A 124,034-nucleotide genomic window follows, 5' to 3' on the forward strand; every position below is an offset into this window, starting at 1 on the left:
GGTAAATAATTCATTCAGTGAGTTATAAATATAAATCACTATTTCCATTTTGAGGAATGTTCTTCCCATCAGCATTTCTAATAAGTTAAAAATTTTTGACAGTTCCATCTTTTCATTTGAAAGAAGTCTTTCTTATTTTTTTTTTCTTTCTTATTTTTGTAGTTAGTCCTTTTTATGACAAGATCGATCTATTGTTGCAGTAGCCCTGAAATCAACACAAAAATACACAATGAAATACTGTTAAATTCTCTTCTGCTTTCTGTGTTAATTCTATCTTGTTGTTGTTCAGTTGCAAAGTCATGTCCAGCTCTTTGCGACCCCATGAACTGCAGCATACCAGGCTTCCCTGTCCTTCACTGTCTCCCAGAGCTTGCTCAAACTGATCACCATTGAGTTGCTGATGCCATCTAACCATCTACTGGGACCATTTATCAACTACTTGATTCGGCTTCGTATTTTCAAGTGACTGATGCTGCTCAAGTTTTATGTTACTGTCTGTCTCCATATTCACCTAGGATGGTGGAGCCTGATTGTATGGCCGGAGACCATGGACTCTGTTAGTATCTTTGTTGGTCTCACTGCAGGAGGATGTTGGGGTGATTTTATCTCTTGGAAGCTAAAAGGTGATCCTTCTGAGCTTAGGAAGCCAGTGGGGCTTATTGTTTTCTCACAATGACCAGAGGGAATTCACTTGTTAGGGGAGTTTCTCACAGCAATATGACTGATGGCAAATTTGCCAGTCCCATCTGTATTATTTCAGTTAATACCTATGACACCAGAGTTGCAGATGGGCCCCACCTGTAGCTGTCAGTGGTGAGAAAGCATTTTTTTCCACATTAGCTGAGACACCGGAGTGAGAAACTAGGCAACAGGTGAAAATAAAATGTAGCCTAGTACGTTCCTGGGCTACACTTTTGTCCCATGCACCTGATAATTCACAACTGGGGTGGGAGGGATTTGAACATCTACCTTCACTATAATAATTCATTTTAAACATTTTTTAAAGGTTTATTTGTCTATGCCTGTGCGGGGTCTTCTTTGCTGCACGCAGCTTTTCTCTGGTTGCGGCGAGCCAAGGCTACTCACTGTTGCGGTGTGTGGGCTTCTCTTGTTGCAGAGCTCGGGCTCCAGAGTGCGTGGGCTCAGTAACTGTGCCCGGGCATAGCTGCTTCTCAGCATGTGGGATCTTCCCGGACCAGGGATGAAGCCAGTCTTTCCTGCATTGCAAGGCGGATTCTTAATCACTGGACCACCAGGGAAGCCCTGTTCAATGAGTTTTGACAACAAATTTGACAATGAGTTTTGATAAATCATGTAATGACCACTCGTGATATAGAACAATACCATCCACCTCCAAAATTTCCTCCAGGTCCTGTAAAGTTAATTTCCTCTCCCAATCTCCTGGCTTTCTTTTTTTCTGTAAAGGGCTAGATAGTAAATAAATACTTTAAGCTTTCCACCCCATAATTTCCATCGCAACCCTCAAAAACAGCCATAATAAACAACACAAAAATGAATAGAGTTCTGTTCCAGGAAAACTTTATTCACAAAAATAGGCTCCAGGACTGTTTGGAAGTGTCAGAATAATTCAGTTTACAGCTACTACTAAACAGCTACAAATGTAAGGGTTGGTTATATTTCTTAGTAATTTCTTTAGGAATAAAAGGTACTTGGCATTCCTTATTGGGGAAGTAACTACAGCTTAACTTTTTCTTTCTTTTTTAATAAAATCTACCAGTAGTTTAAATGTAAGCTTTTAATGCCTATCCCCTTTGCCTTTAAAATCTTCAAAATAAATGTCTATTATTTGAGACAGCATGTTTAAAAATGGCAGATGATATTTAATGATATTTTCATTGATAATTATGAACTGTCTTAATATGGCCATTTTATCCATTAGTATAAACACTAGGTTATAGTGGCCTCATTCTTTGGGGTTTGATAATCCAGATGTGTTTAAAAAAAAAAAAAAAATCATTGTCTTCCTCTTCCAAATATTTGAAAGTTATTTTGCTCAAGTACTTAAATAGTTTGACTCAAGTACTTCGTTTACAATGTAAGTGAATATTACAGCATTTAATAGAAGAAATGGCTATGGCTTATCTGAAAAGAAGGTCAGCATGAGTTGGTGTGGACTTACAAGACTATGTGTTGTGAATATTTCATTATGTGGAATTGTTGCAGGAAGGGGGACCCCTTCCAGGGCCCGAAACTGGGCTCTTGTCTAACACTTGGAAATGAATTGTCCGAGGAGACACATGCTGACAAAGCAAGAGATTTTATTGGGAAAGGGCACCCGGGTGGAGAAGCAGTAGGTGAGGGAACCCAGGAGAACTGCTCTGCCGCGTGGCTCGCAATCTTGGGTTTTATGGTGATGGGATTAGTTTCCGGGTGGTCTTTGGCCAATCTTTCTAATTCACAGTCTTTCCTGGTGGCGCACGCATCGCTCAGCCAAGATGGATGCTAGCAAGAGGGATTCTGGGAAGTGGACGGATACGCGGTGTCTCCTCTCGACCTTTCCCGAGCTCTTCCGGCTGGTGGTGGCTTATTAGTTCTGTATTCCTTATCAGGATCTCCTGTTATAAAACAACTCATGCAAATGGTTACTATGGTGCCTGGCCAGGGTGGGCGGTTTCAATCAGTGTGCTTCCCCTAACAGAATGATCATTGAAATATCAAGGACTCTAGTAATTGTATTTCCTGAATAAATGTACGTTTATAAATTTTCTAACTTAAAAAAAAATAGGCTCCAGGAAATAATTCATTCACAAGTTATAGTTTTCCAACCACTGATTTCCAACCACTGTAATCTTCCTAAAATTATGACAATTTTTTCATTGTTTGTTCAAATATTTTTCCCTCTCCTTTTCCCACTGAGATTTCAATTACAGAGATGTTAGACAACTTACTATTGTCCCACAAGCTGTGGATGCTTTGTGCTGTTATTTGTTTTTCACTTCTCTGTTCTTCTTGGATAGTTCCTATCACTGTGTCACGTTGCTGTGTAATCTGCTTTAATCGCATCCATCATATTTTTATTTCAAATGTTGTGTTTTGCATCTCTAAAAGGTCCCTTGACATATTTTTTTTTACATCTTTCTAATTCTCTTCTCTTTTACAATCTTGTTTTTCTCTCCTTCTTGACTACATGGGATATATTCACAATGGCTATTTTAGAAACCTTGCCTGCTAGTTTCATCATCACTGCTTTGTGGGTCTGTTTCTTTTATTTTTCTACCATTTATAGATCATTTTACACTCCGTGAATGTCTCATAATCTTTTCATTGGATGTCAGATACTGTGAATTTTATTCATTGATCAAAGGATTTTGCTGTATTTCTTTAAATACTGTTGAACCAAAGGATCGATGCTTTTGAATCGTCTTTGTCATGGAGAAGACTCTTGAAAGTCCCTTGGACTGCAAGGAGATCTAACCAGTCCATCCTAAAGGAAATCAGTCCTGAATATTCATTGGAAGGACTGATGCTGAAGCTGAAGCTCCAATACTTTGGCCACCTGATGCAAAGAGCCAACTCACTGGAAAAGACCCTGACGCTGGGAAAGATGGAAGGTGGGAGGAGAAGGGGACAACAGAGATTGAGATGGTTGGATGGCATCACCAACTCAATGGACATGAGTTTGAGCAAGTTCTGGGAGATGGTGAAGGACAGGGAAGCCTGGCGTGCTATAGTCCATGGGGTGACAAAGAGTTGAACACGACTCAGTGACTGAATGATAACAAATACTGTTGCATTCCTTTAAATACTGGTTCACAGTCAAGATACTTGGACTCTGCCGGACTTTTTTGAAGTTTGCTTCTGATCTTTGTTGGTGTAGGTCTTTGTCAACAGCTAGCTCACTGTGCTTCACTAGTACACTGGTACACTTCTGAGGACTTGACCCAGTGCCCTGAATTTCATGAGACTCTTCCCTTGGCTGATGGGGGCACAGAGCATTCCCAGTCCTGTGTGGGCAGCAGGACTGTTCAGCCTTCTCCTTTCCGATGGACCTTTCCCCGGCCCTGGGTATTTCCTCTCAGGAATGCTCAGCTCAGTATTCAACCAAAGACTTGAGAGGCCATGTCTTCAGGTGCCCGGGGCTCTCTTGGTGAAGTTGTCTCCTCTCCCCGCAATTCTAGCCTATATTTTACCTCCTGAAACTCTGATCTTGGACTCTCTAACTTAGAAAGGCTGCCAGGCTCTGTTTGGGTTGCTCTCTCCCCATAGTTCAGCCTGGAAACTATCTCCCCATAAGAACCTACTGCAGTTTCAGGGTTCACTCGGCTTTTTTCCCTTTTCTCAGGGATCACAGTTCTGGAATTAGGGTTAGAGTGTAAATCTTATCCCTGTTACTCCATCATGGCTGAACCAGAAGTCCCCTTGCCTATCTTTCCCCTTGTCTCCCACTTCTCTCCCAAATTTCACTCTGTGCTTCAGTTATTTTCTCCCCTCTTATCTTTTGAATCCATAAAGCTTCTGCTCTCTGGTCCTTTTTATTTGCCACACACTTCACCTAAAATACTTTTGCCCAGATCATTGTTCATCTCTCTCCATATTTGGGTCCTATCTCAAATGCTTTTTCTTTGGAGAGAATTTTCTAACCCACTGGTATAATTCTAATGCAACTCCCTACTATTCCAGTCACTCTGTTTTTTTTCACTGCAATACAGTTCTGAAAACACACCAATTTAGGTGTTCATTTACTACTTTATTACCTCTTTCTCCACCAAAATGTAAGCTTCATGATGAAATGCACTTTGCTTCCCTATTTCACGGCCATGTCCCAGTTCCTAGACCAATACCTGCCACACAATAGGCACTCAATAAATATTATTAATACATAAAGAGAAGTATAAAAAGAAGAATTATCTCAATATTCTATATTTACAATAACTGACACTTCTAATTTTTAAAAAAATACTATAAAGCCCTACAAGTTCACATATACAATGGCTTAACTAATAAATAATGATATTTGAAGTGAACTTGGGAAGTTATGCATGGATAAAAGATCTGTCAAGGATGCTTTGGGTAGGAGGTTGGTAGATGAACTATATGCTCTAAGTTTTCTGCTTCTTGTGGAGGTTAATCTCATAATTTCCATGTTGCTCCATCCTGTGTTTTATTCTCAATTCTCTGCACACATGACTAACCAGCAGTTTTTAATATAGTTGATTACTTCCTTTTAAAATTTTTTATTCAGAGACCTTTGCTGTACAATATTTTATATGTTACAAGTGTACAATATAGTGATCCACAGTTTTAGACATTATACATCATTCATAGTTACATTAATTATATTCCCCATGTTGTATAATACATGCTTGTAGCTTATTTTATACGTAGTAGTTTGTACCTCCTAACTCTCTACCGCCGTAAAGCTCTCCCACCTCCCTCTCTCCATTGGTAACCATTAGTTTGGTTTTTACACCTGTGAGTCTGCTTCCTTTATGTTATATTCATTAGTTTGTTGTATCTTTTAGATTCCATATATAAGTGACACAGTATTTATTTTTCTCTGTCTGTTTCCTTAGCATAAATGACCTCCAAGTCCATCCAAGTTGCTGCAGATGGCAAAACTCTGTTCTTTCTCAAAGGACTGAATACCATTCCATTATATATACATGACATGATTACTTTCTTCTTTATATATATGTTCTTTACTTGGCTTCTGTGATGTAATGCCATATTCTGCTTTTTCTCCTTTCCTGGCCACTTGCTTACACTATCTTTGGCCTCTCTTCTCAGACTCTTACTGGTGAGGTGACTCGGAGCTCAAATCCTTAAACTTCTCTTTCCTCTCAACCCTGGTATTAATGCAGGTCCAATCAGGTGACAGATGCCACACAGGAACTTAAACAGGGCAAGTATAAAATGAGGAATTATTAAGCCATTTGGGGAAAGTAACTGTGAAGATTGCTAGAGAACCCTCAAGGGCACCTTGGAGCTAAGGAAGTGTGCTCGAAGGACAGTTGTGGAAGGGGGTTCAGACCTAGTGAAGCAGGCGTGGCTGCAGCCCACTGCAAGGAGGAGAAATCTCCTGGCCCTTTAGCACCTGGCAAAGCAGGACCAACCCTCTAGGGTGCAGGCAAGCCAACACACGGGCAGGTGTGCAGAGGGAGTCGTGTCGCTGCAGGTACATGACTGGCATGTACAGTGTCCGTGTTAGCAAGGCCGTGGGAAACAAGCCCCGGGGCGCGGCTGAGCAGATGCTTCGCTGGGTTAACAGCGGGGGCTGGTGCAAAGAGGGATGGTCTGTGCAGAGGGGGCTGGGGGCCCACCGTAGAGACTGCTGGATCCAGGGGCTGTGAGCCCTGGTGACTGTCTGCATGGCTGGGCCCGGATGGCTAGAATGCTGCGTGGCAGGACAGTCAGGGGGCTCGTTCACTAAGGAGAGGGTGAGGGGGCAGTGGCCCCAGCTAGACTGCAGGTCCACCTCGTCTGGGGGCCCAGTCAAGCGGCGAAGCCTGAGTCAGGGGCTTAAGAAAGCACTGGGGGAAGTGGCCAGATACTGGAGGGGGCTACACCCTGGGGGCACCTGGCACCGGGAAAACAGTGCAAGCCGAGCAGCAGACGGAGGAAAGAGAACCAGCAAACCCAGGACGATAAGGCTCTCCCCTCTGCAATGTCCCTTCGGCACCTTCCACTGGCAGAGTGCATCACCGTGTCAGCGGGAGAAGGAGAAAGGAGGCAGGTCCATTGGCACAGAGGAAGGGTGTATTTGGAGCTGAGAGGCAACATGTGGAAAACCAACACACACCTTTGGTGCCCCCTTACAGTCTCTACCCACTGACAACTTTGGGCTTCCCAGGTGGCACTAGTGGCAAAGGAGCCGTCTGCCAACGCAGGAGACACAAGAGACGAGGGTTCGATCCCTGGGTCGGGAAGATCCCCTGGAGAAGGGCATGGCAACCCACTCCAGTATTCTCGACTGGAGAATCCCATAGACAGAGGAGCCTGGCAGGCTACGGTAATAGGGTCGCAATGAGTTGGACACAACTGAAGTGACTTAGCACGCACTGACAACTTTGAAATTCATTATTGCCACCCCACAGCCCTGCCCTAAACCACAGATGTGCATATCCAACTCACTGTGTACATTTGGTTGTGTCCTGGACAATGAAATTGAACAGGTTCTGAACTGAACTCAACTCACCCCTCCCTGAAAATAAAATGATCCACTTTGCTGTGAACGTAAAACTGCTCTGAAATATAAAGGCTATTAATAATAAAAAAAAAAGATAAATGTAAAAAAACTAACAAAATGAAAAAAAAAAAACCTACCCTATCACCTTCTCCCCCAATTGCCTGCTAACTCGCTTCAGCTGTGTTTTGAGTCTTTGCAAACCCATGGACTGTTGCTCGCCAGGCTTTTCAGTCCCGTCCATGGAATTCTCCAGGCAAAAGTGGGTTGCCATGCCCTCTTCTGAGGGATCTTCCTTACCCAGGGATCGAACCTGCATCTCTTATGTCTCCTGCATTGGCAAGTGAGTTGTTTTTTTTTTTTTTTTTTTTACCACTGGTGCGAATGGCAAGTCTATGTTTGCTGTTCCTCAGACCAAAAGCCTTGGTGTCATCTCTCTCTCTCTGCCCACATCCTATCCATCAGATGCTACTTGTAAACCCATCAGATTACTGGAGTAGCCAGAGAATACAGCGGCGAGAGTGATCTTTCTAAAGGATGAGTGAGAGGGTGTCATTCCTCTGCGTGGCCCCCTGCAATGGTTCTCCACTCCATTTGAGAGCAAAAGCCAGTCTTTTCGAGGCCTGCAAAGCCTTCCGCCATCTGGCCCCTTCTTACTTCTCACTTCTCTCTTTCCCTCCCTGAGACTCTGCACAGTGAAGTCAGCCCCATGTCTGTTGCTTTGACACTTTAATCTGGTCTGTGAACTGTCTTATTTCTCTGCCTGGATCGTTCTTTCTTAAAAGCGACATGGTGTGCTTGCTCCTTCACTTCTTGCAAATCATTATCTAGCCCAAATTCGAGCTTCTCAGTAAGACAGACCTACACTGATCATTCTATTCAGAATTAGAACTCTCTTCCATCATTCCTCCTCACGCCCTCGAGCCACTTTTATTTTTCCTCACAGTGCTTATCACATTATGCATGTTATATAATTTTATGTGACAATTCTCGGTGTACCCTTTTTTTTTGGCCATGCCATGCCTAATGCAGCATCTTAGTTCTTCAATCAGGGATTGAACCCGCACCCCCTGCAGTGGAAGCGTGGAACCCTAACCTCTGGACTGCCAGGAAGTCCCAAGTGCACTCTTCTTGAGGGCAAGGCTTTTTGTTTATTTTGTTCCCTTCTGAGTCTCAATGGCCTAAATAAAACTCTACCTGTCATATAGAAGATATACACCTAAATGTGAATGAAGATGCATATTAAATATGGTTAACTATGTATAGACACATAATATAAAAAATTAATTCTGTGCAAAACAAAATATTATTCAATTAATTTAAATATATTTCATTACATTGACATTCTGAAATTTAGTAAGTTATGTGATATACAAACTAGGTAACACATTGGGAATATTCATCTAACAGCAATACCAAATTCCAACTGTGGATGAAAGGGAGTTCTCATTGCTAATACTGGGAACTTCTGAAAATATGCACATCTTATAAATTGTCTGCATAGACCTTGTCTTGAATAAATTCAATAATGCATCTCTTTCTGGGATTTGCTATTGTTACCCTATCCTCCACAGTCCCCTTTAAACTCCTTCACTACTTTTTAAAGGTATTTTTAGTAAACCTTGACTGGCAAACTTTTAAAGAATTAGAAGTCAATATAGAGCAATTTCATGTTATACAATTACACACCATTATTATGGCAGAAAATTCTTTACTCCTGTGCCATCTGGGACACCTGTAATGCAGGAGATGGGGATTTGATCCCTGGGTCGGGAAGATCCCCAGGAGTAGGAAATGGCAACCCACTCCAGTTTTCTTGCCTGGGGAATTCCATGGACCAAGGAGCCTGGAGGGCTACAGTCCACGGGGTCGCAGAGTCAGACATGATTGAGTGAGCACAGGCACGTATACACATTATGGAGGTTAGATTTCCTCACTTTAAAAGTGAAAAGTGTTAAGTCACTCAGTTGTGTCCAACTCTTTGTGATACCTGGAGTATCACACTGGAGAATACTGGAGTGGGTTGCCATTCCCTTCTCCAGGGAACCTTCCCGACCCAGGGATCGAACTCACGTCTCCTGCATTGCAGGCAGATTCTTTACCATCTGATCCAACAGGAATCCAAACCCAAATTGCCTGGCAAACTCTAGCAAAACCAGGCTCTTGATTCCTTCCCTCATAGTGTCTTAGCCTCATTTACTTCTGAACAACAATTGTGCCACTGCAGTTATATTCCATCTCTAGCACAGGAGAAGCAAGGAAGCAATTAACAGGCAAGCCTACTGAACAAGGAAGCAACTTGCAGGCAGACTCAGCCAGAGTTGGAGGGAGGCCATAGACAAGCCCCAGACAAAAGGCACAAAATTTTACTACAGCTGTCCATTGACCCAGAATCATCAGAGACAGGTCAGATTATGTACACACTCACTTCTTCTCAGAAAGGTATAGACATGAGTGCAACACAGTTACAGAAAACTGACACCAGAAATTATGAAAAGAATACAAATCTTGTAAATCTTTGGCTGTTCGGGATTGATGCAGCATTTTTGTATATATGTAGACATATTTGTGTGTGTATGCTTTTCTAGTACGTATTTTTTTTTTTTTTTTTAACCAAAGAAGGAAGTTGTGTGTGTGTTAGTCACTTAGTCACGTCTGACTCTTTGCAACCCCATGGAATGTGGCCAGCAAGGCTCCTCTGTCCATGGGATTCTCAGGCAAGAATACTGCAGTGGGTTGCCATACCCTCCTCCAGGGGATTTTCCCTACCCAGGGATTGAACCTGAGTCTCCTGCATTGGCAGACAGATTCTTTACCATGAGCGCCACCTGGGAAACCCATTGCCTCTTAAGTGAATGCTGCTATTAAGGGATGGAATGAAGTTAGAATTTGATAACTGAGTGGCAGGTATCATGCTATGAGGTATTACAGTGAGAGCAAGCATGCCTTTGTTAAATTCAAGTTCCAAATAACTCTAAGTGAAGCTACAGAGGGGGAAATCCCCCTCAGGAGACATAATGCCATTTGGCACCCTGTTCTACCACTGGATTCACAGTTGAGGCCAATGGAGAAGTAAACATTATAAATATTAATAAACATTAACAGTCTGTGTATCCATGCTGGGGTTGAAGCAGCAATTCTTGTGGCCTTAGGGGAGGCACCTCAATCAGACTAAGTGGATGCTCCTTAAACCAAAGAGTAACTCTCCCTGGAAATACTTGGCACCATTGGGATTATGCTGACGATGGCCAGACTATGGTTTACCCTTGCGTGTGACCTTGAAAAGCTGACAACACAAACATACCAATTATTTGTTACTCAGATCTCATTAAATTGATTCACAACCAATCAATCTTTATGGGAGAAAAAAACTTAGGTTCAGTGGGCATTGACTTTTTTCTTAGAATCACTCTTTAAGTTGCTGTCTAAACTCATACTAATGGGACAGAGGTCATTGGGCTTTGAACACCTGGTTTCTAAATTTAATTTCTCCCAGTGGAAAGGCCTAATTATATATAGCTTTTATTATGTTGAGGTATGTTCCTTCTATTCCTGCTTTCTGGAGAGTCTAATCATAAATAGATGTTGAATTTTGTCAAAGGCTTTTTCTGCATCTATTGAGATAATCATATGGTTTTTATCTTTCAATTTGTTAATGTGGTGTATTACATTGATTGATTTGTGGATATTAAAGAATCCTTGCATTCCTGGGATAAAGCCCACTTGGTCATGATGTATGATTTTTTTAATATGTTGTTGGATTCTGTTTGCTAGAATTTTGTTAAGGATTTTTGCATCTATGTTCATCAGTGATATTGGCCTGTAGTTTTCTTTTTTTGTGGCATCTTTGTCTGGTTTTGGAATTAGGGTGATGGTGGCCTCATAGAATGAGTTTGGAAGTTTACCTTCTTCTGCAATTTTCTGGAAGAGTTTGAGTAAGATAGGTGTTAGCTCTTCTCTAAATTTTGGTAGAATTCAGCTGTGAAGCCATCTGGTCCTGGGCTTTTGTTTGCTAGAAGATTTCTGATTACAGTTTCGATTTCCTTGCTTGTGATGGTTTTGTTAAGATCTTCTATTTCTTCCTGGTTCAGTTTTGGAAAGTTAGACTTCTCTAAGAACTTGTCCATTTCTTCCAAGTTGTCCATTTTATTGGCATAGAGCTGCTGGTAGTAGTCTCTTATGATCCTTTGTATTTCAGTGTTGTCTGTTGTGATCTCTCCATTTTCGTTTCTAATTTTGTTAATTTGGTTCTTCTCCCTTTGTTTCTTAATGAGTCTTGCTAATGGTTTGTCAATTTTATTTTTTCAAAAAACCAGCTTTTAGCTTTGTTAATTTTTGCTATGATCTCTTTAGTTTCTTTTGCATTTATTTCTGCCCTAATTTTTAAGATTTCTTTCCTTCTACTAACCCTGGGGTTCTTCATTTCTTCCTCCTCCAGTTGCTTTAGGTGTAGAGTTAGGTTATTTATTTGACTTTTTTCTTGTTTCTTGAGGTAGGACTGTAATGCTATGAATCTTCCCCTTAGCACTGCTTTTACAGTGTCCCATAGGTTTTGGGTTGTTTTCATTTTCATTCATTTCTATGCATATTTTCTTTTTTGATTTCTTCTATGATTTGTTGGTTATTCAGAAGCGTGTTGTTTAGCCTCCATATATTTGAATTTTTAATAATTTTTTTCCTGTAATTGAGATCTAATCTTACTGCACTGTGGTCAGAAAAGATGACTGGAATGATTTCAATCTTTTTGAATTTACCATGACTAGATTTATGGCCCAGGATGTGATCTATTCTGGAGAAGGTTCCGTGTGCACTTGAGAAAAAGGTGAAGTTGATTGTTTTGGGGTGAAACGTCCTATAGATGTCAATTAGGTCTAGCTGGTCCATTGTGTCCTTTAAAGTTTGTGCTTCCTTGTTCATGATCCTCTACATAGAAAACCCTAAAGACTCTACCAGAAAATTACTAGAGCTAATCAACGAATACAGTAAAGTTGCAGGATATAAAATTAACACACGGAAATCTCTTGCATTCCTATACACTAACAATGAGAAAACAGAGAAATTAAGGAAACAGTACCATTCACCATTGCAACAAAAAGAATAAAATACTTAGGAGTATATCTACCTAAAGAAACAAAAGACCTATACATAGAAAACTATAAAACACTGATGAAAGAAATCAAAGAGGACACAAACAGATGGAGAAATATACCGTGTTCACGGATTGGAAGAATCAATATTGTCAAAATGGCTATACTACCCAAAGCAATCTATAGATTCAATGCAATCCCTATCAAACTACCAACGGTATTTTTCACAGAACTAGAACAAATAATTTCACAATTTGTATGGAAATACAAAAAAACCTCGAATAACCAAAGTAATCCTGAGAAAGAAGAATGGAACTGGAGGAATCAATTTGCCTGACTTCAGACTATACTACAAAGCCACAGTCATCAAGACAGTATGGTACTGGCACAAAGACAGAAATATAGATCAATGGAAGAGAATAGAAAGCCCAGAGATAAATCCACGAACCTATGGTCACCTTATCTTCGACAAAGGAGGCAAGGATATACAATGGAAAAAAGACAACCTCTTTAACAAGTGGTGCTGGGAAAACTGTTCAACCACCTGTAAAAGAATGAAACTAGAACACTTTCTAACACCATACACAAAAATAAACTCAAAATGGATTAAAGATCTAAATGTAAGACCAGAAACTATAAAACTCCTAGAGGAGAACATAGGCAAAACACTCTCCGACATAAATCACAGCAGGATCCTCTATGACCCACATCCCAGAATTTTAGAAATAAAAGCAAAAATAAACAAATGGGACCTAATGAAACTTAAAAGCTTTTGCACAACAAAGGAAACTATAAGCAAGGTGAAAAGACAGCCCTCAGATTGGGAGAAAACAATAGCAAACAAAGCAACAGACAAAGGATTAATCTCAAAAATATACAAGCAACTCCTCCAGCCTCAACTCCAGAAAAATAAATGACCCAATCAAAAAATGGGCCAAAGAACTAAACAGACATTTCTCCAAGGAAGACATACAGATGGCTAACACACACATGAAAAGATGCTCAACATCACTCATTATCAGAGAAATGCAAATCAAAACCACAATGAGGTACCATTATACGCCAGTCAGGATGGCTGCTATCCAAAAGTCTACAAGCAATAAATGCTGGAGAGGGTGTGGAGAAAAGGGAACCCTCTTACACTGTTGGTGGGAATGCAAATTAGTACAGCCACTATGGAAAACAGTGTGGAGATTTCTTAAAAAGCTGGAAATAGAACTGCCATATGACCCAGCAATCCCACTTCTGGGCATACACACCAAGGAAACCAGATCTGAAAGAGACACGTGCACCCCAATGTTCATCACAGCACTGTTTCTAATAGCCAGGACATGGAAGCAACCCAGATGCCCATCAGCAGACGAATGGATGAGGAAGCTGTGGTACATATACACCATGGAATATTACTCAGCCATTAAAAAGAATTCATTTGAATCAGTTCTAATGAGATGGATGAAACTGGAGCCCATTATACAGAGTGAAGTAAGCCAGAAAGATAAAGACCATTACAGTATACTAACACACATATATGGAATTTAGAAAGATGGTAACAATAACCCTATATGCAAAACAGAAAAAGAGACTCAGATGTATAGAACAGACTTGTGGACTCTGGGAGAAGGTGAGGGTGGGATGTTTCAAGAGAACAGCATCGAAACATGTATATTATCTAGGGTGAAACAGATCACCAGCCCAGGTTGGGTGCATGAGACAAGTGCTTGGGCCTGGTGCAATGGGAAGACCCAGAGGGATCGGGTGGAGAGGGAGGTGGGAGGGGGGATCGGGATGGGAAACACATGTAAATCCATGGCTAATTCATTTCAATGTATGACAAAAACTACTGCAATGATGTAAAGTAATTAGCCTCCAACTAATAAAAATAAATGGAAAAAAAAAAGGCCTAATTAAAAAAAAATTTTTAAGACCACAGCCTTCCCTTTGACTATGAGGACACTATTACTGATGCACCCCCATGTCCCCCCCTGCAATTATGAGGATTCACTAACAAGTGATTGGTTGCAATTAATACTGTGATCTGTGACCATGCGTAGCTTGAAATGAACTGGTCCACTTAGTAATCAAGCCTCTTGACTTGACCAACATGTTGCCAAATCAGCTGAGGCTCAATAAACGCATGAAAGATGTATAAAAACATAACTTGCATAACCTATCAAGGGAATGTTTTCTCCAATTAGTAAAACTGGGAGATTATATGCTTTATTGTAACACATGTAATCTAAAACAATTGTTCCCAAATTTAGCTGCACTGAAGAATCAGCTCAGGCCTACCAAATCATAATCTACAAGAGGCATTACGTTTTTGTTTTGTTTAAAGCTTCCTTAAGAAACTGTGGTGTAAAAAAAAAAAAGAAAGAAACTGTGGTGTGCAGTCAGGCTTTTAAAACATGGAAGCAGTAGTCATTCTTCTTCTGGAACTGCTTTTAAAAGCTACCGCAACCTTTCCCTCTTCTGAGAATGGATCGAAATATTTTTTAATCAACTCAAGTCAGTTTGGTGAATTAGATGTCTTATTACAATTTCGACAATACTAATTTCAGTCAAAGAATAGTAAGAATGCTCTTCTTATGAGTACTGTAAAATGCCTAAGGGGGAATTTTCTTTTAAAGTGATACTATAAACATAGTATTTCTAGACTTTCTTAAGGGCCTTCTCCTCCTATCTCTCCCCTCACTCAGATGTAGAAGTTGCAATAAGCTTTTGATAGTCTCTAGTGACATACACTGGCTGCCGACTGCCAGAGCTACACTGCAACAAAATGCAGTCCTATTCCTCACTCAATTCCACATGCTTTAGGTAAGTTTTCTCTTTCCGCTTACAATTCTATTCCATTAAATAAAATATCAGTCCAGTGGCTATCTTTTTTAATACAGAGGATATGGCATCAGGCAGGAAATAAAAGATTAATTCTACAGATATTGATACCTGACATTTGTTCTATAAAATTATAGACAAAAATAAGTCACATATACCACATACAGTGATATGCACAGCTGATAATCACCAATTTTTCTCTTGTGCAGGATCTATAGATGTTTCATAACATCAAATTCTCCACAGAACACTTTCAAAAGAAGCCAACACAAACTCTCACCAAAATACTCACCAAAACAATCACCTTTAGGCTCCAAATCCATAAAGCTCTGTCCACTGCCTGCCGAAACTCAGGACACATGAACACTCACTTGGAAGCACGGGTTTTGGACTCAGAAACTTGGGCCTAAATTCCTGCACCTCCTCATTAGCTCTAAGTAGGCTCTTGAGTTTTTAGATCACTAGTCTGAGTTTTTTTCCATAGGATGTTGAGTCAAGAGGACAAAAATAAGCATTTAATACCATCTGGAGCAACCCAGCAGCTGGTCTGCATTTCCCACTTTTTATCTAGTTAAAAATCAAAGGTCAAGTGATTTCACTTATAAAAGTAAAATATATATATAGCCCTTATGCCATACTGTCGTATCTCCAGTATGAAGTATCAATTTTATAAAGCTCAATTCTTCTAAGACTTTCTTTCAAATCATTCGTGATCGTTATGCACATTCATCTGAGATTTACTGAGTGCCTACACCCACCACATGCCAGACATTATGCTGAGGCATTTCCTCAAGAATCACAACTACAGGAAGAATTTTAAGGCTTAAAATTTTAATTTTCCCACACTGTAAAAATTCCTAAAGTTTTATGTATTATTTGAACTGTACTTTACCTGAATATTGAAACTTGACAAGTTCACTGTGACTAAAATGTACGTAAGATTACTTTGAGCTCTTCACATAAGAGTTATTTTGGTGTGGCTTACTGGAGGTTCACTTTAGACCTCGATACTGAGGATAAAATCACTCAGACGACTCATTCACAAACAAACTGGCTATATCTAAAATTATTAAATGAATGGGGTTTTAAGTTGTTGTAACTGCTCATGTTTCCCCAAGTTAGTTTCATGATGATTATTACTTATTAATTCTTAGGTCTCCTTTTACTTCTGGCTAAATGATTTGGTACAGGGCAGGCATACAAAAGGTAAAATGTTTCTTTAAATCCGAGATTTAATTTTAAATAAAGCATCTATGCATGTTTGCCCACTGAAATATATAAGAAATTCACTGAGACTCCAGAATAGCAGCCATTAACTTCCCTATTACCCTTCCTACTAAAAACTGTGATCAACAAATAATGTTCAGTCACTCAGTCTATCTCTTTGTGACCCCATGGACTGTAGCCTACCAGCTCCTCTGCCCATGGCATTTTTTCCAGCCAAGAATACAGAGTGGGTTGCTATTTCCGACTCCATCAACAAATAATACAGACAATAAAAAAGTCTTTAAGTTTCATGCTTTGTATATTACCTTTAGCTTTCTGTAACATCTTTTTCATGTGAATGGGGTACAAAATAAATGATAAATTTTTAAGTAGAAAATGTCAATTTGCAATATGGAAGATAAGCTAGCAGCCAGACACAGGATCAAATCCAGATCTAATTCGAGGCTCTGCCATTTCCTAGTAGTAACCCTCACTTTCCCTTCATGGGTAACAGCCTTGTCCTGATGAAGGGGTTGGTGTCAAACTCATGAAGCTATGAGCCAGGCTGTGCAGGGCCACTCCAGACAGACCAGTCATAGTGAAGAGTTCTGACAAATCACAGTCCACTAGAGGGGAAACCACAAACCACTCCAGTATTCTTGAATACTCCGGTATTCAAACCACTCCAGAACCCCATGGACAGTATGAAAAGGTAAAAAGATACGACACTGGAAGGTGAGCCCCCCAGGTGAGAAGTTGTCCAACATGCTATTGGCAAAGGTGGTGTCCAACTAAGTCGTGTCCAACTCTTTTGACCCCGTGGACTAGCCTCCCAGGCTCCTCTGTCCATGGGGTTCTCCAGGCAAGAATACTGGAGTGGGTTGCCATTTCTTTCTCCAACTGGGGAAGAAAGCAGGGCAATTACTTATAGCTCCAGAAAGAATGAAGTGGCTGGGCCAAAGCAGAAACGACTCTCAGTTGTGAATGTGTCTGATGGAGAAAGTAAAGTCTGATGCTGCAAAAGACAATATTGCATAGGAATCTGGACTATTAAGTCTATGAATCAAGGTAAATTGGACATTGTCAAGCGGGTGATGACATCGACGTCTTAGGAATCAGTGAACTAACATGGACAGCAATGAGCACATTTTATGTAGATAACCATTGTATCTACTACTGTGGGCGAGAATCCCAAGAAATGGAGTAGCCCTCATAGTCAACAAGAGTCTGAAATGGAGTTATGTGGGTGCAGCCTCAAAAACAACAGAATGATCTTGGTTCATGTCCAAGGCAAACCACTCAACATCACAGTAATCCAAGTCTATGCCCCAACCACTGATGACAAAGCTGGAGTTAAGCAGTCGAAGAACTAGAACACAGGCGCACACACAAAATGTCTTTTTCATCATAGGTGATTGGAATGCAAAGTAGGAAGTCAACAGATACCTAGAACAGCAGCAAGTTTGGCCTTTGAGTGCTAGCTAAATGAAGCAGGGCAAAGGCTAAAAAGTTTTGTCAAGAGAACATGCTGAGTGTTTGTTAAGAACACTTTTCCAATAACCCAAGAGACGACTCTATACATGGACATCATCAGATGATCAATACCGAAATCAGGTTATGTTCTTTGCAGCCAAAGATGGAGAAGGTCTATACAATCAGCAAAAACAAGACATGGAGCCAACTATGGCTCAGACCATGAGTTCCTTATTGCAAAATTCAGGCTTAAATGAAGGAAGTAGGGAAAATCACTAGGCCACTCAGACATGACCTATGTCAAATCCCTTATGACTGTACAGTTGAGGTGATGGATGGGTAGAGCAAGGGATTAATTTAAGAGTGCCTGAACTATGGATGGAGGTCCAAAATATTGTACAGTAGGCAAAAACCAAAACCATCCCAAAGAAAAATAAATGCAAGAATGCAAAGTGATTGCCTTAGGAAGCCTTACAAACGGCTGAGAAGCGAAAGGAAAGGGAAAAAGGGAATACACTCAATTCAATGTAGAGTTTCATAGAACAGCAAGAAGTTAAGGCCTTCTTAAATGAACACTGCAAAGAAATAAAGAAAAACAGTAGAATCAGAAAGACAAGATGTTTTCAAGAAAATTGGGAGATATTGAGTGAATACTTCATACAACAATGGGCACAATAAAGGACAGAAACAGTGAAGACCTAACAGAAAACTATACAAGAAAGATCTTAAAGACCCAGATAAACACGATGGTGTGGTCACTCACCTACAGCCAGACATCCTGGAGTGTGACGTCAAGTGGGCCTTAGGAAGCATTACGATGAACAAAGCTAGTGAACGTGACAGAATGTCAGCTGAACTATTTAAAATGATGTTGTTAACATGCTGTACTCAATATGTCAGCAAATTTTGAAAACTCAGCAGTGGCCAGAGGACGAGAAAGGGATAATTTTCATTCCAATGCCAAAGAATGTTCTAACTACTGTACAATTATTGTGTTCATTTCACATGCTAGCAAGGTATGCTCAAAATCTCTCAAGCTAGACTTCAGCAGTATATGAATCAGTAACTTCCAGATGTACAAGCTAGGTTGCAGAGAAGCAGAGGAGCAAGAGATCAAATTGCCAACATTCACTGGATCACGCAGAAAGCAAAGGAATTCCAGAAAAACATCTGCTTGACTATGCTAAAGCCTTTCTGTGGATCACAGTAAACTGGAAAATTCTGAGAGAGATGGGAATACCAGATTACCTTAGCTGTCTCCTGAAAAACCTGTATGCAGGTCAAGATGCAACATTAGAATCAAATGTGGAAAAACAGACGGGCTCAAAACTGGGAAAGGAGTGAGTACAAGGCAGCTGTATATCATCACCCTGCTTATTCAACTTATATGCAGATACATCATCCAAAGTGCCAGGCCAGATGAAGCTAAAGCTGAATTAAGACTGCCGGGAGAAATATCAATAACCTCAGATATGCAGATATCACCACCCTAATGACAGAAAGCAGAGAAGTAAAGAGCCTTGATGAAAGTGAAAGAAAGTGAAAAAAGCTGGCTTAAAACAACATTCCGAGAACTAAAATTACAGCATTTGGTCCCATCAGTTCATGGTAAACACAGAGGGAAAAGTACAAGCAGAGACAGATTTTCTTTTCTCCAGAATCACTGTGGATGGTGACTGCAGCCATGAACTTAAATGATGCTTGCTCCTTGGAAGGAAAGACATGAAAAACCTACACAATGTGTAAAAAAAGCACAGACACCACTTCGCCAGCAATGGTCTGTATAGTGAATGCTACGGTTTTTCCAGCAGTCATGTATGGGTGAGAGAGTTGGGCCATGAAGAAGGCTGAGTGCCCAGTAATTGCTGCTTTTGAACTGTGGTGCTAGAGCAGACTCTTGAGAGTTTCTCGGACTGTAAGGAGATCAAATCAGTCAATCCTAAAGGAAATCAACTCTGAATATTCACTGGAAGGACTGTTGCTGAAATTCCAATACTTTGGCCACCTGATGGAAGAGCCAACTCATTTTTCCAATGATGCTGGGAAAGACTGAAGGCAAAAGGAGAGGGCAGAGGATGAAATGGTTAGATCACCACCTCAATGGACATGAATCTGAGCAAACTCCAGGAGATGAGGGAACACAGAGGAGTCTGGCATGCTGCAGTCCATGGGGTCGCAAAGAAACAGACGCAAGTTAAGTGACTGAACAAGCAGTATTAAGCTTGGGCAACACTAGTATAATCAACAGTTCTCATCTCATGGAAACCATGTTTCAACTAAGTTAAATAACATACACAAAGCACTCAGAATAGTGTCTGGCACATGGTGATAAGTATCACATCACTGTTTAACATCCATATATTTGTTTCTGCTTTGGGGAACAGAATGATTTAAACTATTTTGCTAACCTGAAATGTTTTAACATTCTTACTGATAGTGTACAAAATACTTATTGCCTGACTATATGCACCATATTGAATACATGATCTACAATCGTAGTACATTAACTGCTCTCCTCCCTAGACTTGGACAAAAACAGCATTCATGAGATACCATGTGATAAACAAGGCTATAAGGCAGGCAAAGATAAAACCCTGTAATGCTTATTCAAAATCTGTATTTTAAACTGCAAACAAACAAAGGCGAGGGTAGGATGTTTCAAGAGAACAGCATCGAAACATGTATATTATCTAGGGTGAAACAGATCACCAGCCCAGGCTGGATGCACGAGACAAGTGCTCGGGGCTGGTGCACTGGGAAGACCCAGAGGGATTGGGTGGAGAGGGAGGTGGGAGGGGGGATCGCGATGGGGAATACATGTAAATCCACGGCTGATTCATGTCAATGTATGGCAAAAACCACTACAATATTGTAAAGTAATTAGCCTCCAACTAATAAAAATAAATGGAAAAAAAAGAACACAATATAATTTACCTAAAATAAACCTTTTATCATTTTTAAGCAAAAAAACAAAAAACAAAAAAAAACCTCAAAAAAACCAAACATTATTTGGAATGAACCATACAGCTATTTTCCAGAACTGGCAACTAAATACTTAAAAAGCTGAGATCATGCAAACGAGTCTCCTAGGGATGCAGACATAATTGTAAGATCACTGCCTGTCACCTAAGCCTTTCCTGCCACCCAATGCACACTCCGAGGGGTGGAGCATCATCAGTGCTTTGCTAGGCCAAGATTTTTGCCAAGGGAGTACATCAGCATCTTTGGGGGCGGTGGTGGTACCTGTCTACGTTTACAGTGCTACACGGGTCATCTTCACACATCCTTTAGCAAGACATGCATCCCTCTCCCGCCCCCTTTTAAAATTCACTGACATAAAGAACCTTACAATCACAACCACAGTTTATTTTGTGAGGCTGTGTGTTCCCTAATTGCAATGAGTTTTCAATCTTTAAATAATATAACTATATAACAATTCAAAATAAACACTGTCCTGGATTCAAAAATGATAGAGAATTACAATTAAACAAATGAACAAAGAGTACATCATTTTTGCAGTTGAAAAACTATGTATCCATCCTCCTTAAAATTCAAGTAAGTCACCAAAATCTATTCACATCAACAGGATTAAATGAATGGTTAGGATCATTGTTTGAGATTAAGACATTAAAAAACAAAGAAAACAGCATGAATGACCTCTCACTGAAAAGAAAGCAACGTCAAAATGTATCCCTATGAGCTTTATGAACTAAAATAAAACTAATGCACTAAAACATGTAAAACATGTTGGGTGATCCAATTTTGTCTTTCAGTACAGCATCTGACCATTCAATTCAACTGCAACTGACTGAAATGCAACTGAATGCAAAATGGCTGCATTTGCTGATCGTTCAACTGCAATTCAGAAATGTTTTAATGTATTTATAAGCGTTTAGAAGCACAGATATCAAACCTGTTCTCCAAAACTAACAAGTGTGTCTCTGAATTCTACATGTGATTTGTATACCCATACTTGAGACAATGATACAAATTTAACTTGACTGATTTTTAATAATTCAAACCACAACCTAAATTTTTGTTTTATATCTCATTTAGACTTCAAATGGAAGTTTTTACATCTTTCATATTTATTAACTTGACAATAAGTATTCTATTCCCTAAAGTTATATATATATATATATCAATCATTTAATTAGAAACTGAGACCAATAAAAAAAAAAAAAACCAATGAAATGTGCAATACCAGCATTTTCTTGTAGATAAACACCCTATCATTATAGAAATTCCAATTGTGTAAAGTCTGAAAGGGAAACCTTTCACCTTCCCATGTTACACCTGACTGACTACTGCTCAAGTATGGTCAAAGTATCCTGAGAATAATGTTCATGATAGCTTTCACTTGTATCTTAACTATACCATGCAAAACTGGAAAGCACTGAGAAGAGCATAAGGCTTGTATTTCTACAGTACAAATGGAGACGAAATTAGATGCAATAAGAGCATATTTCCAAGTTTGAAAGGAAAATTATAACCCAAGACGCATGGGGAAAAATATTTATGTGGAGTTTTTAATCCATATTAGAATTCAGTTTTAACTTGACCATAAATTTAAACAGATACCATCTTCTGAGACATACATTCTAATAAATGTATCAACAGTTTACCATAGTCAACCAAGGGTCAATTGGTTACTCAAACTTATTAGTAACATTCCATTCTTCTATCAACAGAACTCTATAGTGGTTTGCCCCAATTACATATCTGAAACATTGTCTTATGAAAACAAAATGAAACAAAATTAAATAAAATTGAAGATAAAAATACTCTGAAGTTAAAATAAAGCGAACTATAATCCTTGGCAGATCAGTCAGGTAAAAAATATTGGTGAAAGTTGGAAGCACAGGATAACTGACGAGAATCTTCAGCACAAAGCACGTCTCTGAAAACATAAAGTGATGACTCTCTGGATTGTAAGAGCTAAACATCCAAGAATCATCAGGTTTGAAAAATATTGCTTAATCACTTTCCAAATTGCAGCTGCAAGAACTGAAGATCTTATTAAAAAATATTAAGGTAATCATATTTATTGCATCTTTAGAATGCATTCTGAAGCAGAAAATTAACAGTGCATCCCAGCTTCACCAAAATATATATTTGAGAGGGGGAACCTAAGATATTTAGAAACAAAGTGTAGACCACATGTGCTTTTCAGAGGGGCTGAATTAAATATAACCAGCTGCCAACTTTGTGCTCTGACATACTTGAATTAGTGAGTATGTGTATGCTAAACTCATTTATGTTTGCCTACAATAAATGAAATAAACACTGCCCTATACAGTCCACTATTAGCAGTGAGTACAACAGCAAAAAATTATTGTACAATTTATACATACTAAAATATTTTCTTTCTCTAGAAATAATGCAGAACAAAACCTAATCATTGTTAAGAATTTGGGACATCTCAAATTACCGTAGGGAAAAATCAAATCAGGGTGTGTACTGAGCCCAAAACAAAGGTTCCTGGTCATAAGGCTATTAGATTAGTAAGTGCAAGTGGTAGAATAAAGCATGCTCAAATTTTATGCTTGGGTCTCTGTATATAATCAAACCTTTAAATTAAACAAGACGAGCTAAAGAAATGCCTTAAGCAGAGCGAGATAACTGGGAATCGTGTCACTGCTTTTACCATTATTGTTACCCAACTTATACAATGTGCAAAGTGCTAAGCAACACTACAAAAACACAATTACATGAACACTGAAGACCTGGGGAAATGAAATCCAACAATTTTTATTTTAATGAGCTGTATTTTCTAAATTTTGTTTTATTTTTTCCTGTTTTCATACAGTATTGAAAACAAAACTCAGCACATTCACATTTTCCCGAGGAACTGTAAAGATGATCTCTACAGGGATAAACGTTGTAAAGCCTGAAGCTCAATCAACTGATGTTGAAAACTCTCAAAGGGAGTAAAGGCTTGATCTGAATGGTCTAGAACATGTACTGTAATTTAATAGAAGAGATGGTCGTCTTAATATTTAATGATTTAAAAGAACTTCCCAGTTCATGCGAAGAGTACAGTCCAATAATAAATCAAGTTTCTGAACGCATTTTATGCTACATATGTGTATACTTTGCGATCCTCAGGTGTTCGTGCCAAATATTCTCTCTCAATAAGTCCTTCGATACGTTTTTTAATAACAACTGGACTTGGTAAGAATCGCGCCTTCAACTGCTGAGTTACCTAAAAGAGAAGGTTAAAAAATAAAATAATTTCTATGAGAACACCGGAAACAAAAAATATTCCCATATAAACTTACAACAATTATCTTTGAAAAGAAATGATGTACCATTTTAAGACTCAGAGCAAACTTCAGTAATTTGATTATGAAAATTAAAAAGAAACTACTGAAAACGTCCTGTGTGGCTGGCTAGAACATATCTCCTCATATGAGGATGTGAATACTCAAGTGGATTAACAGATGAATTAGTTGTAATATATTCTTATCAATTTATACCATCCTATAGTTTAACCACTTTGAAGCTATAATCTAATGCCTTCTAAGTTACTATCCTAATTCAGAGACTCAAATTCCAGCTCTCTCACTAGCTCTGGGTCCTCGGGAAATTATTAACCTCATGAAGTTGTTGTGTATATTAATAACAGATGTGATGCAGAATAATGTGCCGTCCCACAGTTAAGTGCTACTGTTAGTATTCTTTTCTTCAACAGCTGTCAGGATTCTAGGTCTTGTTACATCAGTAATAATGAAACAGTAACTACAGCACAGTAGCCGTGACCTGACTATGCACTCTCTATATATGTCAATTTTATATATATTTATTTGATACTCTTAACCCTGCAAAGTTGGCAGTCTCATTTTGCAAAAGTGGAAAATAAGCCAGAGAAGGAAAATGGTAAGTTGTAAGTAGCAAACAGAACCAGAAGAGAGGAGAATCTAAATCCTTCTGATCTTACCTCCTCCTTTCATGTAAGATCACTCTGGATGCACACGCAACAGTACCTTCAACTCCCTGATTCCTCTGGTTGTATCCCGTAAGCACCCATTCTATAACACCCCAAAAGCCACTATTCCGTTCTTTACTAAGTTGTAGTTTTTATACCTTTTGTGTAGACCTGGAGTCAACAAATTGCACCCTACAGGCAAATACAGACCACTGCCTGTTGTAAATTTTTCCTGGAACAGCCACCCTCATTTCTTATCTACAGGTGCTTTCATGCTATAACTGGCCATTTTAAAAAAGACTGCCAATCTCTGGTACAGACTGATAACACAAATTTACACTATTCAAGTATAGCAAGTTTCCAAGCACCATAACCTCACATCCTGTTTTACATACGAAAAGAAGTCATTTTCATTTGAAATTCCTCTAACTACCACCATGTTGCACTTAACCTGTTTATCCAAGCTGTAACCACCTTTCATTAGAACCACCCCTGCCTCCTGCCCTGGGTTTCAGGAAGAGGTATTCAGTAGCATCCATTAACACATCGACTGCCTGTGCATTCTCTATACAATTCTCTTGCCTTTCTTTTTCTAGACTTTAGTACATCAATTATGCCTCATCCCTGTTCTTTCCTTTTGTTTTTAAGCATCCTTTCCTTATCCTTAGACTATAAATGCAACACAAGGTCTTCCCATCTAGAAAAAAAATGTTCAGACACCCTCAACTCAACACATAATCCTCTAGGTGTTATTCTTCATGCCGTTTCCCACAAGACAGCATCCCAAAGGACAAGCCACTCACTTGGTAGTTTTAGCTCCATTTACTTCTCAAGGCACGGCCGCCAAATGCTCACTCTTACCAGTCCAATGAAAATGGGAAAACTAATCAGTCACCTAATTGCCAACATGTATTAAATGTTTACTTGATTTGGTTTTTAAATGATTTTTGAAATTACTGACTGACCACTCACCCATAATTCGCTTCCTTTGTCATGTAATACAAAGTCAGCTTATAAAAACGATTTTAACTGACCTGTGGAACACAGCAGTACATACCCCTCCCTTTTCAGTTAAAGAAACCAACCTCTATCTAGCCAATCAAGCTAGGGGCCTAGGAGTCATCCTCCACTCCTCTTTTTCATTTCCCATGCTGTCAACTTCTCTTCCCATTTGTCTTCATCCAGTTCTCTATCTTCACCCAATACTTCATTCAACCCTAATCACCTCTTTCCTCACTATGTCAATGGCTTCACAATGATCTTACATCTTCACTACAAGCATGTTTGTTTTTAAGGTGTGCACATAATTTGATGCTCAGCTATGTTTAACTATCAAGAAAGTGCCAGACTTTTAATACTGTGTTAATTGACTACAGTTTTCAAATTTGAAGACTGTATTTTAAAATACAACAGTACTTTCCTAAATTTAAGCTGTTAAAATAACTTTGCCTTTTCCGCATCAGTGCTGTCTGGAAGAGTCCTCACCTCTGCTACTAACACATTGTGCTGCATTTTCTTCCTAGATTTCATTATCCGCACTATAGCAGCTTCTATCTCGTGTTTTCTGTCGTCGTCCACTTTCTGCCTTGTTTCTTTCCTTTCCGGGTCGGATTCACCTTGCTTGGCAGCAACTAAAAGAGAAACAAAGACATTTACCGTGTGATTATCATCCAAATTTTACACACAATGAAAAACTGTTTATAAGCAACCTTAACCTAAAAAAATCAATTTCAACCTCTGAATATAGAATTTAATTGTAGATTTTTCTTTTTAAATATTAGGATCTTTATTTTATCGAGATAATAAAACCAATTTTATTTTTATAGACTAGAATGATTCCTTTTCTAGAAGAAAAATGCCAGCCACATATAGTTAGCAGTAAAATTATCAGTAAATAAGTTTCACTGCTTGTGACTTCCAGAGGTTAACTAGTATCTTACCAATATGACTTCAAGTTAAACCTCACCAAAACCACCTCAAATGGGAGAAATGTGGGGACTTTAAGAGGACAAAAGAGCATGTATTGCCAAGATTTAGCTAGCTAAATAAAAAAATTTTACAGTACCAGCAGAATGTCTCTTAACAAAACTCCATTTGGACACCTCACCAATTATTCAACAATTTCTTGTCATTTATCTTAGTAATTCCTAAATTAATTTGGGATTTAGCTCCAAATAATTTGGCTCCAAAATCACTGGGCAGGGTGACCACAGACATGAAATTAAAAGACACTTACTCCTTGGAATAAAAGCAATGACAACCCTAGACAGTACATTAAAAAGCAGAGACATTCTTTGCCTATAAAGGTCCGTATAGTAAAAGCTCTGGTTCTTCCAAGTAATCACGCATAGATGTGAGAGCTGGACAATAAAAAAGGCTGAGCACCGAAGAACTGATGCTTTCAAACCGTGGTGCTGGACAAGACTCTTGAGAGTCTCTTGGACTGTAAGGAGATCAAACCAGTCAACCCTGAAGGAATCAACCTTGAATATTCACTGGAAGGACTGATGCTAAAGCTGAAGCTCCAATACTTTGGCCACCTGATGTGAAGAGCCAACTCATTGGAAAAGACCCTGATGCTGGGAAAGATTGAGGGTAGGAGGAGAAGAGGGCGACAGAGGGTGAAATGGTTGGATGGCATCACTGACTCAATGGACATGAGTTTGAGCAAATTCCGAGAGATAGTGAAGGACAGGGAAGACTGGCATGCTGCAGTCTGTGGGGTCACAAAGAGTCGGACCTGACTGAGCGATTGAACAACAATGCAAACTACATTCCACTCTTTCAGAGTAGTCTTATTCTGTTATTTCCCACAGTCTTCAAGCCAACTTCTCAAGAATTAAGTATCAAAGTTCTTTCTCTTATAACCTTGTTCTAACTGAAGTAGCAGGGAAAGAAAAGCGGTAACTGATGCAGTTTATTTGGTTATCACTAGTAGATAGATGTGAAGTTTCTGGAGTAAAAACTGAAATATTACAAAGAACCACATAAAATATTGCTGATTTAGGCCTGGGCACACCCATGAGACAGCAGACTACAATTTAGAAGATCATTCTGGTGTGCCCATTCAGTTATTTCTAATTAGAATTCCTTGGTTAAGAATTCTACTTTCAGGGTCTTCTCCCAAGTTAATCAACACCTTAACAAAAAAGAGAATAAAATTAGATTAAAATGCTCAACTAAAGGACAAAAATGCTTTTCTTCAAAAATTCCATACCATAAGGGGAAAAACAAAGATAGAGGTACTGGTTTACTTAGAACTAAAGAAACATTAAAATCACTGTAATGTGGAGCTCTTGAGTGAATCCTGGACCCAAAAAATAAGACATGAAAATGAGACAATCGTGGACATGAAAATATGGGTAATGCATATAGATGTTTGGAATTGATTTCTAATTAATAATTAATTTCTGGGTCTGATATATAGTACAATTTTGTGGTAAAATCTTAATTCTGAGATATGTATATTCTCAAGTATTTAAGGGATAAGTGTTATGATGTTTGCAAATTAAGTCCAAATGCTGTAGGAACTATAAACATATATGAAGGGAGAGGGAGAATGGGAAGGTAGAAAAAAAGGTGCTTAAGCAAACGTGGCAAAATTTTATCGAGTATCTATTACAGTATTTTTCACTTTTTCTGCTGAGGTGAAAATACATAAAACGGTGGAGGGGAAAAAAATTTTTTTAACAACTCACTTAGTTCATCTAAATTTGGTCACCTAAATAAACATACTCCAAGACTGTGGATTATGTTTTTAAAAATGTGAGGACGGAGCTCACCCCCAGAGCCTGGCATAATATTATGTGTTTAAGAGAAGCATAACAAGGATATTTGCTGCGTAAGTTGGTACTTAAGTATCTAGATGTATCAGGAGGAATATACTTAGCACCAGAGAGAAAATTTTAACTTCCACAAAAATCAGTAAGAGCCAAGATAATCTAAGTATCACTTCAGAAAAGAAACACATTTTTCTTTACGGAATTTGATAGCTGAAAAGAACTTTAAAAAAGGTCATCTAGTCAAATTTACCATCACATTTAACTATATTTCTTTTTTAATGAAACCTAAAATACTACACATATATATACTATATACTTAACACCAAAAATTAAACATTTATGAAGATGACTTTTTTTGATAGTCATAATACTATCTGACAATACTAGCTGGGCATGATAGAATCTTGAATTACAAAGACATTTATTTAGGATTAAGCAGGCTGAGGCTAGGTAATTCAGATCTGTATCACCACACATACTCCAAATCTGAGATACAAGTAAGTTCTGAAATCCAAAACCTATCTCTGCCCAAAATTGCAGTCTTACACTAGTGAAAAAGATATTTTATTCCACAACCACCCTTTAGCACTGTTCTATTTTTTAACATACATCTGTATCCCAAAGATATGGATCAATGATACGGTTTCCAATGAATAAACAAAGTAGTCACAGCTGTAAAGAGATACCACTTCGCTGTGAAAAAAAATATCCTATTTAGAGTCGAAAAGAAAAACTAAAGTGTATATACAAAGTTTTTGAATCAGTGTATTCTGGCAACCAACTGTATACTTAATATTAAAAAAATTTTAAGACTCTTATTATTAATATATAAAAAAATCAGAAAATTGAAGTCATTTTAAATGCTTAACATTTTAAAATAGTTTTATTACACAGATATATTAGGTGTATTGGACAAATTATCACTAGGAAGCTCATCTAAAAACTGGGTAGCAAACCTACACTAAGAGTTTTAAATATTCAGCAAAGGTAAAGTGCCTTTTTGCCTTCTTAAATACATAGAAAATATACACCTTACATTGTTAAATATACAATAGATAGGATGTTTACTGTCATCCTCAAAAAAGCTGAACCAAAAACTGTTCACAACAGGGTTATCTCTGCTTTTAAGTTAGAGAAATAATATGGGTTTTTAAAGTTTTGGAATTTAACAAGTATTTATCAAAATATAAATAGCTGCATCTAAAGATTAAATTTTAAAGATAACTCACAATTTTGAAAAATTTGTAAATCAGTTTTAAAGAGACTTCATTGACTATTTGTTAACTCAATCAGTTGAAAACAATGTTTTATAAGAAAACATTCATAAAACTGTATTTCACTTGCTGAAAACCATATGAAAATAAATACTTGTTCACACTATGAATTATTTTTTCAAATGCTTACTGAACTTGGATTCAACTGCATTTTGACAGGAACATACAATGATAAAAGTTGCTTTATCCCTTAAGTCTATATATCATGCAGCACACATTAAAACAATACTTTTTAAAAAATAGAAATCCAACATTAAGAACTTATAAGAAAAAATATGAATGTAATTTCTAAGAAAAAAAGATAATTTCAGATACCTGTTTGAATCTTGACTCTGTGTAGTTTGGACGTGAACTGATCATTAACTGTAAATATGTGGCCATTTTCTATCTCCTTTGACTTGGGCTCCTTGGTGAGGACCCGCTGTGTTGGTTTACCACAGGCGAGGGATTGCAGGGCTCTAACAAGTTCTCTTTCAGGGATATCAGTCTCCTGTTGAATTTCCTGAAATTTCACCAGATTAACAGAGTTTAACAGGCCAGATTAACAGACTGTGTGAAAGATTAAATTAGTTAATTAGTAAGTCAAATTAACCAGGCAGTAGTTAAGAGAGGTAATTCCATTTAATAAATAACTCACAACAAAAAACTTTCTATTATGACACTTCACTAAAATCTCACTTATTTGAACACACTAGAGAAAAAGGTGGTTCAAGTCACAGAACATCGAAAAGCTGTGTTTTTTCCTGCAGGGATATAAAGCCCAGTCTAAAAATGTCATCCAACAGAGATTAGTAGGGGCCTGCTTTAATATTTAGGTAAAAATAAAGTGTTAACCAACATACAAATGCTCACTTTAGAAATACTCTACAATCTTCCTCCCAAGTTTATCCATACTACTCTTTGATTAGCAACTTTTTCCTAGAAATAAGCAAAGTATAGTATCAAAGACTTACAATCCAAAGTTGACCATATTTACTGCCTGTATAACCAAATGAAAAAAAATGTGAATACTTGGTAATTTATATTAAACATGAAAAGCAGTAAATTTGTCATATACTTTTTATGTCAATGGGACAGGAAGAGAATTGTACATGTATATGATATACATCGACAGGTACTGCATGGCTCAAGTCTTCACATTGGGGTGTATCATTTTGATTCACTGTATAAGGCTGTTTTTTCCCCTCAAATGGAGCTCAGGAAGAATGGGCATAAAGATGGTGTTATTTAGACTATGTAACTGATCTGGAGCAAGTCCTTTCACAAGACTCTGAGGAATAGTTTTAGGCTTTTTCAGAGGACTACCGGGAGGTGAGGGCTGAGAGATATGTCAGTTTTAATGATGATGATGATGATGCACACTCCTTAGCTTCCAATGATCTCAGTACGTCTGCATACTTTAGACACATCAATGTCAATCCTAGCAAATTAAATATGTGCTCTTAATAAACAATGTTAGTTTTAATTATTATGTACATGCTAATTATTTACCTATATTATTGTTTAACCAGAGTCAAAGAACCAGAAATGCCTTTTTAGGTAGAAATTCATGCTCCATCAAAAAAATTTGATAAAGTCTCAAATCTCCATTATCATGATAGATCAGAGGAATCTGATTATGATTTTGCAAATGATATGACATATGGAACTACTCTCTTTCCATTCCCACAAATGAATTAGCAGTTATTTCAATTCCATTTATTAGAAATGGCAAATTTATCACATCCCAAACACTTCTGTATATACTACTCTGTTTCTGGATTCTTTGTTTTGTTCAAATGAGCTATTTATTCACACATGTCAAAAACAATTTTAACTTCGAGTTATGTTTGAGTATTAAGACACATTCCTTTCCTTCTTACTGGGCTTTGCCATCTCCAAACCCCAGCCCCTCTTTGCCTATTTTTGTGCATTCTCTTGCCCAGATGAATTTTGAGATCAGCTGTCAAATTTCACAGAAAATAAATCTACAGGTTTGGATTGAGACACTGAATTTATAGGTGACTTTAAAAAAAAAATTCCTTTATAACACATAGCTTTCTCATTCAGGTACATTTACCCTTCCATAGTCTTTTCTCTTATTGCCTTTTTGGTTTAAGTCTTGTACTTTCTGTGTTAAGAATGATTCCCAAAACGACTATGATTATTAAAATATCCCTTTGCTCATGTCATTTTCCGATTAATTCTGATGCACAGAGAAGGGACTTACTAATAGTAAGTCTGATTTATAGAAAGATTTTTCAACCAAATTCTTAAAGAATAATTTCTTAGTTGACTATTATACTTGACAATCATACTGTCTGTAAACTTTGTCAACTCTTGATATCTGTAAATTTCATTCCTTTTTCTTTTTTAGTGTGTTCATTAGGACCTGCGAAACAAGGCTGGACAGTAGGAGTAAAGGCAGGTATAAATCGTTCCAAACCTTAAGGGGAAGGTGTCTAATATTTTACTACTAATTATTGCTTGCTTGCTTATTAGGTCTCTCATTAGGTACACCCTTTCGCCATTAAGGCATTTTTTCTATTCTTAGGTGGTCAAGAGTGCATCATCTGGAAATAAGAAATCAGGACTGACTTTTCTCATATGCTTTGTGTACATCCGTAGACATCATTGATTTTTCTCCTTGAACTGATGTCTGGTTAATACGGAAGGTATTCGGTTAATTCTATTATTATTATAAAATTTCAATAGCTCTCCGTTAACAAACTCCTCTGTATTCCAGGAAGAAATCCTACTTGGACAGGGTGGATTATTATTTCAAAACACTGCATGGCTAATAATATTTTATTTAAGATTTATATATTTATTTTGAATAACCTATAGCTTCCTTATCTTTTTTGTATTTTCCTAGTTCAGTTTTAGTAATAACGTCATGCAGCCTAAGGTATTTCTCAAGAACAATTTGTGTATTTTGTTTTCTGGTTCAAAGTTCCCAGTATGACTTTCAATTTTAATTTGCTGTGTTAATTCAGATCTTTAATATCCTTCTTTATTGTATAGTCAGTACATATGTGAGGGCTTTCTGTAACAGCAGAGTTATCTATTTCTCCTTGTACTTCCAATCATTTTCCTTTATGCGTTATGTCACAATAATGATTTAATTTCTTGATGAAATACCACTGGTGTCTAATGATTTTCTATGCTAATTCTGACATTAACTCTGCTACTGTCAATAATTAGCTTTTAGTCTCATTCTTAGAAATTTTAAAAAAGTATTAATAAAAAACATTCAGAAAACATGTATTAATATCCATACACCTCTTTCAAAAATTAAATTCTAGTTACTAAAATCTAAGGTACAGACTACCACTAAATATACATTTTCGTATTTTAGCTGTTCTAAATCTCAATATGGACTACATTCCAAAAAATATATAAAAAGAGGAAAAAGTCTCTGGAGCCTGACTACTATAGATTAAATGTGATACTATAACAAATGCTACCTTTTGAAGGTAGTTTCCAAGATGGCTCACAATGACCCTGGTACGTTTTAATCTTGTGCGGTCCCCTCACTGTATCAGGGGTGATGTCAGTGACCAACAAAATAAGGAAGTGACAATATGTGATTTTCAAGGCTGGATCATAAAGGCACGGCAGGTTCTACCTGGGTCTCTTGGATCACTCACTCTAGGGAAAGTTAGCCACTAGGATACAAGGACAATCAAACAGCCATATCTGGTAAAGCCCACATGGAGAGAATCTAACACCCCCTAAGTTTGGTTAACAGCCAAAAGAAACTTTCCAGTCATATGGAAAAAGGTGCAAACCAATAGTATTTTCCAATCCCGACAACATTAGATGACTGAAGCCCCAGCTGACATCTTAACATAACCTCATTAAAGATTCCAAGCCATAACCACCCAATCAAGCCCCTCCTGAGTCTCCAACCCAAAGAAACCACAAAAGATAACAAATTGTTAGTGGCTGTTTTACAACATGAAGCTGAGATTTGTTATGTAGCATTAAATAAAAAATACTCTATTTTACTGAACTCATAAAGAAAGAATATTTGAAGAGATCAGCTTCGTTTAATAATTATTAAATACTTTTAATTATCTTCTCTAATATGTGAAGATTTTTGCAAAACAGCTGTCTAATAAAATTTATGCAGCTGACTATAAGCACACAGTGTGAATGTGTGTAATGAGCCTTTTCACCATTGCCTGGTTCGAGATGCAAGCAGAGGTTTTGGAGCCATACGAATGGCATTTTACATATGCCACTTATGCTCAGGATTCTGGTAAGACACAGCTAAAATTTAAAATATTAGAGCAATTTTATACTTAATTTTTCCTTCTACCTAAATCACTTCTTGTTAGCCTCAATGGTCCCAACCAGACAGGGAAGGAGAAAAGCTTGAACCACTAAAATTACTAGCAATTCCAGTAATGGTTTAAGAAAATGCATTTATTTATTTATCCCATTATTTTTTACCAGCTCTTTATAAAGCAGGACTCTGAAAACCAAATCTAGCATTTATTAAGTAGCTTATTTGTTTAAAATATATTATCCATGATAGCTCCTGACTAAAACATCCAAGCTGTTAGAGATAATTCAATTCGACCTGCCTGAAAAGCTTTAGAATGCTTGGGTAAGGTACTTAATACTTAATTGAAATCAATATTCTTAGGATTCAATCACATACAATTTTGTGTTTGGAAATTAAAGTTATTCCCGAGGTAACACACACCTAGATATTTACAAGAGCAAAATCTCTTGCTTAGCCACTGACTTAAAACACTAAGGTTTCAAAATATTTCTCTGAATTATTATCACGTAAAAATAGTTATCTCTCAACTATATTATCATCACATAAAGGGAATATGAATATGAGTATTAAAATAGGCCTAGAATTTAATTGCTCTTCATTCCAAATTTAAAATTTCCAAAATGTTCACCTGTATCTGAAAATTCATTTTCAATTAAGTATAATATGGCAGTAACTCTACAGCTTTTAAAATATTCATTATCTTTCATTTAAAAATATCACATGATCCTCATTTAAACTCCAAACGACTCATTAAACATATGGGAAAAGACTAACTGAATGTAATTCAATCAAATCATGACTTAATGGGAGAAAAAAGTAATGAAATGTATATTTTTATAGTTACTCTAAAAAAAGAAAGTGGACACTATCAAGATAGTGTAAAATTAGCAAAAGGACAAAGAAACTAATGAAACAAGAGATCAGAGTGTGTAGAAATACATACATATGGTCAACTGATTTTATCTTTTCTAAATAAAGGGGCTAAGGTAATTCAGAGAAAAGGTTAGTGCTTTTGACAAATGATGCTGAATGAACAAGTGAATATATGTGGGTGGAGGAAATAATTCTTAATCCTGCCTATAATCATACCAAAAAAAATTAACTTAAAATTGATCATACACCTAAAAGTAAAAAGCTAAAACTATAAATCACTTAGAAGAAAATGTAGAAGAACATCTTTGAAACCACGCACCAGCCAATAATTTCTTAGACTATCAAAAGCACAAACCATAAACAGTGGCTACTGGACCTTGTCAATATTAAAAAGTTCTGCTCTTAGTAAAATTAGGGAAATAAAAGGGCAAATAACAGACTGTGAGAAAATATTCAAAGCACATAGAAGTGACAAAGGATCTGTATCCAAACCTTTTAAAGAATTTTTAAACAACCCAATAAAGTTATATGAACAAAGAACTCATCAAACAAGACACATTAAGTAGCATATGAATTAACAAAAACCTGCTCATCACCATTAGCAGTCAAGGTAAGAAATTAAATCCACAACGAATAGGTGTAATTGCACACTAGCTAAAATGGCTAAAATTTAAAAGACAGAATATCAGATTTTGGAGAGGACGTGGGGCAACCAGAAGTCTCCTACACTGCTGGTAGAAATGGCAAGCAGTAAAATCACTCCAGGATGGGCCTGGTAGCTCGGTGGTCTGTGATGACCTAGAAGGGTGGGATGGGGGTGAGAGAGAGGCTTTCAAGGGGTAGGGGATCTATGTATACGTATAGCTGATTCACGCTATACTGCAGAAACGACACAACACTGTAAAGCAATTATACTCCTCAATTAAAAAAATAGTCGTTTTTAAAAAATGGATTTGCAAAGCACAGTAATGCAAAGTGCAAAAAAAAAATTAAACATACAGCTCTATTCACTACAACCTAAATTCAACCCAACAATCAAAATGCCTATCAAGAGGTGAGTAGATAAAGAAATCCTAACAGATCCATGTAGCAGAGTATCACTCAGCAATAAAAAATAAACTACTGAAACTATACACTCAACAACATGGATGAATCTTTAAAATACTAGATTATGTAAAAGAAGCTGGACAAAAGTGATATGTACCATGTGGTTCCAATTATATGAAATTCTAGAAAGCCAAAACTAATTCACAGTGATACAAAGTGGACAACTGGCTGCCTAGGTCTGGAGATACTGTGAGGGAAATGACTGCAACAGAGTATAAAAACTGGGGGAGGATATTCTATGGGGGCTTCCCTGGTGGCTCGGTGGTAAAGAATCCAACTGCCAATGCAGGAAACGTGGGTTCCATCCCTGGGTGAGGAATATACCGGGCAGAAGCAAAGGGCAAACCATTTCAGTACTCTTGTCCGGAAATTTCCATGGACAGAGGAGCCCGGCAGGCTACAGTACACAGGGTCGCAAAAGAGCTGGACACAACTCAGTGACTGAACAACAAGATAATATTCTGTATTTTGATTTCATGATGTTGTTACAGAGGTGCATATATCTGTTAAACTCATCAAACTGTGAACTTAGATGGAGTTATGTTTTATTATATAAAATTTAATACTCAACAAAGCTGACTTAAAAAACCAAATGAAACATGACCCAAGAAGCCTATGACCTTCATATAGCTTCATGGTTCCACAGTCCAATTTTATGCTATACATTTTTCTCTAATTATATTCTGAAAGGTTATTACTCAAATCCTTTTCAATAATAATTCTACATTAGGTTATTCAAACAAGACTCAAGTAACAACACAACAAGGTAAAATCCACACAACCAACCCATACCTCAAACGTGTATTTTTCTCTATTATTGAAGAGCATTAATATGGTCATCTGGAAAGTGGAGACTTGCAATATATGCTTCCGTGTATTAGAGCCAGTTACTTGTGCGCCTCCAACGCCAACTTCAGATCCATCTTCCTGTTTAATTTTTAAACATAAAAATAGAACCAAGATATAATTATCTTCTGATAACTTTATCAGTATGTTTGTGAAATATATGCCCTGCAATGCCCAAACCCGCCTTAACAAAACGACAGGACTCATTCCTACACAAAAAAGAAATGTTATTTTAAAATTGTATATGTATATATACGTGTGTAAACACACACAATTTTATTTGGGACTGTCTCCTTTCTTCCCATTATGAACACGCTTATGTATCTGAACAAGTAACTAATCAATAATTCCTTTTATTTCCAGCTAAAATTTATGGCAATAGGACACACGAGGATAATACTGGACTTTTAAGATATCACTGCTATTATACTACCACCCAAAGTAGTAGGGTTAGGTTTCTTTTTGGTGATCTGATCACTGTAAGAGATTAAATAATAGCATAGGGTGGAGAGGGGGTAATTTCTGTCATCCTTAAAGCCTACTGCCTGCTCTATGATTTAAAAGTACAAATTTAGTCCTCAATAATTAACATGTGAATTATCTTTCAAAACCTACTTATATGTTTAATAAAACTTCAGAAGCTAACATGATTATTTAAGAAAAAAGCTTCTCCTTTAAAACAGAAACAAGCAAGCAAGAATTAAAAGCTGAGTGAGTTCCTTAATATCCTTGACCTTCCCACTTACAGCTAAATAAACATGTAACAGTCTTAAATGTAACCCAACTGAATGAATTCTAAGGAATATTTCCCACTTCAATTAAAAATAAAAAACTGTAATATGTAGTTTTATAACTGTAGGCATTTTCAATAATATTACAAAAAAAAACTTTGGTGTTACAGTATAATATAAAAGTTAAGACTTTATTTAAAATGTTTAATGAAACTTACCTGCTGCCTAGATAACAACTTAGGTATTTTTTTCTTCAATGATTAAACTCTTTTTATTATTTTGCCATTTTAAGGCAAATGACTGTGATTTGATTTATACCGAGCAATAAAAGTAAATTAAAGCTCACAATTTTACATACAAAAAAGGAATTACTTTTTTTAAATGAAGGCAATTTACTAGTGTATTGCTAATTTTTAAATAATCACTTTGGCAACATTTTGCAGATTTTACAAATCTTAATTGTTAGCTTTCCTGATCTCAATTTATTGGAAATAAGGATTATAGGAGCTGAGAATTCTGAAAAGGGAGTCGTGGATTTTGTATGCTCTCAAATCAACTTGCATTTTATTATCTTATGCAATTCTCAAGTCTAATCGCATAAATAAAACATGTAACTATATTACTTATTCCATAAGGAAGGCTACTGGCATAGTCTTCATAATGTCAAAGGAAGTTACCAACTGAAGGAATAGAAGTAAAGAATCAAAGCTGACGTTTCTTTCTTCTAAATATTTGAAACAGGAAGGGAAATAAGAGAAATAAATAATTTACCGAAATCAACAAAACTCACTAATCAGTTCTATAGACTAATTTTAAGTTATTAAATAAAAATATGCTCAAACTATTAACATTTACCTTTTTAACCGGTCCATAGAAGGTGGCATTGAGGTCTGCAGAGCCCATGTGGTGCTGGAGTGTGAGCTGTCGGCCACTGTGTTTGGCCAAGTAAAACCTTCAGCGAATCAAACCAGGTTTTTGAGAATTATGTAACTTATTTATTTGAAATTATAAACTTCTAATCTTTAACAAACATTTACGTAAGGGAGACTTCAAAAGCTAAATAAAATCTTAGAAATCAAGTTCAGTTCCCATTTTTTATAGATAAAAAACCATAAATTAAGGGGTGGGGGAAAACAGACAGAAAAAGACAGACCTAAGAAATTTAGCTAGACAGTCAGTGATAAAAATAGTACACCAAATACTTTCTACTGGTATATTTTTTGCCTTGGCTGCTGCTCAGCCACCACGGTTTGTAAGATGACTTTTCTCCATAATTAACCCCAAAACAATTCACCCCCAGCTAGCGGCAAACATCAACAATACAAAATATACTCCTAACTATGCATTAGTGCTGAAGAAGGGTATTAGTATTCCTCTGAAAAGATTATGCAATTCATCCTTACATATTGAAAGCATAAAGGGTAAATGAGATTTAAAAAATTGGGAGTATATTCCTCTTCAATCATGGACACTATTAACTGCTCCAATTCATCTCAATTCTGGACAATTTGTACTAAGAAATACAAAGTTTGATCTACATTTACCTTCTGAATATCTCAAAAGCGTGTCTTGGTGCTGGTGGGATGTTGCACTTTGGTGTGGCTGACTGAGTGGGCCAGTACCCTGTAGTGAGCACCCGGACTGTGAGATCAACACCACCTAAAGATACCTGTGGGAAAGAGAAGAAAATGTCCCCCCTACAAGTTAGCTAGGATGTGCCATCTGTTGCTGAGACACTGTGAGAATTATCAGAGCTGTCAAAGTAGTTATGCCCAGGTTCAACAGCCAGCAAATAAAACACACCTTCTTGAAAGTTAGATTCATCCAATGTTTTCCCAGTTTTAACTATGGCAAATTTTATTGCTTAAGATGCTTGCTTAGTCTTACTGGTGTCACTGAAATGTACAAAGTTTGTGGCCTTTAAGATTTTTTCCAGATAAAACGCCAAGGGGTCATATCAGTATCATTTTAGAGAAAATTCTAGAATACCTTTCATCTCAATTTTTAAGTACTCCTGCCATCTTAATACACAAACAACATATTTCTAACATCTCAATCACATTTCAACTAAACTGACCAAAACTTTCAGGTTTTCACACGTAGCTCACCTTCTACCAATCTTTGCATAGGACGTGAGGCCCAGTTCTACACAGTAGGTGCTCTGTGACTATTTGCATAATGTTTGACTACCTCTATAAAATACATGCTAGCATTACTGTCACAATGAGCTTATTTTTTCCCTTTAAACAGATCTTTTAACCAGATATTTTTTTAAGAAAACAGAAACAAAGCACATCAACAGAAATTATTAAAAGGCGAAAAGCTCCAATACTCTGGCCACCTGATGTGAACAGCTGACTCACTGGAAAAGACCCTGATGCTGGGAAACATTAAGGGCAAAAGGTGAAGGGGCAACATTAAGGGCAAAAGGTGAAGGGGCAACAGAGGATGAGATGGTGGATGACATCATTAGTTCAACAGACACGAGTTTAAGCAAATTCCAGGAGATTGTGGAGGAGATGGGATGCTATACTCCATGAGGTCGCAAATAGTCAGCTGAACAACAATCACTGTTCAGCTTTATCATTAAGATTCATAGCTTGTTTCATTTTTATGTATCCTGAATGATTCAGTGAAATTTTTAAAAAAGAAAAACAAGTTTATAAATATCAAGAAGTTTTCCACACTTACATCTCTTCATAAATATATCTTAAATGAGTTACTCCACTTTAAAGAACTGAACCCAGAAACCTTAGATGACACATAGAAAAGATGCTTAGATGATGAATGGAAAAGGCCTCAGAACTGTTTACACATCTGCAAGGGGGAAGGGGCACCCAAATAATAATGTCTTTTATCTCTTTTCTCATATCCCCATATCTTGCTCCCTAATCTTCCAGTCTTTCTTCAAAATATCATTTTTTAAAGGAGGCCTTCTCGGACCACTCCTCCTGGCTACAGTGTTCCTCTACATATCCTATCACCAGCTGAAGTGCTCTGTAATTACTTGTTTACCATCGTGCCTCCCAGATTAAAAAGAAAGCTCCATCATGGTAGGGATTCTTGTCTATTCTCTGCTATATACCCAGTGCCTAGAACAATGCTTGGCACAGAAACAGTGAGTTATTTGTTAAATTAAAAAGAGAAAGAACCTCAAGGAACTATTGCTCTAATGGTTTGGACCTTTTATTTCTAGCTATTGTAGTAATATTTTTAAGCCATTCAGCTTATTTTCAAACACAGTACATGACAGAGACAAGTACACAAAGACAAAGGTATTGAAAAAGTCTGTCTGGATGTAATTTGTTGATATAAATGAACAGAAATATGATAGCAAGGTGGTTTTCCTGTCCTTATCCCCATGAAAAAAGTAAAACACAGGAAATAATGCATAAATACTTAAATTTCCTTAAGCATAATAAATATGACTTGTCTAAATAAAGTATACTCTAAGTATTCAGAATTTTAAGAAAGTACTTGTTATATGACTTCTGAAAGTAAACAGAAGGGTCATTCTATTTCAACAGGTAAAGAACGTTTAAGAAAGTAACAGAAATATCTGAGGATTGGTGATGTTTTAAAAGGGCTCCAAGATTTCAGGAAGTTCAAGATTTCTTTTGATTACTCTGTTACTTTTCACCAAATCGTTCCAATGAAAATAAAGGCTTAGGAGACTTAAAGCTTAAGATGCTTAGTGTATAAACAATTACAAAATAGTAACTGCATGCAAATAATGGCTCTACAAGGTGGAAGCTGCAACAAGATCAGCAGATACATAACTCAACAAGCATCTCAACAAGTATTCTACTTAATGGGTTAACAAATTATGAAATGAATATTCCACCATAAAGTGCAGGATATATCTGAACAGTCAAGATGAAAGAACAGAAAATGTACAAACTTCATAGAAAGAAAACAGAAAACAAGAGTCTGATGAAATGATCATACTGAACAATCCCAGTGCAAAAGAATCAGTTCAGTTCAGTCGCTCAGTCATGTCCAACTCTCTGCAACCCTATGAACCGCAGCATGCCAGGCCTCCCTGTCCATCACCAACTGCCGGAGTCTACCCAAACCCATGTCCACTGAGTCGGTGATGCCATCCAACCATCTCATCCTCTGTCATCCCCTTCTCCTCCTGCCCTCAATCTCTCCCAGCATCAGAGTCTTTTCAAATGAGTCAGTTCTTCGCATCAGGTGGCCAAAGTACTGGAGTTTCAGCTTCAACACCAGTCCTTCCAATGAACACCCAGAACTGATCTCCAAAGAATGGTCAACAGTAAATAAAGATGGTAATTTTTCAATCAAAAGGCCTTCAACTATCACAGAAAAGGTACTTGGGACACTTGAAAAAAAAACTTTAAGGTAAACGCAAAGTTGAAAAACAGTTTAACAAAAAAGAAAAGAGAAAATTCTGAACTTCATTATACCCCACTGAAATCTTCTCAAAAACGTCACTGGACTCCAAAGTCTTACTGTAAGTTGTAGCTCACTGCCTTCTGGCAATCACAATACAAAAGCACACCTACAACACACCAGCATCAGTGTTGCTGTCCTCAGGTCACCCTTTACCAACCCTGAGGACGTCAGGCCCTTTAACCCTGATCTTTCACATGGATAACAATACTGAGGTACAAGAAGCTCAGATAATAAGACAGTACCATCCGAGGGTAAAGAAAAAGTATTAAAACTCAGTAAGCTTGCCTAGGGAGCTTCCCCGGAGGCTCAACAGTAAAGAATCTGCCTGCCAATGCAGAACAAGGTTCAATTGCTGGGTCAGGAAGATCCCCAGGAGAAGTAAACAGCAACCCACCCCAGTATTCTTCTTGCCTGAGAAAATCCCATGGACAGAGGAGCCTGGCTGGCTAGAGTCCACAGGGTCACAAAGAATCAGACACGACCGAGCAACTAAGCAACAAGAAGTCTGCCTAACCCTGATATTCTTTCCATGATCTATAAATGGTTATAACAGCAGACTAGCTCTATTTATTAAATATTCAGTGCATTCCTTCAAGTAGGGAGGATAAACTAAGTTGTTTAAGAATAAGAGAATATATTTTAAGATTAGAAAAGTTAGAAAAATAGTTATATGGGGGAAATAATTTTTAAAGCACTCACAGACAATACATATGTTGTCTCTAATGACATTTAAAGAAATGACACCAACAATTCAGCTATCTAAATGGATGAAAATGCCTATTACAAAAGACTGTATATAAAAAAATTTTATAGAAGTAGAAATTAATGAAGAATCTCACCCCAGTGGCCTGTAGATGTTGCCTGAACTCATCCATAGTTGTGTTTGAGATGCTCATATCCCTAAACATTCCTTCCAGTTTTGACGTGAACTGACATCCACATTCAGTCTGTAGAAGAAAAACACAAATATACACAAACAAATGATGGATTTTGTTATGAGGAAACATACAAATTCTTCCATGTTACTGCCATCCTTTCTAAATCTTTCTAATAGTTGTTCTATGCCTGTAGGCACCAACTTTAGAGGCATTAATAACCTAAGAATTTTATTTTAAAATGCAAATTTCCAGACTCTTAGATTTCCATAAACCCAACTGAAGGTAGGGCCCAAAACTCTGTGTTTTTAACAAGAAACACTTAGGTGATATGGGTATAGGTGGCCTGTGGATTACACTCTGTGAAACAGAAGTGTATGTCATATTCCATTTACTGCTTCCCTTGTACTGATCCTCCCCCAGATTGCCGTAAATGTATCTGCATCACCAAGAGAAATTCCAGTACACTGTGAATGTCCCAGAACTTGAACGAATCTCCCAATACAACTTTCTCTTTAAAAAAAAAAAAAAAAACCCAAGTCCCTCAAATCTAGCTTTGTTAATTTACAGAAACAAATATTTTAAATCAATTATTTCCCAATTACTTGTTTGTCAGTGCTCAATTATGCGATAAACATTAGTTAAGGGCACTCCATCCCATCCTAAACACACCTTACCTTTAACTTAGAAATCATATTTTTTTCAGAGTCATCAGAAACACTTTTATTTGTAAGGAGTCTCCTTGCCAAGTGTTGCTTATAATAACGTTCAAATACATCTTTTTCTTGCATAAACCTAAAAAGGACCATTGCCTTATCCAATATTGTTTCTACTTCTTGTTCTGTTAGCTGCAAATCAATTAGAAGACAATTTAACAACTACACAGCTTTAATTCTACAAAAACAGCATCACAGTTCAGTTTTAAAATACCACTAATAACAAACATAAATATCTGGTTGACCAAGGTCAGAAAAGAGATCTAATGTGAGAAAATATGGCCCACTTCCTACAGCTCGGCTCTTACATCCTCAACTAGTGCAACATGAATCAGAAGTTGGAACGGTGCTCCACTCCCCAGTGGGCTAACTCTAAAAGGGAGAGGTTGATACATGGCTGGATTAAAGGATGACTGAGAATAGCTGAAATTAAATTTTAATCACATTAGAGAATTTTACAGTGCCCTTGCACTGTAAAACATATTGGCCAAAAGACAGTTATTTTTATATGAGCTCATTCAAAATCTAAATTGTTCAAACAGAAGCATAACAATATGTTACATTTCCCAAAGCAAAAAGGCCTCTTGCCCCTAATCTTTTAAACAAGGGCAAGATGATACTGTGCTAGGTTGTATTCAGTTTATATTAAAAATTATGGAAGACAAGATGTGTCTTTTCTGTTCGGCGTCCTTGGTAATCTTCCCCCTGTTTCTCTGTTATTGTTACCTCCTGGCTGCTTTACCCTAATGTCTCACAAATCCCAACATGAAGTCAGCAAGACCAATTTACACGTAATCACAATCTGCTTATTTTGATGTTCTGTGCTACAGTGCACTTCCAGATATATTATAAACACTTGAAACTGAGCTTCCATATATGCTATCAAACTATTTTCTGATACTTATTCTAGACTAGGCCTTCAAATTCTTGACACTCAAGAACTATTGGATAGATAACCTCCAGAACCAGATAAGAGTAAGCAATATTCTATGTGCAATGCATAGCTGTTCTCTAGTTTCTTATTACCTCTTATAACATACATAACCCTGACAATCTAAAGTTTATGATATGTGGTTGTTTATGACGCCAAAGACACATTACGTGAAATGTCAAAGTACTTCTGACCACTTCAAGCACTTAAAACAATCCTTCCAAATATCACAGTACACATTTAAGCACAGCAAAAGTGAAGAGTCAAAGTGTCAGTCGCTCAGTCCTGTCCAACTCTTTCAGACACCATGGACTGTAGCCTGCCAGGTTCCTCTGTCCATGGGATTCTCCATACAAGAACGCTGGAGTGGGTTGCCATTCCCTTCTCCAGAGGATCTTCCCAACCCAGGGATCGAACCCCGGTATTCCACATTGGAGGCAGATTCTTTACTTTCTGAGCCATCAAAGAAACCCAAGCACAGCAAAAGACTGTTTAATTTTATATCTACAAGATAGTCTAATCTTGTATTTTATTTCCTAATGTTACATCTACAAATAAAACTTAATGTACTTTCAAATGCTTTAACACTTACCCCTTTGACTCCCTTTTTCAGCTTATCATCAATAAATAATGAGAGGTATTCAGGGGACCTGGAGTTGAGGTTGAGAAAATACTCAAAGTCACCCGCAATAGTCTGTTTAAAGAGCCTGTCATTATTGAACGATTCCTGGAGGAAGCGATCAAACCTACTCTTCAGATCCAACAAGCCCTTCCAAATAAAAAAAGAAAAAAGAAACTTAGGATACATGTTAATAACTTTTCTATAAACAATACATGTGCGACTCCACATCCATCTTTGATTTCACTAGTAATAAATGTGTTCATTGAGGGTTAAACTTACAGATTCTACGGTACTTTCAAGACTATGTCTAGGCCTGTATTAAAAACATCAGTGGTGAGAGATGTATTCTATCTTCCGTTTATGTACTACTCTACTGAAGATGAAACAAAGATTCTTTTCACTGTTCCTCCCTACCTTCCTCTATCTTGACTGAATGGGTGAGCCTGAGAAAATCAGCTTTAAAAATACACAGAGAAAGCTGATTGTTGATACTAAAACATGAAAAATTTGAGAGCATAATATAGTCCCAGCACTGCTTGAAAGCAAAATATCTTGAAACAAAAAGTCACTAAAATAGTTATTTTTTTCTAACACATGAGGGCATATAAACACTAAGGCATACAAAGAAGAAGAAAGAACTTTCATTCTTGACAGTATTTAAATAAGGTCTTCATCAGATAAGCTAATACATAAAAAGAAGTGGCTGAGTTTGGCTCCTCAGGGAGCCAACATATAAACATACATATAAACAAGCATATAAACATACATGCTTTCCAAAATTCCTGAAATATTTATGATAATTACACATATTAACCTACCACTGGAACAGTTTAGTGAAAATCCATACTACATCACTTTGTTCAGTGAAAATACATACTACATCACTTTGTAAAAGTGATCTTTTAGCACATCGAAATTACTTTATGATAGAGAATCTTCTGTATTTACTTACCTGGATATAGTCTACCGGATTCTTTCCTTCTCCTTCCTCAGAAACAAGGGCTTTACCTTGTTCCCTCAAATAGGAACTCATACACTCACACATCGTTTTCAAACCATTTGGCACACGACTAAATAACTTGTACATGCAAGCAAGGTCTGCAATCAGAAGGAACACACAAATTGGCTACATTAAAGATTAAGAAGAAAAAAATAAAATCTGTTCATGCTGATTTGTGATATTTAAAGAAGCTCCATTATGATATATTTGTAGACCACATTAAAAAACTACTAAAAAACAAAACAAAACTCCAGCAAAATGGGGGTGGAGTGGGGAAGTTAGTTAATGGTTATTATTGCAACTTACAAAATCATGGTACAGATGAGATACTAAGCATCAATAAACAGTTGTAGCAAGTTTTGGTTTGCATGGAAGAGATGTCCAAATAGCATAAGAAACACAGTCACAAAAAAGGAAAACTGAACTTCTGGGTTCCTACATAATTTATCCAATAGAATTCTAACTTAGAAACTAGTAATACTACAAAACAACTATCAAAAGAATAACTTTAAATTTGGTATGTCCAATTAAAAAAATAAATGTGGTATAACTGGCAGTTAACGTAATAAAGAAGAACTTTAAAAACCAAGAAAAGTCTTACAGATATTTTGAAGCACGTCTATCTCAAAAGTTCAATGCCAATAATGGCAAGAAATAAATTTTATTACACATCATGGTAAAATTCATGTGAAACTTACAACATAAATTTCTGTTTTACTATTTTTCACGGAGCAGTCCCTAGTATTTCTCAGGTGGTGATCTAAGCCAATATCTGTATTTGAAAAATTGGCTTATCTCACTACACTGTTTTTATTTAGAATGAAAATTCTAGACTGCCTTTTACAAAAATAAAAGATGGAGTTAAGATACTACTTTTCGATACATCTAATGTATCTCTGAAATAAGAACTTACTGGAAGAGTACAGTGTCAAAACTTTACAATGATATAAAAAGGTTTTAAAATGAGAACTTTTAAAAATGGAGTTAGAACAGCACTTTCTAGATCAGGGTTGTTTTATATAAAGCATCAGACAGTAAATGTTTTAAACCGTGGATCATAAGGTTTTTGTTCCAACTACTCAATGTTGCCATTGCAGCCAGAAAGAAGCCATGGCTAATAAAGAAACGAAGGGTCATGACTGTACTCCAATGACGCGTGATTTATAAGACACTGAGATCTACTGAAGGAGACACGTGCACCCCAACGTTCATCGCAGCACTGTTTATAATAGCCAGGACATGGAAGCAACCTAGATGCCCATCAGCAGAAGAATGGATAAGGAAGCTGTGGTACATATACACCATGGAATATTACTCAGCCGTTAAAAAGAATTCATTTGAATCAGTTCTAATGAGATGGATGAAACTGGAGCTCATTATACAGAGTGAAGTAAGCCAGAAAGATAAAGACCAATACAGTATACTAACGCATATATATGGAATTTAGAAAGATGGTAATGATAACCCTATATGCAAAACAGAAAAAGAGACACAGATGTACAGAACAGACTTTTGGACTCTGTGGGAGAAGGCGAGGGTGGGATGTTTCGAGAGAACAGCATTGAAACATGTATATTATCTAGGGTGAAACAGATCACCAGCCCAGGTTGTATGCATGAGACAAGTGCTCGGGCCTGGTGCACTGGGAAGACCCAGAGGGATCAGGTAGAGATGGAGACAGGAGGGGGGATCGGGATGGGGAATACATGTAGATCCATGGCTGATTCATGTCATTGTATGACAAAAACCACTACAATACTGTAAAGTAATTAGCCTCCAACTAACAAAAAATAAATGGGGGGGAAAAAAAAAGACACTGAGATCTAAAACTTACACAGTTTTCATGTGTAATGAATTATTACTCTTTTGACTTTTTTTCCAGCCTAACTGGTAATGGGCCAGATCTGACAGACACCTTGTCTGTATTTATAAGATCAATTTAGATCCTAAAAATACATGAATGCAACTTTTATAAAAAGGGCTTCAAAGTTTGTTTCAATGACTTTCAAAAGCGAAGTTTTTGGACAAATTATTCTCATCAACAATATATGTCCAAAATAATCTACACAGAGCAAATCTTATAGTTTCTCACATTTGGCATAAACTATAACCAAGTTGCCCGTGTTAAAAATAAATATTACAAATGCAACAGAAATTTATGGATAGGTACCACAGTAAGCTTTTGTTATCAAATACCTCTAACAAAATAGTTCCCAACTTTATTTTCTTTGTTCCTATGCTGTTATAGTTTTGTCATATATTTAACTGTATATAATCTAATAAAATTTCATTATATGTAATCCACTGTAAATAAATGGATGGCATAGTGGAGAAAGTGAAAGAGAAGAAAAATTATGGGCAAGAAAATATTATTTGTTTATACTTAAACAGTAAAATGATACTATCTGAACTTAATTTCATAGTGCTATATGCATTTCACTATCAATCCAACTAATCCTCCACTCATAGTGGGAAAAAACTTTCACTTTCTGATCTATAAAACATTTGGCTTCATAATGGTGAAGTTGCGTCTCTGACGTATTCTTGACATACTGTTCAAGAGCAGATCCTAGCATAATTAAGACATTTGGAAAGCCAGGAAAACTGAAGCCATGATTTTTAAATGTAATTTAGCATCACAGAAAGTTGCTTACTTGCTGAGAACATTAAGCACTAAATAGAAACTATGGTAAGTGGCTATTCTGATACTCCATCATTTAGGTGCTTATTAAGCAGTTGCCATGTGTTAGATACACTTAATACTTTTGACACAAGTCTCCATGCAGGCTACAGCTACTATAATTCAGGTGTTCTCAATAATCTCTCCATCAAACATTTCCTAGCCTCTTAATCTTCAAGCCCATTTAATCTCCCCACTCTTAGCCACCCCCACCAACCATGAATAAGAAAGCATTAACTCAGTAACTAAACAATACATTAGAAAATTGATTCTCATTCTGTTTAAGTAAGGAAAATTGCTTTACATAAAGTCCTAATCTGCCAGGGATCATTAAGATTTGGGTCATCAAACTATAGCCCATGGAACAACTACAGCCCACTGCTTGTTGTTATACAGTTCACAAAATAAGAATGCTTTTCACATTTTAAATGGTTGAAAAATAAAAATCAAAGTTTTATAGGAATACAAGTTTACTCATTTATGTTATTGTCTATGCCTACTTTCTCACTATTATAGCAGAGATGGGTGGTATACTGTATGGTCCACACCCTTAAAATATTTATTCTCTCTCCTTTTAGAAAAAAAATTTTTGCCAATCCCTGACTTAGACAATGGGCATCCAGGAGTAGCTTATTTTGGAAAATATCCTTAAAAATGAATTTTGTTTTGCTCTTACAGAAAAGCTTTATCAAAGGGTTTTTTAAAAAAACATTTATTTATTTGGCTGTCTCCAGGTCTCTGTTGTGGCACGTGGGATTTAGTTCCCTGACCAGGGATAGAACCCAGGTCCCCTGCATTGGGAGCTGGGTATCTTACCCACTGGACCACTAGGGAAGTCCCTCAAAGGTTTTTTTAAAAAGTAACCTCCTCTAGCTAAATAAAGACAACAAATTTACATACAACTTTTCTGGAAGTTAAAACATATAGAAACATAATCATCTGAAAATACAAAGTAAAGACTCCCCTAGAAGAAGAATGGAACAACCTCTCTTGCTACCATCTTTCTTTTCCCTTCTTTTACATGTTCCTCTCTTTCAAATTACTAACTTAAAAATTGTTTCACTCCCTACCTAGGCAGTCACAGTAGGGTCACACGTCATAGGTAGTATGTATTTCTTTTATAAGTATGTGGCTAAAATATTGCTAAGACTTCACCCAGCACCAGATTTTTTTTAATACCAGGTACTGTGTAGTGCTCAGACTCTCACTCGTGCCTGACTCTCTGCAACCCCACAGACTGTCCATCAGGCTCCTCTGTCCACGGGATGGTCCCTGACACAGGGACGGAACCCACACCTCTTATGTCCCCTGCACTGGCAGGCGGATTCTCTATCATTAGCACTACCTAGGAAGCCCTTTCAATACGGTATCAGTGACTTAGCAAGTCACTTTGTAACGCAAAGTTTCAGAAATTTAGAATGAGGACAACATGACTGTTCTTCATAATTTGTACCAGGGTATTCATCAAGAAGTATCACTTTAGGGAAATAAGGTAAATAGTCAAAAAAGAGAGTAAATGTTAGTTATCTCCAAAATGTTTACTTGTAAGCAATACTCCTTTCTCCTTTTTCAGTCTATAATTTAAGAGTTCCTCTAAACACTTCAACATGGAAGACACATAATTTTTGCTTTTTTGGTACCCTTAACACAACCAACTCCCTAAAGGAATGCACACAAAAATTTAAGACTGGAACTTCAGACTGTGGAGAGTGTGGATGAAAAAAAGTCTAAATGTCCTGGCATATAAAAATAAAGTACAGGAGCAGGTCAGGAGCTCACCGGCCTCATCAACGTTATTAAACTTATCTTCTGGGTTAAGAAAAACACAAACTGAGGAGACTGAAGATGAGAGAAAAAAGAAGCTATTCAAATCACTAGCAACATCTAGAAACCTTATGAAGTGTAAAGCTTTACCATAAAATCGTATCGAAGTAACAACAGTGATAAAGTAATAAATATCATGACTTCTTGAAAACTGATACATAATATTCAACAGAGGAAAAAAAAAAAACCTGAGAACCTGGAAGACCTACAAGAATTTGTTTTTCAATTGCTAACACTTACCTTCTGTCTTGCCATTTTTCAACATATGTACTAGCCCCGAATTCTCCATTTCTACTATAGTTTTCATGTGCTTGGAAATGAGTTCCCTCTCAACCACCTTTACAATCGGCTCTTCGGTAGATTTGTCAAGGCAGTGCATCACTCGTTCTATTTCTTCATTAATTCTAGCTTCTACTTTCTTTATATATACTGAAGCACTGTTTTCTGCTAGAAATTTCTGGCTTTCCATCTGCAATCAAAAAGCATGATTTTTTTTTTTTTTTAAACAAAGCAGCAAAATGTGCTTCTGCTTTCAACTGGGTTTCTACAGAGTTTCTCATAAACCAAACTAAATAGCCCAAGCTATTTACATTTTATATACTGTCTATGCATACTCATATCATCAGAACGGTATCCTTTAAAGCATTACATACAGCTAAATTAACATATTACCCTTAAGCGGCGCTTTTCAAGCTTTGCCAGTGTACTCCGAAGAGCAGGAAAAGCAAGCACATGCCAGTAAAAGCTGAAACTACAGAATGAAGCATCTGACCCCAAGTGACAGTACAGAGTAAGCACAGGACAGTAAAAAGTCAAAACTGTAGAATGAAGCATCTGACCCCAAGTGAGAGTGATAAATTCTTCTTTGTTTTAATGTAAAATTATGCTTAAAAAGATTCATCCTACTTATCATACAGTTTTGCTGGCATACTGGTAGTTACTAAAGTTCTCTTGCCACCCTACTCCCACTCTCAAACGAATATATATAAGTTTGGGAAAGAGAGCTTTTCAGTAACTATCAGTCTTGTCTGCTAACACCAGTCTTTCAGAGAAATCTCAGTAAATTTTAAATGCTGACCCTATTGACTTTAACCTCACAGTAAAATTAACAAATATATCTAAGAATTACATAATATTAGACATGTTAATATAAATGATATAAAAATTTAATAGTATTTTCCATTCTCTTAATAAAAAGTAGTTTGAAATAATTTAAGTCTCTAAGACTACCCATCATCACACCAAACAAAAATCATGGTGAGACAACCACTTCACTATTACATTAATACATATATCACTGTAATGTATTCTGGAAACCTGACAATTTTCAACTTTATTTCTACACTGTAATGAAAGAAATTAAAACAAATGCAAATGTAAAAGCACTGTCAAAAATATCCAGAACTAGTTGCTGTGTTATCAGAAAATAAAGACTGCTTCCCTACATCATAAAAGTAGTATTTCATAAAGCATGTTCAGGCTCACCAGTGCAGGCCATAAAAATCTTTCTGACAGGTGACAAACTGATTTTTAAAAACTGTGGCGGGGACGGTGGCAGGGTGCTGTGGGCGGCAGTGTGCAAGTATTTGCTTTGTTTCTTTATTGGTAAGTGACAGAAAAATTTCAGGAGTCTCACATTTATATACACTCAATGGCTCTTAAAAATGACCTACTGTAGAGTAACTAACTTTCTGCTTGTTTATTTTTAAAAAGCTTACTACTGAAATTGAAAGTAAAGTTTTTACTGAGTCTACTTCAGCAGTACTACAAAGCTGCTACTATAAACTGCTCAGATAGTTGAGGCTTTCAGGAAGAATGCCCAATTACCATGACTCTATAAGACTGTCTCGTCTGTCATGGTACTCATTGTTATTTCATCACAAATCAGTACTAGTTTATCCTTACTTTTGGCCATTTGGTTGGTTTGGGGTTGTATATACAGCTGCAAATTTGCATCTTATAATTTCCTCATCAATAGCTTTTAAGACATATATGTGCACTATGGGATCATACATATTATCTAGTCTATATTTATATATAAATTACCAAAAGCCTGAATAATGAGACTTCATTGGTGATGTACTGCCTGTGAATTTATGGCAAATTACAGTAACATATAAATATTATAAATCTTAAGGTTATTTCCTAAGTTTATATGTTTTATACATAAAATTTGTTAAAGATTTTTTTTTTTGATGGGGAGCATTTTTAAAGGTTTAATTAAATCCGTTACAACACTGCTTCTGTTTTATGTTGTTTTTTTTGGCAGAGAGGCACATGGGATATCAGCTGCCTGACCAGTGACTGAACCCACACCCCTGCACTGGAAGGCGAAGTCCCTACCACTAACCATTAGGGAAGTTCATATACATGTAATTTAAAAAAATCATAAAACACCAAAATCCTATAAACCATTATCCTTCAATTAAAAAATAAATTAATTTTAAAAAATCATGTGTCTAAGTCCAACCTCTTCAATTTATTTTCAATAAGCTCCTTCACTGGAATGTGAGCATGTAGGGTTGGTGTGCTGAAGGGTATAAAATTTGCACTCTTTTCCCCAATGGGCCTCAGGACAAAAAGGTCAAAGTGTTTAAATTAGTAACTATATTTGGTAATCTTAAGAACATCTTAAAAGTATGTATTTATATCTTCACTGATTACCTGAAAAAACTCTGCAGACATTTCCAAAAAAGGAGCCTCAAAATCTTCTTCATAGACTGATCGTCCTTCGAGACCTAAAATCATTAACATCTGGCAAGCATTTCTTATTGCGCCTCTGTCAAAAGAAGTTAAACCACTTGATAATAAAAACACATTAAAGATTCACGTGAAACATGCAACAGAAGTAGCTAGACAGACTTTCAGAACAACTTTAATGCAAGTGCTCAATCTCCCATAAGCAACCAATGTATACCATAAGGATTTAGAGCAATTTTAGTTGGAAAGCATACTTTATAGCTATTTATCTCTAGTTGTTCTCATGCTGCTGTAACTCAGAACATGACCTAACAAAAGAGGTACAACAGTTCTAGGTCATTTTAGACTATGTCCGACATTTGTTTCTTCAAATACATTAAAAATAAATGCTAACCAAAAGCCTCTTCAAAAAAAAGACAAAGAGACAAACATGTTATCAAATAGGAAAAAAAAAGAACAAAAATGTCAGCATTAAAAAATACACGAAAAATCAAAAAAGATTAATGGTTGATTTGCTTCTTAATGATATATTAAACAAAAGCTTAGGATGGTTTCTTCTAAAAATAAATGTGTGCTTTTCAGTTAAAATCTAGCTAATTTTGCCATTATATAAGGTTTTTGAGTATTTTCATAACATGCTAGACAAACTTAAAATTAAGACAGTGAATCAATTCTCAGGATATAACCACTAAAAACCAAAACCCAAAGAGTAGAAAGACTGTCATACCGGTCTACGACCTCTCCTTTCCGCTCCCTGGCAATCATATCCAACAGCGTTTGCCGGAGATGATCCCTAATACACCCATAGCGTACAACTTGATCTCGGAAAATAATTAATCCCAAATTGTAGACATTCTCCACATTATTTTGTTGTACATATACACGGTCCTGCAATTAAAACAAAATCATAATATAAACATTAGTACAACCCTTGTGAGCAAAAAAATAATCATTTTGCGTTATAAAAACAAAGGAAATAAAATTTCAAAAGTGGTTAATTTTTCAGGTGAGAAACACTTCAGGCAGCATGGAATTTTCTAGTACCTCCCAAGTTATATACATAGTTAGGTATTTACTATTTACAATGGCTACTGAAACAATGGCAATAGATGAAGATCATCAATTTTCCTTAAGTAAAAGTGAGGAAAAAAAGCACTCCACCCAGGGAGAGACACAAGTCAGCAGAAAGGAGAGAGGAGAAAGGTAGACAGCAGGCAGGCAGGTCTTCCCTTTTCCCCAAAGCCATACCCTGCATGAACATGGTTCTTATTTTCCTAAATACTGTACCTGAAGGTGATATTTAAATAAAATCGAGAGCTAAATGAAATAGAGATACATGTGACTTATTGGCTGCTTACTGGTAAATGTTAAAAGTTCCTAAATGCTTATAATAGAGCAGCATTCAGTATTACATAATTAAAACACCCCTGGCTAATGCCATTTCAGATTATTTACTAGTAGTCAGTCATATTACTTTCAAGTTCTTAACAGCATGGTTACCAGTGTTTCACTTAATATAGCACAGATAATTCAAAATTATTGGTCATAAAAGTCTCGTTTTGTGAGATACTTAGAAATCTGTATTTACACCAAGATACACTGAAATAAAACTACTCTTTTTCATTCACAAAAGTATTAGTAACAGAATTCCATTCTGTTCTTAACCAGGATCTCTCTGGGCTTTGGTGGATCTGCAAACTTCTGAAAATTTTAAAAATTGTTTTGTGTTTATTCATATTAATACATAAGTATTTTGGAAAGAGTCCATAGCTTTCACCAGATTCTTAAAGGAATCTGTAATCCCCAAACAAGATCTACTAAACTGTATCTCTGAACTTTCAAAGGAACACTGTACTAAAAGCAATACCAAATAAACTATGAGGGAAACATGAACAGAAGTTCTATCTCATAGGCATTAAATGGTACACATCATCTTTATTTCCCCAATGGCAGGATATGACAGTTCTATTTGTTTTTATGTAAAAATACAAATACACAAAATGCAAACATATAAAAATATTAGTTGTACATAAAATATACATGTACTGATGACCTTTCTAACCATTCTTATCTGATTTTTCATGAGTAGAATAGCCTCTCTTCACAGACACTATTCCTCCAACTTTCATTCACCTCAAACAATGGTCCATTCCTAATGGCTACAAGGAAAGCTGCTCTTTTGTTAATCTTTGGTGCTCACTTTCTACATTTTATACCGCATTTTTCAAACTGTGGTAGCAACTTCAGTTAAGTTTTCTTAACTTAAATTTTCACCGGTGACTTCAATAAATTCCTGAATTTCACACTTCTTTCCTTGAGGTCTTAAATCCTAAGTTTCACATCCCTCTTTTTTAACAGACTCACTTGTACTGAAGCTTACTCATGATCTTCAGGTCCAACTCTCCCCCACCCTCCAATATCATCCTGATTCTGGCCTACTTTTAAGCATAAAGCAAAATGTATTCAACGAAAACTGACAAAAACCTAGTAATTCATAAAGCAATGAGAATTATTTTTATTATAAAAAGTCACTCCAATTAAAGCATAAATTAATTATAAATTTGATTTTTTTTCAATTTTGAACATAAACTTCTATGGTACTGATATCTGTACCAAATACAGAATCACTCTTACCCAATGCCACCAAAACCAATAACTGATTGATTAAAGTGGTGAAACAGGAAAACCATTACATACATACACACACCCCCCAAACTTGAACCTTAAACATTTTATTTTAAAACATGTGTGTGTTCACTAAGATACTTTTTATCTGAACACGAGTCCTGTGTTTAGAGGTCAATGTTGTCTTTCTCAAATATACTCATTCAGTATAAACTGTCTAGCACTTCCACTTTCAGTTTTATTAAGATGGATCATGACCAGAGACGATCATGAACCAATCTAACTGTAAAAGGCCTTCTAAATGTTTAGTTTCCACCCTAGACCTTTAAATTACCAAATAACCCAATATTTAGCAATTTGCCTTTGTCAGGTCTTTCCAAAACATTCAATCTAGTCTGCCAAATAACGAACTGCATTGTTTTACACACTATTCTATTGATTGACACAATATAAAATTATGTAGAAACAAGTACAATTAGCATAAGCAAGTTTGAAAACAAATACACCGGCTCTCAGTAAGGAAAGCTCGACTGAAAAGAACAAAACAGAGAAGATACACTGAAAAGTAGAGGGACAGTGCTGAGAGAACGTTTATCAATCAGGCTTTTCACAGCTAGAGCAGAAAGTACTGTCAATTCTGACAGGTGCTGTTAAGCTTCAATGTATTACATGCCCCTGTGACCATCAGCACATCTTGTAGGAGATTCATAGTATAGATATACATAATACATATTAGAAAATTTAACATATGCCTTCTAAAATACCTCTTTCTTAAGAAACCAAATGTTTCTAATTTAGGCTAAGAGAAATATCAAAGAACTAGATCAGATTTTATTGGTTTTGGTGAAAGGCAATTACCTTTAAGAATTACACAACAAAAGATGCAGCAATGTATGTAACCTTCAGAGTAAATTAAAAGTGTTAAAGTGAAATATCTTAACATTCCCACTTTTGGCTTTATTGTAGTTAATTTATATACCATAAAATTCACTCACTGTGAAAGTATGGTTCAATAATTCACAGTACATTTCTATACTGTGTAATGACTGCAATAATCCAGTTATAGAATATATTTCCATCACTGAAAAAAAAAAATCCCTCCAGCCCTTCTGGAACTTCAATCATCACTATCAGCCCCTCTTTTTTAATAATTTCCTTTCCAGGACATTTCATAGAAGTGGAATCATTATAATATATAATCTTTTGAGTCTGATTTTTTACTAAGCATAAGATTGCTAAGGCTCATTAATGTAACACATATTAGTATTCCATTCCTGTTCAGTGCTAAATAGTATTCCACTGCATGGATATTCCACATTTAGCTTACCCATTTATCAGCTAATGGATATCTGGGGCTGTTTCAGTTTACCAGTTTTTTCCAGTCTACCACAGGTAACGTTGCTATGCACACTTGGGTACAATCTTCTTGGTAGGATGTATGCCTTCTTTTTTTTTTTTTTGGATAGATTTCTATGAGCGGAAGAATTGGGCCACATGAAATAGCCAAATTGCTTTCTAAAGTGGACATGTCAGTTACAGAATTCTTAAGATCTCTGGCCCTATCATTAACTCCTGGTGTGACTCTGAGTTAAGTCATTTATTCACTCTGTCCCTGGGTAACACAAAGGGCTGGTAAAAACACTCTCTCTAAAACTCTGATTTCCTTTGAAGCTTAACTCTCTGATCAAAACTTAGCATATACTAGGGATCAAGACATGTACCACTATTACTCCTTTTCTTTCTGTTAGTCTCCTCTGGCCTGGGTTTTCCCCTTCTCAATCCTAAACACTGTGATGCTATCATTCTATAACCATATGGCCTATAGAACCTGCTATCTTGAGTCTTCTGGCAAAAGGACAGAAAGGGAGCCTGGTGCGCTGATAAGCTCTTCAGGTATATTGCATACAGAGATGAACAATGCTTCAGAGAAAAAGCAGCCAGGTATAATGGGAACACAGGGCTGGGGTATTCAAGGAAATCACACAATTTACATCCATGGAAAATGACTGAGGACAAGGGAAATACTAATGCTAAACTCTGTTTCAACATGAGACTGTCAAGGTGTATATAATGATCGTAATTAAATGACATAATATTAAGAAAACCTGTTAACCCTGAAATTTGACTATGGATACCAGAGAACTAATAAATACAGAAGGAAGACCTTCAACCTTGAGAGTGGCTACTTAAAATCAGTAATACCAAATGGTCATTTATATTGTTTGGTACATGTGATTGATGGCCATCAAGCAAAATAAAAGCTACACATGCACACATCTAGGTGTTTACATGTGCATGAACAATGACACATGCACACATTCACAATAAACTTGTGATCTGTACGTGATAAATATTAAAATATTTACTGAATGAACATGCTATATCTTTTCACTGTTTATTAAGCATTATCAGAAGGACTTCAGCCTGTGGGTACACAATAGCATCTCATAACAGATTCTAATAGGAATCTCTGTTAAAAAATAAATGGCTGACTTTATGTTAATACAGTATCTATTTAGCTGTAATCATTTAAATCACTGCAGGACTTTTTATTTTGTATATATGTGTCTATGTGATATTTAATTTTACCAAAATGTAATTTGTATGAGTTCAACTTCAATCAGTTATCTACTAGAGAGATGAGCAGAGGTAGAAAGTTGGTGGTTGCTTCTATTTGACTTTTTAAAGCCAAAATACAGGCATTCTGAATTCGAAAATGTTCTGAAAAATCCATGTTTCATCACTACAGAGATAAAACTACATTTAAAATCTCTACGGTTCCCTCTCAGGAACTGCTATTCCTACGCCAAGCAAACCTTTTCCCCTTAACTGATGGCTTCATCAAGACACCTAATTCACCTCGATACCTAAACATCTAACTAATACATAAAAGGTCAAACTCAGAATGCAAAAGTATTCTCAGATGGTCCAAGACACACTATGCAAAAAAAAAAAAAAAAAGAAAAAAAAATTTTAGGAAAGCTAAATCTATGCAAAGTCAAGGAATGACTGTGTAAGTGGGCTAAACAGTTTCACGAGTCAGGGATAAATAAAAATAAAACAGTAACAAAAATTTGGTAATGGAAGTTCAAAAAGTAACTCATACTATTTAATTTACCCACAAGAAATGGTTTGGGAAATATTTTTAATCAACAGTCATCATGTCATGAAAAGGCCAAGGAAAGAACAAATTATAAGCTCTTTCAGTATTATTCATATCTAGTCTCACTGAACAATGTTTTCTTGTAAGATTAAATGGGTACTCAGGGAGCAAATTCTAACCTTTGGGTAATATTCAACTCTGAAAACTTAGTACTACAAATATATATACAACATTCCTTTGCCTCAATTTTAAAATTTAGGGTGGATCTTCATCATTTTTTTGCTTCAAATTCCAGTAGTTCAGCACTTTTGATAACAACACTAAGGAACTAGGGGCAGTTATGGTTCAGTACTCATCTGTCTACACTTCCTTGCTTGATCCGACTTATGACCAATGGCAGCTCTTTAGGCAAAGATCACTTTTTGAATCGAAGTGAATAGCTTTGAAAGTTGGTTTATCAAGTACACTGTCAAGATGGTTAATAAAATTTAATTCTTCTTTTACTTTCTTGTCCTCAAGGCAAGATGACCTACAACTGCTTTCATTTATTTTTTTTACAAGAGAATAGAAAAATAGCAATGTAAATTAGGTTAAAAATCTTTATAAATACTAAATATTTATCCTACTCATCAACTAGAGATAAATCCTGAAAAATTATAAACTCATTTAAAAGAAAACACACACACAAGAAAATACTGCTATAACAAGTAGCTACTGTAAATTTGAAACTACTTTCCCAAATTTAATCACCAGGCAATCTTTTACCAACAAGTAATAAATTTAAGTGTTTCCAAAAACAGGGCTCACTTTCTAACCACAAGTTAAGATGGCTTAACACAATGAAGATGGAAATAGAAAATTTAAAAACAATACAAAAACCCAGAAAAGCAAAAAAAAGATTCTACGGCAGAGTTTACAGTAGGGGTAAAAAAGTCTAATCAGAGAAACCTTTGAAGAAGTGTCCCAATATTTTTACAGAATGCTAGTGTCTGATTACACTGCTGAAAAGGCATCCATAAGATATGAAATAGTAAACTGACCAGAAATGTTACTGGTTAATTATGGATAAAGTGAATGAAAAAGCACAGAATATACTGTCCAAAAACCTGGCTTAAAAACTTAGCTGCACAACTAAAGTTCAAAGTCATAGATTCCACCAATATAAAATGGGCCCCAGTCTCCCTCTTGGGAATGTGAAGGCCATTTAGGCTGTGCAGCTGCAAGAAATTCTATTCTTTTAAAAAGTCTTTTTGCTAAATTTGTTACAATATTGCTTCTGTTTTGGTTTTTTGGCCATGAGGCTTGTGGGATCTTAGCCCCCCGAGGAGGGATGGAACCCACACGTCCTGCATTGGAAAATGAAGTCTTAACCACTGAAAGAACAGGGAAGTCCCCAAGAAATTCTTTAAAATAATTCCCGTTCATCTTAAGAACCGTATCTTATGATATGTGACAAAACAAACCCCTAGTCATGTTTCTCTAAAGCTATAGAAATTGCACCAAATCACAAAATAAAAGCACTGTTTCCTATTCCAAATTTCACCAATGTAATGGTGTGTAATAAAGCAACAACGCTAGAATACTGTCCCTATTAGAACGATGCGAGTTTTAATAATGAGATTATAAAATTTTTAGAAAAGAAGACCTGTATCAGAGAAGAGATATAGTTCAGTGTTTATAAGCACAGATTTATGAGCCAGACAGGCTGTCTCGATCCTATCTCTACTATTTACTAGGTGTGACCTTAACATCTGTGTCTGTTTCTTCAATATAAAATAACACCTATCTCAAAAAGCTTATTATCATGTACTTTCACTTATCATCTCGAAAGAATACCCTTTATAAAACAAACTCCTTTGAAAATAACTATAAAAGTAAGCTACAATAATACCACCTCACAGCCATCAAGATAGCTACTATTAAAGAGAAATAATAATTCAAAAAGACACATGTACCCCAATGTTCACTGCAGCACTATTTACAACAGCCAGGTCACGGAAGCAACCTAGATGTCCATCAACAGATGAATGGATAAAGAAAATGTGGTACATACATACAACAGAATATTATTCAGCCATAAACCGGATTGCAATCAAGTCATTTGAAGTGATATGGAAGAAGCTAGTGGCTGTCATACAGAGTGAAGAATCAGAAAGAGAACAAGAAATACTGTATATTAACACACACATATATAATCTAGACTCTACAAAAATGATACTGATGAACCTATTTGCACGTAGAGAATGAACTTGTAGACATAGCAGGTACAGGAGAGGGTGGGATAATGAGATTGCAGCACTGACACATATACATTACCGTGTGTAAAACAGACAGCTAGCAAGAAGCTGTTGCACAGCACAGAGTCTGGCCCAGGAGGAAATATACGATGTCTACATACAGCTGATTCCCACTGCTGTACAGCAGAAATTAACACAATATTGTAAAGCAATGATACTGCAACTTTAAAATAAAAGGGGAAAAAAGGAAAAAGAACAAGCGCATAGTGAGAATATGGAGAAATTGGAATTTTTGAATACTGTTGCTGGGTATGTAAAATTGTTCAGCTGCTATGGAAAATAAGATGGTAGTTACTTAAAAATTAAGAATAGAATTATCATGTAATCCAGCAATCCTACTGTCTGGGTTTATACTCAAAAGAAGGGTCTTAAGAAATATTCTTACACTCCTATCCATAGCTGCTGCTGCTAAGTCACTTCAGTCGCGTCCGACTCTGTGCGACCCCATAGACGGCAGCCCACTAGACTCCCCCCGTCCCTGGGATTCTCAAGGCAAGAACACTGGAATGGGTTGCCATTTCCTCCTCCAATGTGTGAAAGTGAAAAGTGAAAGTGAACTCGCTCAGTCATGTCCGACTCGTAGCAACCCAATGGACTGCAGCCTGCCAGGCTCCTCCGTCCATGGGATTTTCCAGGCAAGAGTACTGGAGTGGGGTGCCGTTGCCTTCTCCACCTATCCACAGCAGTGTTATTCAAAATAGCCAAAGGGTGGGAAAGAAATCCAAGAGATCACTGACTTGCGAATGGATAAGCAACTGTAGCATACCCATATGACTATTAGCCTTAAAAAGAAAGACAATTTTTAAAACTGACGTAAAACATTTCACGTGTAAACATTATGACTTCTGTATACACTACAACGTGCTCACCACCAAAAGTTTAGTTTCACCATCTTGCCTTACCACCCCCCCCCCCACCTTCCCTCTATAAACCACTAATTTGTTAAGGAAAGAAACTCGGATTCAGATTACAGCATGGATGAAACTTAAGTTGCAAAAGGACAAATATTCTATGATTCCACTTTTATGAGGTAGCTAGAATGGGCTAATTCATAGTCAGAAAGTACAGTGGTGGAGACCAGGGGACTGAGGAATAGGGTGGGGGGGATGAGGAGTAACCATTTAATGGGTATCAGATTTTAGTTTTGCAAGATTAAATTCTAGAGATGAAGGCAATGATAGCTGTGCAACAGCATGAATGTACTTAACATCACTGAATTTCAACTGTACACTTTAAAATACATAAACAAACAAACAAATACTGTTTAAAAGCATCAAAGAGCACCAAAAGCCACCTGGATTTGAGGGACCAGGATTCTGGAAAAACGGCAAGTATACTGAGAGGAGTCCTATGTTTGCTTTCACTCATTCCCTTGGGTCATCTGTTGTTATCACAATAATTGGAGGCCAAGCACAAAGTCATAGGTGGAATGGCCATCAAGTAGCTAAGGCTTCTGAGGCAAAATTCTAAAGAAAAGAACCAAAGCTGTGCAAGCAAACTTCATTGAGACTTTTACTGACACATCATCTAAGCATGGATGAGACACCAAAACTCCAAACAGAAAGCAGCGCAGGGAGACTAAAGAGCTGAACAGACTGCTGGGAGACGTGCAGGCGGGACAAGTCAGTATTATCTCAAGGCACAGTAATGTGGAGATCAAACAACTCAAGGCTTTTGACTGAGACCCCAGAAGGGTTTTTTCCTGTGAGTAAAATATGGTCTGAAGAAAACAAAAACGCAAACTAAAAATAGATCAACCTCAACAAAGGCTAAAAGCCAGTTTCATCTAGATTATGGTGATCTGCCCATACTGTGCCTGTCTGCCAGAAGAAAACTGCATTTCCTAAGAAGGAAGGTCATCATCACTCAGGGCCTCCACAAATTTTCATATACAATTTTGGAAAAGTTACCAGGTCTGTCCCCAGCATAACAAAACAAACACTCCAGGATTCAATGTCTAAAAACTAAGAGGAAAAAGCCCCAGGAAGTCAAAGTATTCTACACTCACACTATCCAGAAGTGTTTAAGAACAAACCAATGACAAATATAAGTAAACTGTAAGTCAAGGGTCTGTGTTGTAATCTCTAAATCCCTAAAACAATAATAATAAGAGCATATATAAATAATACCTAATGGGGGGAGGGGGTATAGTAATAAAACATACTTGACTCACCTAAAAGAAGCAAAGAAAACTGAAAGAAAAAAAATCAATAAAGAACAGATGAGACAAACAGAAAAAAGAAAACCACAGTAGGATGGCAAACATAAACCCAAATTTGTCAGTCATCACATTAAATGCAAAAGAACTACATGCTTCATTTTAAAAACAAAGATAATCAGATGGGGTTAAAAAGCATGTTACTGTTTGGTACTTACAAGTGACATACCTTAAATATAAGCAGACAAAAAGGTAAAAAGCAAAGAGTGGGATGAAGTTTGCTATGAAAACATTAATTATAAGAAAGCTCATATTAATACTAGACAAAGTAGTCTTTAAACAGGAAGTATTACAAAAGATAAAGAAGGATATAATCCTAAACTTATATTCACTGTGTAACAAAACTTCAAAATATATAATCTAAAAGGAGAAATAAGACCCAAATCAAATCTGAAGGTTTTAATATTTCGTGGTAGTGGATAGAACACGCAGACAAAAAAATTAGTAAAGATATGTAAGATCTGAACTTGATTAGTAAACCTGACCAACTGATATATACACAACACTTTCTCCAACAACTGCAGATTCAAAAACTGAAATCAACTGAAATTAAAAACTTCTCTTCAAAGATACCATTAGGAGAAAAGACATACCTAGAATGAAAGACAATATCTCACAATACATTTATTATTTGATGAGGTATTTTTATCCAGAACTCACAAATTTTTTAAAAAATCAGAAAATCCACATTTTAAAAAACTGGGCAAATGCATAGTTTTATTTTGTTATACATAAGTGTTCATCGTTCAGTCATCTCTGACTCTTTGTGACCCTATGGACTGTAGCCCACCAGGCTCCTCTGTCCATGGGATTCTCCAGGCAAGGATACTGGAGTGAGGTGCCATTTCCTTCTCCCTGTTATAAAGTGTTTTAAAAAAATTAAAAGGGGACTTTCGAATTAGTGGTTAGAATAACTGCTGTAACTGCTATAGTATCTAATATTTTTGCTGAGTTTCTAACTATTCTAATAATAATGGTTTTAAATAATTTCTGATGACAGGTATCTAAATCCTTAGAAAAGCACTTCTTTAATGAGAATTTTACTATCAGATTCAAAATTTTAAAGTGAGAAAAGAAACAGTGCTAAAATTTTGAATATGCTTTCATACCTTACACTTGGATCATTGATAAAAATCACTTTTCTTAAATTATTGGCTTGGGAAAACAGGATTATTTACCCAAATGTGATGTCCACATCATAAAATTGCCCAATGACAGAAGAAATTGGAAAAAGAAACCCAGTTGTTTAGAATAGTGTTTGATACATTATACACATTCACTGCATACCTGCTGAATCAATTTATCCACATAAGCAACAAAGGTGAATAAATGTTAGCTCAACTCTGTAAATAAACTATCAAACATATAAGTGTGTGTGTGAGTGTATGTGGAGAAGTCTCCTTTATTGACAAAAGTTTCATCTTCCTTTCCTACACCAAGATATCTGTGCTCTGTGACTGCACCTCCACAGGACCTACCCACGATGGATTAATACCTGCTTGCCTTTCTCCCTAAACTCAATGTCATGGATTGCTACATCATCACTGCACACATGCAAAAACAGTTCACAGGGCATAAGTAATCAAAAGTGTTTATGGTTCTACTAATTTGCTGAAAGGGGAACTTAAGTGGATGGCAAGGAAGAAATCCTAACTATCAAGCCCAATACTCTTAACCTTTACAGTATTTATGAGGTTGCCCTGGTTTTATTTTACATAAAGGCCCAGTACTTAGCTTTTGAACTAACCATAAAAAGATGCCAAGGTATTATACTATCAGTCACAAATGCAAAAACTAGAGCACATATGGGGAACCTGTCTTGTACAGGCCCTTCTTGCAAAAGCAGTAAGTTAAAGAAAAAAAGAAAAAAAAAAACTTAAAAAGTGTGAAGCTTAACAGCCCCAAAGCCACATCCTATTTTCTTCTAAGATATCATTTTGAAAGCAGAGAAAGTACCAAGAAGACTTAAACAACCTATTTGTGCTCTTCTAGAATACAGCTGTTTTCAAACTTTTCTCAGTGCTCAATCTAGAATACAGTAAAGAAGAAATTTTTTTTGAATCTAAAAAGGACCAAAATCTACAAAAGAAAATGCAAACTCTCAAATTCTGTGATCTCTATGTTCTCATCCTATCTTCTGGTATCCAAGGACATAGAAATCCTTGGTAGCTTTAGCTAACAGCTTATATTATCTCTCAACTTGGTTCCTTGATATCTATGACCTCTGATAACTGTAATTTTCATAATAATGACCAATTTGACACACTCCTTACAGATGTCTAAATTTTCATCTCCCATCTTATTAGGATTCCCTTCACCCACATATTGAGATGGACAGACTTTCAGCCTCATCATTAGAAGACCTCAAATATCTCTGGTATTAAAGATCCTCTTTTTCCTCCCACCTCCCTGTGTACATTTCAACAGCTCCTCACTTCAACTAGAACTTCATGTCTACTCATCCCTAACACCGAATACTTGTTTCCTGGGAACTTGTGATTCAGTTGCCCGCTTCTGAAAACAGCACAGATTGACAATCAACAATTTAACAATGCTATGACCTTAGAATTCTTCCCTGTACCCAATAAGCCAAATTGAATTAGTAGGTTTTCCTTAGCTTTTGAATATTTTTCCCTGAGACTGCTAAGTCCCTCCAAAGAAAGTATGAAGGCTACTGACTACCGTCACTATACAAACTTTGTGCCAACTTAAATTATCCCCTCACAATTACAGATGATCCACTTACATGGCTGATCCAGCACAGGGGATATTCCAAACTTCCCCGAGTGTTAGTTTCCTATTGTTGCTGAACAAATGACCAGCTTCAGTACCTCGTTTACTCTCTAACAGTTCCAGAGTTGAGAAGACTGAAAACAGTTTCACTAAGATAGATTACAATGTCAGCAGCACTGGTTCTTTCTGGAGGCTCTGAGGGGGATTCACTTCCCTGTCTCTTTCAATCTCTAGTGGCCACCTGTATTCCTGGGCTATAGCCCCTCTTCCATCTTCAAAGCGGATCACTCCAATCTCTGTGTCTGTCATCATATTGCCTTCTCTTATTCTGACCCTCCTGCAACTCTCTTACAAAGACCCTGCAGCAGGATAACCTAAGACAATTATCATCTCATGATCCTCAACCTCATCACCTCTGCAAAGTTCCTTCTGCCATATATGGTGACAATCTCTAGGTTTCAGAGATTACTTGTGGGCAAATCTGAGAGTCTATTACTCAGCCTACCACATTCCTCAGTACCTCACATGCTTCTGTGACCAGTAACTGACTGCTGCATGTTCTACTTTATTAAGGAGACCATTCTCAGCTTCTCTCCTCTTCAAAAAGTTCTTCCTACATTCCACCTCACCTCTTTACCCATCCTAAGGACTTTCCTAATAGCTCAAAGAAGTAGTGATCCATTTTTTCCCTGGGTCAACTCTCCCCCCATGCCTTTGAATTTATAGCTTCTAGTCTTTAAGGATAACCTCAATAGAACTGTATTTTTGTTATTTATAAAAATGACTGGGAATATAGATAAACAAGTAAAAACATGAAAATATCTTTGAAAATCATCACAGAGTTTTATGCAGAAAATTCTTCTATTAACCTTCCATACCACAATAAAAAATGCTTTCCTATTTCTTTTGACATGAATTCTAGTTGCTCCAAAGTAACCTACAGAATGCCAGCCATACATTTAATTTTCCCCTTGATATTATAGCTATTTTGTAGTTTACAGGGGGAGAAATGCATGAATATTAATATACTGTGGATTATTTTGATAATTAAAGCTATTATATAACCTGTAACAAATTTTCTTCATAAAATTAAAAAACTGAAAAGGTAACATACTAAGTAGCCCTAAACCAATCTTAGAAGTTTAATATGTTAACTTTTCTTAAAGAAAAGGATGAATTAAAAATAAAGCAGATTACACACTCCAACGCTTTCAGGGAAAAAACAGGTAAATTAAGTCTCAAATGTTAGAAAAAATATAGTGGCAGAATCACATGTTCCATTTTGAGATATGTGTACACTTTTTCTTTCTAGAATGCTGAACCTGCCAACAACAAAGTGTTCAGGGACAAATTTCAACCAACAGCTGCCTCCGTGTAACCTGTGATTCCATTTTCACTTTCAAGAGCTAGTGTTTCCCACGATATCTATACACTGAGGCTTGTGCAGGGCATTTTAGACACAGACATCTCCCTGTCAGAGTAAAAGTCAGCGAGCTGAGGAGGAGGAAGGTGGCAAGACAGTGCAGCATCTTCTCTCCTCCCATGAGCCTAAGTTCTAAAATTCCAACAGTCAGAGCCAGTATTCACTGGAAGAAGACATCTGCCTAGGTATATGTCTTATGTAGCAGGTAAAGTGATCTGATAAGTCTGGAATGAGAGTAAAAAACTTCACAGAAAATAATGGAGATGTCAATATAAAAAAAAATTGGGGGGGTAGTTTTTGGAAAATTAGAAGAATTTATCTTGATTGAAGCATTGGTTACACATGTGCATACATGTGTCAAAAATAACTTTGTACACTTTAGCTCTGCACTTTTCAATGTTAATTGAAATTAACTATACTTTAAATTTAAAAAACACTTATTTAATTAAGCCCAGAATACTACACATAAAAAGGCAAAATGAAGAGAATGAAGGATGAAAGAATTACACCTATGGAATATGAAAATAGATTATCAACACTCTAACCTCTTTCTGAATCTAAAATTTTGCATTTTTAATTAGCATTCTGAAAAAAAAAAGCACCATCTACTAAAAAACGCGTATAGTAATTCTGAGATGTAGCGAGTGCCAAGGCTGCGCAGGCGGCTGTGCTGAGCTGGAGACAGAGCAGCGACAGGAGCACTGTCCAGCCCCACCCCTCCCAGTCCAGTCTAGCGGGGGAGCAGGCACTAAGCAGCTGTCAGTAAGGATAAACACTACAGGGGGCGCAGCGCCAGGTACAACCAGAGCAGCTGGGGCCACGGGCAGTACAAAGCATGGAGCAAGGACCGCCTACCAGAAATCCAAGCAAAGCCTTAAAGGATAAGTAGGAACACATGACAAAAGTGAGGAAACATTATGGAAACATTTCCCGACAGAAGACAGGTGTGAAGATTCCAAGATGAGAGAGAAGGATGAGAAAGAATCATGCACTTTAAAGTAATAATTCTAGGAACAATGTGAAAAAGAAGAGACGGGAGCATGGTGAATGTTGTATGACTAGCTACCGAGAAATCAAAGTGCTCTGGTCTTGAGTGGCAGATACGAAAACAGAGAAATTATAGATTCTAGAAATACATGATGTAGGAAAAAAGGGAGAAGAAACTGACAAGAATAATTCCCAGGTTCCTGTCATGACCAAATGGAATAACACTGATTATGAGCTCACTTGGAAATGCCAAGTTTGAACTATCTCTAGACAGTGAAGGGAGCCACCAGCTACATCAATGAATTTATGAGTCTGAATCTCAGAGCATGAGACTGAAGAGATAAGGTGGGAATCATTTGCACAGAGGCACTACAGAGAGTCAATGTAAGTAAATACCATGTACCAGGAGAGGGAAGCCTAGGTTAAGCCCCAAGAATGGCTCTATTTTAAGGGGCAAGAAGAGAAAGAAGAGTGGCTGAGAAGAAACAGTCAGAAAGACAGAGGCATACCAAGGGAGTCCTTGATCACAGAAATGAAGGACCCAACCATGCCAGAATAATAGTCACGTGTGCTGATGCTGCTGGAAAATCAAGGCAAATGAGGACGAGCGGTGAGCTTTGCTTTCAGAGATATGCAGACATTGTGATACCAGTAGGAGCAAGACAGGAGAGCTGAGGCAGAAGCGTGACTGAAACATACTCAAAATGAACAGGGGTGGCTTAGTCGCCAAGTTGTATCTGACTCTTGCAACCCCACGGACTTTAGCCCACTAGGCTCCTCTGTGCATGGGATTTCCCAGGCAAGAATACTAGAGTGGCTTGCCATTTCTTCTTCCTGGGGATCTTCCCGACTGAGGTATTGAATCTGGGTCTCCTACACTGCAGGCAGATTCAAACCGAGGAGAAAAGAGACACAGCAAGTGTCAACACTTCCTATGAGAAATTTGGCTGTGAACAGCAATGGGAGATTCTGGGCAGCAGTGGAGGGGTCCAAGAGAAAATTTAGCGGGATATTATTCTGAGAAGAAAGAGGCAGAAAATAGAAACTTGCAGACTCAGAGGCAACAGATGAATACAGCTTCCACCTGATGGTTTCTCTTCCTCTGAAAGGCAGAAGATGAGATTGTTTACTAAGAGTAAGGGGACCAGCAGGATAGCATTTTTAGGACCAGGCTTGAAGAGAAACAATTGTTTCAAAGTGGTAGAATGAGCTGACTAGACAAAGAGCTAGACTTCTGGGCAGTGTGGAATGTTGATAGAGGAAGTTTTTGAAAATGGACACAGTAGGAGGTTTCCCAAACGGGGTTTCTACCAGCAGAAGCCCAGGGAAGGCAAGTGGCTGGGTTTATCCAGGGCTGTTATACTACCAGATGGATTTGATGAAAAGATGAAGGGAAATATTACTAATTTTTACTGAACACAATACTACAGTCCAGGCCATATAAGTGCTTCACATGAAGGGCTCCTTTAAGCCTCATAGCTACTCTACCCATGAGTACGATATTATTTTCACTTTATAAATGAAGCTAAGGAATAATAATTAGTTCCTTGATTATGATAATTAGTTCCCTGACTACAGTCACGTAACAGCTAGGATTCAAAGTCTGAGATTTCTTTTGTGCCCCCGCCAACAAAAAATGCAGTGTATGTGTTGAAATAAAATAGAAATTAAAAAAAAAAAAATCACATGGTATAAAGAATAAGTATATATTATTTCAAAATACTCCTTTTATCAATAGAGCAATGGACTATAAAATCACAAGTGATTTTCTATCTCAGTGTCTGTGTTGAAACTCAGACTCAACAAATCTGGAACTTAAAGACAGCAATAAGCAAAGTCATTTCACATTTAAATTCTAAATATTATGGTATGCTTTCACAAGCTACCTCATTTACCTCAAAATGTCCACATTAAGATAACTATTGTGAAGAGGAAAATGAGGCTCAGAAAGGCTAAATAAAAGGCTAAACCTTTTCCCAAAACTGTGAAAAATGAAGTAGCTCCTCTTTGACCCTCTTGCCAATCAGTTCAGTCACCCAGTCATGTCCCACTCTTTGTGACCCCATGGACTGTGGCACTCCAGGCCTCCCTGTCCATCACCAACCCCTGGAGCTTACTCAAACGCATGTCCATCGCATCAGTGATGCCATCCAACCACCGCATCCTCTGCCGTCCCCTTCTCCTCCTGTGTTCAATCTTTCCCAGCATCCCAAATCCTGGGGTAACAGGCCCGATTGAATTCACTCAGCAGAACAAAAAATTTTATAGTTCTTTGACCTCACTGGAAATTCTTTTCAAAGACTGCCTCATTCTACCAAGTAAAGAAACTAGGATCCACTCTCACCATTACAACTAATTATCAAAAACTATAAAGAAACTGAAAATAAAAATTCCAAAGCAGAGAGTAAAATCTTGGGAGAAAATCATTAAGTTCAATTCCCAAAGATAAACACTGAAGAAACAAGCTATTGGGCTTGATGATTCTGCAGACATAATAATTAAGCTTGACGAATATTGATAATTGTAATTTTTTTAAAAAAAACCTGAGTTTTAATCTCCTTGAAAGCTATTAAACAGTCTAGCTCAAGTCAATGTTTTCCTAATTGTTTTGATCAACAAGGTATTTTTTTTGAATGATAAAAACAAAAAAGTTATATGTGAAAAAGGGAATACATATCTGAAGAATAGCGTGTGTGTGTGTGTGTACACATCCCTACTATTAGGAGAGATAGACGGCAGTTGCTAAGAGTACAGTTATTACAAAAATATTTGCATTAATACAATATCTCCTATAACTGAAAACATAAGGACATTAGGTAAAAATATGCAAGAGAATATTTAGCTTTCATCTCTCATGTTGTCACTCAACTCCCCTCAGTCAAAGAGAGATGGGCTTTTCAGTATTTCCCATATTGAAGTGTTAAGTGCTAGATATTGAGAAAAATATTATATCTTTTCCTTTTTAATCATTAAGTATACGAACAACTAAGATTTTATTCATATAAGCTGAAGTTGGCCCTTATGACATAAAATGGTATTAAAAAAAAGAAGAAAAGCTTTCCATACCGAGTTGTACCAACTAAATGTGACAGAAAAAAGACATTGTGTTTTGAAATGCTTCAAGGAAAAACAACAAAGCTCTACTTACCATATACATTAGTATGTCTCTAATCATCACCATAGCTGTCTGATGATCATTCCAAGCTTGATTTAGCGTTTGAAGAAAGTTGTTATTCAATGAATTTAGTACATCTTCTCGCACCTATTAACAGAAGGGTTCATTACAGTTTGTTTATACACCCAACGCACACTCATACATACATGCACACTATCTGTTCAACAAAATAACGAAGTGAAATCTTTGATTTTAAATCAAAGAAACATGTTACAGACCAGCAGAAATATTTTAAGCTATAATATAACCTATATACAGATAACTAACAAAAGCATTTTGTACAGTCCAGACCGGTCTCTTGACCTCCAGAATCATAAAGCAACCTCCTGGGCATTTCTCAACCCTCCAATGATGAAACTTGTCAGCATAAAATCCTAAAGACTTACAAAAGAACTACAAAGGTGCCACAGAACTGGTCCCAGGCTATTTCACTCCAATTAAACTTCCTATTACACTATGGGCTCCCCCGTCTTTGAAAAATGGTCAAAAACACTGATTTTGGAGTCAAACTACCTGGGCTTGAATCCCAGTTCCCAGACTAGGAGTGCAACCTTGGGTAAATTATTTCATCTCCACACTTCAGTTTCCTCATATCTGAAACAGTATCCATTTTATAGGACTGTTTTAAGGATGGAATTACCACTTGAAATACACATAAGAGAGCGCCTAACACTCCATGAGCATAAAACACATTAACTTGATGTACTTCAGCCACCATGAAGCTGCTACTGCAAACGTGCTCTGCCATCTCCTCTGCTGAGTTCACAAAGCTCACTCCCCTCCTTCTCTTCTGCTCAAGTTTAACCTCCCCAAAAGGTCTTCCCTGACCATCGTTTTAGTAACAAGACCTCTACTTCTTCAGCCTACACTTTGTTTTTCCTCCCAGTACCCGTCACTCATTACCAGTACGTTACATATTTATGTTTATTATTGCTCCACGGCAGCAGGGCTTCTCTCTCCTCCGTTGTGTACCTCCCACATCTAGAACAGCGCCTGGCATATGAAAGACCCTTTATTTCATCCCCACCCTCCAATACCATGATTCACCCCCAACAAGGTAATAAGTTCTTTCACCATATCTGCCTTTGCATAAAGTTCCTTCCAGTCTGAAATACCCTTTAAAGGCAATTCTGATAAGAATTGAGGAATTTTTTCCCCACAATCCACAAGTATATTCACACCTTCTCCAGTAAAGGTTACTGACCATTACTTCTTCCTGTTATGTTATCAGTTCAATGGAAAAATTCTTTTTGACTAGGAAACAGAATCTAGACTCTGGTTTTAGCTCTGTCATGAAGTACTGCATCTGTCCTCTAAGCTCCTATGACACTTTGGAACTATTAATGCCAGTTCTTAAAATCCAACCACTCTTCCACGGTCCACCTCAACTCTCAGTAACTCCAGCCTAAAGAGACTTTTCTTTTTTTTTTAATTTCTAAACATTCTTCACCACACATAATCTACCGCAGTGGTTTAACTTTTTTAGGCTGGGAAGAATGTAAAGTCACAGTGCTTTCTGACACCTAAAACTCAAAGTATAAACACACGTAAATAAAATGTCATTGTGTATTAGAACTAGAATAAAGTGATTTTAAGTGTCAAAGATTAAACACACACAAACACACACACACACACTATTCTCAACACACAGTAGAGAAAGCTGAAGCTGAGAAAACTGTAATTGGTTTTTTCTTACACGTAGAGGGAAAACAGTGAGAGATTGTACTGTTGGGACAATTAATCTGTTCTACCAAACATACAGTATGAAAACCACTAGTCTATATGACATAATTCAAAATTATATCATATAGTCTTGTTCACAAGACTCAGCTACTTGACTTCAAATGTATCACCAAGAGATTACTCCATAAATATGTTGACAATATTCAAAGTGATAAACATCCATGTCAGTTGACAGTACTATGTTAAACACTTTCATGCAAAGTGGTAAAACCTATTTCAAGTAATTAAATCTACCACACATCATATGCAAGCTCCCATATGCTAAACAAACAAAAAAACCCAGCAAGCTGAAAATGTACCTATTTACAAAATTCTTCATCAAGCTTCATATTCTTTCACTGACCCTCTAAACTCTGAGTAGCAATTAAATTAAAATTATGACAACACTAGAGAAACTGTATTATACATTCTAAACACCAGAAAATCTAGAAATTAATCATTTGAAAGGATTTAAGTGAAAATATTCCCTTTGTTATGAACTCAAGTTATATGTTAACTCTATTTATAAAGTCATGCTGATTTTGGAATGCAAAAACGTGCTTGGTATATCAGCTGAATAAATGAAAAATTTACCTATTAAATTTCAAAGCTATAAAATAAGGCATGTTTTCTAAAATCACTAATTTATACACTAAAAATAGATCAGCAAGTATAAGATACTGCCCTTCGACAAGACTAAAATGCAATCAACCAGCACAGTGTGTCACAAATGATAACACTGCTTTATTTGCATTATACTTCAAAAAATTATCCTGACACATCAGTAATAGTGAATTCTACTTAGTAGAAAGGAAGTTGCTACTAAGAGTTAATTTTGTTATATTTATTTTTGAATGCTCACATACACAGACATGATTAAAAGATGAAAGATAAATGCCCTTAAATATATTTGCTGCAATCATCTCTTATTCAGATCACTCTATCAGCAAGAAAATGTTCCTCTAAAACTGTTTCAGAAAAATATCTGTACTGATACATGAAAAGTGAAAGATTATTTGTCCAAACATACAATAAAATGGTAGGAATGAGATAAAAATTTAATGTTTACAAAAGATCAAAACAGGCTTTTTCAAGACTAAGCTGGCATAAGCAAAATACACAAAGTGACAAAAGATTTAACCTTTATCTTACAAATTATTAATGTAACAGTACAGAAAGTTTGAAACAGAAAGTATGGGATATGCAACATTATTAATCTCACACCCTACCAAAACCATAATTAGTTTTTGCACTAGCAAAGGCAAAAGGGAAGAAGAACCCTGAGATAAAGGTGGTACCAGAACCAAAGGGTCCTGCCAATCATACTGTGACCAGATCCATTACTTTAAAAATCTACATGAACATTATGCAGATGAAGAGTTGGAATGTGAAGAATCAGAAGATGAAGAACAAGTAACAAGACCATGGCAGCTGAGCACAGGATGATGTACCAGCTGTGACAAGAGGCTAAAGTAGTAGCTGAAAACTGATGACCATGCAAAGCATCTAGCCTTGCAAAGGATAAAGCAAGACACAGTAACTTAAAAACAATAGATCATAAACCTGGCAAAGAAACAGAATCCTACAGAGACTAAGAGATTTCAATCAAGAGGATGAGAAGATAAGACAGACTGGAAGAAAATACTTACAAAAGACACATACACCTGATAAAGGACTGTTATCCAAAATACACAAAGAATTTATAAAACTCAGCAATAAATTTTAAAACTGGCAAGACCAGGACACCTCACCAAAAGGATATTCAGATAGCAAACAGGCATATAAAAAGATGTTCAGTCTGAATTAAAATAACAATGGGATGCCACCACACATCTATTAGAATGGCCAGAATCCAAAACAAGGACAACACCAAATCTGGTGAGGATGCAGAGCAACAGGAACACTCAATCACTGCTGGGAGGAATACAAAATGATACAGCCACTTGGGAAGACAGTGGCAGTTTCTTACAAAACTAGACATATTCTTACTTTGGGATCCAGAAAATTATGCTCCCCAGAATAAATACCAAAGGAGTGAACAACTTATGTCGCCATAAAATCCCCCACACTAATGTTTACAGCAACTTTACTCGTAACTGACAGAACTCATAAGCAAACAAGATGCCCTTCAGTAGGTGAATAAACAAACTGCGGTACATCCAGACAACTGAATATCACCCAGCACTAGAAAGAAATGAGCTATCAAGCCCATGAGAAAAAAAAAAACCAGAAAGATGCAGAGAAGCCTTAAGTACATACTACAACGTGAAAGAAGTCAATCTGAAAAGGCTATGTACGATATGATTCCAACCACATGACATTCTGGAAAAAGCATAACTAAAGAGACTGAAAAAAAGATCTGTGGCTGCCAGGGCTTAGGGTGAAAGGAAAAATGCATATGCAGAGTATAGAGGATTTTTAGGGCAGTGAAAATATCTGTATGCTATTGTAATGGTATTTCATTACACAGTTGCCAAAACGTATAGAATAAACAACACCAAGAATAAACACCACGTAAATGATGGACTGTGGGTGATAGTAATAAGTCAGTGTAAGTTCAATACTGTAACAATCGCACCACTCTGGCAGGGATGCTTGTGGTGGGGGAGACTGTACATGTGTCAGTGGGCATACAGGAAATCTCTATACCTTTTGCTCAAGTTTGTGTGAATCAAAACCCTGGGAGAAGGCGAGGGTGGGATGTTTCAAGAAAACAGCATTGGAACATGTATATTATCTAGGGTGAAACAGATAACCAGCCCAGGTTGGGTACATGAGACAAGTGCTCGGGCCTGGTGCACTGGGAAGACCCAGAGGGATCGGGTGGAGAGGGAGGTGGGAGGGGGGACTGGGATGGGGAATACATGTAAATCCATGGCTAATTCATTTCAATGTATAACAAAACCTACTGTAATGATGTAAAGTAATTAGCCTCCAACTAATAAAAATAAATGGAAAAAAAAAAAAAAAAAGCTTCTCTGGTAGCTCAGATGGTAAAGAATCCACCTGCAATGCAGGAGACCTGGGTCAGGAATATCCCCTTAAGAAGGAAATAGCAACCCACTCCAGTATTCTCATCTGGAGAACTCCACACACACAGAGGAGCCTGGCTGGCCACAGTTTCATGGGGCCACAGAGTTGAACACAAATGAGCGACCAACACACACACAAAAAGTTGGGGGCCCACACAGGATCTAAGAGAAAGAGAACCTGGGTATTTTTGTTTTTAAAGAGCTACCCAGGTGATTCTGATATAACAGCCAGGATTAGGGGACCACTGACTTGAAGAGCCACACCAGCCATTTCTGTTCCTTCCCTGTGCAAAAGTTCCTCAATATGAATGTTTTTATATAGTTATAATCATCATCATCATCATACTATATGTAGTTCTAAGTCCGGATCTTCTTAAGCTATCGTTAACATTCAACATTAACCTTTACTTTAGGAGACAAATTTCTTGCTCTATCATTTCATTTCCAAAGAACCACAATAATTCAAAGAAAATGGGTATAGCAGAACGAAATATAAGGAAAAAAATGTCATCTGAGATTTAAACAATTTTCAACCTAACACCAAAAGCATGAGCCATGAAAGAAAAAAATGATAAAATGGGCTCCATCAAAATTGAAATCTTTTGTTCTACAAGTACTGTTAAAACAATTAAAAAGACAAACTACTGACAGGGAGAAAGTATCAAATGACTTGTACCAAGAATAAAAACAAAAAAACCCCAAACTATTACAACTCAAGAAAGCAAGCAAACAGAACATTTAAATGGGGGAAAGACTTGAACAGACACTCAACCAATAGATATAACAAGGCAATTTTGGCACATGAAAAGATGTTCATCAACCTCAGGAAGGAAGGAAAGGCAAATTAAAAGCATGATGAGATACCACTACACACACCCATAAGAATGGCCACAATATGACAGTGTCAAGTGCTGGCACAGATTCTGAACAGCTAAAACTTTCATACATTGCTAGTGTGGATACAAATGGCACAGTCCCACAAGAAAGCAGTCTGGCAGTATCTTATGAAGTTAAACACCCACTCACCACATGACCCAGCAATCCCCCACTCCAAGGGATTTATCCGAGAGAAAGGAAAACCTGTACCAACACAAAAACTTGCACAAAAGTGTTCACAGCAACTCTATCACAACCAGAACCAACTATACAACCCAAATGTCTTGCAATAAGTAAATAGGTAAATGGATAAGCAAACTGATACACTGATAGCCAGAGAGTATCACCCAGCAATAACAAGGAACAAACTACTGATATACACAACAGACTGGCTCAATTACAAAATAATTATGTGAATGAAAGAAGTTAGTCTCAAAGGCTACAAACTGTATGATTCCATTTATATAACATTATTGACAAAACAAAACTACACTGACAGATCAGTGGTTGCCAAGTATTAAGGGTGGAAGAAGGATGTGACTACAAAGGAAAAACAGAAATTTTCTGGGGCTCAAGGATATTCCATACTGACTGTGATAGCAATCACATAAACCTATAAATGGGTTAAAACTCACAGAACCATACATGAAATTAAAAGGCTAATTTTATTGTATACTGATTTTTTAAAATTGGCAATGTTTATGTTCTCAAATTGGGTCCTGTTTCATTACTGTATTATTTACATAAGCAATGATGCCACAATCATTATTCAAAAAAGCAACCTGAGTGCCAAACAATGAAGAATCATTATTTTGAGTATACCAACCTTTACTGAGGCCTCTGCAATAATTCAAATGGACATACTACATCCTCCATTTCTGTGAACACAGCTCTTCCTGTCCTTTTTATTACATCCTCAGCAAAGATTAAAGTGGGTTAGTAAATCAAAACAAAACCTGTATTTTTCAATGCCATAATAACATAAGTTCACTGTGTTCAATGACAAACTGACATCCAAGTTCTAAGAAATACATCCTCAAATCAATCAAATTACTGGCAAAGTGAAGAAGGTGGAAAGGATATGACAGGAGAGGCTAGCAGGTAGGAGCATGAGTGGGAGCTGAAAGGACTGACAAGGAGGCTGACCTTGGGCCAGGATCTCATGGCTAAAGAGCTGAAGGATACTAATAATTATACATTAACCCCCCACCCTCTAACACACACACATTTATTTTTAATCATTAAAACTTTTTCACCCTCTAAATTTAAATGCCTGGGGCAAATGCCAGCAAGCCAACTCTAATGTTTAGGTAACACCAAGAAATTTTATCAACTAAAAGTAATAACTAAGATTTTAATTCTCAACTTTACTGAAACCAGAACTAGGCCATATAATTAATGATGATATGGACTACTGAAAAGGGCTTTCTTCTTTAAAAAAATCTTCAAACTCAGGACAAAACTTAATTCCAATATAGATAAACCTATGAAAAATACAGACATTTGTATCTGGCACGACTTTGCACTGAAATATACACCATGTATTAAAAACATCAAATGGTACATGAGTAATACGGTGCATGTGCTAAAAAAAAAAAGAAAACATTTAAGGGTACCACAGAGGCACTATCATGTTAAGAGGTGTGACTTCTGAGGGATCTGGAGCATTTCAGTGTTCACCCAGGAGCTAAACAATCAAACTGTATTCGCAGACAGTTACCCAGGGCAGTTACAAAACAGGACTTTGACTAAGTTACTTAAACTATATATTCTGTAGTTCCTCTTCCTGCAATGTGGTAGGTTGATCAGATCAATGGCACTCATGCAACGCCTTAGAACCATTCCAGGGTGGGCTGTTTCCCCTAATTAATATGATTTATACTGGCTTTGTGTGATTTTAAAAGTAGGATTTTCCACTGTTTTAAAAATATAGGCATACCTTGAAGATACCATGGTTCTGATTCCAAACCACTGCAATAAACCAAGCACTGAAATAAAGCAAGTCACACAAATTTTTTTGTTAAAGCGAGTCTCATGAATTTTTTGGTTTCCTAGTGCAAATAAAACCTATGTTTACATTATATAGGCTATTAAGTGGGCAATAACATTATGTCTAAATAAACAATGCACATCTTAATTTTAAAATACTTTGTTGCAAATAAACACTAACCATCATCTGAGTCTTCAAAGTGTTATAATCTTGTTGCTGGTGAAGATCTCGCCAAGGTGTTGATGGCGGCTGACTGATCAGGGGTGGCTGGTGAACGCTGGCACCAGCTGGATGGCTGTGGCAATTTCTTCAAATAAGATGACAATGAAATGTGCCACATGAATAAACTCTTCCTTTCAACAATGATTTCTCTGTAGCATGCAACACTGTTTCACGGCATTTTACCAACAGTAAGAAGTGGAGTCGGTCCTTTCAAACTTGCTTCATCAACTAAGTTTATGTAACAAATCCTTTGCTGTCATGTCAATAGCCTTCACAATATCGGTACCAGAAGTACATTTCATCTTAAGAAACCATTTTCTTTGTTCACCCATAGGCTTCCCTGGTAGCTCGACCAATAAAGAATCTGCCTGTAATGCTGGTAACCCAGGAGACGCAGGTTCAATCCCTGGGTCGGGAAGATTCCCCTGGAGAAGGGAATGACAACCCACTCCAGTATTCTCACCTGGAGAACACCACGGACAAAGAAGCTTGGCGGGTTACAGTCCTTGGTGTCACAAAGAGTTGGACACAACTGAACGACTAACACACTTTACGGTTCCAATACTAATTCTAGTTTTTCTGCTACTTGCACCACATCTAAAGTTTCTTCTTCCACCCTGTGAGCCCTTCAAAGTCATCCAAGAGGGTTGGAATTAACTTCTACCAAACTTGTGTCAATATTGGTATTTTGACCTCTTCCCACCTATCAGGAATGTTCATCAGAAACACACTGAAAAGGGTTGCCATAAACCTTCAATTTGTAAAAAAATGCAGTTATCTGCTAAGTGCAGTAAAGCAAAAGCACAGTAAAACAAGGTGTGCCTGAGACTGCCAGAGCCACTTGATACTCACCAAGTATCTTTTCCTTGGCTCTAAATTCCAAAACATACTACTTGTTTTACCTGATGAAACCAAGTATTTACAAAAATAGGCAACATTTACCATGATCAAAAATAGCGTTTAAGTTCTCACAACATTTGAATTTTTCAGAGCCCTACGTATATAATATGGGAACTTATCATTTTACAAATTTTACCAGTTACATAAATCCTGTTTTTCCTAAAGATGGGCTACCCTAGTGGCTCAGTAGGTGAAGAATTCGCCTGCAATGCAGGAGTCACAGGATACGCAGGTTCGATCGCTGTGTCGGGAATATTCCCTGGAGAAGGAAATGGGACACCCACTCCAGTATTCTTGCCTGGAGAATTCCATGGATGGAGGAGCCTGGTGGGCTACAGTCCAAAGGGTCACAGTCGGACACAACTAAGCAAGTAGGCAGGGATTTCCTAAAATTGCCATTAAAAAATAATTCCTGAAGATCTCAAAATACGAAGTGATGTGATATAAACCTATGAATAAACGTGGCTTTGTAAGTGAATCTCAACAGAAGCCAAGCCATGAAGTGTAGAAGCTCTCTCCTAATCTGACGCATCCTTTGAAAAAACGCTCCACAGCTCTTCTCCTTATGCAAAGATTCTTGATTTAAAAGATTACATGGTAAATAAAGGCAGCACATGAGTACAGATGCTAAAAAGCCCCTCTGCCCGATTCAAATCACAGACCCAGCATTAGGGAGGTGTGTGACCCTGGGCGACTGCATTTGTGTGAGAGTGATAGTGTGTGTTAGTAGCTCAGTCCTGTCCGACTCTTTGCCACCCCATGGACTGTAGCCTGCCAGGCTCCTCTGTCCATGGGATTCTACAGGCCAGAATACTCGAGTGGGTACCCGTTCCCTTCTCCAGGAGATCTTTCCAACCCAAGAATCGAACCCAGGTGTCCCGCACTGCAGGCGGATTCTTTACCAAGCCACCAGGGAAACCCAAGAATACTGCAGTGTATAGCCCATCCCTTCTCCAGTGGATCTCCCCAACCCACGAATCAAACTGGGGTTTCCTGCACTGCAGGTTGGTCCTTAATCAACTGCGCTACCAAGGAAGCCTTCACTTGTGTATAAGTTTTTATAAAATAGCACTTACTTCAAGGAGTTATTGTGTTATTGTGTGGATAAAATAAGCCAACATGCACAAAATACTTAGAACAGTGCCTAGCCCACATTAAATGCTACATAAGCATTTGCTTCCATTAAAATATTACTGTTACATTATTTATAAAATTATTTGAATCTCGCTACTGAGAGTGTAGTCTGCAGAGTAGAATCATGGTCAATATCCTCATCACCACATTCATCATCTGTGAACTTGACACACCGAATCATAATCTGCATTTTAACAACATGCTCAGAGTATTTTCTGAAACACAAACACACATACATGTATATTCACATATTTTATACAGTACTGATGCTCAACTCTCAATTTCCACTTGATTACTGCTTTCTTTCCTTTCTTTTAAAGAACAAAAATCTCTCCGTAACTAGAAGGAATTACTTTATTTCATATTTTGAGGAGTTCATAACGCAGCCAACCTCCATTAAGTCTGATGAATAGATGTAGCTAATCCACAATACATATAACAACCTTAAGACTTTTGTATCTCAAAGCAAACTTCTACTGAAGGTTGCTGTTGTTTAGTCGACCAGTCGTGTCCGACTCTTTGCAACCCCATGGTCTGCAGCACGCCAGGCCTCCTTGTCCCTCACCATCTCCCAGAGTTTGCTCAAGTTCATGTCCATTGCATCGGTGATGCCTTCCAGCCATCTCACCCTCTGATGCCCTCTTCTCCTTCTGCCCTCAATCTTTCCAAGCATCAGGGACTTTTCCAATGAGCCAGCTGCTTGCATCAGATGACCAAAACAGTGGAGCTTCAGTTTTAGTGTCAGTTCTTTCAACAAGTATGCAGGGTTGATTTCCCTTAAGATTGACTGGTTTGATCTTGCTTTCCAAGGCACTTTTCAGGAGTCTTCTCCAGCACCACAGTTCAAAGGCATCAATTCTTTGGTGTTCTGTCTTCTTTACAGGCCAGCTCTCACAACCGCACGTGACCACTAGGAAGACTACAGCCTTGACCAGGCAGCAGAGTAATGTCTCTGCTTTCAATACACTGTCTAGTAGGTTTGTCCTATTAAAGGTTAGGAGAATTAATTTTAACTTTTGTAGATACCTTAAACTAAGAATTCACTAATGACAAGAGATTCCTGAACGGAATAAAATTCCCTGCCCTTTTGATATTTTCTAGATTCACAGTACTGTTCTCATTATCTTCATTTATTTTTAGAATAAAGGCTGGCCACCTTTATCAGAGGATTCATACCAGTATCATCAAAATTAAAGACAGCCATTTTAGGGAAATGTTTTTTGTGACCGCTCTCAAAAGATTCTTCTGTAACTTTACTAATGCATACATAGTTATTAACGTAAGTTTAAGAATTTCACAAAGTGTCCAAAATGAAGGTCTTAATTTAAAAGGATACATAAAATTTTTTCCCTGAGCTGACAATTCTAATATTTAAAGATTAGTTTCAACAAGCAAGCAGAGTGTTAGGCACCATGGGGAATATAAAATGCACTCACTTAATCTCTACAAAGAAGGGTAGAAGGGAGGAGCCTAATATTAGCATTCATATAACCTCAATACAAAGTAGAATTCAATGAACAGTACTAAAGAAGTCAAAGCAGGTGCACATGATGCCTATTAGGACAACAGGCTTTCATAGTTTCATAAAGAAAATTTGCTACATGTTAAAGAAGATTAAAAAAAACACCTAAATTTGGGATTTAAAAAAAATACATTCTTACTTCAAAAACAGTCTTTAAAACTTTTAAAAAATAACACAACTTGGAAAACCAGGATTTAAGGATGAAGTCATGTCCTGAAAAATGGTAGCTTTTTACCTAATGGATGGAAACGAAAACAAAGAACAAAGCAGTATACCACAGAAGGACAATATGATTATCATTTGTCAAGTACTTCATTCCCAATGTTTAAGACAGTAAGAAATACATTAAAAGCACCAGTACATTATAGCATTAATATCACAGTTCAACTCTGAACAGGGACACTGACAAAGTAAATAGCAAAACATACACAAAGCATGGCAATACAGCAACCACTCTCTCCTAGGTATCATGAAGAAAAAAAACACAGTTCTACAACATCACACAATCTAGAGTTCCCAGCAAACTGACAGACTCCAGCCTCAAGAAATCAAAGGTAGTCAGCTCCAAAACTAAACTGCACTTTAAAATGGTGAAACACTGCTTTATAGTAGTTAAGACTCAGTAATGAACTTAGGTAGGGAGAAGTATTACTTCATATACAGAAGACAAAACAGATCTCGGCAGTTCATAGATATAAACCATAATGGCTTCCATTTGACTACTAGTATTCTTAGAGATTCATTTCAACAGACAATTATCGATGCCAACTATACGGAGAACAGAAGACACAAGGATGAATGAAACAGACCCTAGCTTAATAAATATTAAAAGAACATCACTAGAAAACACAATCAAGACTATGAGCACTGCCCTCACAGAGCTTATAGTCTACTCCACAATTTAAGTAGGAATAGGTGGTAATTAACATGGGTGAACTTACTAAAGAATACTCTAAACTTGGCTCTTCCCCAGTATGTCTCTTTTCAATCCCTCAATTTCCTACCCCCCTCATATTCTGCCCACTATCTTTCTGACTCTCCAATAATCCCTACTCCTACCCTATCCCTAACAAGCTCGGCCTCTTTGAGGATCATCCTATTTATATTTAAGTCATTCTTTCAAATTCTATTCCTTAAGGGTTTGTACACAGAGCTGAGAGCCTTCCTCTTCTTTCTGGTCCTGTCAGGGTCACCCTAAGCGACTCTAACATTCAGTGGGTTCTTAGTTTCTTCCAACAACTTTAAATTTAAAAAAAGGACAAGATGGCACAGGAATGAAAGATAAGTAGCAATGAAGGACTGAAAATGGAACTTCTATTAAACCTTTTACTCCATCTTTTCCACTTCAGACTTTTTGAAGATTAAAACCCAATGGCTCCTAGCACCCACAGAATAAAAGCCAAATCCCCTACAAAGTTAGGCCAGCTAACTTTATCATTCTCATTTCCTACGAATCCAAGTGAAGTCCTTTATGTTCCCTTTAAACTTATACTGGTCCACCAACTATGCTCCTACCTACCTACCTTTTTATTTACTCATGACATTTTCCTTACTGAGATTATCTTTTGCCTATGTTTACATGATGAATCTTCTATAATACTTTAAGGCTCATCAAACATGACGACCTCTTTCTACTTTGCCCTGAATTCTTAAGGCAAAATAACTGCCCTTCAAATGTGATTACCTCACTAAAACTGGGAGGTGAGGTTTCCTGCTGATAGGCACTGTGTCTTAATTATTTTCTGGTGCATAAGACACAGGAAGACTCAGTATCTGTGGGACCTCTGAGCTGAATCTATTTTTGCTAATGAAAATCATATTCCCTAGTGTTTCTATCAATTCCTTTTTAAAACTCCAGTTCTTCCCATTCTCCCTCTAAAGACGAGGAGAAACATTAATAAACTGAACAAGTAGTTTACATAGAAACATCATTTTCAGCAAAGGTCACCCTAAATACAAAATAAGAACAGTAACATGTTTTTCTACAAAGAGAATTTACACCCACATACACAAAATCAATAAGAAGTCACTTAAAAATTGAAATTATTCTCCTTCAAAGCATCATTTTTCCTCCCTGTAAAACAGAGTGCTTAGAACTGATCAGGATTACAAGGCACAGATTCAAGTATATAAGTCTGTAACCTAAGTTCCAGAAAGATGGAGATCTTTGATTTAACACAAATGCATAGCCCAGTGCCTGGAATTAACAGGTCCTCAATAGGCAGTTTTCTGAATAAATGAAAAGTGAGGAGGATGAAGCTCCTCTTAATCTTACATTGATTCCATCAAAGCAAGACATTACTGAAGAACAAGACAGAAGGACTTTGAAAACCACTGGAATAAATACTCCTTTTAGCAATAATAAACTTTCTAGTAGAGTTGAAAAGTCAACATCTTTTCTGTTCAGCTATTTTCCTAAAAGAACAAATTTTAAAGCACAGAAATTAGCTTTTATAAACTCACTTATGAGGCTGTCTTATTATTATGACTATAGAGTAGAAAATTGGGGGAAAAGGAGGGAAATTAACCTTAAGACAAATCTAAGAAACTTGTTAATCATAACAAGATTAGGATAATAAAGTTTTTTCTATATTAAAACCAAAGAGTTTCTCCTGACCTTAAGAAACAATTAAAAATGGAAAAACTTCTATTCTAAACATGTATTATGGCACATGAAAGGACAACAGTAAACTCAAAAACTATCATTTTCTAAGTAACCCCAAACTATCAAGGTACATAATCATTATATAAATTTAATGCTCATTCACGCTAACAAAACTAATCCCAATCATTTTATACATTAATAATCTGAAGTCCAGAAAAATCTAGTAATTTATTCAAGATTTAGTGGTAGAATCAGGCCTAATGCCTCATTCTCCCTACTTTCTATCCAGTAGTTTTTTTCACTGCATCTACTTCTAAAGTATTTATTATTAAACTATTATTTATTATTATGGAGTTCTTAGCAGTGTATAGAAGAAAAACTAAGTCCTCTGCAGAGACTTTCTATGAAGTCTGAATCTCAAATAGGAATCTTCTAAAAGGACATGACTCAAAAAAACCCAAACAAAACACTTTGAATATCTGACAATTTCATCAGCTATACCTCAATAAAGCTGAAAAATAAAATCAAAAACATAAAAAACCATGGCTCCATCCTAACCTACCCTGCCCACAAGTAATAGAACATTTGTTTGTTTATCTGTTCCATGAATGCAGATATAAGATGCATTCTATTTAGTATTTCTTACACCCAAGCCAGTCCAGCAAATACTTTGGAATGTTAAATTTGGTGATGATTAATTTTACAAGGATACTTTTGAGGCTTTTACAAAATGACCTATAATTTAAAAATCCTTAAAACTTAAAAGTAGCATAACCTTTTTTCTCCAATATAATCATGCCTTTAAGGGTATCTGAGTTAGGAAAAAGACAGCCCCTGAGAATTTTGAAATGTTCTCACATTTATGATAAGGCAGAGAGGCCACAACACACAGTGGGTTTTGTTTTTGTGATCTTGAGAATTTACTGAATTCCTTTGGGTCTCAGTTTCTTGGGGAAATATTTTTCTACAAATAGAAGGAACATACTACCAAGAAAGAAATAGCATTTAACTTCTATGCCTGCTTCAATGTGGCAAACATTTCTTCAATGTGAAGAGATAGTCCTGGCTGTCTATACCACAGCACTAAAAGGTTCACTTTAATGGAAAATAATTTTGCTTTAAAAAATACATCATTAGCTAGGCAGTTCAGCTAACTTGCTCAAAGCATAGTGAACAAAAAGCTGTAGGAATGCTTCCAGAACCATAAAAAGGGATATAATATTCTGTGAGACTGAAGACACATAGCTTTGATACCACAGAACCCTACACCATTCTCTTACCCTCCAGGCAGAAGGTGCGATGTAGTGACAGGCACTGCTGACTTACAGGCAGATTCTCTTTCTGCACAACAGGACACCCCTGAGTCCTATCTGGTAGAGCAAATGGACTTCCTACATCAGAGGACAAACATTTAACGCTGCTGTGTGATGGCTCTGTCCGTTAAGGCTTCTTGTAACAGTGTCCCCTTCAGACAGTACTGTATTTGTACGAGTTTTTAAAGTGTCTTATAAAATCAAAGTAAAAATGAAATAAGATAACAGGAAACAGAAAAATTAAAGCATAGATACCAGCAAAGGTTCAAAAACTTAATTCAACTGAGACAAAGAAATCATCAGATATGCTGATACTGGCACATTTCCTAGTCAAAAATTAACTAGCTTAAGGTGGTCAAATGAGTATTTGTGAAAGAAAAAAAAAAACAACATCTTCAGATGCTGCTGCTATTTCATTAATGCTTATAGAAGAGATAAAAGCTCAGCATATACATTTTTTAATTCTTTAGCATAATCAACTCGAATATATGTTCTCTGGCATATACTGCAGAGAACTGGCTATATTTGAAATAACAGTTAATCTTAGATATGGGACCACTTTAAGAGACTATACTGAAGCTCTTAACAGTTACCACAGAATTATTGTTCACATGACCCCAATTTTTACCTAACCATGTTTCAGAGTCCAAAAATCCGTCACATTAACACTGACCTCTCACTCTGACCTTCCTGCCTCTCCTCATTTTTTGAAATCAAAGCACATAAATATAGAGGTTTTTTTCCTGCATCTGTGCCTAAGCTGCAAAGCACTTCTTAAAAAAAAAAAAAAAAAAAAGAAAGATATATCATACATTCAGGCCAATTCCCACAGAGATATCTTTTCCCTCACTTGTCAATTCCTTAGTATATTCACCACAGGAGCTACTCCAAGCCTCTTCATCTCATTTTCAGAAGATACACTGCTTAATTATTAGATTTGCAGTAGTTTTAGAACTAAAGCATCTCAAAGATACTGCTGCCAACTCCTTGATTTTAACCATAAATAAACCAAGAACTAAAATTTAAAGGACTACAGTTTTATAAACACTGAGGCAATTTTCATGAAACTCCACATGCACCCTTAATTTCAGCATATTTACTGCATCTTCATTCATTCATTATGCCTCAGGAGCAGATTTATAGAAAGGTCAGGGATTTAGCCTGAAGCCATACTGCTTGAACACTGTTTCAGCTAGGCTACTCACTAACTTTGTGAAAGTGAAGTGTTAGTCGCTCAGTGGTGTCCAACTCTTAGCAACCCCATGGGCTGTAGCCTCCCAGGCTCCTCTTTCCATAGAATTCTCCAGGCAAGAATACTGGAGTGGGCTGCCAATCCCTTCTCCAGAGGATCTCCCTGACCCAAGGATCAAACATGGGTCTCCTCTATTGCAGGCGGATTCTTTAGCATCTGAGCTACCGGGAAGTCCCTGACTTCGTGTATTCGGACAAATAACCAACACTGTGTGCCTGGGTTTCTTCATTTTTAAACAGAGGTAATAACAGTACTATCTGGCTCCTTGGGTTGTGACCATTAACTAAGTGAACACACCCAAAAGCACTAAAAGTGGACCTAGCACATAGTAAACACTAAATAAGACTTAGCTGGGATCGTTATCATCACGCCCTGTGAGAATCTGCTCCCTTTCCACCTTTACTTCTCCACTGCTCCATTTCACATTCCCTTCATATCCACAACTTCAGCTGCTCCAAACGTCTCTCCTACAGCTTTGAACAAACCTCTCACTCTACTTTTCTTCACTTTTTGATGCCAAGATTCTTAAATTAGTCTTAATTTCTCATACCTGTTTACCACAGTTTGCTTTTGAAGATTCATCCCTGTCTCTGGGATTTTTGTTTTTGAACTCCAAACACGTATTGGTGCAGGATACCAAATGTCAGCTCTCACTCTCCAGTTCTGAGTTCCTGCCAAGCTCCAAACCCACCATATCTCTACTTGGACATCTTGTTACAAGCTCTCACACAAATTTCCTCACATGTACAATGATTTCTAAGTTGACTTCTAACTATAAAAGTTTCCAATATTAACCTAAAACAAAATTTGTTATCTTCTCCACCCATTCCATATCAGTTTTCCACCAAAGTTCACAATAATTCTCTTGGTAGCACCGTAATTCTCTCCCAGTAACTAAATTTTATCTTATTTCAGAATTTTTGACATCACATTTTTAGACTATCATCTTAATTAGCTTTTTCCAGGTATTCCTGTTTTTAGCACACACATTCCCTCTATTCTACTTTATAGCACTCTCATCTTAATCTTAAAATATTCTGTCATATTATCATCCACTTAAAAACCTCCAATAGACCTCCAATGTAAAGTCCATATTCCTTAGCTTGGCATTCAAATTTTTCTCCAATCTATTCCCAAGTCAACTCTGCAACACTACACTCCAGTAATCCCCATAAATTATTACACACCTCAATCCAACTCTACTTACCACCAAGCATATTTCTGCATAATCATGAGAGATCTGACATCCTGGGAACACCTGCATCATTCACTTACAGTCGAAATTTTTCACAGTTGAGTTCAATTTCATCCTTTCCTATGAAATCTTACAGCCCAGGGTAATATTTCCCTCATTTGAATAACTAAGCCATTTATTGCCTATACAACTCATTTGCCCTTTAATTATGTAATGCCTCACAGTTATCTATATTTGTATATCATCCCTCACATAAGAATAAAAACAAAAAAAAACCTGGAAAGGGACAGCATTGTATCTCTTTGCATCTACTACATTTTCTTAGAAAGTTGTATACAGTTAGGCACTTAACAACAACAACAAAGAAACTATTGAATGAATGAAGAACATAATCACCTTGCTTCATGAGACACTAGCTACCTGCTCATGTAATCCCATTTAAGAGAAAAGAATTACAGAAGAGTAGAAATATAAAGTGATTATTTTGTAACCATTGTAGAAATAATGATTCATGCAAGAATCATCAATGGATGCTAAAACCATCACATGAAAAGTTTCTTGGGGAACAGGATATTTACACAGTCTCAAAATATATCTGAACAAATTACTTATGAATTACAAAGGGAAAAAAGGTACCTTCACAGTGGAGAAATCTGGCGGACACCAAGTGATCAAAGTTAACATCACCAATAATGGGATAAACTGACATCATGTGCCTCCTGATGTGATGCACTGAGGACACAACATCACTTATGTATAATTCCTGCCAAAAATGCATAACCTGAAACTAGTCATGAGGAAACAATCAGACAAACCAAAAACTGAGGGACACTCTACAAAACAACTGACCTATACGCTCAAAAATGGCAATGTGCTGAAAGACAAAAGCAGGCTGAGGAATTGAGTGAGTGATCCTGGATTAAGATCCTGGATCAGAAAACAAACTGCTATAAAGGACATCACTGCCACAAAGGACAACTCGTCAATCTGAATGTGGATCATATTAGATAACAGTTTTATATTCATGTTAAACTGCCTGATTTTGAAAGAATTTCCTTGTTTTTAGGAGAAATATTCCAAACCATTTGAGTGTAAACGTATCTAAAACTAATTCTCTAACTGTCCGGAAATAATAATAATACCAATAATAGTAATAACAAATACCAATAGAAAGATTGCCTAAAATGTGGCAAAATCTTGACAACTGGTAAATCTACAATATAAAGAAATCATTGTACTATTGATGCAAGTTTTCCATTTTTTTCAAAACAAAATTTAAAAAACAAATAGCCTAATACCACGCAAAAACTGAGAAGTTTTTTATTTATCTGTGGTATTTTACATCTTATCTGACAATCTTAAAGCAGGACATACTTGTAGTGGAAGAGTCTGCTTTATAAAAAACATTTGTTCTAAAAAAACAAATACATCTTTTTGGAACCAAAGAACCATTTTATAATGTTAACAGTCCAACACTAATTTATCTTTAAAAATGCCTATTCATTGTAATAAAACTCAGTTAAAATGAAATAAGGCAAGTTTCATTTGGTAAAAAGTCTTAAGACAATATTTTTAAAACAACGTAGTCATCTTGTTTTCAAATATACAAAGAATACAAAGCTAAAATGGGCTGATCAGCATTTTAAAGAAAATAATGATCTATAATTAACTTATTCATCAACAACCATATGTAAATTTCTGAAATTATATTTATCAAAGATCACAAATTCCACCTTCCCTCAATTATCAAAAATTCTAGTTTAGCTGATTGTAAGTTTTTAAGTGAGGTTTTACAACATAGCTACTATTATTTCTATAGGTTTCCTGGAACCTTTAAAAATAATACTTCTAGATTCAATACAGTTAGCAACAGTCCTTTAAAAGTTGGATACCTTATTTATGAGATGTTCGGTAACAACTTCTCTTAGTCCAGTGTAGAGCTTTTCTCCATGTTTATGCAAAACCATTGTATATGCATTTCTATAGAGCTCCTCAAAACTAAGACCACTGTTATTCTTACGCTGGATTTCTTGAATTGCATTTTTCAGAAGGTCCCAAATGCTGTTTACATATTTTTCATCCATGGTCATCTGTAATATCCAAAAGAGAGAAAGAGACAAAAAAAAGAGAAAAAACCAATGGTTGAAAATCTTTCTGTATTTGTCCATATAGTAAATATTTTATTATATGATTATGATTATACATCTCCATGACTTACAAGGATGCTAACAATCTGTTTTAACAGAAACAATGGGATACATTTAAAATAGTTTTTAGAGCTGAAAGAAGCGATTTTAAAATATCATTTTAAGACCTCCCTCCTTCCTTAACCCTCCGCTTTAAATAAAATCATAATTCCTGATGTTAATACTTGTTTTAGCCAAAAATATAAGACATCTTTTCCCTAACTTTATTTAGTAGAATACAAGCTCAGAAAGACAGAAAGGGCTCCCTGATGAAAAAACATTGGGGACAAGAACACCATTTTCCTCTCCTGAAGATCTGCAGAGCTCCTTAGCAAATTAAAGATGAGAAGGACATCTGCAATTAAAAAACAAAGCAACAATAAATCTACACATTTTCTTTGTTTAACCTAGTATTCTCTCATTTTCCTCCTTTCCCAGTTTAGATTCCATGGTCTGTCATTTCTGAGCACTGTTGCATACAGCCATAAATAAACTGCCCCTTCTCCCCCACTTCAAAATACTTGCCATTCTATACCCCAATTGCCCACCTATCCTCCCAAGTACCCACACAGCTGAACGTAACTACAGATATACATACATACAACCGTATTCAGTACATCTCAATTTAAATTTAAATTCATACCCACTAACCGTAAGTGGGCCCTTAATACAAGCCCACGGTTCTACCTTCCTAGCCTACCTCTTCTTTCCCCGATGACTTTACACTGTCTCCTCCATCCCCAACCCTAGGATAATGACTTGCTTCCTGTCCCACCGAGCAAACAGAGAGCGCCTGCAGAGTCACACCCACTGACCCGTGTGACCTCACACCAGCATGACCTGCCAGCTGCTGCTCGTGAAGGGCCAAGCTCTCATACCAAGTTACAGCAAGGGGCCAGAAACAGACATCACCCAGGGACTCAGAATGCAGAGCTTCAGGCCCCAACCCTGACCAACGGAACCACATCTGCAGTTTAACAAGCACCTCAGGTGGCACCTAAACAAAACAAAGTTTAACAAGTACTACCCTAGGTCCATCCCAAGTCACCTATTCAAGGACTTCCCTATAGCAATCTACCTTTCCAGCATCATCAAAAGTTTCCTCTGTGCTAAGGAATTTCCATCTGCATTTAATATCCTCAACTTCCCATCTTAAAAACAAATCCTCACAATCCCATGTATTTCTCCAGCACCACCAGAAAACCTTCTTTTTCATTTACAACACAATCACAGAGCTGGGGAGAAAATTTCTATATTTACTATTCCCAGGTAACATTTTCCCCACTGTATCCTGAATCCATTCTAATAAGGCTTTCATCTCTACCATTTTACCAGCCCAGGTGGTGCTAGTGGTAAAGAACTCGCCTGCCAATGCAGCAGCATCAGAGATGTAGGTTCAATCCCTGGCTCAGGAAGATTCCATGGAGAAGAATATAGCAACCCACTCCAGCATTCTTGCCTAGAGAATCCCTTGGGTAGAGGAGCCTGACCGGCTACAGTCCATAAGTTCGCAAAGAGTCGGACACGACTGAAGCAATTCAGCACGCATGCACGCACGCTCTACCATTTCACAGAAACTACTCTATAGAAGGTAAGCAGTGACCTTCCACACTGCTGTCTCTAACAAAGCCTCACTTCTCATCTTACTTGACCACTCTGGTAGCAATTCAAACAGCCAATTATTCAGATTAATAGATTCCTCCCTTGCCTTTCAAGCACTACCATCTCTTCTTTTTTTTTCTATTCCACTTGCTCCTATTTTGCCAGCCTGCTTACCAATTTTTACTCATCACCACAACCTCCAACTCTTGTCAGAACCTCTTATCTATCCAAACTCAGTTTTCAGGTGAAGTTAACTCATCCGGTCTCCTGGCTTTAAGTCAACCTCAAAATTTACATATCCTGTTTGGAGTCACCCTCTCCCATCAACTGCTTAATACCAAACTCCGATATCCAGCCCTCTAACTCAATGTTTGTCCTTGAAAATCTACTGAGCAACTCAATCACATCTAGAACAGAATGGCTAATCTTTTCTCCTAAGCTGGCATCCCTACAGTCTTCTCCAGCTGAGAAGACACCCACTCCATCTTTCCTGGTGCTAAGGCCAGAAAGTCTGCAGTCAGTACTTAGTCCATAACCTCACATCCAAGAGGAAATTCTATTGTCTCTATCTTCAGTCTTCAAGATGGCAGAGTAAAAGAATGTGCACTAATCTCCTGCAAGAACTCCAAAACTACAACTTGCTGAAGAACAATCATCTACGGGAGAATGTTGAATCCCACCAAGAAAAGATACCCCACGTCCAAGGGCAAAGGAGAAGTCCCAACAAGATGGTAGGAGGGGTGAAATCACATTTATAATCAAACCCCATACCCACCAGAGATGTTCAGAGGTCACAAACAAAACCTTGTGCGCACCAGGACCCAGACCCTACAGAGACTGAGCCAGACCTGCCTATGAGTGTTTGAGTGTCTCCTGTGGAGGCACGGGTCAGCAGTGGCCTGCCGTGGGGACAGGGGCTCTGGATGAAGCAGACCTGGGTTACACAGCGTGTGATGTTAAGCCCTCTTGGAGGAGGGCGCCATTAGCCCCACCACAGAGCCACAGAGCAGACGACCCACAAGCTGCAGAACAATTATACAAAAGAAAGTCTTAGCACTCTTAAGAAAGTTCTAGGACCCACAACAGACTCCCTAATCTGGGGATCCAGCTAAGGGACTGAGAATGCCCAGGGAATTTGACTTTGGATGCCAGTGGCATTTAATTATAGAACTTCCACAGGACTAGGGAAACAGACTCCTGGAAGGCACAAACAAAACTCTCTGTACCCCAGGAGAAAGGAGCAGTGTCCCCACAGAAGACTGAGCCAGAACTGCCTGTGAGAGTCCAGGAGTCTCCAGCAGAAGCGTGGGTCAACAGTGGACTGCTGCAGAGTCAGGGACACTGAATACAACATTGCCTACACAAGTCCTTTTGAAGGAGGTCACCAAGACTGTAACTGCCCCTACCATAGTTTGGCCTCAGATTACAAACTACAGAGAGGGAACACAGCCCCGCCCAACAACAGACAATTGGATTAAAGATTTACTGAGCTTAGCCTCTCACATCAAACAAGACCTTCCCCCACAGTCAGTCTCTCCCAACAGGAAGCTTCCACAAGCCTCTTATCCTTATCTATCACAGGGTAGACAGAATGAACACCACAATCACAAAAAAATAACCAAATTGATCACATGGACCACAGCCTTATCTAACTCAACAAAAGTATGAGCCATACCCTGTAAGGCCACCCAAGACAGACAGGTCATGGTGGAGAGTTCTGACAAAATGTGGTCCACTCGAGAAGGGAATGGCAAATCACTTCAGTATTCTTGCCTTGAGAACCCCATGAACAGTATGCAAAGGCAGAGAGATGGGACACTGAAAGATGAACCCCCCAGGTCAGTAGGTGCCCAATTATTACTGGAGATCAGTGGAGAAATAACTCCAGAAAGAATGAAGAGACAGAGCCAAAACGGAAACAATGCCCAGTAGTGGATGTAACTGGTGATGGAAGTAAAGTTCCATGCTGTAAAGAACAATATAGCATAGGAACCTGGAATGTTAGATCCATGACTCAAGGTAAATTGGAACTGGTCAAACAAGAGGTGGCAAGAGGGAACATCAATGTTTTAGGAATCAGTGACTAAAACGGACTGGAATGGTGAATTTCAAATGACCATTGTATCTACTACTGTGGGCAAGAATCCCTTAGAAGAAATGGAGCAGCCCTCATAGTTAACCAAGGAGTCTGAAATGCAGTACTTGGATGCCATCTCAAAACCGACAGAATGATCTTTGTTTGTTTCCAAGGCAAACCATTCAATCACACAGTAATGCAAGTCTATGCCCCAACCAGTAATGCTGAAGAAGCTGAAGGTGAACGGTTCTATGAAGACCTACAAGACCTTCTAGAATTAACATCAAAAGAAGATGTCCTTTTCATCACAGGGGACTGGAATGCAAAAGTAAGAAGTCAAGAGTTATATGGAATAACAGGCAAGTTTGGCCTCAGAGTATAAAATAAAGCAGAGCAAAGGCTAACAGAGTTTTACCAAGAGAACGCACTGGTCACAGCAAACACCCTCTTCCAACAACACAAGAGAAGATTCTACACATGGACATCACGAGATGGTCAATACAAAATCAGACTGATTTTATTCTTTGCAGCCAAAGATGGAGAAACTATACAGTCAGCAAAAACAAGACCAGGAGCTGACTGTGGCTCAGATCATGAACTCCTTATTGCCAAATTTAGACTTTAACTGAAGAAAGTAGGGAAAACCACAAAACCATTCAGGTATGACCTAAATCAAATCCCTTATGATTATACAGTAGAAGTGACAAATGAATTCAAGAGATTAAATCTAATAAGAGTGCCTGAAGAACTATGAGTGGAGGTTCATGACACTGTATAGGAAGGAAGCAGTGATCAAGACTACCCCCAAGAAAAAGAAAGGCAAAATGGTTGTCTAAGGAGGCCTTACAAATAGCCAACTAAAGATGAAAAGCAAAAGGCAAAGAGAAAAGGAAAGATATAGACCCATCTGAATGCAGAGTTCCAAAGAACAGCAAGGAGAGGTAAGAAAGCCTTCCTCAGTGATCAGTGTAAAGAAATGGAGGAAAACAACAGAATGGAAAAGACTAGAGATCTCTTTAAGAAAATTCAGTTACCAAGAAAACATTTCATGCAAAGATGGGCACAATAAAGGACAGAAACAGTATCGACCTAACAGAAGTAGAAGATATTAAGAGATGGCAAGAATACACAGAAAAACTATACAAAAAAGATCTTCATGACCCAGATAACCACGATAGTGTGATCACTCACCTAGAGCCAGACATACTGGAATGCCAAGTCAAGTGGGCCTTGGGAAGCATAACTACAAACAAAGCTAGTGGAGGTGATGGAATTCCAGTTGAGCTCTTTCAAATCCTAAAAGGTGATGCTGTGAAAACACTGCACTCAATATGCCAGCAAATTCTGAAAACACAGCAGTGTCCCTGGTGACTCAGACGGTAAAGCATCTACCTGCAATGCGGGAGACTTGGGTTCTATCCCTGGGTTGGGAAGATCCCCTGGAGAAGGAAATGGCAACCCACTTCAGTACTCTTGCCCAGAAAATTCCATGGATGGAGAAGTCTGGTGGGCTACAGTCCATGGGGTCGCAAAGAGTCAGACACGACTGAGTAACTTCACAGCAGTGGCCACAGGACTGGAAAAGGTCAGTTTTCATTCCAATCCCAAAGAAAGGCAATGCCAAGGAATGCTCAAACTACTGCACAATTGCACTCATCTCACACACTAGCAAAGTAATACTCAAAATTCTCCAAGCGAGTCTTCAACAGTACATAAACCAAGAACTTCCAGATGTTCAGGCTGGATTTAGAAAAGGCAGAGGAACCAGACATCAAATTGCCAGCATCTGCTAGATCATCATAAGAGCAAGAAAGTTTCAGAAAAACATCTACTTCTGCTTTAGTAACAATGCCAAAGCCTTTGACTGTGTGGATCACAACAAACTGTGGAAAATTCTGAAAGAGATGGGAATACCAGACCACCTGACCTGCCTCCCGAGAAACCTGGATGCAAGGCAAGAAGCAACAGTAAGAACCAGACATGGAACAACTGACTGGTTCCAAATCAGGAAAGGAGTATGTCAAGGTGGTAATTGTTGCCCTGTTTTTTCAACCTCCATGCACAGTACATCATGCAAAATGCCAGCTGGATGAAGCTCAAGCTGGAATCAAGATTGCCAGAGAAGTATCAATAACCTCAGATATGCAAATAACACCACCCTTATGGCAGAAAGTGAAGAAGAACTAAAGAGTTTCTTGATGAAAATTAAAGAGGAGAATGGAAAAGTTGGCTTAAAACTCAACATTCAAAAAACTAAGACCATGGCATCTGGTCCCTTCACTTCATGGCAAATAGATGGGATAACAATGGAAACAGTGACAGACTTTATTTTCTTGAGCTCCAAAATCACCGCAGATGGTGATTGCAGCCATGAAACTAAAAGACAGTTGCTCCTTGGAAGAAAATCTATGACCAATCCAGACAGCATGTTAAAAAGTAGAGACATAACTTTGCCAACAAAGGTCCATCTAGTCAAAGCTATGGTTTTTCCAGTAGTCATGCATGGATGTGAGAGTTGGACTATAAAGAAAGCTGAGTGCCTGCCAAAGAATAGATACTTCTGAACTGTGGAGTTGGAGAAAACTCTTAACAGTCCCTTGAACTGCCAAGGAGATCAAACAGTCCCTCCTAAAGGAAATCAGTCCTGAATAGTCATTGGAAGGAATGATGCTGAAGCTCCAATGCTTTGGCCACCTGATACAAAGAAATGCCTCAATGGAAAAGACCCTGATGCTGGGAAAGACTGAAGGCAAGAGGAGAAGGGGATGACAGAGGATGAGATGGATGGATGGCATTACCGACTTCATGGACATGAGTTTGAGCAAGCTCTGCAAGTTGATGATGGACAGGAAAGCCTGGCATGCTGCAGTCCGTGGCATCACAAAGAGTCGGACACAACTAAGCAACTGAACTGATCTTCAGAATGCACCCAAAACTAAGTCCTCACTTCTTCCCTTGTTACTAATCTAGTCCAAACTACCATTATTTCTCAGATTACTACAACAGTCTCCTAACTGGTCTACTTCTGCTCTTGGCCCACTATCATAAAGCAATCAAGAGTGACCCTTCTGAAAACAAGCCAAATCATGTCACTTGGTTGCTCACAACCCTCGGTGGGTGACTTCTCTTGCAGTTAAAGTAAGAGTCCTAAGCACTATCCTACCAACTCTTAATCGACCTGATAATCTCTATTGACTTCATCTATCCTTCCTCCTTGCTCTCTCTGTTCCAGCCCTACCAGCCTCCTTGTTATTCCTTGGAACATGATAACAAGTTCACTTCAAGGTGGTTTTTGCTATTCTGTCTGGAAATGGGTCTTCCCCCAGATATCTGCGTGGCTCATGCCCTTATCAAACACAAACACTGCTCAACCTTTAATGAAGTCACCTTAAAATGAAGTTTTAACTATCTACTCTATTTAAAGCAGCAGCCTCCTCCTACTTGCTGATGTCGTCTCCCACTCTTTGCAACCCCATGGACTGTAGTCCATCATGATCCTCTGTCCATGGGATTTCCCAGGCAAGAATACTGGAGTGGGTTGCCATTTCCTTCTCCAGGGGATCCTTCCTGACCCAGGGATGGAACCCATGTCTCCTGCATTGATTGGCAGGCAGATTACCACTGAGCCACCAGGGAAGCCTGTCCCTCCTACTAGTGACCATCAAATTCCAACCTCACATTCTTTCTTTTCCTAGCCTCTCTCTTCCCAGTCAAGTATCTTGAAAGCAGGGATTTTTTTCAAGCAAAGTTCCATGAAAGCAGGGATTTTCCTCACTACTGAATAAACTCAGCCATTAAAATAATACCTGGCATTTAACAAACACTTGTTGATAAATTTTCTACTTATCTCTGACTAAGCAGCCATTTTCATGCCACATAAAACCTACAAGTTCTTTGTTCACAACCAGGGAAACACTACATCAATTACTCATCTGATTCATGTCTACTTCTGACTTGAAATGGATAGATACTTAACTAATAAAATCCTCTCCAGAGAGGGCTGGAAGAAAATTTGGAGGTGATGGATATATTTATCGCATATATTGCGATCTCTTCACAAATGAATACTTACCTCCAAGCTCATCAAGTTGCATATGTTTAATATGTACAGCTTATCTCAATAAAGAGATTTTTTTTAAATAAAGAGATTATTTTAAAGAAAAAGAAAAAAGAATCCTCTTCAAGTCCTGTCCAAACGGTATGAATGTGAAAAGAGGAAGGAGTAGGTAGGCAAAACAGTTTTTTCAGTCAAACAAGTTCAACTCCCAGTCAAGAGGATTCTTAGGCAGATGACTCAAACTAAGTCTTATTATTCTAATCTTTTCTGGAGAGCTTTAAAATGAACTCTTTAGAAAACAATAACTATCTTGTCTCTCAAACTTTATTCAAATCCAGGTCTATCAGAGACTTCTCTGAAACAGCCTTAAGAGACTTTACTGAACTAAACTACTTTACTAAACTACAACCTATTTGATACCCTCATACAGAGGATGCCATCCACATAAAATATAAATAAGATGTGGCTTTTTACAACTTTGCACAAATAAAGGCCACAAGACAATGTGATAATGATGGCCTCGAACAGTCCATACCTGTGAAATGTGTTTTTTTTTAACAGTTTGCTGACAGTATATATAGAGGTTACAATAAAGTAGACTAAGACACCATTCCTGAGGTTAAATACTGAACATATAAAGAAGAATGTTCAAAACACTTTCAAAGAAAGAGCAGTTACTGTGAACTGAAAATGCCAGAGATAATTATACTGCTAAATAAAAGTTCAGCAAAACCTTAAATGATCTTTTCAGGCTCTGTAATGAAGATCCCATGGAGGCTAAAAAAAAAACATATAGGAGGGTCTCTACTCAGCATGAATTATTAAATTTTCTATTAGAAAATAAAGTATTTTTAAGACACTTGTAGTATAAAATATAGAAGTTACTAAGATAAACTAATAAGTTTCAAGTGTTGTACAAATACTCTTATAATGACAGAATCATTTCTCACATATATAATTTAAAAATCCAAGATGTTATGTATATTTTCCTCAGTATTTGTGCATTATAGGTAGAAGTGAAGACACAGGACAAAATGTTTCTTTTCATGATTGCTGAGGCATAAAAATGCTCAAACAAAGACGAAAATAGATCCAGAGAAGTTAAATGACTTACCCCAAAATCAGACAGCTGGAATCAGAATCCATATTTTCAAATCTAGTCCAAACCACTGAACTCACCTCCCATACCTCTGTGCTAACTGGGTAAAGCAGTACTATCAGTGATCACTGACAATCTTGGTAAACACAGTACAGTATATTATTAATAGTAGAGAACAGAGATTTTGCTGCCCACCATGCCTAGATTTGTCACGGCTTTGCTAAATGAACAAGCCACGCAACCTTGGGCAAAATTACTTAACTTCTCTAAATCTTTATTGAGGTTTTCCCTAGTGGCTCACTGGTAAGGAATCTGCCTGCCAATGCACAACATGTGGGTTCAATCCCTGGGTTGGGAAGATCCCCTGGTGAAAGAAATGGCAATCCAGTACTGGAGAATCCTTGAGACAGGGGAGCCTGACAGGCTACAGTATATGGGGTAGCAGAAGAGTTGAATATGACTGACTGGCTAACAACAAACCTTTATTTCCTCACTTTAAAGTGGGTTTAATTTAATAACAACATCTATCTCAAAAGACTATCATGAGGATTAAATGCAAATATTGGTAAATTTAGCCCAGGCCAGGGCACCATACAGCCAGCCCTCCATATCCATGGAACTCACAGATACAGAGCAGACTGTACTCTGGCATCCTATACAAGGGACTTGAGCACCTTCAAGGGCTTCCCTGATAGTTCAGCTGGTAAAGAATCCGCCTACAATGCAGGAGACCTGGGTTCAATCCCCAGGAAAAAGGAAAGGCTACCCACTCCAGTATTTCAGTCTGGAGAATTCCATGGACTGTACAGTATAACCCACGGGGTCGCGAAGAGCCGGACATGACTGAGCAACTCTCACCTCACTGAGCGCCCTCAGATCCTGGCATCTGCAGGGGTCCTATAACAGCCCCCCCAGACACTGAGGGGCTACTACCTAATCCCTCGCAGGCTGACCAGCAGTGACAGGATCTCTGAAACTCTCATCTATGGAAATCACATGTCAGGGAAAAAACATAGCTTTTCAAGCTTAGCAAATAAACAGCTAAAACAAAAGTATCTTAAGAATACAACTGTGATTCTGAAGCCCAAGAAGATAAAGTCTGCCACTGTTTCCAGTGGGCTACAGTCCACAAGGTAGCCTAAAAGTCAGACACAACTTAAGGGACTGGACAAGAGCACAACTATGCTAGAAGCAAGTCAATAAAATGCAGCCTTCTTTCAAAAACAGTATCCTCTTACTTCATATCGCCTATTCTTCCAGTGTCATTTCCATGATTTTCATTCCCAGAGCTCTGTCCTTGGTTCTTCTATTCACTCTGCACTGGGTCTGCATGCATTTCCATTCATTATAATGGTTACAGCTACTATGAACACTCCCAGGATTCTAAAATGTACAAAGTTTTAGACCGGCAATGGATTCAGGAGTCCCCTAAAACTGCATAGAAAATTTTGCAAAATTTTGTGTGCGCACTTCTTTTCTGGATGGTGGGTCAGTAGCTCTTACCAGATTTCTGAAGAAGTTTGGTCCATATCTCAAAGAAGATAAATTAGTGGCTTATGTGTTAATTGCTCCCAAATCTATACTGTCAGCCCAGCAGTAACCCCAAAGTCTAAACTATGGTATTCAACTACCTGCTGGACATGCCCGACAAAATCCTCCAGACACAAATCAAATTTATCATGTCCAAACTTTCTGGTAAACTCACTCTTCAAACCCACCCAAATCTTTCTGTATTCTCTAGTTCAGTAGTGGCCAACACAAACCACCCCAGTTATACAAGCTGAAAGCATAAGCCTTAACTTTTCTTCCTTCCTCTCTCTCATCCAATCATCAAGGGCTACCAACATCAGGCTCAAGAGATTTCTCAAACATGCTTCCAATCTTTCATCCTGAATACTGCTGCCCTAAAACTTTCTTTTAGTTCAATGCAACAGTCTTCCAGGCATCATGAACTGAACTGTAACAATCTTTTAGAATCTATTTTCCTCAAAATCCACCCTTTAAAATAAAACACACGAGCATCATGGCCCTGTTCAAAACCCAGCTCCTATTAGCACAGGTGGGAGGAGGCAGCGGCTCTTTTAAAAGCGAACACAACACTTGATGATCCAGTCTATGCCTACTTCTGTAACTTCATCTGTCACTCACTGCAACCTATCTTCCATTCACTTCCTGCACTGTCATGCCTCCCTTCCACACACCACCCTCTCATGTCTTCTTTACACGCCCCTCTTCTGCCTCTTGATATCTTACATAGCTTCTGAACACAGTTCAAGTGTCACATCCTCCAAAAATCCCTCCCTGAAATCCTCAAGCAAAGCTAACAACTCTCTCTCAACTTTTTCATAACACTCAGGTTATATCTATCACTACACTCACATGCTGCTGCTGCTAAGTCACGTCAGTCGTGTCCAACTCTGTGTGATCCCACAGACAGCAGCCCACCAGGCTCCTGTCCCTGGGATTCTCCAGACAAGAATACTGGAGTGGGCTGCCATTTCCTTCTCCAGTGCGTAAAGTGAAGTCACTCAGTCGTGTGCGACTCTTCGCGACCCCATGGACTGCAGCCCACCAGGCTCCTCCGTCCATGGGATTTTCCAGGCAAGAGTACCAGAGTGGGGTGCCATTGCCTTCTCCCTACACTCGCATACTACTCCATAATTATCCACTTACAAATCTTTTTCCTCCATTAGACTATGAGATACTTAAGAGACTGAATTTTTCTTCAAACTTTGAAGGCCATAAACAAATGTCTGGGGAATGTTGTTTTACCTATGTTATACCAATGCAATTTTGAAAACACAAACACTTGAGTTTACTAAGCACAATGAAACAGAAATATTTTAATGTGCTTATGTAATAGTGTAATTTTAATTTTAAAATAATAAACTATCTTTTCCAAATAATGTACGAGCAAAGGATTCTCAAATTTCATATATCAAGTATTTTCAGATTTTCCCATTCACCTAACTAGATGCCTCAGAAGGATGTTTAACCATCAATTTTATTAATCAATGTTAACCAGAAGAAAAACAGTGGATAAAAAAGCTCTTCAGGAGGAATCCACAACTACAATCTTTCCCTAAATCAAGTAAGTCCAAAAACAATATACCCAAGGAAATACACTTCAAGTGCAGGTTCCTACATGCTTTTGGTCTTGGCATCAGTGAACATGTCAACAACAGTGGCTAGATAACTACACTGGTGATGAACTGATGCCACGAATGTCTCACCCATCTTTGATAGAGAACACAACTTTTCTTTGATAGAGAACACAACTTTAACTGTCAGTTAAAAGAACTAAATGTTAAACTCTGAAGTCATCAATGTCAACCATTAAAAGACACCAGAGTCAAAAACAAAAACAAAAAACACCAGAGTCATTTAAAAGCCCTAACACTTTAAAGTAACTTTCCAAATTATTTGAGTAGAATTTTAATCCCACTGAAGAAACTGAAGGAATGTGCTCACAATGCTTCAGCAAAACAATAAAATGCACACACATATACATCTATATACACATTTAATGTTTGATAATTTCAGGTATATGGAGCTTCCCAGGTGGCTCAGTGGTGAAGAACCTGCCTGCCAATGGAAGAGACAGGGGTTCGATCCCTGTGTTGGGAGGATCCCCTGGAGTAGGAAGTCCAACCCACTCCAGTATTCTTGCCTGGAGAATGCCATGAACAGAGTAGCCTGACAGGTTACACTCCATGGGGTCACAGAGTCAGACACAATTAAGCACACACAATTTTAGGAACATATTGCATGCTTCCCCAACAAGTTCAAGTTACAAAGTGTTCGCCAAAATAAATTCATTTAGCAAGAAAAGAAAGGTTTAGTGACACCTCTTAGAAACCAAATTAACACTATTTTTTAAAACTGACCTTCAAACAAATAAAATAAAATATTAAAGAAAAAAAAAAAAAAAAAAAAAAAGGGACTTCCTTGATTGTCCAGTGCTTAAGACTCAAGCTCCCAATGCACAGGGCATGACTTCGATCCCTTGTTGGGGAACTAAGATTTCACATGCCGTGTGGCCATAAAAAAATTTAATTTTTTTTTTAGTGACCTTCAAAGAGTAATAAAAACAGAAAAGAAAATAAACAGTGAACTTTAGTCCCTTATCTGTACCCAATCCAGGATTATAATGTCCCCGCTAGTAAGAATAAATAAGAAAAAATAACACTAACAATCTCTTTTCTTTCACAAACATTTGTCTTTTCATCTACATTAAAAGATATAAAAACTTAACCTTCAAAATGCTACACTTAAAAGGATGTCAGTCTATTATGTACTTACACATCTTGAAAGTTCTGTAATTACTGAGAGCTGAAGAACCGCAGCATGAGCCAATTAAAACTAAAATGAAGAAAACCGTATTCTTCGCATTCACTACACACAGAGGACACGGAGTCTTTAGTCCCCTGTGAATAATCTTCAACAAGAAATTTAGAACAGGGTGGCTGGGGGAAAAGGGTGAGAATTTGAAATTCCAGGCAATTCAGAATGACACAGCTAGAAAAAAATAAACAAGGAAAAATGCTTGACCTTAATTTTGAGCTTCAGCTTCAAAAAAACAAAAAAGTTGCTTTGGTACAAGTATCTGTGGAATGGCAATATTCTAGACAAATACAACTAAAACCATAAATTCTGTAAGGACACTCCCTCCCAGATTATAAGCATCCCAAAGTAGTATCAAGTCTGTTCTCTTATTTTACCATATCCTTTTTAATACATGTCATGATGCCTAGATAATGTGAAGGCATTCCTGTTAATAGTAATAATGATGAATTTTATTTGATGACCCACAGCTACATAACCACTTATGATGTCTACAATAATCCCATTTGCTCATCACCTAATCTTTAAGTATCCTCAACCACCAAAAAGAGAATCAAAGATCCAAGCTTTGAGGAAAACAGTGCAGTGGGACACACTCAGACTTTGGGCAAGTTATTTAAACTTTCCAACTTCACTTTCCTCATCTGATTGTAAGAAGAGAAATGGGAGAAGATGGTATATTGTGTAGCAATTAAGAAATTTTGTGAAAGCATCTGACATATAACCCTTGCTCAATAAATTTCTTTCTTTCCTACAAAGAAGAAACACACAGCGTCCTGTGCGGGAACTGTGCTGCCAAAAGTAATGACTGATGTCAAGGAAGGAAAGAAAGAGTATCAGTTAGAAAAGCACAGTAGCCTGGAACAATACTATGAAATTACAAATTAAGTCTGATCTACACTCAACTGGCATCTAACATCACTAAATTACACAACAGTAACATTTATAAAGAGAAAGCTAAATCATCAACAGAAGGTTCAATTATTATAATCCGCATTTCAGTTCTCAACATGAGTAGGCTGTTCAAAAATCAATTTAAAATTTTGAAATAATCTCTTTCAAAAAGGTAGTCGAAGTTTTCAGATTAGCCTGCAAAGTCAAGTCACAACTGACAACAAGTATCAATAATATTCTTTCAACTGTTATCTCTGAGTGATTTTGTGTACATTTTCTGTACAACATTTCATAGTCTGATAATGACCATAACAAGTAAGATGCAATTGTTATGTATTTTCATTGAGTCAAGAAGTCTGTCACTATCCTATTGGTGTTACTTCTCTGATAAAGACATGTTACTCGGCATCCTGAAACACCTTTTATCCAGAGAATACAATATTTATATTCACTGGAATTCTTCAAAGACTCTCCTTGTTGAGAAAATTAGCTATTACACCTATAAGATCAACAATTTAAAATAAAAACATTTCCTATTTTCTTAATATACACTAAATCCCAAACATTAACAATAAAAGGTCTAAATCCCAAACATTAATAATAAAAGGTCATGAGTATAAACTAACTCTTTATAAACATCTAACTGGAAAATAAAAATAATAGAAAAGCAAGAATCATATATTTTGGATGGGATCTCAAAGTAGTAATAGTAATGCTTCAGACAGAAATACTTCATGTCTAAATGCATGTCTGAGTTTCATATTTCTATCCTACAATCTAAAACTATGAATTTCAATTAAAAAATGACAATCCTTTCTTCTCTGTAGCTTCATCTCTATAAAGTTTTATTCTTAGTGGGTAAACCCAGTTTTTCTAAAACTATGATAATGTGTGGCCTTCCCTTTGGCTCAGCTGGTGAAGAATCCACCTGCAATGCGGGAGACCTGGGTTTGTTCCCTGGGTTGGGAAATAAGGTGTACAGCTGTATAAACTGTTAGACAATAACAAATTAGTTGACACCAGAATAAGCTACACATAATCCAAAGAGGGGGGAAAAAAAGTATAATAGTATAAGCTGCCAGTTACTTAGTTTTGTCTTTGAATGACTCTATAAACCAAATGTGATAATGCAGCAAAAGGCCTAGCTCATAAAATTATTACAAAAATCTGACAACACATCTCAAAATTGCTCTAAAACTACCAACTTACACAAAAAGAAGTATGTAAGAACATAATCAACTTTTCCACTCCTTCGTATTAGCATTTAATAATCATTTAATCATCATCATCACTGAAACATACCATTCTTATTCTAAAGAAATTCTAAAGCGGAAAAGACAGGTGACATTTGCAACATCACAGAATGTTCTAAGGCACAGGAGAACACACCAGCATTCAGTTTCTAGACTGAAATTTTAAGAACAGAAATGAGCCTAAGGAAAGCCCAATTTAAAATCTCTTAATTTTACAAATGAAGAAACTGAAGCTAGAGAGTTTATCCAAAATTATCGTTAATTAAAGCAATGAAGGAATCCATGTGTCCTGAGCTAAGGAACCTTCTGTTAAACCATGTTAACTCAAATCACCTGAGTGTCTGATACTACAAAATCAATTAATAATTCACAGGCTAATATTAACACCAAATTACCAAGGCTATATGCTTTTCTTTAGTTTGGCCTAGAGAAAAGAGTTTTTAACCAGAAACCAGGCTTTTAAGTCATGGTTCTTCCGTAAATTCAAGTCATGAGAATCCTCTGGGTAAATCACCCTCTCCAGTTCTCCGCTTCCCCGTCTATTACATAAGATTTAGAACAGATTCTCTCTAGTCTTTTTAGCTTTTAACAATTAAAATAGGAAAACAAACAGGAGCAAATAAATTACGAGACTAGAGATTTTTTCAAGAAAACTGGAGATATCAAGGAACTATTTCATACAAACACAGGCACAATAAAGGACAGAAACGGCAAGGATCTAACAGAGGCAGAAGAGATCTGCTTCCAAGAGGTGGCAAGAATACTCAGAGGACCTGTACAAAAAAGGTCTTAAGGACTCGGATAACCACAACGGTGCCGTCACTCACTAGTGCCAGACATCTTGGAATGTGAAGTCAAATGGGTCTTAGGAAGCATTACTACAAACAAAGCTAGTGGAGGTGATGGAATTTCAGTTGAGCTATTTCAAATCCTAAAAGATGATGCTGTTAAAGTGATGCTGCACTCAATATGCCAGCAAATATGGAAAACTCAGCAGTGGCCAAGGTCGGAAAAGGTCAGTTTTCATTCCAATCCCAAAGAAAGGCCAATTCCAAAAAGTGTTCAAACTCTCATTTCACATGACAGCAAGGTGATGCTCAAAATCCTTCAAGCTAGGCTTCAACAGTACTTGAACTGAGAACGTCCAGATATTCAAGCTGGATTTAGAAAAGCCAGAGGAACCAGAGATCAAACTGCCAACATCTTTTGACTCACAGAAAAAGCAAGGGAATTCGAGAAAAACATCTACTTCTGTTTCATTGACTATGCTAAAGACTTTGACTGTGTGGATCACAACAAACTTAAAAATTCTTCAAGAGATGGGAATATCAGACCACCTAACCTGCCTCCTGAGAAACCTGGTCAAGAAGCCACAATTAGAACCGAACATGGAACAATGGACTAGTTCAAAACTGGAGAAGGAGTACATCAAGGCTGTATACCATCACATTGCTTATTTATCTGCAGAGTACATACACCATGTGAAATGCTGGACTGGATGAATCCCAAACTGGAATCAAGATTGCCAGGAGAAATCTCAACAACCTCAGATATGCAGATAATACCGTTCTAATGGCAGAAACCGAAGAGGAACTAAAGAGTCTCTTGAGGGTCAAAGAGTGAAAAGGCTGGCTTAAAACTTAACATTCAAAAAACTAAGATCATGGAATCCAGTTCCATCACTTCACGGCAAACAGACGGGGGAAAAGTGGAAACAATGACAGATTTCATTTTCTTGGGCTCCAAAATCACTGCGGACAGTGACTGCAGCCATAAAATTACAAAACGCTTGCTCCTGGAAAGAAAAGCTATGACAAACGACACATACTAAAAAAAAGCAGACATCTCTTTGCTGACAGGTTCATCGAGTCAAAGCTATGGTTTTTCCAGAAGTCATGTATGGATGTGAGAGTTGGACCATAAAGAAGACTGAGAGTCCAAGAATTGATGTTTTCAAATGGTGGTGCTGAAGACAACCCTTGAGAGTCTCCTGAAGCTGTCAATCCTAAAGGAAATCAGTCCTGAATAGTCCTTGGACGGACTGAGGCTGAAACTCCAATACTGTGGCCACTGGATGCGAAGAGGCAACTCACTGGAAAAGACCTTGATTCTGGAAAAGACTGAGGGAAGAGGAAGAGGCAACAAAGGATGAGATGTTGAATAGCATCACCCACACAATGGATATGAGTTTGAGCAAACTCTGAGAAATAGCGAAGGACAGGGAAACCATGTCTTCTACAAAGAGCTGGACATGACTAAGTGACTGAACAACGCTCATCAAAATAATACACTTCTTTGCATATCTCATTTGCATATACCATGAAGAAAAGCAAACTATTTTAAAGTATCTGATCCTGGTACTCCAAAATTCATACACTGTTTAACCTACACTTCTTAGTATATTCTCAGACACAAAAAATTATATACAAAAGGATTTAAACACACTAACTTCAAGGAATCACTTTTTCTAAATGTTTAACAAGATAAATTTCTAATAACTGACCAAGTTTAAGAATGTGCACTATGAATCTTCAACTTAAAAAGCAAAGTGTTAACTCAGAAATACATTAACTAATGTATCTTTCTTATAGGCTATGATTTTGACCACTTTATTAAAGTCAATACACACTAGGACCCCCTTAAGCAATATATATAGTCAAATTTTACTGAACAACATAGGATTCCATTGAGTTAAAGTTCTTATAACTTGTATGCGAGAGGCACACACACTTTGAATCTAGTGAGGTTTAAACTTGCAAAAGCTCCTTCCAAGACTTGGACACTAATTTTAAGTTCTTTTTATAAAGAGGGCACTGAAGTGTGTAAGTTTCAGGGGCCGTGGATCCGCCCCTGGGTAATCATTTAAAGGGCAAGCTTAGAATTAACTTCCCAATATATTCCTATTAGGAAAGTAAACATTTCAGAAACTAGTAAATTGTTTTTTTAAACCAGTACTTTTATTATATATTGCAAGGCAGTTTAGTTGCTAAGTTGTGTTGACTCCATGCGACCCCACGGAATGTAGCCTGCCAGGTTCCTCTGTCCATGGGATTTACCAGGCAAGCATACTGGAGTGGGCTGCCATTTCCTTCTTCAGAATCTAGCAAGTTTTTGACTGAATATAATTAAGGCAGTGTGATGTAATGGAAAGAAATGAATTTCTGAGTCAGATACACCTGGGATCTGAATCCCAGCTCTGCCCTTCCGCAGGTGAAGATGTAATACACATCACTTTACTAGAAATGGCAACCCAGTCCAGTATTCTTGCCTGAAGAATCCCATGGACAGAGAAGCCTGGTGGGCTACAGTCCATGGGGTCGCAAAGAGTCGGACACAGCGGAGCGACTTTCACTTCACTCTGAGCCACAGGACAGATTTAAAACAGTTCAGTTCACTTGCCCAGTCATGTCCGACTCTTTGCAACCCCATGGACTGCAGCACATCAGGCCTCCCTGTCCATCACCAACTCTCTGGAGTTCACCCAAACTCACATCCATTAAGTTGGTGATGCCATCCAACCACCTCATCCTCTGTCGTCCCCTCCTCCTCCTGCCCTCAATCTTTCCCAGTATCAGGGTCTTTTCAAATGAGTCAGCTCTTCACATCAGGTGGCCAAAGTACTGGAGTTTCAGCTTCAACATCAGTCCTTCAGAAGTAACATCTGAAGACTGTTGTGAAAATTTGAGATAATCATAGTTCAAAGAGCCTAAATCAGAGTCCAGCACAAAGCAGACATTCAACATGATGCAGTTATTAATCTTATAAATCAACTTCCCATACTATTAAACTGAAAACGAAAGGGGGAAGAGTTTTTCATTATTACTTTCAAGAGGATGGGGAGAAGAGGAGGGGCCAAGTATTGCTCAGTTAAGAGCTGCTTTAGATAAGAATGACTTGTAATCAGTATGTTAAAGCATTCCTCTTAGAAATGATGGCTTGCTTTTACAGAAAAGCATCTCTAAGGAATCTTCTATTTTCTTAAACTAGGTAAAAGGTATCTCTTTGAAGTCTTTATTCATTTGCTTAGCCAGAACCTTTCTCATCTAAAGAGCAAACTCAGGTCCATACCCTACCCAAAGTTCACTTAAATAAATGGAAGTCAAATTAAGAAATTTTAATTATATTTTCAACTTTAAAAACAGAAAGAAGGAATGTTTTCTTGTAGCAAAAGCCTCTGGATTAGTGGTTAAAGCAACTTCAGAATCTGTTCTCAATTCCTCATTAATGGCATCAACTTGGGAAAGTAGGACTCTCAACTTTTAAAAATGCTGGATTGCTCACTGATTTTAAGGCAACAGAACTTTTAAAAATGAAACCTTCTATACAAAGAACAATACAAAAATGGCTCTAAATGGCTAGAGAGGGAGATTTCTGAAGATACCTACTCTACCACTCTTAGGCTTCCCAGGTGGCTCGGATGGTAAAAGAATCAGCCTGCAATGCAGGAGACCTGGGCTTGATCCCTCGGCGGGGGAAGATCCCCTGGAGAAGGGAATGGCAACCCACTCCAGTCTTCTTGCCTGGAGAATCCCCATGGACAGAGGAGCCTGGCAGGCTACTGTTCATGGGGTTGCAAAGAGTTAGACATGACTGAGTGACTAAGCACAGAGACCCTGTAAGAGTCTGGCAACACCTGTTCTACATGAACACACTACTTTTATGCTTGAAAATACTAACTTTATGATTAGAAAATGATTTTAGCAGCCTCAGTGATCTTACTGTTTCTTAGCAAGCACTTTCTAATATTGCTTTTATTCCTCACAGTTAATCTGTGAGAAAGATTGCTATAAAAGATGAGAAAACAAACTATGAAGAGTCTTGTCAGCTCATTCACTCAACATTGTTGGATGCTGCAGTAAAGCACTGACAAAGATCGATACCAAGAGACCTGCTGCCTTCTCTAAAGAAAATCATATTCTAATAAAGGAGATAACTGACTGTTCTCTGAAGATGGGGCTATGAAAGGAGATGGAATGGCAGTTACCATGGTAGAGAAGACAGAAAAAGGAACATCTTACTTCTCTGAGACCCAAGGGAAGGAGTTGAGATGAAGTAAAGATACAGGTTAATGAATGAAACTGAAAAAGATCAAAGCTAAAGGTACTTACACAAGATAACGTTGGTAGTTAAGTTTCCTGAAGAAGAGAGATAAGAGAATTCTCAATAAAGAGCTTGAGGACAATGACTGAAATAGTTCAAGCAGCAAAAAGTGAGCCGGAGCTTACAGGGACACAAAAAATTGCCCAGAGGCACTGAAAGTCCAGCAAGGTTAGAGACCACAATCTTCCAATTTTCTCCAGGAGTGCCCAATAGTCTTAAAAAATATGAGCAGTGAAGACAGAGGAATGGAATGGTTCAAGATGCTTTTTGCTGATATTTCTGGCCTTGCCCTGGGAGACAACAGGAAAGAAGTGGCAACTGGTATCAGGCCCCAGAGCCTGGAAGAATGAAGTCTGGGTTTTCTTGAGATCCCAGAGCACATTTACTGTGAGAAGCAACAAGCAACACGTAGGATAGAATAATTCAATAATAACAGGTTGCATTTATTTATAGTGTTTATTATGTGACACTTGTAAGAACTTTGTATGTATTGACTCTATCCTTACAACCACCTTATGAGGTAGGTACTGTTGCTTTCTTCTCTTTTACAAAAGAGAAAACAGGCAGAGGTTAAGTGGTTCACTTAAGTCTTACATCTAATAAATGAAGGAACTTGAACAGAATGTGGTATGACGTTTTAACATTTCTAAAGTAGCTGGGAAACACGTTTCAAGACAGAGTGAAGACCACAGTCATAGAGAAGAGGCCAGATCTGTCCCCATTACTATTTAGTGCCAGTAGGAACACATAATAAACATACACTAAAATGAATAAATGAATGTCTGCCCACAAGCACTGGATAAAGTTATAATTTTAAGAGAGAATATCTGTGAAGAATGCATGCAAGTCTTCAATGACTGAGGGAGCATGTGTAAGAAGTTAGGAGACAGTCAAAGGAATCACTCAAAGAACAGTACAGAAGGGCCCAAGCCACAAGAGTCATAGATGCGGCAATCATTAGCATCTGAGCCCAAAGATTCATGGACTATAAGGAAATGGTGGTGGTTGAGTCGCTAAGTCGTGTCTGACTCTTGTGACCCCATGGACTGCCAGGTTCCTCTGTCCATGAGATTTTCCAGGCAAGAATACTGGAGTGGGTTGCCATTTCCTTCTCCATGGGATCTTCCCGACTCAGGAATCGAACCCAGGTCTCCTGCATTGCAGGCAGATTCTTTCCCAACTGAGCTACAAGGGAGTAGGACACCTCAGTTCAAGAAGATAAGACTGTATCCTCAGGTCAAAGGTAAATTTCAGATGAAAAAAGGGTGACAAATTCCCAGGACGGAGAGAGATGACAGACGGTAGTCAATCTGCCGTGAAAGAAGGACCTTGTCAGGTATGGTTAACTGGCTGAGAGGAAGGCGTCACGGTGGAGGGAGTAAAATGTAGAGAAAGCTAGTAAACAGAAAAGACTAGACTAGCAAGTAGGTCTTCTGACAAGCAATCCAAAGTAACTGCCAATACACACCTACATCTTTACTTTCAAGTCATTGTTTTTAGGAGACTAGGCTAACTAACCTTTAGGGAAAAGTGCCACACGATCACTAATGACCTACAAATTAAGGCTTCACTTACAGCTGAAAGAGTTCAAATATTTTGGAATACTCCCAGAATCGACTTAGCTAAGTCATCGATTACTGTGGTTTGGCTTCAAGGACTACTTGCTCATTTAATCAATCATTCACTAATCATCCACACTTCAGGATTGAAAAGGGGACCTGGTACAAACTTCGGGCAGGAACCACAATGTAGTTCATGAGTGAAACAACAAAAAAAAAAGAGGGTGGAAGAAAAGGAAGCAAGGAAATAAAAACAAAATGTAGTTTTAGATAAACACTTAATGTACATATCTGGAGTAGGAAATGGCAGCCCGCTTGCCTGGAGAATCCCACGGACAGAGGAGCCTGGCGGGCTACACAGTCAAAGGGGCCACAAAGAGTTGAGACATGACTGAGCAACTAACACTTACTTTAATGTACATATTAGAATGTACACACCAAGTGAGTATTTACTCCTTCAATAAAGTTATCCCAGAAAGGTTATACACTTACTCCAATGACTAAGTAACTATCACTATTGTATCTTCTCTTTTGAATCTACCCCTACCTGGCAAGAGCCAGTGCATTCTTTTGAAACACCCCAGCGGTACCAAACCCATATATACTTTGAGACTGATTTCTTAATGTGGTCCACAAATTGAATCTGTAAGCTTCTTACGAAATAACTGTATAGTAAATAAAATTACTTGCAAAAATGACCTTCAATTTTAACATATAAATTTTAACTAAGTGTGCTCACTTAGTTGTGTCCAACCCTGGCGATCCCATGGACTGTAAGCCCACCAGGCTCCTCTGTGGAATTTTGCATGGAATTTTCCAGGTCAGAATACTGAAGTGGGGTGCCATTCCCTTCTCCAAACTGTGGCAGAACCATGACTAAATATTGGTACAACAATTGTTCAGTGTGTGTTAGGTCCTGTTCGAATGCTTGACTCTCTCTCTCACAACAGCCATGTAAGACAGGTCCTACAATCTCACTTTACAGAGGAGAAAACTGACGTTAGAAGTGGTGAAGTAACTTGTTCAAGATAACACAACTAGAAAGAGGTAGAGCTGACATTCAAACTCTGATAGTGTATGAGCCCACACTCTTAACTATTATGCTCTCTAGTCTCTTTACTTTTTAGTCAGGTTTCTAAAACCTATGCTGAATACTCTAATGTAAAACTAAATGAAAATTCCCTACAGACTATCCATAGTTTTACTCTTATAAGTAGGCGAAGAAATACACATTAAAACATTCAAGTACTATTTTTTCACCTATGAAATTAAAGATATCTAAGACACTGTGATACAGTAGAAGTTAAACTGATACAACCTTGAGATGTAATTAATTACTAAAGCATTCACTTTAGAGCCAGAATGCCTAGGTTAAAAAGAACCTTAGGTTCTGCCACTTCCAAGCAAAGTGACCTTAAGCAAATCTTAATGTCTCAAGACTTCTTTTGTAAAAAAGATAACAGAATCCTAAAGTTATGCAAATTAGTTTACACATGCAAAGCACAGAGAGCAGCCTGTGGCACATTAGAAGCATTCAGCAAGTGGAACTATTATCATTCCTACCTTCCTAGAGGTCAATGTGGTTGGTCAATGTATTAGTTCTGTCGAGTCCAGTAATTCCATAATCATAAGTGAAAAAGTGAAACAATTTAGTCCCTCACTCGTGTCCAACTCTTTGCAACCCCATGGCCTATATAACCTGCCAGGCTCCTTTGTGCATGGAATTCTCCAGGCTAGGAATACTGCAGTAGAAAGCCATTCCCTTCTCCAGGGATCTTCCCTATCCAGGGATTCAACCCAGGTCTCCAGCATTGTAGGCAGATTCTTTACTGTCTGAGCCACCAGGGAAGCTCCTACATAATCACAGTTGCAGTCTTTGTAATACAGAAAGCATGTATTCACTGGAACCAATCAAATCCGTCAGCAAGGAAATGGATAAGTCAAAGTACTGCAGAGTATTAGGGAGTGACTCAAAATCATGTTTTTGATATATTTAACAGGGAAATAAATGTATAGTAAGATACTGTACTTTTTAAAAAGCAGTATATAAAAAGATGGTACCTCACATTTACTGTGTGCTTACACATATGTGTAAGATCATAAGAAAACACACCAAAATGTTAATACGGCTTACTTCCAAGTGGCAGGGTTACAGGTGATTGTTAGCTTACTTAGATGTTCAGACACTTATTAAGTTATCTATCATGAATATGCATCACTTTTATAACTAGAAAAGCTACTAAAATGAATTCATAGCTTTGCTAGACTACAAATGAATAGTTTTCACAATATACTTATAGACATTAACTGTAATGCATGTTTTAGCTCAGTGATTTCTTACTAGTAGCACATTTTCTGTTGACTTTATAATGATAAACAAGAACTATTATGAAAGTTCTGTTATTTAAAGCTACAAATCGTCCAATAATTTTTTACACAACTCTAGCAAAACTGCTAACACCAAGATTAACAGCAAGATTTTTTTTGCTGTTAAGATTAACAGATAATTTTTTTCAAATAACAACAAAAATTATCTCTGAGGTCTCCCAATTTATACCACAAAGGGAAGATACACTATTTTCTCTAGCCTTAATTATATAATCTTGTTGCAACAGAGAAAACACTGTTATTACCTAGCTACACTTAATGAATGAAACTTTCTCTATTTTGTTTCAATGAACTTGCCGAGTGACTACTGTATTATTGAACAAGTCAAATTCTCACATTATACTCCATATATTAAAACTGTTTTAAATTTGATAACTTTAGCACTAATCATTTGGTAGTAATAATTTTCTTGGCCCCTCAGAACTGCTTTCTAAGACAATACAAAATAGACACTTTATAACTACTGTATCTTTTTATTTTTAAGCTTCTAAAGCCTGTGAAGTACTAACTATAACACAGCTGGCTAAAACCAGCTGTTTTAGCTGCCTAAAACCATTAAATAGAAAAAAAAAAAAATCAGTCAAAGTGAAAGCAATACTTAAATGAATGCTGTATCTCCAAAACATCCCTATAAGAAAATATTAAAGAATAAAAAACAAACCAAACTTAATGGTTAATTCCACACCCTGTGTGATCTGCACAACTCATTCAATCTTTCTGTATGTACAGTCCAGGTAGTTTAGGCAACAGCTACTTACTCTAAATAAGAAAAACCTATTTTGAACATCAAAACTCTTCCCTTAAATCTAACAAATATCACTACAGCTAGGAGAAACAAAAACATTTACTTTCCCTCTTGTCCTTCAATTCTTGTGCTCTTAAGTGTTTAAGAACATAACAAATGAGTATCAGTCATTCTGTGGGTTCCATCTAACAATAACTTCTCTACCATTAATTGTCCATACCACACAGGTGGTGCTCATTTAGAATTATTGCATGCACATCACAGCCAGAGATTCCTTATGACTGAGGATGCTTCTATAAACCAATAAGTGAAATCATTCTCAGATCACATTCTAATGACAATCACTTTCACCATTTGTCTCTGAAACTCTGAGGTCTAAGTCAAAAAAGGCAAATCAGAGGAGAGACCAGTATTCTCATTCAACCATGTCCCCTCCAATACAACCAAGCTTTTCAAGCCCATGTGGACAAACTACCCAACTACAGTACAGACAGTGAGGAATGACTATTACAAAGAGAAGAACAAAAAGTTCACCTGACAGCAACTAATCCTACAGAGTGAAACAAAAGCACAGGAGTGAGACACATGGCAACAGCAAGGAAATAAGGGCAGGAACTTCTTGGGACAGCATTCTCGGGTCCAAAGCCACAGAGTTTCCAGGAGTTTCACAACTACAGCTTCCTTTCTTTTAAAAAGTTTTGTGTCCCTTGCTGTCACTTTGGGTACCAAAAAACCCCAAAAGATGTGAGATGCTATATATTTTGTTCACTGCAGCAAAGTTTACAAACTGAAATAAAATATTTCCTCCATCGTCAATCTGTTACATACAGAAAGTCCTTCATTGTTTTCCGTCTTACAAAGAGCCAACTTCTCAGAACCTGATTTTACTGATGAGACTGCAGCTGTAGTAGGTTTACACATTTACAAAATATCCTGTACCATCACTTACTAATTTGTAAAGATAACGAAACAATCTTCAAACATATTTTTATACTTTTTCACACATCAGCTTTATAAAACACACTCTGAAAGCACTGGAAGCCTCTGCTTACACTACAATTTCCCTAGAGTAGTTCTTAATCTCAAATGGTAAAAAACAGTAGTTTTAGGTGTGCACACATGAATACACAAAAAATATTTTCTTTATGGAATAAGATGCATTTATTACTTCTGACTTGCAATCCATGCAGACTACAGTTGTGTAAATGACTGCTAACCTGGAAGGAAAAAAAAAATTCTGAAATTCTCTTAAGTGTTTATTTACCAAATAAATCAGTGAAATATCACACCACTGAGGTTTTATGTAGCCATCCTTATGAAAGTTCAGACAACTATGATTTTTAAATTTATATATTAAAAATGCAATGGTTCTTTTCAGTAGGAACTACTGAGTGATGTTAATACCCATGAGAAAATTTAAAACTCTTAAGACACTTTTAAAAATTAGCAGATACTAAGTACTGAATATCAAACACTAGCTACTTGCAAACTTCATTTAAAGATTTTAGAGAAACTTAAGAGGGCAACAAGTTACAGATAAGAAAAGGCCTCAATTAGCTCATGACCATAATGCTCCTGAGAAAAAAAGTCCGTCTCAGTGCTGTGTGGTAACCTGTCACATATTCTGATACTCTTTAGCTAAAACAAGAACAACATTCTCTCCCACAGCTTCTTCCCAACAATACAAGATTCAGAAAGGAGGGGTATTGGTCTCTGAAGCTATACTGATACACCCCAAGACCCCAGAACAGTACCTGGCACACAGTCCTCAGTACTTCCTAAATGAATGGAGTGGAAGAACAGGTAGCCACAGGCAAAACAAGATATCAAAGAGTTGATTACACATAGATAAAGATAGAGCTGATTAATCAGAATATCCACAACAGTGAGTTGATGTCAAATGTGAGCTATTCCACCTTTTAACAATAATCTTGTATTAGAAAAAGACAAGACTTCAAGAACAGCAAACTTTTCTTTAAAATTTATAAAACTATTTGAAATTTTGAATAATTCTAGATTCAGCTCATTCAGTAGGAACTGATTCAGTAAGAAAACTATCACTACTCACAAATTCATAAACCCAGTTCACTGTTTATAAAGGAAAACGTGCAAGTGAGCTTCATTAGAGCTCTTCTGCCAACATTTGTTACCTTCTTTGTACTCTCCAACCATTACTTAGGGAAAAAGCTTCAGATGTTCAAAATCCCTTTAATGTGCATTAAAACATCTAATTCTCCTGACTATATCCTACCTTTATTTACATAAAGTCTGAAGAGTCTTCACACAGGCATTAACATTTTTCTTATTACCATCTGGGAATTCTGCATCCGGTCTATTTTTTCCTTCTAAATTTTTAGAATTCAGGGAGGTCCTGAAGTTCTCTAGGTCGGTTTCTTACTCAACTAAGACAATTCTATTCATCTTTCCTCTAAAGTGAAAACTACACTTTAGAAAAAGCATGCTTTAAGAAGTGAATACAAACCCTCTCTTCACCGCCCCCCCACCACACAATATAACGGGCTTGTGATTCTAAGACAGGAAACCACAGCTTCTTCTCTAGTTGTCCTGGTTTAAAATCTTCTATTCAATTGCTAGTCTGTCCACCTTGACGTCTACCTGTTACAGAAGCGACATGAGCAAGTATGCCCAGTTTCTCTGTCCCAAGACTACACTCTAATTGCTTGCCATCGGCTATCTGATTCAGGTATGACATCCAAAGTTATACCCTATAATACTTAACACCAAAGGAGTATGACTTAATTTAAGGCCAAAAAAGTTTCTAAACAAAAATACTTTTGCTGTCACTAAAACCTAGAGTAAAGCAAGTCACGGTGGTGATTACTTATTCTTTTGGGCTTCCACGGCTAGGAAATGAAGAACCAATCGTCCCATTTGTTTTCTCTTACTTCCCCTTGAGTGGCGGGGCCATTCCTGCACAGTAGTAGTTTGTAAAGTGCATTGGAAGGTCTGCAAACACACCGGCGTTGTTAAGTGTATTACTACAGAGCATTACGCGGAACGTCTGTCACCGCATCGAGGGTAGGTGGACGGCAGAGCTCTTCCCGGGGAGGGGAAGAGCAGGAGGTCCGTCCCCGGCATCTTTTGGCAGGCCATCCTTTAGGCATGGTGATTTTTTTTCAACTGCTGCGAAACCTCACGTGAAAAGTTACACAGACACCTCACACCGGGAGAACGTAGACAGACGGTCCCCGTCCTCGCAGGGCTGGGAGTCCTGTGGACCGAGCAGGAGCGAGGAGCGGGGTGCAAGGGGTTGGGCCTACACCCCAGGAGCGCGGCGAAGTGCCGGGACCGGCCCAGAGGCCGCGGACGCAGCCGACGCCCGCCGCCGACGCCCGCCGGGCGACCGGAGGCGCAGCTCCGGGGCGGGGGCGCGGCGCCGGCCTCGGACGCCGGGGGCGCAGGGAACGGCCCGGGAGGGCGGCCGCGCCGGGACACCGCGCCGCCCGGTTGCCAGGAAGGCTCGAACCCCGCGACCGGTGGGGCGTGGGGGATGGGAGGCCGGGCCTGGGGCCTGTTGGGGGTGGGGACGGGGGTTCAGCCGGGGCCTCGCGTTCGGCTGTCGGCCGGGCCCCCCGACCCGGGGTCCCACGCGCCGAGAAGACTCACCGGAAAGGCCCGGATCCGCATCTTGGTGTCCTTCCGGCTCCCCGTGCCTCTGCTCAGATTCGACATGGTGCTCGTCCCCTCCCCGGTGGCGGCTTCGGGTCGCACTCCGAGGCGCCGGTGTCACATTTAAGGCGGGCAGGCAGGCGAGGGGCGACGCTGGGGGCGGCGGCGGGCGCGGCCCCCGGCCTGGGCTGGGGAGCTGGCCGGCCACTGGACGGCCGCGGCACGGGCCGCGGCAGCTCCGGCTCCGGCGGCTCGGGCTCGGCTGGGGGCCTGCGCTGGCGCGGTGGCTCTCCTGGTCCCCCCTCACGCCCGGCTCGGCTCCCTTTATCGCGCTGCTCCGCGATGGCGGCGGCGGCGGCGACGTACAAACATCTCACTGCGCAGGCCGAACGTCCTCCTCCTCCTCCTCCTCCTCCTCCTCCGCCTCAGCGAGACGAGATCCCGCCCAGAGGGTGGAGGGGGGAGGAGTGAGTGAGGAGAGCCTGAGAGAGGAGAGATTGGGGGGAGGGGCGGTGGGCGGACAGGAGGGGGAGGCGGGCGGCCGCGGCAGGAGGAGGGTGACGCTCAAATCTCGCGAGAAGAGAGCGCGCGCGCTTTCCCGGGTGGGGCGGGACGAAGCCTGAGAGCGGGAGGGGGTAACGGGAGAGGAGGAAGGGAACGGGGATTTGGGGAGGCGGGAGGGGCCAGCGGGGCGGAGAGGTAGGAAAGGGGCGGGACTGAGGCGGGAGGAGTTAGCTGACTTTTTGAAAGGGGAGCGTTGGAGAACGGATCCTGGTTAAGGGGGCTGCTGATTGGTGGAGCGCCGGGTGAGGGGGCGGGGTCCTGTTCACGTGGACGGAGTGGGCGGGGGAAGTTCCGAGAGCCCGAGCCGAACTGTGGTAGGCAGTGTTCGGCTCCGCTTGGCTGGGCCGACCTGGCTGGGCTGGGCTAGAGCGGGAGGAGGGTAGTCTCGGGGTGCAGCGTAGGGTGCTCGGTGGGTAACCGTGTCCTGAAACCGGTTCCTGTGTTTTTCTAGAGCAAGTGGACTAGGGATGGGTACTTGACCAGAAGCCAGAAAGTTGAAAGAGTTTGTGCAGGAGTTATTAATATATGCAGTGTCAGAAAGTAGAGTCCTGTATGCCTAACAAGGTATTCGGATTGGATGTGCACACTCCCTGTCGGGATTGAGGGATGGAAATCCATAAAATTTCCTTAAACTGCATAAGCTCTTGATTCACTATTGCCTGAGAGACCTAGAACTTACTAGTATTAAAATTTGTGTTTCGTTGCCATTGAAATAACAACTCCCTTATCGCAGTGCAATATTTTGGTAAATGGTGTTAAATAGAAAATAGAATGATAGAAACCTAACCTTAACCTGCCAAACCATTTTGTCCATTACAAGAGTATGATACATTTTGAAAGCAAAAATTTTTGCCCTTCAGTTTGCTGATAATTTGGGGGAAAGAAAAGTTTGGCATTGCGTTCAAAAAGTCTAGTTTGATCAGTTTTGCTTTTCGTTTATTATGGATATTGCATCCTAATTTACCTCTTTGTATTGTTATATTTGGATTTCTGACTGCCGAGGAGTATGTGAGTTCCCACTAAAGTTTGCGATATCATTTTAAGTAAGAACCTGTTGGGATGAATATTAATAGAATATTAACACTTTTAAATTTATTTTAATGCCTTTTTTAAGCTGAAGTTTAATTCTTTTTAAGCATTTGGAAGATGGCTGTTTTATTTTTTTAATGAATGAACTGAATATAACTTTTTGATTTGTTCGCCGTGAGGTTGGATTTTCCCTAAATTTACTTAATCCTGATAACTAGATTCACCAGTGTTGTGCTTTCACCCCTTACTTGGTTGAAATGCCCCACTGAAAACATTTTCTTGTTCTGTTTTCTCTTATTTGTGAATAAAACAGAGCTTAAGAAACAAAGAAATGGCAACCCACTCCTGTACTCTTGCCTAGAAAATCCCATGGATGGAGGAGCTTGGTGCAGGCTACTGTCCATGGGGTCGCAAAGAGTCCAGCATGACTGAATGACTTCACTTCCCTAAGCAATTTGGATGTTGCTTGAAGCAATACCTATGTAAATACTGAAGCTAAAAATAGGTCAAGAATTTTGTTGATAAATTAACAATGGGAGGGACTCTGATTTAAATGTAAATTACTAGGAGTCTCGGATAGGAGATTATAATCTGTATGCTGATTGAACCTTCATTTCCATAACCATTAGACGATATTAAGAAGCAATGTTTTTGTAATGGTTGCAGTGTCAAGTGACTCAATTTCTTTATAAGGTAAGAGCACCGCTCTGTCCAAGGGATTCTCCAGGCGACAACGCTGGAGTAGGTTGCCATTCCCTCCTCCAGGCGATCTTTCTGACCGGGGATCAAACCCACATCTCCTGCATTGCAGGAGGATTCTTTATGCACTGAAACACCTGGGAAGCCCTTCTACTCTTTTACCGGATATAGTTTGTGTCTTTGGGGGCAAGGGCTAGGCTGTTTGTCTAGAGTTCCTTTATCTGTGAAATGGAGATAAAAATAATGTTTCTTCCTTGGGCTACTCTGAAATTTAGATGATAAATACATTTTTAAAAACCCTAGCAGTGCTCAAACAGAGTAGTCACTCAAAACCGGTCAGCTGCTATTGTCTTCAGTAATTAAGGCACACCATATACTGCCTTCCTTTATTCAATATGTATGTTTCTTTAAGAATGCTGTATGCTTTTACAAAATGAATCTTGGATTTCAGAAACCAATGAAGTAGTTTTTTAAAACACTAGAGAACCAGTGTAGGGTTGTCAACTTTATTTGGCAAGTAAGAGCATTAGAGGGCTTCCCAGGTGGCTCAGTGGTAAAGAATCCCCCTGCCAATGCAGGAGTCACAGTAGATGCCAGTTTGATCCTTGGCCTGGGGAAATCCCCCAGAGAAGACGGTGGCAACCCACTTCAGTATTCTTGCCCAGGAAATCCCAAGAACAGAGGAGCCTGGCAGGCTACAATCCACGGTGTCACAAAAGAGTTGAGCACTACTTAGCCAGTAAAACAGCAACAACAAAGAGCGTTAAAAGAAAATAAATAACCGGAAGTATAGACTAGCTTCATTATTTTATTTTGCTTTTTTAAGTATTTTAACCACAGAAATGGAGGAAGGTCAGTTTGTGAATGAAGAACAGTACTTTAGAACAATGCATTGAGCTGATTTTTCTTCTTTCAGAGTGAACCTGAGAAAACACCAGCATTAACACCACACTAAAAGCCAGCATTTAGGAACACCCCCTGCATTAAAGCATTATGTCCATGTAATTGTGAAGCATATAATCTCCTTTTGTTTTGTGAACTCAGATTTTCATATTATGGTTTTACTTAAGCAAAATTTAGCTGCATTTTAAAGAATCGCTCTCTACTGTCTCCCTTTAGGTTGTTAACCACAAAGACCCAGAAAAATTCTTCAAAATGAAT

The 124,034-nt window shown here is 37.8% G+C and overlaps 1 protein-coding gene across 2 annotated transcripts; it reads right to left on the reverse strand.

The window, feature by feature from the left end:
• Positions 1-23,477: 23,477 nt before the first annotated feature.
• On the reverse strand, positions 23,478-121,085 carry CUL3 (cullin 3). 2 transcript variants are annotated; one of them, XM_070458709.1, is made up of 16 exons: positions 120,579-121,085; positions 91,540-91,737; positions 71,858-71,971; positions 54,051-54,211; positions 53,288-53,402; positions 50,864-51,092; positions 46,072-46,217; positions 45,090-45,266; positions 43,528-43,698; positions 42,815-42,922; positions 39,101-39,225; positions 38,412-38,508; positions 36,772-36,906; positions 30,042-30,228; positions 26,156-26,301; positions 23,478-23,947 (listed from the first exon to the last, which is right to left on the reverse strand). In XM_070458709.1, the coding sequence occupies exons 1-16, from the start codon at positions 120,642-120,644 to the stop codon at positions 23,816-23,818; spliced, it is 2,307 nt and encodes a 768-aa protein (XP_070314810.1). In that variant the 5' UTR covers positions 120,645-121,085; the 3' UTR covers positions 23,478-23,815. The 2 variants fall into 2 exon arrangements, with proteins under 2 accessions (XP_070314810.1, XP_070314811.1); XM_070458710.1 differs by lacking the exons at positions 91,540-91,737; positions 120,579-121,085 and adding an exon at positions 90,284-90,346.
• Positions 121,086-124,034: the final 2,949 nt, after the last annotated feature.

This window comes from Odocoileus virginianus, chromosome 30 (genome assembly GCF_023699985.2).
Source record: "Odocoileus virginianus isolate 20LAN1187 ecotype Illinois chromosome 30, Ovbor_1.2, whole genome shotgun sequence".
In the NCBI taxonomy this organism is placed as follows: domain Eukaryota; kingdom Metazoa; phylum Chordata; class Mammalia; order Artiodactyla; family Cervidae; genus Odocoileus; species Odocoileus virginianus.

What these genes read in the sequence shown, in the direction of transcription:
- CUL3 (XM_070458709.1), bottom strand. Translation starts at nt 120,644, where the DNA reads ATGTCGAATCTGAGCAGAGGCACGGGGAGCCGGAAGGACACCAAGATG. An exon ending in GAGAAAAATACACGTTTGAG is followed by an intron (nt 30,229 to 36,771) that starts GTATGGGTTGGT and finishes GTGAAATTTCAG; the next exon opens with GAAATTCAACAGGAGACTGA. An exon ending in ACAATGTGTTAGTAGCAGAG is followed by an intron (nt 23,948 to 26,155) that starts GTGAGGACTCTT and finishes CTTCTCTTTTAG; the next exon opens with GTAACTCAGCAGTTGAAGGC.